General features: G+C 37.4%; 2 protein-coding genes across 3 annotated transcripts; both read right to left on the minus strand.

Annotated features, from left to right (window-relative positions):
• Window positions 1-40,467: 40,467 nt before the first annotated feature.
• LOC121387241 (dentin sialophosphoprotein-like) lies at window positions 40,468-49,611 on the minus strand. The gene is made up of 3 exons (XM_041518266.1): window positions 49,565-49,611; window positions 47,830-47,928; window positions 40,468-42,082 (listed from the first exon to the last, which is right to left on the minus strand). Exons 1-3 carry the CDS (start codon window positions 49,609-49,611, stop codon window positions 40,468-40,470), a joined length of 1,761 nt encoding a protein of 586 aa, XP_041374200.1.
• A 9,099-nt stretch (window positions 49,612-58,710) lies between these two features.
• On the minus strand, window positions 58,711-105,586 carry LOC121387344 (cytosolic 5'-nucleotidase 3-like). 2 transcript variants are annotated; one of them, XM_041518392.1, is made up of 10 exons: window positions 105,291-105,586; window positions 90,498-90,747; window positions 83,384-83,482; window positions 82,258-82,327; window positions 79,799-79,845; window positions 79,029-79,114; window positions 74,824-74,913; window positions 63,750-63,912; window positions 61,840-62,037; window positions 58,711-61,311 (listed from the first exon to the last, which is right to left on the minus strand). In XM_041518392.1, exons 2-10 carry the CDS (start codon window positions 90,606-90,608, stop codon window positions 61,204-61,206), a joined length of 972 nt encoding a protein of 323 aa, XP_041374326.1. In that variant the 5' UTR covers window positions 90,609-90,747; window positions 105,291-105,586; the 3' UTR covers window positions 58,711-61,203. The 2 variants fall into 2 exon arrangements, with proteins under 2 accessions (XP_041374326.1, XP_041374327.1); XM_041518393.1 differs by lacking the exon at window positions 90,498-90,747.
• Between the last annotated feature and the right edge of the window lie 38,593 nt (window positions 105,587-144,179).

Here is a 144,179-nt window from a genome sequence, read left to right on the forward strand (position 1 = left end):
TGTGTGTGTGTATGTGTGTGTCTGTGTGTGTATATGTGTGTATGTGGTGTGTGTCCCTGTATGTGTGTGTGTGTGTGTGTGTGTATATATGTGTGTGTGTGTATGTGGTGTGTGTCTCTGTGTGTGTGTGTGTTTGGTGTGTGTGTGTGTGTGTGTGTGTGTGTGTGTGTGTGTGTGTGTGTGTGTGTTTGGTTTCTTTATGAAATGTTTTCTTTACATAATGGCCAGTATACGTGAGTGTTTAACACTATAGCAATAATTATAGCTATTTATGTTTATTCATCTATTTGCTTTCCATTTAGGTTGAGATAAATTTATTGGAAAACTCGACGCTCTCCTACACGAAAACACATGTCCCAGCACTCCTCCGCGAGGGGAGGGGGGGATAACTAAAACTTATATCTGCCCTTGTCTCTCATTCCAACCAGTGTACCACGACTGGTATATCAAAGGCCGTGGTATGTGTTATCCTGTCTGTGAGATGGTACATATAACAGATCCCTTGCTGCTAATCGAAAAAGAGTAGCCCACGAAGTGACGACAGCGGGTTTCCTACCTCAATACCTGTGTGGTCCTTAACCACATGTCCGACGCCATATAAACCGTAAATACAATGTGTTGAGTGCGTCGTTAAATAAAACATTTCCTTTCCTTTCCTTTCCCTTTTGCCCTGGTCATTCTCTCATGTCTAGGTTGGTAGTTCATTCTTTCATTTAACGCAGCGGGACCTAGCTCAGTGGGTAGAGTGCTCGCCTGAGCTGCTTCTGGTGTATGGTCGAACAACCCTCAGTGGGCTTTCTTTTACGTCCGATCCAATGCCCCACAGTAGTAGGGGGGGGGGGGGGGGGGTCACGACTGGTATATCAAAGACCGTGGTTTGTGGGGAAGTATACACGAGCCTTTGCTGCTAATGGGAAAACGTAGCTGTGGCAGATCCAGCTTTTCTGATGGGGGGGGGGGGGGGGCAAGACAAAAAGGGCACCATAACATTATGAAAAGGCACTATTGAAAAATTACACACGGTTCACATGGACCATAATATAATAATGCTACAACAGGGACGCTGGCAGACGTATTCTACAGTGTTCTATACATTGACAAAATAAATAAATTTGTAAAAAATCTAAAAATCCTAAATAAAAGGGGCACTTCTCAAATTTGAGGGGGGGGGGGGGGGGGGGGGGGGTCCGGACACCTTGGACCCCCCCCCCCCCCCCTCTAGATCCGCCCCAGCGAAGCGGGTTTTCTCTAAGACTTCGTGTTAAAAGATACAACATATCTGATATCCAGTGGCCGATGATTAACTAATGAATGGGCTCTGGTGGTGCCGTCAAACAAACAAATTTTTTTTTTCACCTTTAACTTGTTTTTGTTTCATAGACATAGACATAGACATAGACATAGACATAGCTCAGTGGTAAAATCCACACTTGATGTGCGGTCTGTCTAGGATCGACCCCCCCCCCCCCCCCCCCCCCTCCTCCCGTCGGTGGGTCCATTGCCATGCCTAGGCCATTTCTCACAGCACTTCACAACTGGTCTATCGAAGGTTGTTGTATGTGCTAACCTGTTTGTGGGATGGTTCTACTAATGAAAAACGTTAGCGGGTTTCCTCTCTAAGAGTATAAAATTACCCAAAATTTGAAATCCAGTAGCCGATGATTAATAAATCAATGTGCTCTGGTGATGTCGTTGAACAAACCAACGTCTTCCTTTAATAAAGTTTAAGGGACGTGACGTAGTTTGATGCGCGGTCTGTCTAGGATCGATCCCCGTTGGTGGGCCCATTGGGCTATTTTTCGTTCCAGCTAATGCACCATGACTGGTATATCAAAGGCCGTGGTATGTGCTATCTTGTCTGTGGGAAAGTGCATATAAAAGATCCCTTGCTGCATTAGAAAAAATGTAGCGGGTTTCATCTGATGACTACGAGTCAGAATTACTAAATGTATGACATCCAATAACTGATGATTAATTAATCAATGGTGTCGTTAAACAAAAACAAACAAACTTCTTCCTTTTAAAGTTTTGTAGTTGTGTTTTCTTTCGTGTCTCGTGGTACTACCCCTGCGAGTGCTGTTCCTCGTCATGGCGTGGCAACATTCTCACGGAGTCCTACACGGGACTTCCGTATGTGTGATCTGTCGTGTGGTTTTCGTATAAATAAAGATAGGGATTAACAAACGTGTGTACTTTGTACAGAAGCCCATTGTGTTGTTGTCTTCGAGTCGATGTTTATTGATAAAGTAAAGCTGGTGGCTGATAACTGATTAGCGACGTACGTGGCGACATGCTTGGTAATGCCTATCCTTACTGGAACGCGGATCAAAGTAAAGTTTGTTTTATTTAACGGCGCCACTAGAGCACATTGATTTTTTTATGTTATCATCGGCTATTGGACGTCAAACATATGATCATTCTGACAATGTTTTTTTTTAGAGGAAACCCGCTGTCGCCACATAGGCTACTCTTTTACGACAGGCAGCAAGGGATCTTTTATTTGCACTTCCCACAGGCAGGATATCACAAATCATGGCCTTTGTTGAACCAGTTATGGATCACTGGTCGGTGCAAGTGGTTTACACCTACCCATTGAGCCTTGCGGAGCACTCACTCAGGGTTTGGAATCGGTATCTGGATTAAAAATCTCATGCCTCGACTGGGATCCGAACCCAGTACCTACCAGCCTGTAGACCGATGTCCTAACCACGACGCCACCGAGGCCGGTAGAACGCGAATCAAACAGACCGGCCAAGAACGAGACTCACCACATTGTTATTGGTTAACAAATATCATACAACTGACAGACATATTGCAATGGCTACGTTTGGTCTTGAGAGTAAGGAATATAATCTTCAACTCAGCTAGTATTCAATTCAACTGTATTCTTAAAAGTTATTTTAGATCTGAAAAAAATATGTTTCTGGGAAGAAAACAAAATTACCAAAAAACAAAGAAAGAAAGAAATGTTTTATTTAACGACGCACTCAACACATTTTATTTACGGTTATATGACGTCAGACATGGTTAAGGTCCACACAGATAATAAGAGAGTAAACCCGCTGTCGCCACTTCATGGGCTACTCTTTTCGACTTTCAGCAAGAGATCTTTTATATGCACCATCCCACAGACAGGATAGTATATACCACGGCCTTTGTTTCACCAGTTGTGGAGCACTGGCTGGAACGAGAAATAGCCCAATGGGTCCACCGACGGGGATCGATCCTGGACCAACCGCGCATCAAGCGAATGCTTTACCACTGGGCTACGCCCCGCCCCTACCTAGAAATAAATTACCGTAACACAATTGATGTATTTTTGTTTTTCACTTTTTATATTAATATGTAGGTGAAAATAGAAAACATGCAGTATTGTTTTAAAGTCGACTTGTTGTTTTCGACACGTTACTGGAAACACATTTTAAGCCTTATTTGTCATTTGTATTAATTTTATAGGTTGTTTTGTTTTTTTTTTTTTTTTTTTTTTTAATTTACCTTTAATTTATGATCTTTAAAGTTAAAGGTATATCTCTAAATATAATCCCCACCCCAATCCCTGTCATGGACATAACTCTCCTGTGACGTCAGACGTTGTTTCCATGTTAGGCGTGCTTGAACAGGTATTTGACGAAAGCATGCCAAACATTACACCCACATAAAGACTACCAACGGTGGTGCATGTGTGTTTGACAATCAATTTAGAGAGAAAAGACAAAAATGTAAAATACGTGTATATTCAGTACATTAATTAATAGCATAACATAGTGATCTGTTGAATTTCGTTAAGTTTGGCCATTAAAACGTTTTCGTACTTTTAACAGCTGATTTTACTTCAATAATAAAACAAACTTGAAAACATTTGGGAGTGTTGTAAAAAACCTTTTTTTATTAAAGGGACATTCCTGAGTTTGCTGCCATGTTTAAGATGTTATTAACTAACAGAGACTTTTTTTACGACTGTAATTACATATCAAATATATTTTTCTGCATAAAATATTAGTGGTTGTATATTAAACGTGTTTCTGGTCGTTCTAATATTTGTACTAGGTTAATTTTCATTTTATTTCCTAAAAACGTACGTACGAAATTATTTGAAGACAAAATCCAGTTTGGGCTTTTAACAAATACTAACACGACCAGAAACACATTGAATATACAGACACTGATATTGTAAACAGGGAAATGCATTTAATATGTAAGTTTAATCGTAGAAATATTTTATTAATCGGAAACATCTTACAATGCAGCAAACCCGGGAATGTTCCTTTAAAGAATAATAATTGTCTTTTTATCAAAATTGCAAATCATTCAAATAATCAAATAAATCGTTGAGATTTGCATATAAACCACCCCATCCTCTATTAACAAAATAGTCTGTCACCTATTGTTGCTGCCAACAGATGAAAAATATACATTAAATTCAAATACAATTTTTGTAAGGCACAAGTGTAAACAAGACCATAGACTAAATATGAGAATTATTGTCAAACATTTATTAAAGTGTAAAATAAAATGGCATTTGTCTACCATATTGATAAATGGTGGCCGTCTTAAAAAATCTATATCCATATTTAACCAAATGAACAGCAAAATAAAAGGTTAATTCATATGATATGTTATTCAGAACAATTCTTGAGGCAATCTGATTAAAATTAGCTCTACTGGGTCTACCAGTAGATCTAACAGCATTGCGTGGACTCCCATGTCCAGGTGACATTTCATCTATAAATAAAAAAAATTAATTTCGACCAATTACACTTCGCCTTTTATAGCGTTATTCGGGAGCATACAAATTCTAAAAATATCGAGCGAGACTATTTATGCAATAGGCGAACTTGTTGGTCTGTTTCAACATTCAAAAAACAAGGGTGAAAGTGCAGTAATAAACTCTGGATTGTATACTAGTATAAACAGATTTTATGGCTATACCATCACGTTTTTTTGTTTTTTTCGTCTTGAAACGAATTTTATATACATTTTTATATATAGCAATTAGTTTCTGGCATACTTCGTAATTCACCCGAATCATTTCGTATACTCTCGACATAATCCCGAATGTTTTCAAATTCTTTTCAAATCACTGGCATGATTTTGCAAGTAAGGTTTCGATTGGTCGAATGAAAGGTCAACTGGACATGAGCTCCAACGGGCTGCTGTAACAGTGGAGCTAATTTTAATTAGATTGTTCTTGAGGGATATTTGTAGCAGGAGCAGAGAAAATCGCACGTAAGCCACTGCAGTCTGACGTCACAAACTAACTGTGTAGGGGGTGTTGTGCTCAACCTTTTCCTAGGCCTCTTTTCAGAATTGTCTTCTTGACTATTTTGGGGCGGGACGTAGCCCAGTGGTACAGCTCTCGCTCGATGCGCGGTCGGTGTGGGATCGATCCCTATCGGTGGGCCCATTGGGCTATTTCTCGTTCCAGCCAGTGCACCACGACTGGTATATCAAAGGCCGTGGTATGTACTGCCCTGTCTGTGGGATGGTGCATATAAAAGATCCCTTGTAGCCCATGAGGTGGCGACAGCGGGTTTCCTCTCTCAATATCTGTGTGGTCCTTAACCATATGTCTGATGCCATATAACCGTAAATAAAATGTGTTGAGTGCGTCGTTAAATAAAATGTTTCGGGTTTTTTTCTTGACTATTTTAATTAGCCGACGTATATCACACAGTTGACAAACATATTTTCTGTCATCGCATAACAAGGGGAGCTAACTCTGTTATGCTTATAAACTCGCCATCCGTTTTGAATAGGATAAAACTAGTATTTTGTGTACTTAAAAAACGTATCCTATAGTCCAACAGGAAAAGTGGGGGAAAACAAATGAATTTCTATATTTTAATGCTGTTCCTGTTCTGTACGAATAATGAAAAAAAAACCCCAAGCATTATGGGGTCAACTGGTTAATAGGTTTCATCAGATTCTCCGTTCTTTTGTCTGTCTGTCAGTTTTTATGTTTGTCTGTCTGGCGGTCCATCTCACACACATATAGTTGTCCGGATGTTTATTTTTTTCACAATGCCTTGAGATACTGAGCTGACATTGTGTATAACTTTACCAAGTTCTGATACAGATGCATTGTAATTTAACTGTTTTTAACAGTTATGGCCCTTGAATTATGGAGATACGAAACATGTGTTGGGCCCGATAAGGACATGTATTGCTTTAGTTTTATTTCATTTCAATTTATTTTCGTGCTTATATCCAATTGAGGTTCAAGCACGCTGTCCTGGGCACATATACACACGCATGCACGCACGCACGCACACGCACACACACACACACACACACACACACACACACACACACACACCTCAGCTATCTCGGCTGTTTGTCCAGAACTGAGGGTTAGTTTTTAGTGGTTAGTGGTTAGTGAGAGAGAAGAGAGTGTCGTGGTCTTACTCTTGCCCACTGAGTCATTAAAACTCGCTCTGGGACCAGGCTGCGAACCCAGTACCTACCAGCCTTATGTCCGATGGTTTAACCACGACACCACCGAGGCTGGTATTGTTTTAGTAGTACTCTCAGAAGGCTTGTAATCTGTGATGTAGTGCACTGTAATCTGTAACGTTTTGCTTTACACATGCAATAAACAATGCAAATATATATTCTAGTTTATTTATGATAAATATTCAAATCAAAATGTAACTTTTTTTCTATAATATTTGTCTGTCCGTGTAGAAGAATAGTTTATTTACCGAATGGATGTGAGAAAATTAATTTATATTGTATAGGCAGTCATGTATGACAAAAGAAATACACCCGACGTGGTGGAACGTGTTTAGTACTTCAAGTCTTGGGTCGTAAGATCAAACCACCTCGGTGGGCGCATTCTCTGGTTGTTACTGGCCTCGGTGGCGCCGTGGTTATCACCGTATAGTATTACTTTCAAATGAACCACTTTAAAATTAATCTTTCTCTGTACTTTGTGTATATTATTACTTTTGCATACACAACAAAAATAGTTCACCACTATGCCACAATTAATACTATTAATAATATGTTAATATAACAGGTGTTTTGGTTAACGGGTGACAAGATTTTTCTCTCGGTGGTTTTTCATGTAATAAAAAGTAAACTGATATATGTATTATCAAATACTTACAAAAATATTTAACAACGTTTTATTTTATATCTAGAACAACCAGCTCAACTCTCAGTGCAGCAAGAGAACATTTATATTCAACGTAAGTGAGCAGCTGATGGTCAGATGGCACAAGCAGAACGCATGGTCAAACGAAGTCGTCTGGAGCATGTTGCTGGTAACCCAGGAGACAACGTGACCGTTCCTATCCCATTGGTAGGCCGTGGTAAAGGGGATCCTCGTAACATCATGGGTGTGATTGTTGATCGAGATCAAAATGACTTGTACTGCATTGCAGTTCACGCAGGACTACTTAAAGGACGATACAGTAGGAACCAGTTTGATTTATGTAACCAAAAGTTACATACTTTAAGTGACATGTGTACCGACATTGAGGTGAGAATCAGACATGCAGTGACAGACGAGTCATTGGGTGGAGGTCAGGGCTACACAAAATGTAATTGTGCTATTAGTGGCAAACGATGCTCATCAAACCGCTGCAAGTGCTACAAGGCAGGTGTAAAGTGCAATAGCAGATGCCACTCCAGTCTGACCTGTCTAAATAAATAAATGTGTAGAAGCGCTAGTTTGTAAATATTTTAATGATGTATGTGATGTATGTTTTAATGCATTTATCTCATATCCGTAGTAAAAATATTCAAATTGTTTTAATGATTTGCATCTATGTATATTTTAATGTATTTATCTCAAATCTGTAGCAAAAATATTCAAATTGTTTTAATGATGTGCATTTATGTATATTTTAATGTATTTATCTCAAATCCGTAGCAAAAATATTCAAATTGTTTTATTGATGTATGTGATGTATGTTTTAATGTATTTATCTCAAATCCGTAGCAAAAATATTCAAATTGTTTTAATGATGTGCACCTATGTATGTGATGTATGTTTTAATGCATTTATCTCAAAGCCGTAGAAAAAATATTTGAATTGTTTTAATGATGTGCATCTTGTGATTAATTATCAATTATGTGAATTAAATAATATTGCATTTTGTCACTAGTTGTGTTTACCTGTATAACAATTGCTGTCAATGAATGATGGAGCTTTCATTTCAGGCAATGTGTCTAGAAATTACCTTGAAAGGTCAGGCAATGTGTATATTGCCTGAAATATTTAGGCAATATACAGACTGCATAATGAATCAGTTACTTTACAGATTGCCTGAAATTTTCAGGCGTTCTACAGATTGCCTGGTTTTACACATTGACTGTAACATGTATATATATATATACATGATGCATGTATATATATATACACATACATATTACATTTACTTGAAAACTATATTGTAAGGCAGTGAACCCCCCCCCCCCCCCAACCCTGACATTGTTAAAAAAAAAGTTTATTATTATTATCATCATCATAGTCATTATAATGATGTTTATTATTATTATTATTATTATTATTATTATTGTAATGACACGGTTCAGACCTAGTCAACTTCATCCTAAGAAACTTACATCAAGTTCACTACCTATTAATTAAATACCATCTCCTTTTATTCGGTACGTTCAATTCGTTTGGAAAGCGACTACCCATACTTTTGTCCAAACAAATCCCCAACACGAATTAATAATTAATGAATTCATATTTTCATATTAACCCTAATTAATGAACCCGGATACAAATTTCTACAAATATACAGGTAATTTTATAGGTACGTTTGAAAATCATGTCTCAAAGTGTGAAAGGGTATACCCAAAATTGTATAGGAGGCTCATTTTTCCCACACGAGCCCTCGGACTACAAGTGTTATACTAATGGACAGAAAGACTGACAGCAGAATGTGACTACAACCGATACCTCACCCATGGTGTCAGGAAGTTAACTATGTTTAGCAGCCCATACACGATCAATTTTATTGACAGTAATATTGTCAATTATAAAAATTGACAATATTATTGATCATTAGTGTGTGATATTGAAGCAAGTTTTTGATTGACACAATATATTGACAGAATCAAACATCGGTAGATATTTATTGAAGGTTTTTCAATTCTGTTGAGTCGTTGATGGCACTTTGTCAAATTATTGCACACTATTTCATTCTGAAGCCAGTCATCTAAGGATAAACATGTTCAGGCAGGAAAAAGAAGAGGGGAGAAATCTTCTTCTTCTTTATAAATATACCATCAATAAAATTATCAATCCACTGTCTGCTTTGTTTCTTTTATTTTTATTAAAATATATATTAACTTTGAATTATGTTTTCTTGCCATATTTACTAGCATTTTGTTTTTCAAAAGCATTTTCTCATATTTACCTATTCATGTCATCATTAATGAAAAATTTGACAAATTAGTATTTTATGAATAAAATGTTAATTATATTATTTAATAATGATTTTCTATTTCATCCATACGAAGACAATTTTGATAATATGCCTGCTCATTTGTTCCAAGTTCCTTCAGCAGTTCAACATTGCTAAACGTTTTTCTCTGCACTAACCATTGTTTGGTACATGGTTTTTTTTTTAATGTTTTATGGGTTTTTTATGTTTTCGCTTATCAAAAGCAAAGGCAATAGCTTAGAGCAATGGCTAGAGGACATATGACTTAAAATATTGTGTAAATAATTGCGTCATTGGTGGCCAATAAATATTCATCAATAATATTGTATCAGAATTATTATCAATTAAATTGATCGTGTATGGGCTGCTTTACTCACCCAATCCCATAGTTCAGGTACATTACAGCCTTGTATTATATACAGACATCACTACGCTTGTGGGACGAGACGTAGCCCAGTGGTACAGCGCTCGCTCGTAGCGCGGTCGGTGTGGGATCGATCCCCGTCGGTGAGACCATTGGGGCATTTCTCGTGCCAGCCAGTGCACCACGACTGGTATATCAAACGCCGTGGTATGTACTACCCTGTCTGTGGGATGGTGCATATAAAAGATCCCTTGCTGCTAATCGAAGAGTAGCCCATGAAGGGGCGACAGCGGGTTTCCTCTCTCATTATCTGTGTAGTCATTCACCATATGTTTGACACCATATAACCGTAAATAAAATGTGTTGAGTGCGTCGTTAAATAAAACATTTCTTTCTTCTTTCACTATGCATGTAGTCACTTACATTGGGGCTACAATACAAAGTGTCCCCGTATTTGTTTCTATCAGTATAGTTTTAAACAACAACAACAACTCTAACTGACAACACAAAACTAAACTTTATTCTGATTAAATACAGCATAACAAATTGGAACACTACCAAAAAAACGTAGATAATCAACACACTAAAGAATATTTGTTTATAAAAAAATTAACTATTTTAAAATGATACGTGTACTAGAATGCTTACACAAATTAACAATGCTTGTTAAACAGTAGCGATTGTAATTTTATTATTAAATTCAATGTATTGTGTCATTGGAATCCATACGATTGATTGCAATACGTATGATGCATTTTTATGTAAACCAAATATATATATATATATCAGTAAGCAGCAAAATCTCTCCTCACGCACACATTAAATTACACACATTTATTAAATATTAAATATATTAAATTCTGTTTATAGCATAAATATAATTATTTTAAAATGATACGTGTACTAAAATGCTCAATTAAATCAACAATCTCTCTCACACACACACAAACACACACGCGCGCAGACACACACACACACACACAACACACACACACACACACACACACACACACACACACACACACATTACATTACGTTAATATACCTGGATATAGTTTACGAATATTAAAATCAATTATCCTGACCAGAGTTACGTACCTATCCAAAACAAAATATTTGTAGACATTTCTTAGTAACTTTTGAGCAAAACTGTCAAGAACCATTCTGAGTGTGTAATCTAATATACCGGTATTAAATGTGCTATGTACATGTATTAAAGGTGCTATCTCCAGGTTGCATAATCACAGCTATTGCAAATAAAAAAAATTAAATTAAATTTTGCTTTTAAATTTAAAGACTACACCTTCAACTATATGCCCATAAATGATTCTAACAATATAATTTTATCTACTAGTAGAAAATACATTTTTATTGGAGACTCTTTATAACAAACAGGTGCTCACATATAACTATGATATAGCACCTTTAAGTGGTTGCAAAATTATATAAATTTCTAATGTACTTATATTGAATTCACATTCACTAAATATGCTGATCATAATTAATAACTTATGCTGAAATTCAAAATACTCAGTTAACTTGCAGTTTTAAATTAAAAGTTTGTTAAACGATAAATGAAACTGACACATGTCGATCAAAATTTGTTATAGTCTGTTCCAGTAAAGTACACAAATCACCTGTTTATTGACATCTTTCTTTTAATTTCAAGAGTAAACACCACCTTGTACATCAATGAGAGCCCAAACAGGTAAAAACTAAATTAGGTAGAGTATCATTAAATAGATATTTACAAAATATTTACTTGTCAGTTTAATATAAAAGACATAATCGACGAAAATCAGTTTGATTCTATTTCTGACTACTATAGAAACTGAATTTGCCCATATTTCCATATCATTGAATAAATCAATCATTTGGCACGTGCTTACATCCAATAACAGCTTAAGCACGTCTGTTCGTGGCACGGCCTCCGATATTTATGTTTGAAGCAGGGTGTTATAAAGTAATGTAAATTATTTTACATTGCCCAAGAACTACATAGCCAACGGAAGATGTTATTTTAATTAAGGAGTGCCTGTTATTTCTTTTACGTTCATCGAGGTATGTGTGTGAATCGGCGTCATTTTTACATTCATCGAAAAATAAACAAACTCCCGTTGCTACGGCTGGACCAATGGGATGACGTTATATTGTAATGAATGGACCAATGGGATGACGTTATATTGTAATGAATGGACCAATGGGATGACGTTATATTGTAATGAATGTAACAGCAATTTAATTATTTTATCCTGTAACTAGGGGATGCATAATCTTCAGAACTAGGGGCAGTGCCCCCCCCCCCCCCCCCCCGCCACACCACTTCCAAACCCCGAAACACACACATACACACGCGCTTCCGACGTCTGTGTAACTGAGGTCAATGCATTTGAAAACAAAAGAAAAAGAGTATGAAATAAAAAGTATTCAAGTTAGGACGTTTGTTTTGATCTGCTATATCATTTGTAATTGTAATATTTACACAAACCTATATATTATATTATATAGAACTCAGTCCAAACGATTTTTAAATGTATATATTGGGTGGCCTAAAAAAAAACCTATACCACTTTTTATTGATTAATAACTTGGAAAGTATTTACACCAGGATAATAATATTATGATCATATAATATGGGTATTGGCCATTTGTGGTAACAATTTGAAGTAGTGACAGAATCAAAATTGTATGTCAAAAGACGTAATGACGGATCAAGTAGCGTGCACTTACAGACATACTTTAACTATAATAAGATGACATATCTATGAAATATATTTTTAAATATAAGACCATCGCTGACTGTTCAAGTTACAAACTGGTGGCCATGCTATCTATAACTTGGTAGATTAAATATGTACAATATGTTGAATGGGTTGTCTCCCATTTGTTACACATCCCATTTGTTACACACCTGCATATTCCCAGTTCTTACACAGTCAGCTTAGGGACTAATTGAGCAAACCCCTATAAACTTAGTGGAACAGTCTAATCTAATTCAACTGTTCAATTCAATTCAACTTTATTCCATCAAACCAATCACATTGGTACGTAATACATGTATGCATTTGTAAATTGATATGCATACTGTAAATCGGGAAAATAACGCGCGTTTAAACTAACAAATCCAAGCGCATGTGATAAAACGTTTACAGTGTGAATTTCACATAAATGACCGTAGTATGTCGTAATAAGCCATTACGAATCGGAAATAAAACTCTAAATAATGGATCATGTACAACAATAGCGTAATTGATGGTTTTTGTACCTATAATTTGGTCGATTAAACATGTACAAATTGTTCTAAATAAATATATTCTTTTAACATAACTTCAAAAATCATAATACATCTCAGTGTCACTTTGGATGGTTTCAACATTTCGGACTGGTCGCTGAAAGGTGCTGTATCATAGTCACAAATGCAATATTTTGCTGTTTTTACATTTAATTTTCATTATAAAACTATACAAAGTATTTGACCTCACGTATAATTTTTGCATAAATAATTTTAAATGATCGAAAATGTAACCTGTAAACGAGCGAAGGTGAGTGAATCAGGTTTTAAAAAAAAGAGTAAAGTTTGTTTTACTTAACGACGCCACTAGAGCACATTGATTTTCTATCTTATCATCGGCTATTGGACGTCAAACATATGGTCATTCTGACACTGTTTTTTAGAGGAAACCCGCTGTCGCCACATAGGCTATTCTTTTACGACAGACAGCAAGGGATCTTTTATTTGCGCTTCCCACAGGCAGGATAGCACAAATCATGGCCTTTGTTGAACCAGTTATGGATCACTGGTCGGTGCAAGTGGTTTACACCTACCCATTGAGCCTTGCGGAGCTCTCACTCAGGGATTAAAAATCCCATGCCTCGACTGAGATCCGAACCCAGTACCTACCAGCCTGTAGACCAATGGCCTAACCACGACGCCACCGAGGCCGATCAAATCAGTTTTTAAAGTAATGCATATCAGCCTACAAGATAAAAAATATAGTGGCACAATACCTTTAAATGGATATATTTCACATCTTCTAATTTCTATGCAACCAAATATTAAATGAAAACTGAGTACACGCAGAAATACCTAAATGGCAAAGTTAAATTTGTTTTGTTTAATGGCACCACTAGAGCACATTATTTTATTAAACAAAATGGCAAATGCTAAAGACATAAAAGTTTGATTTTTCAACACATTGACATTTTTTTTCAAGAGAAATGTCCTGTCATGGAAGTGTGTACTTACAATAACATAGAGTCGTAGTTAAAGGGACATTCCTGAGTTTGCTGCATTGTAAGATGTTTCTGACTAATAAAATAGTTCTACGATTAAACTTACATATTAAATATATTTTTTGGTTTAGAATATCAGTGTCTGTATATTGAATGCGTTTCTGGTCGTCTTAATATTTGTAAGAAGCCCAAATTGGATTTTGTCTTCAAATAATTTCGTACGTACGAAACAATTATATTTTTGGAAATAAAATGAAATTTAACCTAGTACAAATATTAGAACGATCAGAAACACGTTTGATATACAGCCAGTAATATTTTATGCAGAAAAATATATTTGATATGTAATTATAATCGTTAAAAAGTCTTTGTTAGTCGATAACATGTTAAAACGTGCAACAAACTCAGGAATGTCCCTTTAACATGATTAGTAATAATATTCAGTTTGTTGTATCATTCCACTTGCTCAAGATAAATGCCACTGTTGCTACTGCTACTGCTACTGCTACTGCTACTGCTACAGCGGATGCTGCTGCTGTTTCTTTTATTGTTGTTACTTTTGTTGTTGTTGTTCAAAGCTGGGGAAAAGAAGTAAAAATGCATTGTAGACACTCATTATAGTACATAAAAAATCCAGATTGCCATGCTTAAAACTTCTAGAAGTTTGAATTTTAGAATATTCATACATACAATCCAATTTGCCTGAAACGATATGAAAAGAGTTCTTAAGATATTTCGGTTAAAACGTTTTCATAATATTATAATAGCACTGTAGTGACAAACCAAAACATTTTAAGTCGATCTAGCCAGAACAGTAACAATTACTTGTATAGAGTCAATCAAATTCACTCTTTATACCAACCTGTTTTAAGCCGACAGCAATACGAGGCCGCTTTATTTGAAACTGGAAAACGAAAACAGAAAAAATGGTTTTACATTTTGCAAGTAGTCAGGAATTGATTGTTGCTGTTTACCCCACCGCTTGAAGTACAATTGTCAAACAAAATGCTGGTGGGTATACCCCCATGCTCCACCCCAATCTGTGCCTGCTTATAGACAAGTGTGTACGTCTGTATATTATGTATTCAGTTTTGTATGTATGTTTAATTATCTGAAATAAAATCTATTATTATATTGTTATTAATATAATGTGGTAATATATGCAATACGGACAGACAGACAGACAGATGGAGATGGAACCTATAGTGCCATCCGGTTGAACCGGAAAGGGACTAATATATAAATAAAAAAAGAAAAAGAAAGAAATGTTTTATTTAAACGACGCACTCAACACATTTTAATTGCGGTTATATAGCGTCAGACATATGTTTAAGGACCACACAGATATTGAGAGAGGAAACCCGCTGTCGCCACTTCATGGGCTACTCTTTTCGATTAGCAGCAATGGATCTTTTATATGCACTATCCCACAGACAGGATACCACATACCACGGCCTTTGATATACCAGTCGTGGTGCACTGGCTGGAACGAGAAATAGCCCAATGGGCCCACCGACGGGGATCGATCCCAGACCGTCCGCGCATCGAGCGAGCGCTGTACCACTGAGCTACGTCCCGCCCCAATATATAAATAAATCTATAAACAAATAAACAAGTAAACGTAATGTGGTTTTATATATATATATATATCTCGATTTACTGCCACCCTCGCTATCCGCCATCCGCAAAAATCCTTTTTGAATCGAACTCCAGTTAGTCATTATAATCCACTCGATAATACCACCAACAGCGTGATCAGAAGTCAGTCATGGTGCTGTATTTAACCTGATCATTGGAGAAAATCGAACACCGATGACCACTGGTAAATATGCTCTGTGTTACTGAGTGGCAGTTAGCAATAAATGTTTTGGGTATATAAATGAATGAATGAACGAACGAACGAACGAATGGGGCTAGTGGAGACAACTATTTTTAGACTTACAGGAATGTCTGACGTCAGAAGTTGTGACATCGCACGTATCCGCGCATCGTCTTCTCCGTAAGAACTTCTCTTACTCACATCGGCAGACACCGGCCTCTGTTCTTTACTACCAACAAGCCCATCGTCACGTCGGGAATCAAAATGGCGGTCCTCCTCGTCAAGGTAGTTACCTCCCCTTTGTTGATGCTGAAACTGAGGCTCGCCATTTCTGTCTTCGGGATAGTAACCCTCTCCAGAAGGATACGTCACATAGTTGTCGCCCCTTTCTCTGTTACGTCCGTCACTCCTAAAGTCCATCGGTCTACCTCGGACGTCCGTAACTTGGCCTCGCTGGTTCTGGCCAAGCGGTGCATCGCCTACGACGTCTTTGTCCATGGTGTCGCCGTAGTCACCGCTTGTCCGAACAACTGGGTGGCCGATGTTAGACGGTTGGTAGACGTAGGACTGTCAAAACAAAGGCATCAATTAAATGTGTAGTCTTCATTACCCTAGATGTCAAATCAAGAATAAGAGGGCATTTTGTGTATCTGAGTTTATTACTATTAATATAACGTTAATGGTACTTGGTCGACTTTTAAAACTTAAATTATAGTTTTTGTGTGCTGCAGTACTCCCCTTCCCTCTACCCCTCTCCTTGTACCTTTGGCCTCTACTTAAACTCCAAAGATGTCAGACAGTCACATTTTAGCAAATAAAAAAGGTACATAATAAATTTTTTAATGGAGAAGTACTGTCGTGGTAGTTTAATTTGGAATACTGCAGGTGTGTTATCATTTCGCTACCTATCTAGCAAAACACTGAATCCGCGCCTGAAAGTATACGTAACCTCCATCAGTTCTCTGTCAGGCGCAAATTCCATTTGTCCATAATTCGCATGTGTACACGTATTCGTAATCCGTAATGCGTAGTCCGCATCAATCACTTTCTATGCAAATCAGGTGAGTAGATTTCATCTATGTGTTTCAGTACGCATGGGCGTATCCGATTACTATACATGTAGTTGTGCTGGTATAAAGTAATCCAACTGGCAGTAACTGATGTTGGGTTATTATGCCACGATCAGAAGAGATCAGTCCCTTTCTAAGGGCCCTATGGGTAACCTAGGGAGACACCTCATCATCCGCAGGTCTTAACTAACGAGCTACTCTCGGCCTACTAAAATCCAAACCTATACGTAGCTCCCTACCTTTTATTCTTTAGAACGACTAACAAAATTGCGCCAAACTTCCTTCATCAAAATGCCCACCCATTTCCCTTTGGCTTAATCCTACGGGACATTCCAAATTACATAGCACCATACCGGCACTTCTGCCCAGGACAGGCGTGCGCTACAACAGCTTGCTCTGAATGTGCACGTTAAATAAATTTCCATTCCATTCCAGTAGCTGGTGGGAATTTCCCTATTAGCTCAGTTGGTAGAGCGTTTTACTTACACTCAGTCCCTACATCGGCTCCAAATGTAAGAGATAAAAATCAGCATCCACTGAGCCGATTCGAACCACATATGGCTGGTAGATGTAGGACTGTCAAAATAAAGGCATCAATTAAATTTGTATTCTTCATTACTCTAGATGTCAAATTAGGAACAAAAGAGGGATCTGAGAGGATTTGAACCACAGAGCACTTTATACCAACACTACCACATATACCTTGTCGATTATCTATAACACATATACGCATACGGATTAGTTAAAGTTTTTGCTTCATGACACCACTAAAGCACATTGATTTATTAATCATCGGCTATTGGATGCCAAACATTTGGTAACATTGACATATAGTCTTAGGGAGGAAACCCGTTACAATTTTCCATTCGCAGTAAGGGATCTTTTATATGTACTATCACACAGACATGATAGCACATACCACGGCCTTTGATGATATACCAGTCGTAGTGTACTGGCTGGAGCGAGAAGTAACCCAATGGTTTCACTGACGGGGATCGATCCTAGACCGACTGCGCATTAGGATAAATACAATTCGGTTACGTTCCGCCCCCATCCGGATAAGAGGCAAATGGAATTTGTGCTTAACTCTAAAATCCACCAATGCCAAACATAACGTGTAACCCAATACACATTTTTTTTTTTACAAATCTACTTTCATTTTCATTTTATTTCAACTTATTTTCGTGCTTATATCCAATTAAGGTTCAAGAACGCTGTCCTGGGCACACACTTCGGCTATTTGGGCTGTCTGTCCCTGTGCCTACTGGGACTGGGAAACTCTTTTTACGTGCCCCTATCCACAGAGGTTCAGGCACGCCCACCACGGATTTAGCCTCTGACTTAGCCAGTGACTAACTCCGGAGCAGGAGGGGGGGGGGGGGGGGGGGGGGGGGTAAATTTGAGGTGGGCGGAATTTGGAATAAAGCCATTTAGTAAGGTCGACGCGAGCGCGGACCAAATAGCAGACACTTCGTAAACTTGAAGTACACCGAGTGGGAGCCGTGCTCTGATTGGCTGAATTTCGATTCCTCGGTGAAGCCTGTATTTTACCTAAGTCTACAAAGAGTAACTGCATCCAAAACATGTCCGGACTCTAAAATTTAACCAAAAATAGTTAAGACTGCTCAGCCAAAAGGTTTTTAAGGTGATTTTGAGCAATTGAACGGGCGCCAAAATAAAATGCGTTAGACTACTAATAAAAAAATAAACATAAGAATTTAGAACTGCTTCCAAAACGTTTAAAGTCTAACTAGCCCTGTGCCTACTAGCGAACCCTGTGCCTACTAGCCTTATGTCCGATGGCTTAACCACGACGCCACCGAGGCCGGTAATCTACTTTCATGCGCCCCTGTAGTAGTCAGGGTCGATAACTCTAGGGTACAACGATGTACACTGATCCTTGCTAAACGTAACGTGTACACATTTGATTATAAATCTACTTGCATGCGCCCCCTGTAGTAGTCAGGGTTGGTAACGCTAAGGCACACTGATCCTTGCTAAACGTAACGTGTACACATTTGTTTATAAATATCTACCTTCATGCGTTCCCTGTGATAGTCAGGGTCGGTAACTCTAGAACCTACTCTAGGATCCACTGACGTCATGCCGAATGTGTCCATCTTGTAACCTCTTGGGTCGTCCCTGCTCCGCCCCCTTTGAGTGTCGTCGACGCCTCGGGACCCGATCATAGAGTAGTAGTTTGAAGATCGTACGTTCAGAACGTTGCTGTCATGGTAACCAGGGTCCGGTGCCATTCTGTCGGTCAGAGGGAAGTCGCGCCAACTTGATTTTCCCTCTCCGTCTGACCTAAATAATGTGATAAAAATTGTACAACTAGCCTGAACAATGGTCAAGTGTTCGGGTTTAAAGTCGAAAGGTGCTGGGTTCGCATCCCACTAGCGACTACAGACTAGAATTGCCACATGGAAAGAGTAAAGCTATTACAGCCACTTCTCTTTCACTAATGACTAATCCTAAACCAAGCAAACAAACAATCTAATTAAAATTAGCTCCACTATTACATGTGGATCTAACAGCAGCCAGTTGGAGCTCATGTCCACCAATCAAAACCTTACTTGCAGAATCATGCCAGTGATTTGAAAATAATTTGAAAACATTCCGAATTATCCTGAGGGTATACGATATGTTTCATGTGAATTACGAATGTTTTCAAATTATTTTTAAATCACTGGCATGATTCTGCAAGTAAGGTTTTCATTGGTGGACATGAGCTCCAACTGGCTGCTGTTAGATCCACATGTAATAGTGGAGCTAATTTTAATTAGATTGGCAAACAAACAGACATATATGTAGAACTATCATCAAATGCAAAAAAAAAAAAAAAAGCGTTTTTGTTAAAGGTAGAAATGTATATGTTAATATATTCTTGAAATCAAAAACCAGTTTCTTAATAAAAACAAATAATGAATTATTAACATAACTGAACCCCCACCCCCCACCCCCCCCCCCACCCCCCAGATAACAAGAACTCAATTTTCTTTAAGATTAAGCAAGATCACAAAACTTAATTTTGGTGTGTTTAATATTTTATTGCCAATTAAGATTTTCAAAAGGTATCTGTAGGCTTAATGCTATATTAATCAATTATGTATCAATATCAGTTAATTTGATACACCCAGTGTAACACATTCTATTATATTACTTTTGTGGGAGGTGGGGTGGTGGCGGTTGGCGAACGTTAATGATGCCAGCCGTCTTAGATTCTTCTGGAACTATACAATTCCAAGCCTCTTTGATTAAAGCAGCAAACACACAGATAATGCAACCTTACTTGCCAGTCGTTTTCTTTGCGTCTTTCCGGCGGCAACAGACACAGATCAAGGCTATTAGTAAGACGAAGATAAGACCTCCACCAGACCCAGCAGCGATAGCGATGATGTATTGAGACCGGAGTTTGAGTCGTTCTGTCTTCACTGCACAATGAGACCCGCTGTAGGTATAGTCACTTGTTGTTTTACATCTGAAAACGGCATTAGTTGCGTTGCGTAAGTTTTTGCCATGCTTATATACCACAGAGGTTTCGAGATGTCCGCCATGGAGTTCAATCTCTGGGATGCCAGGGACCCAACCCGGGGCAGATGACATTAGTGTCCTGACTTAAGTATTAAATGTATTTCGTTGTTTGTATACATGTCAGTCTCGGCGAATTCAGTGTGTTTCTGGTTGTACTAATGTTTGTAGTAGCCAAACTTATAATTATCTTTAAATCATTTCGTATGTGGCTTATTAAAAAAACATTTTCATAATTAAATTTCCGTTACATTCATTACAAAATAACATCATCCCATTGGTCCAGACATAGCAACGGGAGTTTGTTCCTTTCTCGATGAATGTAAAAATTACGTCGTCAAGGAACGTCATACCTGATGATGCCATTTTATATGGGCAAGTACTGGGTGTTATTGTTTACGGACCAAAAATAATTCAAAATAAAGTATGAAGTTTTAGTGTTATTATTCTAAGTATGCTTCTAATTTAATTATAAGTATTGTGTGTTATTTCTTTTATGTTCATCTGGGTATGAACAAAACAAAATCATCTGCAAACGTATGGGTTTTTTGTTCATACCCCGATGAACATAAACGAAATAGCAGACAATACTTAAAGCCGCACGCCCTAGTTCCATCCAGCGAAAATAAATTATAATTTGGTTAATCTATAAATCTGTAACACACTTAGATCACGTTTTTATCAAATGGAGTGAAAAAGCAGGTTTTATATCGATAAATACCACGGGAATCCCCATGTCCCAATTGCTTGAAATAATGTTGAAAGTTAGTATTCTGATGTCACCGGTAGATGTCGCTCGAAGCAAAACAATGCCTACGTCACGACAAATTTCACAGAGTGCGCACAGACTTGGGGTGCGTTCCTTTCAACTCTCCTGGACAAGTTCCAAATGTTTTGTCCTGGTTGTATCCCCTCTCCAGATATCGTAAGACTTAGCAAAATTATTGGTTTTAAGGGTTTGTAACGTTTTGTATTGAGACACTAACTTGTCTGAACTTTATTGTTACTGAAAATGTTCACGAACTGTGAAGAAAAATCTCACAAATGAACAACAAGCAAACGACAACAAATCGGATGTTGATTGCGCGAACCGTGCACGAGAAAACAAACCGAACCAAAATGATAACGGTCACGTGGTATACCAACGTCGGTGACGTTTACACAGGAAGATTCCCTCTAAAAATAGATTGGACCTCGTTTCCTTAACGGTTTTTTCTCGAGTGCGCGCGGCTTTTTAAGAAATACAAAAAATGCATTTCGTGGTTTTACAAACATCAGGATTACCAGGATTACCAAAAAGCACTTCAGGTGAATGGAAATGTGTATTCTAAATAATAAAATGTAAGTAAAGTGCAATTTTATTTGTGAAAAAAATGGGTTTAATAGCGAAAAACAACGCAGTAATGGTTAACAACTAGCCGTAACTAGGGCGTGTCCCTTTAAATATATTTATCCTATAACTTACCCATAATACCCATGCCATAAACCCATTTAATATTTACCATTACTAACTCGGTTAACTGAAATAATCAGAGCAGTTGAGTAAATTTACAATAGTTATCTACCTTTGTTGCCGAACATTTGTGATCAAAAACAAATTTGTTTTAATAGACGAATTATACCCAAAAGGAGCCTTTTTGACATAAAAATATTTAAAGTAAGTATTTATAGGCAGCCAAAATAACTCCGAAGCCACTTAAGTTAAATGGGATTCAAAATTGGATCCAAAATTCTAAATAAATTATTAAATCTCAGTTCTCGAATTATAAATACTTCAATTCAAAAGATACCGTCATTGGGGGTGAGGGATGCAATTGTATATTAATTCTCTTTTTAAATGGGATAGTGGTGAGCACTGGTGAATGGTGTTGGTGGTTGTCTCCCATACCCATGCATCTAATGCCTATGAAAATTGAGAATAATGCGGATCATTACCTGCATATTGGCTTTTCGTTTACATCCAAAACGCACTGCCCACCATTCTGACAGTGATGGTCATTGCACTTGTTGTAGCACTTTTTCTTATTGGGATTTTCCTTGGATATCTGGCAGGCATAGCCTCGGTTGCATATCCCTACAGCATTGCACGGGTCCTTCGTAATATTTTCAACTACAATACAGAAGTGGAAAGAAAAGAAGGGAATATTTCGTTAATGATATCCCAGCACAGCATTTAGCAACCTGGTTGAAATTAGATTTTCTTGGCACTCAGTTTTAGTTTCACTGGGGGCAAGATTAAGCTCAGTTGGTAGAACGCTCGTCTGAGGTGCCTGCGTCAGAGGATCAAATCACCTCAGTGGACCTATTCTCTGGTTGGAGTTTTCTTCATCCCAACCAGCGCAACAAAACTGGTATACGTGCTGTCTTGTTTCTGGGAAAGTGCATATAAAATACCCCTGGCTATTAATGGATGAAAAATGTAGCGGGTTTCCACTAAGGCTATAATATGTTAGAGGGGTAATGAAAAGGCAGATTCAGCTGCCAAGTCTGCTTTGGATTTGCCTCATGCCGGGATTGGTGTGCCGTATACTGATTTTAAACATAGTATCAACCAATTTATTTTTTCGACTAGGTAAAATGATTGGGACAGTGCGGTTGCGAGAGTGGCAGTCCTCCTATCGGCAGTGCAGGAAGGATGAAAAGTCTTGTGTCGTTTTCGCATTGGTCATACCTACTTGACCCATTCATTTATCTTGAAGAATGATCCTCCACCTCATTGTGAGCACTGTCAGTGTATTCTGACGGTACGCCACATTTTGGTGGAGTATACGCATCTCAAAGAAACTCGACAAGAAATATGTGGACAACGAAATGTGATGGAATCCTTTCGATTCCATCCGAAACTTATATTACCGTTTATACGTGATACTGACTCTAAATTTTAATTGTATTTATCTGTGAAATTAAAAAAAAATGTGCACAGTTCTTTACACGGTTTTTATTTAACTGTTTAATTTTTATATTGATGTTGCTTATCACTTTATTTGTTAGCGTTTACCATAATTTGACACCCAATAGCCGATGTATTTTTCGTGTTGGGGTGTCGTTCGTTCATAATATGTTAGACGTTAGAATGTTTCAAATCTAATTGCTGATGGTGTATAGATCAATGTGATCTAGTTGTGTCGTTAAACAAAACAAACTTTGAACTTTCAAACTTTTAGTTTTACTAGATATGGCATTCCTATAAAGTTATAATTCACGTCTATATCAAAATATCAATAACAAGTAACTGGCTAAATAAAGTACATTTCCGAGCATATGAAATGAATACAACTGCAAATAATATATATTTTGTTGGTCCATTAGTAAGTAAACATCCGTACGACATCCAATCTAATTAAAATTAGCTCCACTATTACATGTGAATCTAACAGCAGCTCGTTGGAGCTCATGTCCAGTTGACTTTTCATTAGACCAATCAAAACCTTACTTGCAAAATCATTCCAGTGATCTGAAAAGAATTTGAAAACATTCGGGATTATACCGAGGGTATACGAAATCATTCGGGTGAATTACGAAGTATGCCGGAAACTAATTGCAATTTAAAATTTTATATAAAATTAGTTTCAAGACGGAAAAAAACCCCGTGATGGTATAGCCATAAAATCTGTTTATACTATTATACAATCCTATTGCATAAATCGTCTCGCCCGATATTTTTAGAATTTGTATGCTCCTGAATAACGCTATAAAAGGCTAAGTGTAATTGGTCGATATTTAAATTGTTATTTATAGATGAAATATCACCTGGACATGGGAGTCCACGCAATGCTGTTAGATCTACTGGTAGACCCAGTAGAGCTAATTTTAATCAGATTGTACGACATCGCCTTTAAAACTACTGCGAACAGACTTTTTAAAGGGACATTCCTCAATTTGTTGCATTGTAAGATGTTTCCGACTAATAAAATAGTTCTACGATTAAACTTATATATTAAATATATTTTCTTGTTTAGAATATCAGTGTCTGTATATTCAATGTGTTTCTGGTCGTCTTAATATTTGTAAGAATCCCAAACTGGATTTTGTTTTCAAATAATTTCGTACGTACGAAAAATAATATTTGAGGAAATACAATGAAATTTAACATAGTACAAATATTAGAACGATCAGAAACACGTTTAATATACAGCCACTAATATCTTATGCAGAAAAATATATTTGATACGTAATTACAATCGTTAAAAAGTCTCTGTTAGTCGATAACATCTTTAAAATTGCAGCAAACTCAGGAATGTCCCTTTAATGATCAAAGGAATCGTCACGGAATATAGTAACGTTTGTTTCGGTTAAATTTATTCAAGCAATATAAAGTTTAAACATATACAAACATGTATTAATTGCTATATTTTAGCTATTTACTTCATTATATAGATTCCTCTATTGTCAGTGTGGACAGCCAATTTGACAGAAGAAATATATTTCCTATTAACATTGACAGAAAAGGGTTTTGCATTGCCCCACTGTCATACATGTTTTTCTAGGTACCAGTAGTTTTGCATTGCCCTACTGTCATACATGTTTTTCTATGTACCAGTAGTTTCGTATTGCCCTACTGTCATACATGTTGTTATATGTACCAGTAGTTTTGCATTGCACTACTGTCATACATGTTTTTCTATGTACCAGTAGTTTTGCATTGCCCTACTGTCATACATGTTTTTCTATGTACCAGTAGTTATGCATTGCCCTACTGTCATACATGTTTTTCTATGTACCAGTAGTTTCGTATTGCCCTACTGTCATACATGTTGTTCTATGTACCAGTAGTTTTTGCATTGCGCTACTGTCATACATGTTTTTCTATGTACCAGTGTTTTTGCATTGCCCCACTGTCATACATGTTTTTCTATGTACCAGTAGTTTTGCATTGCCCTACTGTCATACATGTTTTTCTATGTACCAGTAGTTTTTGCACTGCGCTACTGTCATACATGTTTTTCTATGTACCAGTGTTTTTGCATTGCCCCACTGTCATACATGTTTTTCTATGTACCAGTAGTTTTGCATTGCCCCACTGCCATACATGTTTTTCTATGTACCAGTGTTTTTGCATTGCCCTACTGTCATACATGTTTTTCTATGTACCAGTAGTTTTGCATTGCCCCACTGTCATACATGTTTTTCTATGTACCAGTAGTTTTGCATTGCCCCACTGTCATACATGTTTTTCTATGTACCAGTAGTTTTGCATTGCCCTACTGTCATACATGTTTTTCTATGTACCAGTAGTTTTGCATTGCCCTACTGTCATACATGTTTTTCTATATACCAGTAGTTTTGCACTGCCCTACTGTCATACATGTTTTTCTATATACCAGCAGTTTTGCACTGCCCTACTGTCATACATGTTTTTCTATATACCAGTGAAAGACTGATTATAACGGGAAATATCTCAATGGGTCTAGTAATTATGATCGATATTGTGAATGACACCACTAGAGCACATTGAATTATTAATCATTGGCTATTGGATGTCAAACATTTGGTTATTTTGACACACATAAGGATTTTATATTGGGGGATGGAGGGCAACCCACTATTGGGGGAAGGGGCAACCCACCCTATGTCTGTATGTATGTATGTATGTATGTATGGTTTTATAAAATTTAATACAGTAAAAGAAAGAAGTTTTTAAAATGTTATTGGAAGGAGCATTGCCCCGTGTCCCGCTCCCAGCTACTCTACTATTTGACATATAGTCTTCAATAAGAAACCCGCTACATTTTAACATTAGTAGCAAGTAGTCTTTTATATACACCATCCCAGAGACAAGACAGCACATAACACTGTATTTGATATAACAGTCGTGGTACACTGGCTGGAATGAGAAATAGCCCAGTGGGCCACCGACAGCGATCGATCCTGGACCGACTGTGCAGCAAGCAAGCACTTTAGCACTGGGCAACGTCCTGCCCTCGGGGCCGATATTGTTCACGCATATCATATTGATATGCAAAGAAAATAATATTGTGATCTTTTAATAATTATAAGGGGTGGGTAACAGCGTAACGACTGGTATGGTATATCAAAAGTCGTGGTAAAATGTAACTGTTTTAATAACCTTTAAGACAACATGTCAAAATTACCAAATGTTTGACAATGTAATAGTTGAGTAATTAATCAATGTGTCTTAGTGTGGTCTAGGCGCGTGTGCAGGGGGGAAGTCTTGGGGTTCGAAACCCCTCACTGCTCAAATATGTTTTCTTTTTTTCCCAAAAAATATTTTCCGAGGTGTGGGGCATGACTATATCCCGCTTTAAACTTCAGTCGCTAGAGTATAGACCCCACCCCCCCCCCCCCCCCACCCCCACACACCACCGCTAATATTCCTGCACACGCGCCTGATGTAGTTAAACAAAACACATTTTAAATATAACTTTAACTTCCTTTAATAATACACATAAAAGTCACTATCGACTAGAAGTGTCAAACAGAAGACCATGTACCTTTAACCGAGATAAAGAAATGCAGTTTACCAACCTTTAATTAGCTGATTTGCGATGGACGTAGTGAGATCATCCTCGTTTAGAGAGAGATTATGACGACTTGCTGCCTGAATCAAATGATTCTTTAAGGACGCATTCATAACTTTCATTGTGTCATTCGCAGAACGATCTGCCCGGAATATACAGTCGTAATCACAAATGACTGAGCCGTTCCTGAAACATAAACAGTAATATCACTGGTATAATATTTGATAGGGAACAATCTCCAGAGAGAGGCCACTGTCTCTTGCGTTGGGGAGGGGGGGGGGGGGGGGGGGGGGGGGGGGTTAGGGCACAAGTCATGCATATTTTCTTTATTTATGTAGAGTAGACAAAACAACGTACACCTCCTCAACTAGGGGTCACAAACACACACACACACACACACACACACTCTCTCTCTCTCTCTCTCTCTCTCTCTCTCTCTCTCTCTCTCTCTCTCTCTCTCTCTCTCTCTCTCTCACACACACACATACATACACATACATACATATATACAGAGATACACACACGCACGCACGCACGCACGCACGCGCGCACACACACACACACACACCGGTTCCTACGGGCTTGTACAGAAATATAATTTAATACGGTTGCCCGACATCTCTACTTCCCATGGGAGTACAGAACTGCCCGACATCTCTCCTATCCATGGGAGTACAGAACTGCCCGAGATCTCTCCTTCCCATGGGAGTACAGAACTGCCCGACATCCCCTGTCCATGGAAGCAATATGATTACGAATTACACCTTGTGGAATGATGGCCATCTCTGCCTGTAGAGTCACTGCCAACTATGGAAGACTATGTGGCTGTGGTTGATGCTGTCTCGGTCGTCTATCCAAATAATCCCATAAATATTCTATGGGGTTCAAATCCGAACACTTTTAAGCCTTCACCTGAATGTTGTTGTTGTGTAGGTATGTTGTTGTTAGTCTAGATGTATGTGGTCTTGCATTGTCGTGCTGGAATACAACGTTGGCGTTATTCATAATTGGAACGACGTGTGGCTATAAAATGTCATCTCGATATCTCTGTGCCGTTAAGGTACCTTGGATGTGAACCAAGTTGGTTCGGCCAGTGTGTGAAATTGCTACCCCATCAACACACTACCACCACCGAATCCATCCACTTCCTGTAGGCCTATGTAGTTTGCAGCATAACGTTCACGCTGACGTCTGTACACTCTACATCTTTCATCAGCGCGACGAAGAAAAACAAAACGAGTCTAGTCACTATCCATATGATACACTTCTCCGATGCAGTTGAGACCATACTCTGTCGACGTGACTCCACTGACGTCGTAGTCGAATACCTGCCTCACGTAGTCATCATCTGAGCCAATATCATACGCAAACCTGGTATTGCGGAAGCAGTAGATGTTGCCGTGGTGGTCGTTTGCCGTAGATGAATTACCTGTATGTAGCGGTCCATGGCCCCGTTCCACGAAGTGATCTTAGCCCTATGAGCACCTTAATTCCATAACTACCTAATGCACTTAAGGTGATCGTAGCACTGAGGTCGTTTCGTGATATGGTCTACCTGATCTGGGAAGGTCACGTATTGCGTGATGTCGCTGGAACCGATACCACAATCACGAGATGGTCCTTGGAGATAGATGGAACGTCCTTGCTATGGCTGAACTGGATTCATTTGCTTGTAAACGACCAATGACAATGTTTCGCTGTGTTTCACTCAATCGCAGCATGTGTTTGATGTTGTGCAGTAACCAAAATAATTAGGATAAGTAATCAAAAACGCTCATTTTCACAGTCCACATATTCATGTTTCACGTGCTGAACGCGCATGTGCACAAATAACGTGGTTTCCACATTTTTAAATATATATTTTTTTTAATTAGCACGACTGCGTTCTGTGTTTCATGGTGTCTGCACTTTGTCGACTGTAACAAAGGCAATATGCTTGGAACAACAAATGAAATTATATTCAAGATTTGTACATCGTAATGTGTAAAATTCTCATATATGTTAATAAAATCAAGCATTGTGCGTTTCCTGTTTGGCAGAGTGTATATCTATATATATATATATATATATATATATATATATATACTATTAGCGTGCCTATATCCAATCAAGGTACTGGCACATCGATTCTACACCCAGTCTCTGGCATGGCCCCATATACTCCAAGCATGTTATCATCAAAATAGTCCTTACCAATAATTGTGGGCTTTCTCTTGGCCTGATAATTGTTAAAATGGTATCAGCGCTCTAATTTTGAGAGTAAACATGCATGTGCTGATTTGTGATGGATGGTTCTAGTATTTCACGACTGATACGTCAACGGTCATGGTGGAGAAGGTTGAAAGACAAACTTGGTAAACATTACCTTATTTTGTTTATAATGATGTATTTGAAACCCGGAATGATACTATAGCCTTCAAGGATCTGAAAATGAAACATATTTTAACATTCTAGTAGACTTTATATTATTATGTTCTTTCGTTTAGGTATCTCACCACTATTGATTATACATTGGTGACAATACAAACATAAAGCCTAGCACTGACTAAATTATTAACAGTAGGTGCTATATACTACCTGACACGAAGAGAACAGCCTCTGTGACATGATTTAAGCAAATAAAATTGATACTTTACCACCTGCAACTTTAATTATCTAGCCTCCTTGACATATGGAGTAATTGAGGGGAGGCAACTCTCGTTACAAATATGTAACAGGCAGTGCAAACTCTGGTCTTGTCTGTTGCTAAGCAGATTTGCATGTCTGTTTGACATGCCATAATCACGAGATAACATTACCCTTTCAATATTCCATAATCTTACTGTCAAGTCTGTTCAGACACCAACATAATAAAATAAAGAAAAATGGTACTATTTTTTTTCATAGAATTAAATTCGTACTCTTTTTCACAAAACTTAATTCGTTGCTGATTGGCTGAAATAGCGGTGTGATCCCTTTACTACCGTGTTTCCTTTCTTGTAATTTAATTTGGATACCTTTGATAAAAAATACCATTTACGACCCCTTGTGGCTGATCTATTGGGGTGGAATTTTGGTGGGACAACTTTTTTCTTTAAATTAATTGTGTTGTATACGCTAAACACTATAAGTAGTAGTGTATCATACAGCATCTGATCGGGGCAACGTTCGAACTTGTGCACCTAACTTTGAATGTCGCATTAATTAAATAAGACCAAGCTTATTATTGGTGAAATATATAACAGGACTTGTGTTCATAAAATGTTCGTTCTTTTGACCAGTAAATTTCAGCAACTAATATTCCTGAAAGATATGCGTGATCGTACTAAACTAGGATGACAACAATTTGTTTTGTGCGGAACTATAATGATATATATATAGAGAATAACACATGAGTGGCCGTTAGATACCATTTATCTTACGAGTTGTTTTAAAATGTATCTAACGAGCGAAATGAATTTGATACGTTTTTAAGAGTTGTAAGATAAATGGTATCTAACGGACACGAATGTATTATTTTATTTCTTACATATCCTTGAAAACAAGGTTTTGAGCAAATTTTAATATATTTTTCGACTAAAAGTTATTTACTGCCCTTTCATTTGTAGCTAACTTACGCTTCACAGACAAATGATTGTCAAGTTAACTTTACGTCACAGTGTAATCGATTTCGATCGTGCTGTTTTTTCATTGGGTGTATGACATTGGTGACTTGGTCATCACCTAGGAGCAGTCAGTCGTATGTCTGTAAAATGTTAACGCACGTATTGGTGTTAACAAGTATGTGTGTAAGAAAGATTGATTAAAGGGACATTCCTGAGTTTGCTGCATTGTAAAATGTTTCCAACTAATACAATATTTCTACGATTAAACTTACATATTACATATACTTTCTTGTTTAGAGTATCAGTGTTTGTATATTCAATGTGTTTTCGGTCGTCTTAATATTTGTAAGAAGCCCAAACTGGATTTTGTCTTCAAATAATTTCGTACGTACAAAAACACACACAATATTTTAGGAAATAAAAGGAAATTTAACCTAGTACAAATATTAGAACGATCAGAAACACGTTTAATATATAGCCACTAATATTTTATGCAAAAAGATATATTTGATATGTAACTACAATTGTTAAAAAGTCTCTGTTAGTCGTTAACATCTTTAAAATTGCAGCAAACTCAGGAATGTCCCTTTAATGCATGAGTGGGAGTGTAATAGGGTGTATGCCACCAAATCAAATCACAAAGACGACAATAGTAACATATGTGGCTAACATTCCTACCTGCAGCATATCAGTTGACATAAACGCCACGGACCGGCCTCGGTGGCGTCGTGGCAGGCCATCGGTCTACAGGCTGGTAGGTACTGGGTTCGGATCCCAGTCGAGGCATGGGATTTTTAATCACATTGATACCGACTCCAAACCCTCCCTTGAGTGCTCCGCTAGGCTCAATGGGTTAGTGTAAACCACTTGCACCGACCAACGGCATCTCATAACTGGTTCAACAAAGGCCATGGTTTTGTGCTCCGTCCTGCCTGTGGGTAGCGCAATAAAAGATGCCTGCATGCGTGCCTGTCGTAAAAAGAGACATAGCCTGATGTGGCGACAGCGGGTTTCCTCTAAAAACATTTCTACGAATAAACCATATGTTTGACGTCCAATAGCCGATGATTAGAAAAAAAAATCAATGTGCTTAGCGGCGTCGTAAATAAAACAAACTTTACTTTAAACGCCACGGATATAAATACTACCACCCCTTACCCTTAAAGTGAATTTTAAAAAATGGGGGTCAAGATGCTCATTTCTGGGTAGCGTCTATGACTACCCTTGTTCCGCACAAAATTCGAGTACTTTTTTGTATAGGTACCTCATACATGCTTCAAACACAAGGCTACTTAACACAGTGGTACTAGATGAAATAAAATTGCATCGATTTTTTGCCTAGGTGAAACTATTTGTTTTTTTACAACCAACACACTCACATTTATCACCAATCACAGGACTTGTGGTGTTCACTTCTCTATCAAAAGTTGAGTCCACCTCGAATTTTGACCCAGCCGGAAGTTATTTGGTTTAGTACTACCTATACGGACTTTATGAAACGACTTTGGGAACTATTTTATTTCCCGAGCGAGACGAGGGGTGTAAAACAATTCTCAAACGCGTTTCATAAATCTCGTATGACATTCCAAAGAATGTTATTACTTATTTATTATCCACAAACTATGATTCTGAACAGACGTTAAATATGATTGTAATCACTTCATAATCGGTGTTAATAACATTAAGCCAATTACAGAAACCGCGACTCGTGACATCAGTAGTGTGCAGGCAATAAAGATATCTTGGGGGGAAATACGATATTTATGTAACCGATTATTGGAGACCATATGGGTAATATATATATATATATATATATATATATATATATATATATAGTGTATGTATGTTCAATGTGTGTGTGTGTGTGTGTGTGTGTGTGTGTGTGTGTGTGTGCGTGCGTGCGTGCGTGCGTGTGTGTGTGTGTGTGTGTGTGATAACTTAACGAAAACTACATGTGCGTGCTTATATCTGATCACAGTTCCAGCTGGATGCAATGATCCGGATAGAACAAATTTCCCCAATCTTGGAATCGCCTTTTTAATTTGGACTTCGTTCTAGAAATAATCTCTGTAATAGCGAATGTTGGCAATTTTGAAGAGAGATTTGAAGTAAAAAGAAAGAAAGAAATGTTTTATTTAACGACGCACTTAACACATTTTATGTACGGTTATATGGCGTTAAACATATGGTTAAGGACTACACAGATATTGAGAGAGGAAACCCACTGTCGCCACTTCATGGGATACTGTTTTCGATTAGCAGCAAGGTTCTTTTATATGCACCATCCCACAGACAGGGTAGTACATACCACGGCCTTTGATGTACCAGTCGTGGTGCACTGACTGGAGCGAGAAATAGCCAAATGGGCCCACTGACGGGGATCGATCCCAAACCGAACGCGCATCAAGCGAACGCTTTGCCACTGGGCTACGTCTCGCCCCGCAGAAAGATTTAACCAATTACCCACCCACAAAATAAATATACCTACATGTCCTCGTGTGTATCAATATATGCATGCTCAAATTATTACATACTGTGTATTTCGATTATTTACCACACTGCGTAATGGTATTACCTACTACAATGTGTATTTCGATTGTTTGCCACACTGCGTATTTTAATTACACGTACTACCACAGTATGTATTTTGATTATTTACAAGACTTTTTAACGATTGTAATTACATATCAAATATATTTTTCTGTATAAAATAGTAATGGCTGTATATTAAACGTGTTTCTGATACATGTGTAGTTCTAATATTTGTACTAGGTTCAATTTCATTTTATTTTCAAAAATATAATTTTTTCGTACGGGCGAAATTATTTGAAGACAAAATCCAGTTTGGGCTTCTTAGAAATATTAAGACGACCAGAAACACATTGAATATACAGACACTGATATTCTAAACAAGAAAATATATTTAATATATAAGTTTAATCGTAGTAATATTTTATTAGTCGGAAACATCTTACAATGCAGCAAACTCAGGAATGTCCCTTTAACAGACTGTGTATTTAATTACTTACCGTACTGTATATTCTTATATACACTGACGATCTTGTATTTGTAAAGTTATCGGAGTAAGTCATATTGAATTCCAGCGAAGCTTTAATCTGAAACTCTGCTTGAACTGAAATTAAATCAACACGTACAGAGAAAACAAATACATATTTAATGTTACATTCTGCATATTATTATTATTATTATTATTATTATTATTCATGCAAGATGAAGTGCAGCTTCAATAATAATTTATAAATATAAACCATCGATATTGTAAAATACAATTTCTGTAAATAATTTGCATGCGTGTTTCGAGTACTATATGTCTTTTCCAATTAAGGTTCAGGCACGTCTGTTGAGGCCCATTTTGTAATAAACGACCCATTTTGTAATATGTACCCATTTTGTAATAAAAAACGACCCATTCTGTATTAAACGTAGGTACCCATTTTGTAATAAAATCGGACCCATTTTGTAATAATAAATAGGTGCCCATTTTGTAATAAAAAAATGCCCATTCTGTAATAAAGGCTTAAAACGTCAGATTACAACATAGGTATAGGCCTTTGTTTAATATATACAAAGTGAAATAATATTAAACTTTGTGTTTAGATTTATTTCGATGGTCGATGGTTCGCCTGGGATACGAAATTTCTAACGCTAACCCCCTAAATATACATTGTTTTCTTGTTCCAACCAGTGCTATTCGGTTGGGGTATGAAGAACCAAGTATGTTCTACAGCTGTGTATCAAAAATAGTAGCTTGTGTGGGTAGTCTGTATCATAATTATCGGAACAGCAACAGCTGATTAAAATACTTTGTGATGTTAAAGAAGCATACATTAAAGATTTAATTAATATTGATAAGTATATTAGTTTGGCATAAAAATTATAAGTTAAGGCACTCTCTTGTCTAAAAGCATACTAGTTGTCACTTTTCTTTTATACTGTTTGTGAATGTAATACTTTTATGCATGTAGGTAACATTTAGTTTATATATTTCATTGTATTATTACCTAACATGAAAACCAAAAGCGTGTAATTGATGAATATAATAATTGAATTCACTTGTGCGTTTATACATACTGTGTATATATGCTGTGCTGATAAGCTTACAGCTTAAAGCAATAAAATAATTGAATTGAAACACATATACATTTAAAACAGGAGATGATTATTTTGTCGTGCATTGATTATACTCTCCGTATGGATGAAAATTTGGATCCTAGCTAAAATAATACAAAGGTGAATGAATACATATACACAATCCAATGAATGCATATGTAAGCTGCACATTTTTCTACCCCAGCCCTTGAATTCTCCTTAATTTGCATCAGTTTACTTTTAACTAAATGTTGTTTATTCGTACTATAGATTACACATCAATTTTCTTTTTTCAGATCCTTTGATAAAGTAGCCGCTAAAGCGGCAAGTTGAAAACATAATATTTTATTCAAAATTCTGTAATATTATTACACTGTATATATTTAAAATGTTCATATTTATGGGATTATTAGCAAATGTACATAGAAGTTTAGAAAGAAATATATATATATATATATATATATATATATATACAGGGCACAATATTTCACGCGAACCGCCGTTCTGTTCGCGTGTCGGTTACGCAAAATTAAATTTACGCGAACCGCAAATCGGTTACGTCGTGACCTGTAGACATTCAGAAATTAAAACTTGCAGACTTCACGATTACAGGTTTATTCGTGCAGACGTACTACTAGTATTCTGACAAATGTTTTACACCGATTTTTAGATACTTGATGTGCGGAAAACTAGTAGACAACGGTATATTGCCACGGTTGTGACTTGCGACGAAGGCTCAGAATAGAGACCAGCCAAACGTTTTAAAGAAATGTGCACGGACCGCTAAGGCGCTTAAATTATCTGCTGCTATTCTATATCTAAAGGAATATATGTAGACATAATATTGGATTGCCTATAATTTTACAAAGGTTGAAAACGGTTTTAACGTAAACAAAAAATGCAAAAATGTCACAAAAGCTGAAAAATACTAACATCGCATAATGAGCTTTAAATAACAAACATTTGGAACGTCACTGTAGTATAGAAGTACCATCCATAAAGTGAAAGTAGTATAGCCACCGCAAAATATCAATGTCAAATTGTGGTCTTTATTATAAGATTTATTTTTATTAATTTAATCATGCACCAATGAGTAGCCTGTTTTATAGGTCAGAGGAACTGGACATTTGTTGTTTGGGTTTTTGGTGGGGGGTTTTAAATCTGCTGTATACTAAATTTTACATATTATCAATGACAAATGGTGGCCTTTATTTGTTATTTATATATAACAAATTATTAGTCTAATCATGCACCAGTGAGTGACTGAGCGTTTTGCATTATTCTTCAGAGGATCCAGGGAATGGGCATTTTTCCTCCAAATGTATCTATTTTGTTTCAGTACTGAGCTAATAGTGTTAACTTCAGCAAGCTGCACAGAGGTTCTAGAATACGGTGGCCCGATGCCCGAGGACAGTGTTTTTTAGATTCGGGCAACTAAAGATTACTTTTTGCGATCCCGATGGCAAGTAGTGAATAATAATAATAATAATAACAATAATAATAATCTACAACGCTACGATCGTACGAAAACAAAAGAAACATCTACAAGTCACTTCTTTCGATTTGCAAGCATTAAAGAAACTGTTTTATAAAACGTTTTCTTTTGTATTTTGTTTTAACTTAATGTTTGAGCTAAAAATTATGTATTTAAAATATAATTTCAACGTAACTTTGAGATAACCGAGCAGGTAATCCACAGGTTACGCAAATATACTTAACGTAACCGAACAATTGGTTACCTAGGTAAAAACCCTGTATATATGCATTCAAGACCGCATATGATATTCAGGCGGCAAACTAAAGTACAGTGTAAGCGGTAAATCGGTTAATGGACAGTACCTGTACACAATAATTGTAGAATTAACTTCCACAACTATCGGCTGAATGATCACATGTGTTTTATGTGTATTGTTCACTTTCTCGTGGTGGGTGGGGGATGGGGTAGGGCGGCTGGGGGTGGGGTGGGGTGGGGGGGTGGGGGGGGGGGGGAGGGAGTGTCAGTGGGAAATCACTTTTGACGGATACTAGTTTAAGTGTATTTCAGCTTAAGTAGTTGTCGATTAAACCCACTGTTTTTAATCAGCTGCTACGGCTTTTACAACACATTCATGTAGGTTACTTTCTCTTACACATATCTACACTTAGATTATAATGTAATAGTCGTGGCGTAATGGGGGGGGGGGGGGGGGGGGGGGGGGGGGGGGGGGGGGGGGGGGGGGGGGAGGAACTGGTTGGAACGGCAAAAAGCCCAATTGATGTGTTCACCGAGGAGGTTCTATCCTGTTACCCAAGTCCCCCAGGCGAACGTTCAACCGATTAAGCTAGATCCCGCCCCGATCATGATAGATAATACCACACGATGGGTTACGAAAAACAGCAAGGATATTTTATATGCACTTTTCCATAGTCAGGTTAGTACATACCAGGGCTTTTAGTATACCAGTTTTACAAGCGAGCGGTCTGGAGTAATGGATGAACGGAAAAACTGAATAGGTTCACTTACAGAATCAACCTTAAGACATATTCGTACCCCTGACGAACTCCCAACCACTGAAAAAAAAATCTAAACACAAAGTTTAAAATTATTTCAATTTGTATATATTTAACATCTATGTCGTATTCTGACGTTTTAAGCCTTTATTACAGAATGGGCATTTTTTAAATTACAAAATGGGTATCTATTTTTTATTACAAAATGGGTCCGATTTTATTACAAAATGGGTACCTACGTTTATTACAGAATGGGTCGTTTTTTATTACAAAATGGGTACTTATTACAAAATGGGTCGTTTTTTATTACAAAATGGGTACATATTACAAAATGGGTCGTTTATTACAAAATGGGCCTCAACACACGTCTCTCTCGGGAAGACTATCTGAATTCGCCAGTGTCTAGGTCTGCGAATGAAGGGGGCGGGGGTGAGCTGGAAATCGGTAGAATTTGGAATAGCAATTAATGAAACAGTTAATAGAATTTGAAAAAAAGAAAAGTTAGTCAGTCATAAAAGAGAGAGAGAGAGAGAGAGAGAGAGAGAGAGAGAGAGAGAGAGAGAGAGAGAGAGAGAGAGAGAGAGAGAGAGAGAGAGAGAGAGAGAGAGAGAGAGAGAGAGAAATTGATTGCTCGGCCGAATATTTCTACAATTTGGAGCATTTTAAAAGGTAAAATAAAAGAGAGAAAGAAGAGAAGATCGGACTATTTAATAATATATATTCATATTATAAGTCCGATCTATATATCCACGTATGTGGTCTCGTTAAGGCCATTTCGGTGCACAGCCTGTAGGGACGAGATGTGTTGCATCTGGTCAAGGAAACCTCTAGAGTGACAGTCATTAGATGTTGAAGGTGCAGTGTTGTGCGGAGAGCCGGATCCATCTGAACAAGAGAGTGTATAAGACTACGATATAGTTCAGTTGCCATGGTTGGTATAGTGGTGCGGAAGGGCCGGCTCCAGAGGATACGAAATGGGTAACAATATAAAACAAAGTAAAGTCCAGAAAAGAGTAGTAATTATAGGATCGACTCCGCTTCCTATTTGTTCTTAGACTGGGGCAGTCAATCTTCCAATGCTGCTAGGACAGTATCGGACAGGTAAAGATTAAATGTGAAAAACCGTGATGTTTTGCAGAATGACTGCCATACGAGTCACTAAAAACATGTTTAAAATCGAACGGAAAAATTACGTGGGGGACAAGGAATCTCGAAAAACTAAATCCACCATGATGGTACAGGCTGTTGAAACAAAAAGCATCCTGCGTTCAATCAGTTTAAATGGCTGCATACATCCCAGTTAGAAATTCTATTTCGTTGATAAAAAAAAAACCCGAAGGATTCCCAAGTCGAGCAAGCGAACGCACGTGCACAGGCGAAAAAAACACGTCTTAGTTCCAAAATGGAAATTACTCTGCCATAGCATTTTTCATCAAGTTATTATATACCAAGTGTGCCATTACGTGGTATCTGTATCACAATTTTATTACTTTTATATCTTTCAAAATATCTAAATATGGTTGGCGCAATAATCTGGCTAATTGCAGAAAAATAGTGAGAGTCGGGCAGGGTAGAGGTCAAGGTGTAGGCTTGGCTTAAAAATGTTCGGTTCATCAAAATATGAACGCCAAAAAAGTAAGCACCTCCCAGACTGCCGTAAAGTATATAGACGAAAAGAGAATGTAATTATATTTATGTATCTATGTAGAAGAGATCATTCCTATTACTTGTCTTCAGGTGGCAAGCCATTCTTCGACATGTGTTTGTAGTATGAAGACAGTTAACCCACGTGTACGTTGATCGCAAACACGCGTGATGGGAAGACGAGATATGAACTTTAAACTTTTAGAGTAGTATTGCACAAATAGATAATTACTAATCTTGTTGGGTCGCATTGCAAAAACATGTTGATTAGTTGCTATATCTATAATTGTTACACGATTTCCCGTGTATTTTTTGTTGTTGCTAATATCTAACATGCGCACGCCTAAATATTCGTTCTTAAAATATTAATTTCTGTTCTCGAAATTGTGTATTATATCTATTATTAAATAAATGCATACCGTACGTAGACTACATAGGGAACAATGCACATGTCTTAACGTCTTAAGAAGAAATCTTATTATTCGGTCAAAATTTCAAAGCCTTCTTGAAATTTTAACTTAATATTATAAAGATGTCCTTATATTACTGAAATGTTAAAACCAATCATACATGTAGGTCACCTGAATCACTAGGTGTTTGAATCACTATGATATTTCTTTTTTCCATGTCTAGTCATATATATGCATTAACCATATGGAATTTAACCTTTTCTGTAATGCAACAAAGAGAATAACAGCTATATTGCTTAAAATGAAATCCAACAGAAACACAAGTACATATCTTCAATATTAACACGGAGTTGTAAATACACTGGAACTAAAAGAAAAGGTGACCTTTTTAAACAGTCATTACACATTTTTTATGTTTTGCACAGATATTAATGCTGGGTGCGTAAATCAATACGGTATATTAAACATGTGCCAGAAGTGAACATTTGAGCTATTTTATTTATGTCACATGTCTGCGTAGTAGGGCAAATCTAGATATGTGAAAAAGATGTTCACTTCTGGCAGAGGGTTTAAGACATTCGATTTCCAAAAATAAAATAGAGTGCCAAGTTGAAAATTAATTTATCCCTTTCTAATTTGTATAATTTCAAAATATCCGTGAACATATGTAATCAGGTGTTTTAAACTACATTCACTATTCACATACTATTTTAAAACACTGTTCACATAGTTCGATTCTGTCAGGGTATACTTGTGCAGGCTTTCTTTTTTTATTGTCCCCACAATATAAAATGGCAGTGTCAGAGTTGGGGTGCCCTGAGCTCACTGTCTCACAATATTTTTTAATTTCCATATGGTATACACAGTATATTTACAAGAAAAGTGCCTGGCGTCAAACTTAGGCTGGGACATGTCGTAAAATAGTGCTTTGTACATGCCAATATTTGGCCTGAAATAAAATAATGAGGTTAGCTTTGTGTAAAATAGTAATTCAAATACCAAAATCTAATTCATAATTCTTAAGAAGTAAGAATAAGATCGTCTCAATTTCAGTAGAAGTTAATTAATGCAAATATCATTAAATGTGTTGTTTTCACATTGGCCTTGTTATGGGTCCTTGAGCAGCTTCAACGGCCTTCAGACCTATAAAAAGGCCAATGTGAAAAAAAAATCCATTTAATAACATATTAATACTCACGGAAGTCCGGATCCATTATTTCAGGAGGCGGAGACGCAAATATCTCTGTTGTAGGATTAGTTGGTTTTACTGTAGTTGATTTCACTGTTGCATGTTTCAATGTAGTAGGTTTCACTGTTGCATGTTTCACTGTACTAGGTTTCACTGTTGCATGTTTCACTGTTGCATGTGTCACTGTAATTGATTTCACTGTTGCATGTTTCACTGTTGCATGTTTCACTGTAGTTGGTTTCACTGTTGCATGTTTCACTGTTGCATGTTTCACTGTAGTAGGTTTCACTGTTGCATGTTTCACTGTTGCATGTTTCACTGTAGTTGGTTTCACTGTTGCATGTTTCACTGTTGCATGTTTCACTGTTGCATGTGTCACTGTAGTTGGTTTCACTGTTGCATGTTTCACTGTAGTTGGTGTCACTGTTGCATGTTTCACTGTTGCATGTTTCACTGTAGTAGGTTTCACTGTTGCATGTTTCACTGTTGCATGTTTCACTGTAGTTGATTTCACTGTTGCATGTTTCACTGTAGTAGGTTTCACTGTTGCATGTTTCACTGTTGCATGTGTCACTGTAGTTGGTTTCACTGTTGCATGTTTCACTGTTGCATGTTTCACTGTAGTTGGTTTCACTGTTGCATGTTTCACTGTTGCATGTTTCACTGTAGTAGGTTTCACTGTTGCATGTTTCACTGTTGCATGTTTCACTGTTGCATGTGTCACTGTAGTTGGTTTCACTGTTGCATGTTTCACTGTTGCATGTGTCACTGTAGTTGGTTTCACTGTTGCATGTTTCACTGTTGCATGTGTCACTGTAGTTGGTTTCACTGTTGCATGTTTCACTGTAGTAGTTTTTACTGTTGCATGTTTCACTGTTGCATATTTCACTGTAGTTGGTTTCACTGTTGCATGTTTCACTGTTGCATGTTTCACTGTAGTAGGTTTCACTGTTGCATGTTTCACTGTTGCATGTTTCACTGTTGCATGTTTCACTGTTGCATGTGTCACTGTAGTTGGTTTCACTGTTGCATGTTTCACTGTTGCATGTTTCACTGTAGTTGGTTTCACTGTTGCATGTTTCACTGTTGCATGTTTCACTGTAGTAGGTTTCACTGTTGCATGTTTCACTGTTGCATGTTTCACTGTTGCATGTGTCACTGTAGTTGGTTTCACTGTTGCATGTTTCACTGTTGCATGTGTCACTGCAGTTGGTTTCACTGTTGCATGTTTCACTGTAGTAGGTTTCACTGTTGCATGTTTCACTGTTGCATGTTTCACTGTAGTTGGTTTCACTGTTGCATGTTTCACTGTTGCATGTTTCACTGTAGTAGGTTTCACTGTTGCATGTTTCACTGTTGCATGTGTCACTGTAGTTGGTTTCACTGTTGCATGTTTCACTGTTGCATGTTTCACTGTAGTTGGTTTCACTGTAGTAGGTTTCACTGTAGTTGGTTTCACTGTTGCATGTTTCACTGTTGCATGTTTCACTGTAGTTGGTTTCACTGTTGCATGTTTCACTGTTGCATGTTTCACTGTAGTAGGTTTCACTGTTGCATGTTTCACTGTTGCATGTGTCACTGTAGTAGGTTTCACTGTAGTTGGTTTCACTGTAGTTGGTTTCACTGTTGCATGTTTCACTGTTGCATGTTTCACTGTAGTTGGTTTCACTGTTGCATGTTTCACTGTTGCATGTTTCACTGTAGTAGGTTTCACTGTTGCATGTTTCACTGTTGCATGTGTCACTGTAGTAGGTTTCACTGTAGTTGGTTTCACTGTTGCATGTTTCACTGTTGCATGTTTCACTGTAGTAGGTTTCACTGTTGCATGTTTCACTGTAGTTGGTTTCACTGTAGTAGATTTCACTGTAGTTGATTTCACTGTTGTAGGTTTCACTGTAGTTGGTTTCACTGTAGTATATTCCACTATAGTTGATTCCACTGTAGTTGATTTCACTGTAGTAGGTTTCACTGTAGTTGATTTCACTGTAGTTGGTTTCACTGTAGTTGATTTCACTGTAGTAGGTTTCACTGTTGTAGGTTTCACTGTAGTTGATTTCACTGTAGTTGGTTTCACTGTAGTTGGTTTCAATGTTGTTGGTTTCACTGTTATTGAGTTCAGAGTTTTTACAGGGAACATTAAGGTAATCCATAATACAGCCAACCACATTAGGGTAGACGTCCACATGATTTCTGAAAGTAGAACACAAATGAAAACAGAAGTCATCCAGTGCCGAGCGCCAACTGGATTCCTCAAGGAAGAAAAAGAAATAAACAGTTTTTATACGTTGGGCGACAGTAATTGTGATTGCAAGCCTTCGTCCCATGTCGATAGCAGACAGAACACAACAGTTTTACCAGCTACCCAATTGTGCACCAAAGATTACAAAATAGTCCATGTATATAACAGGAGTAATATATGAGTTAACCAAACAAAAAAATATAGGTCAACAAAGGTTCAAGTATGTTGTCCTGGACACACACACACACACAACTATCTCGTTTATATGCAGTAATAGGTCATAATAATGCTAATACGGATTTCAGGTATTCATTTTAGGGATTTTCACACATTATATGTAATAAGCAAAAATGCGGATGGGTATAACTTTGATTAGTACTTTAATATACTCGCGTGGAAAATTGTCCTAAATCAAATACAAAGATTTGAAAAGGTCGAAATGCAACAAGATAATAACATCGCCACAAATGTGCGAACCGCTCTACAAACACACACCCCCCCCCCCCCCCCCCCGTGCAGTACATGCATAAGAAACTGTTAGCGAGAGTCAATTACACAAAGTCTATTGGAACACTGCTGATATAATCAGCACCGTTCCACACTCTCCCAAAAACAAATGACGTCCGTTTAGAGTATTGTTAAGTCAAGAGTAAACACAGCCTTACTTTATATGACGTCACATTCAATTGAGGTCACTTAAAAGAAATGTTTTGTTACTGGAGCATTTCATTACATTTCTTTTGTATTTAAAAACCCCTCCTTTTTTAACCTACTGATGAAAGGGACAGTAAAATTCATAAAACAATTAATAATAAAACATCATAAAAATGTTAATGGTGACAACTGTGGACAAGCAGAAAATCAATATGGAACATTGTTCATTGTTTTGATTATTGGACCTACAATGAGGGCAAAAGAATCGACCACCTCTCCTGATCCCTCTTTCTTTGATGCAGTACATTAAATGTACCCAGTGGGAATACATATCACACTGTACCCACTTTGTGAAAATGAGTGAAACTTCAGTAGGGGTAAATTTCTTACAAATCTTGCAAATTTGACTTTCTTACTTTGTCTTTTGTCTAGCTTATATTATATCATTTATGTCATAAACTTTGTTTGAGTTTTTGCATCACACCATTCACAGCTGTACATGCTGGCACAGAAATGGCCATTGTTTGTTGCAGCTAGTAGTCCATGAGCCAGGACCCAAAATTTTGTCAAGTGATTTTTATCAAGGCCTACATCCCTCGGAATGGAACATTTATGATAGCATTGCAGGACTCACAGCTTTCTGTGTGACCCTAATCCTCGAAGGATTTCAATATTGGTAATATATCGGAATTCTCTTTCAACAGTAAAGAGGTAGATTCGTGTTTCGATATTACACATGACCTAGTTACAGATTGTTATTCCAAGCTGCATGCTGGCAAAATAGTGAAATATTATGATAACCTATATCGGAAAAATAATATTTTAGAGCAAACAATGTAGGAAAGACCTCTTTATGACGTCTATGCTATTTAAGAGTGTCATTTTTGTCCCGAGCGACCCACAGAACCCATTATATTGATATATTACATGAGGGTGTTTGATATAAAAGCGACAAAACGTGGCCGCCATTTTGAATACATTAAAATTCCGGTCTTAAAAAGTGATTGTAAACAAACAATTCTACCAGATTCGTGTTTATTGATCAAAAGTGCCATACAAATGACAGGGGATAATTATCTAATACAGAACAAAATATTTATTTGCCCAAGCTTTTCATCAGTGGGACAACTTAAGTCAATGCAATCCAAAGCTAACGGTGGACTTAATATATCATTTATATCACTTTTGTATCTATATAATTAGTTTATATTTACAGGCTTTCTTTAACAATATTAGCAACACTAACAAAAGTACATTGTTTGTATATATTTACATGTATATGCGATTTTGGGGAATATTGGTACCAATTTTTAACAAAGGCGGCCATCTTGAATTTTCCTTTTCATCCATATATCTCTGAATGAATTTTAAAGAATAGTGTGAAATTGTGAATACATTTAAGTCATAGCACTGATAATTCATTGTATTTGTCCACCGAATCTTAAGAATAGTTTGCCATTGTGTTTGCATATATAAGTTATGGCGGCCATTTTGAAATTATGCAAATTAGCATATTTGCCCTACCTACATCAATGTACATTTTTGATATGTTGTTCAGGTAGGGTTCGGGGAACAGTTGCAATAAAATCATTTCCGTTGCAAAATGTTCTAGGGAAAACCTTATTTTGATTGGACTAATACCGGAAGGCCCTACGTCTTCATTTTGTGTTTAGACTGCAACAATTGCCATGTCTGGTTACCTACCAAATATACACCTTCTAATCAAAAATCACTGGTAGAGGAAACCAAAAGAATATACCAACTAAGGAAACAATCTGCTTATCATTTCAGTACGTACGTATGGACATAACATGATACACCCTTCGACAATTATCTCGACTTATTTTGTAGCCACTTTTACAATGGTGATCTATTTTGTATAATTAAATAATATATACTTATTGCTTGCTTGCTGGGGTGGATATTATTACAAAACATTGCGATGCATGCCGAAACAAATCAGGTTCGTTTGTTTCTTCAGTCCTAAAACTAGTTCCTGACGTGATGCGTAACCACCGGCTCGCCAGAGGGCGTATTCACTCGGATGGGGGAAAATGGCCGCGCCAGTTATACATAATAGCCATCACATTTAACCGTTTTATTAATTAAATTTACCAATATATTTGTTGATATTAAGCAATAATGTGCATTATATATCGTTAAATATGCCTACCAGTCCAAAAGCCTTGCGTGTGCATTCCTTTAATGCTATAGGCATCATATGATGGTGATTTCAAGACTTGCACATAGGTATAGGGGTATAGGATTGCTGAAGACGTAGTTAGTTGAGGCTATGAAGTCAATATGTACAACCATGTACAAGTATATCATGAAGGGCTAGAAGTCTTATGATACTAGCCTGGTCAGTTTACTATTTGTGCAAAAAGTCAACAAAAACGGAAAACACCAGCATGGTTAAAGACTTGTGCCAACAGATATTTGACAGCCTAACATTTTGCCAAGTTTTAACAGAGTTAAAGAATCTCTGGTAACATTTATTAAAATGTCTGTCCCATAGAAATGAAGAGTTTTCATCATTATTGATGCCTCGCAGTTACACAGATGTTTTGCTTAGCCTTCTACGAACATTTCATATGGGACTTGCACTTTAGTGTTATTATGTTACTGATTCCATAGTGCTCTGCTTTGACAAGCTGTATTATAGCACACACACACACCAACTTATTAAGCACAAAACCTATCTTCCATATAAGTACCCTGATATGTTTGAAGCATTCAGATTGGCAGCAATTTGTATCAGTCGTCTGGCAACAAATTTGTGGATGCATTTTTTTAAAATCCCACCAAATTAAAGTGAACAAATATACCTGGACTACTCTAAAGGTATCAACGGGGTTAAGGCTAAAGTATGTTGCTAAAAGGATAGAGCAGAACATCAACGTGTCATTACAAAACAGTTTCCAAAGTCAAACGTTTCAAAGGATTATAAATATATTCCATAGTACAGGTAGTAAACCTCATTCAAAGATGATTAAATACATTTGCTGAGAACATCTGTACTGGAAAGGCAGTTTCAGTGGATACTGCCTTTGGCTCGATGAAGAACAATGCTATGCAACCTTCAGGGGTGAGCTACTACATATAACAAGAAATCCCGTGACAAAATTGGAATACGAAAAGCTGAAACATTGGCCATTTGTGCCATAATTTCCAGATATCATTTAACATTCATTGGTACCTCTACCATGGGCCTTGTTGCAGATCATTTTGACATGAGCAGATAGTGCAACAGAAAATGTGTAACTATTGTCGATGGGAATGACTTGGTCTAGGTAGTAAACAGTGATTGTGCTAAGTTTTTAGAGGTGGTAAATCAATGTTGCATAAAGTATTAAGATGTGAAAGCCAAACAAAATGTGTTGATATTGTGGTTGATATACATCATGGGACTTTCACTGATAACAACGAAAGATACATTGTTTAAAGAAGATTCTAAACAGGGGCAACCGAGTATCATAGCATCATATATTGTAAAAAAATTGAGAACCTTTCAGATCAGCAACAAAACCAATTTAATCACTTTTCTATTAAAAACAAATGAAAGAAGGCACTATACACAAATATACTCCAAGGCAAAATATGTTAATAACAAATATTAAAATAATATCCAAGGTTGTATGCTATCCGGCGTTTTCAATTGGAAGTTGACTGAGGCTTGCTATTGTATTCAGCTCATGCTGTAACTGAGAGATACAAGTAAGTTGCATTTAGCTTAGAAGACGGAGTCTATATTTTGTGCCTGGCAATCTATGAGTGTTGTAAGAACAGAGTGTAACGTGAAAAGGGCACCTTTAGTATTCTAAAGTACACAAACATATAGTATATAAACGCAAATAAAGTCATTATATCTTCATCACTTAAAATAAATAAATTAATTACATTCATACTTCAATGACTGGATCAGTTTGAATATTAGGTAGAGTGGTGATCTCAAGTATTCTCTACCTACTGTTCCCCTCCTGCTGCGTAATAAAAAGTATAAAATAAGTACATTGACCAACACCCTCTACAACTGGCATAGTGGTTATCTTATTTTCGCGCTCTCACAGACAGGATAGCACAAACCATGGCCTTTGTTGAACCAGTTATGGATCACTGGTCGGTGCAAGTGGTTTACACCTACTCATTGAGCCTTGCGGAGCACTCACTCAGGGTTTGGAGTCGGTATCTGGATTAAAAATCTCATGCCTTGACTGGGATCCGAACCCAGTACCTACCAGCCTGTAGACCGATGGCCTAACCACGATGCCACCGAGGCCGGTATATATAGGGACTGATTACAAAGAATACAGTATTTAGGAGTTTGTTTATTGGTGGTGGAGGAAGTATCGACTTTGTATTTGTGTGTGTGTGAGAGAGAGAGAGAGAGAGAGAGAGAGAGAGAGAGAGAGAGAGAGAGAGAGAGAGAGAGAGAGAGAGAGAGAGAGAGAGAGAGAGAGAGAGAGAGAGAGATAGAGAGAGAGAGAGACTTATGAGTTACATCTGTAATATCTATAAGGCATAAGATAGTAAAGCACTGGAAAAGAATGACTTCAGCATAATTTAAGAACACAACTCCGTGTACACATAATTTACAGAGAAAATTACTTACATTATCTTCTGTCGTCCGTTAGCAAGTAATGTCCGTAATGGTCGGACAAGCTTTTTGTTTGTCACGCCCTTCAGGTTAGAAAACGCCTTCCTTGTTGGACTGATAACGATGAGAAATCTAACAGTATTGTTAGTCGAGGTTGGTTCAGGCGGGACCCAATTTATGAAAAGAGGGGACTGATTTGTTCGTACGTTCCCAGATATATACATTTAATTTTAGGCCTAATCTATTATGGCTATGTAAAGCGAAATGTTCTAATTACCATATACGTTCTCTCCCCACCATAATAATTATCTCCTCACCATAATAATTATCTCCTCACCATAATAATTATCTCCTCATCATAATAATTATCTCCCCACCATAATAATTATCTCCTCACCATAATAATTATATTCTCACCATAATAATTATAACATAATTTACTACAGCTTTAATAATATTATACACTCGTGTGTCATCGCTATCGACAGTTATCGTCAACTGCCTACATACAAGTTTCGATTATGTCGTCAACTATGTAATGCTAGGATCAGACTACCGTTATACAGGTACACATAATCATGTTATAATTGTATTATTGTTGTATATTGTAAGACGATGATTCAAGGCACCCCAACCTTGACATTGCCAGTGATCTGGGGGTAATAAAGGTTTAAAAAAAAGAAAAGAAAAAAGGATCAGACTACCAACTGCCAGTACAGTGCTGTCACGACTTCTACGTCTGTCCATTTGCTAGTATGGGCGCTCCTACAACTCGATTCTTGTACTGTAACCCATTATGTGTTCATCTGACGCACCCGTCGTACGTCGTGAGTTGGGGAAATTACAACGCCACTGTCGAGTTGGCCAACTTGGTCGTGACAGTTGACAGTCTGAGACTAGCATTACACAAACCAGTGAACTGGCGGTTCTCTCCTCACCTTCGCAAGCAAGGTACAATTCCGTACTATTCATTTCAACTTATTTTCGTGCTTATATCCAATTAAGGTTCAAGCACGCTGTCATGGGCACACACCTCAGCTATCTGTGTTGTCTGTCAGAACAAAACAGAACAGAACACATCTTTATTTACACTCCGATCACATAACAAGTGATACATGAGAACATAGTTACAGTCCGGGACAGTGGGTTAGTTAATTGATAGTGGTTAAACCGGCCTCGGTGGCGTCGTGGCAGACCATCGGTCTACAGGCTGGTAGGTACTGGGTTCGGATCCCAGTCGAGGCATGTGATTTTTAATCCAGATACCGACTCCAAACCCTGAGTGAGTGCTCCGCAAGGCTCAATGGGTAGGTGTAAACCACTTGCACCGACCAGTGATCCATAACTAGTTCAACAAAGGCCATGGTTTGTGCTATCCTGCCTGTAGGGAAGCGCAAATAAAAGATCCCTTGCTGCTAATCGGAAGAGTAGCCCATGTAGTGGCGACAGCGGATTTCCTCTTAGAATCTGTGTGGTCCTTAACCAATTGTCTGACGCCATATAACCGTAAATAAAATGTTTTGAGTGCGTCGTTAAATAAAGCATTTCTTTCTTTCTTTTGATAGTGGTTAGTGAGAGAGAAGAGAGTGTAGTAGCCTTACACCTACCCGATGAGTCATTAAAACTCGCTCTAGGTCGGAGCCGGTACCGGGATGCGAACCCTGTACCTACCAGCCTTATGTCCGATGGCTTAACCACGACGCTACCGAGGCCAGTACCATTCTGTACAGTATGCTACACGGAATGGTACCTTGTCATGCGAAGATGATCTCTACTTAAAATGGAGACCAGTATCATGTTCGTGTGATGTACATCTACATAGCCAAACTGTATAGAAAAATGAATGTTGATGGTCTAAACCAGATTCTGTTTTCACAATTTCAAGATTGAAATGGTTAAAGTTTGTTTTGTTTAATGTCACCACTAGACCACGTTGATTTATTAATCATCGGCTATTGCATGTCAAACATTTGGTAATTGTTGACATATAATCTTAGAGAGGAAACCCGCTACATGTCTTCATCGGTAGGAAAGGATCTTTTGTATGCACCATCCCACAGACAGGATAACACACACCACGGCCTTTGGTATACCAGTCGTGGTGCACTGGATGGAGCGAGAAATAGCCCAATGGGCCCCACCAATGGGGATCGATCTCAGACCGACCACGCATCAACCGCGCGCTTTACCACTGGGCTATGTCCCGCCCCAGATTGGAATGGAGTCATGTAAATGCACCATTACCTCCTCCATTCCCAACGTTCGTATCCGTCACTGGGTGATATGTCTCATGCACTTGTGTTTAAGATAACAGACCAGACCTAATTTATCAGCGACTATCAGACGTTACCAGGACACTACTAACAGATATAACGCTACTGAAACACGCGGGTCAGTGAAAAATGTACAGTTTAATACTTTAGTAGGCCTGACTCACCTGAGGCAGGTAAGGTGATGTGAAAACGTTTTAAGTGTTAATCACTGTTTAACGACACCACTATTAATCATCAACTATTGGATGTCAAACAACTGATAAAACCTTCTGAGGTTGTGGCCCGGGAAGTAGATAAACTTGTATAAATGGTTCTAAAATGAATTCTACGTAGTGGGACAACTTGGTATTTACCAATTACGAATATCTATATTTCCGGCACTAGTTAATTGCCCCATTACAAGTTTAAATTTGTCGTTGAGTGCATACTGTATCACATTACAGATATTAGAACTACGAATTCACATTGCTGATTACATTGTGGGTATTAGAAATAAATTAATAATAATTTGTACAAAAATAAATAAATAAATAATAATAATAATAATAATAATAATAATAATAATAATAATAATAATAATATAAAATAATACTGGCTCCAAACCAGAGCACGTTTGAACGGCTGAATTGGGTGGTGACTATACATATACATATACATATACATATACATATGCATATACATAGATAGATAGATAGATAGATAGATAGATAGATAGATAGATAGATATCAATAAAATCAAACATTGTGCGTTTCTTTTTTGGGAGAGTATATATGTTTTTCATATGTACGAAATTATTGGGAGACCAAATAAGGTTTGGGCTGCTTACAAACATCAAGTCACCCAGGGCAGTTCTAGATCCTTTATGCACGCCCAACAGGTGTATCCAGGCCGAGAACCAAACTTATGGGGAAGGGGGTAGGTTTCACTTTTTAATACTTGTTTTTCGTTTGTGGTAGGATCTAGAATTTGACAGGTAAATGTTATGATGTTTTCTTGCATATCGAATGAAAATGTCCCTTTTGCAACCCCCCCCCCCCCCCCCCCCCCCCCAATTAGAATGTGATTTAATGGGTGATTCGCCTCCAACGCTTCAACTGAAGCTACGACTGTTGTTTTCAATGAAGATATATCCAAATAGGTGTATGATCAAACCCGTACATTAAGGTTACGGTATCCTTGGGGCAACATGCTTTAAACTGTACCGAATAAAATGTTTTCAATCTGACAAAATTGATTAGAAATTTTATAACCAAATTAAAAGTTTTATTTAGCCGAAGAGTAAAAATGGTGGTACATGATTATAGAATTAACTTTTCACCAACTGAGTTGAAAATGAAATTAAAGTGAAGCGTTATATCTAGTGAAATAACCACACAACTATCGTCGTTCGTTTGACTGGTCCATTATTTATGGACTGTCTTAACGTCATGATGAGATTTGGGGACAAGAAATATTCAGTTCTTTGAAATACGTTGGTATCTATTTACTTAACCACACGACATTTTGAAACACATCCATCGATCACTTTAAATGAAGTATTTCTCATGCCGATTTTTAGTTTTAAAGTGTTTGGCTAACAAAGCGTTGAGGGGTTTCATAAACCGACTGTGGTATTTGAAGATACGTTTCACCAAACAAGGATTACGTCTAACCAAAAATGTCCAGACTATCGTAATCCAGCCAGCTGATTTGTGTGCCCAGAAAAAACTAGTTTAAATCTAAATTGAATAAAAGCAGCCACGGCAACCACCGGCAGCATTGAAAGCAGGATTTAAAAGACCAACGAATAAAAACTGTAACTGGTAAATATATATTTATATATATTTCAATTTATTTTCGTGCATTTATCCAATTAAGGTTCAAGTACGCTGTCTTGGGCACACACCTCGGTTATCTGGGCTGTCTGTTCAGGACAGTGGGTTAGTTCTTAGTGAGAAAGACGAGGGTGTAGTAGTCTCATACCAACCCATTGAGTCGTTAAAACTTGCTATGGGTGGGAGCCGGTACTGGGCTGCGAACCCTGTACCTACCAGCCATATGTCCGATGGCTTAACCAGGACGCCACCGAGGCCGGTTAAAGACCGTATTTTGGTAGAATCATGGCCTAAAAGTGGCTGACCCTGTTTCTGAAGTATGTACCTTTACTTTGACATTGGGTAGTACCTACACCGGATATTGGTACAGTCGTAGCTATAATATTGCTACATAGCTCGACATCACGATTGAACCATGGTAATAACATTGTTTTAACATTTATCTTAAAATTATAATTGATAATAAAGCAATTATAGGCTTATATTGAAGACTTTTAGCAAATAAATACGCCAACAGTTAATTCTGAGTAATAAATATAAACGTTCGAAATTGTAAAAATAACTGGTATAGCAAATCGCCGTAGCCTATACTCGCAAATTAATTTTTTAAGGAAAGTTCCGATATCCAGTGTTTGATCATTTTCGACTTTATTCATAACATTAAACTTACATGTTTTTGAGTAGTGTAAACACTACAAGAAGATCCCAAAGACGCCCATCAAAAACCGGCCGACTGTTTGGTCGTCTGAAATGGACCGCTTTCACCTCTGGCGCTTGTCTTGGGTGTGGTAAGACTAGAGGGCACTCGAGTTATACATATCTGTATTATCTAACAGCTACATCACTGATACAACCGATCCTCGTCGATACAGGAGCTAGGCGACATTGGACATGGTTAGTAAAAGGATGGGAGACAGCCTTTGGCCTGCACCGTGTTAAAACATGTTGTTCATACCTGTAGACGTTTAAAGGGACATTCCTGAGTTTGCTGCATTGTAAGATGTTTCCGACTAATAAAATATTTCTACGATTAAACTTACATATGAAATATATTTTCTTCTTTAGAATGTCAATGTCTGTATATTCAATGTGTTTCTGGTCGTCTTAATATTTGTAAGTAGTCCAACCTAGATTTTGTCTTCAAATAATTTCGTACGTACGACAAAAGCTATATTTTAGGAAATAAAATGAAATTTAACCTAGTATAAATATTAGAACGATCAGAAACACGTTTAATATACAGCCACTAATATTTTATGCAGAAAAAATTATTTGATATGTAATTACAATCGTTAAAAAATATCTGTTAGTTCATAACATCTTAAAATTTGCAGCAAACTCAGGAATGTCCCTTTAAGCAGTGTTGTGCATAGATAATATACTGATGGAAAGAAATAAAGGCTCACACAGATAGCAACAAGAAATAATGACTGCATCAAAAATCAATTCATATTGTCCGAAGTTGACTGGGAACATATAGGCAGCACATTCAACACTACAGACATTCAATCACACATTACAACTTGGTATGAAATACAGACATTACTACGCTAGTAGTGAATTGAATTTGGTCTACAATTCGATGTGTTCCCTTATTTCTTTCCATCAGTATATACTAAGATCCTTGAGTACCTATCGACATATGTCACTTTAACATAATTAAGGGTGGAAAGGGATATTTAACGACACCTGGGAACATTTCATTTAAACTACCGCTATTTGGTGTCTATTTTGTTACAGTTAATCAAGAGAGGAAAACATAAACAAAAACTTCATGTCACCCCAGCACATAGAATGCATCGGCTATTGGGCGTCAAACAAATGTAGGCATATGAATAAAGCATAAAAATTAAAATTCGAAAGTTAAATAGAAAGAAAGGAAACCCGCTGACGCCACACAAGCTACTCCTACAGATCTAGCAGCAAGGGATCCTTTACAAGTACTCTCCCATAGACAGGACAGCTTATACCACGGTCTTTATAGTACAAGTTGTGGGGCACTGGTTGGGACGGGGGAAAATCATGTTCACCGAGGCCAATCGATCCTGAAGCCCATCGCAGTGCAGGCGAACACTCTATCACCGAGCAACACCCCACTCTAGATAATAAATGGACGCGTGACTACCAATACGTTTGTCATGTTAACACACTAGCTGTCACTGATAACGAAAGTTAAAGGGACTGTCGTGAGTTTGCAATGATTGTAACCTTTTGGGTGAACAGAATAGAATAGATGTTTAAGGACATACCAGCAGAACAAATACACATCGGCCATTGGGTGTCAAACTATGGTAAATGCAAAAATTAAGTGATCCTTTTTGGCGACTAAAATTACATATTATCAAATTTACTTTCTTCTTTAAACTGTCAGTGTCTGTATAAACAACATGTTTTGGAGGGGATTTTTGTCGCCATGTTTGTAGTAACTCAAACATTTCGTATTTACAGAGGGAACAAATTACCAAATAAAATTTAAAATGAATTCTACAAAAAGTAGCACACAACCGCATAGACATTGCATACTGAGATATTGGTATTCTAAACAGGAACATGTATTCAATATGTAAATTTAGTCGCCAACCCCTCCGTCCCCCCAACCCCCTCCCAAACCCCCCCTCCCCCACAAAAAACCCAAACAACAAACAAAAATAAACAAACAAAAATCATTAGTCAGAAACATTGCACAATGACTGCAAACACGACAGTCATTTTAAGAAATGTAGGGTTCGCGTATTAGTTTCTAGTTGAATGGGTGATTACCAGACATACTTGCTTTAGTGTTAAACTATTTGTAGATTAATTCATTAATTTATTCAGCTAAAATTTGTGTTCAAACATCATTTGCAATGATTAAAATAACTTTTATGAATAAACAGAGAATACTACACGAGTGACCGTTAGATACCGTTTATCTCACTAGTTGTTTTAAAATGTATCTAACGAGCGAAAGCGAGTTGAATACGTTTTAAAACGAGTTGTAAGACAAATGGTATCCAAAGGACACGAACGTGTTATTCTGTCTTACATCTTCAGAAAACAGTTTTAAAATAAATTTAAACGCCTTTTCCAACTAAAACCTATGTACGGCCCTAGAGCTTATAGTTAACTTGTGTGTCACAGACAAGTCAATTTCACGGAGTGATCGATTCGACCGTGCTTTTTTTTTCATTGGATGGTATGGAATTGGTGACTTAGTCAAGGAGCAGCCAGTCGTATGTCTTTAAAATGTTAATGCACGTACGTGTGTAAAAACTATTATAGGTGTTGTAAAAAATAACGACCGATGTTCTCACCAACGGGTGTGCAAGAAAGATATATATTGAAATAGAAAAATGGATTAAAATGGAGTTTGCGACCGCCCTGCATATTTAAAACAATTATTGTATTGAGCGTTACATGATTACAAAACAGATTGCAACAATGGTTTAAAGGTTGGGGGGGGGGGGGGGGGGGTACAAACCTTTTATCAAAGAACAAGAATTGGAACAGTTTTTATGTAGCGCTAAAGTTCGAAAATCAGTAGCAATTTTATTAACTTTAAAGATGCAGAGCTCAGTTATTTATGTAACAATGTAGCTTTTCTGTTTTCCATAAGCTGCCGCAAACAGCAGTGCAGTGCAAAACGATTTGCAAGAGAGCATTGTGAACTATACGCCAGAACAATCATAAACACATTGGATTCGCCAAAATTGATTAATTAAGCAAAACGTTGTACAATGTAATGCAATGGCTGACAAGAAGGAAGAAGGAAGGAAATGTTTTATTTAACGATGCACTCAACACATTTTATTTACGGTTATATGGCGTCAGGAATATGGTTAAGAACCACACAGATATTGAGAGATGACGCCACTTCACGGGCTACTCTTTTCGATTAGCAGCAAGGGATCTTTTATATGCACCATCCCACAGACAGGATAGTACATACCATGGCCTTTGTTACACCAGTTGTGGAGCACTGACTGGAACGAGAAATAGCCCAATGGGTCCAACGCCGGGGATCGATCCTAGACCGACCGCGCATCAAGCAAACGCTTTACCACTGAGCTACATCCCACCCCTGGTTGACAAGAGGTCGCTATAGACCTATAGAGCTCAATTTAATATATATATATTTTTTAATTCAAACATTCAAACTTTCCGAAATATCAGTCTATTAGTATGTGGATTATTGTACCAAGTCTCAGAACAATTCAACGAATGTAGTATAAGATAAACTTGAAAGCAAACATTGACAGACGGATACTGGACAGATACCAGACAAATCGGTATTAGAAAACATAGACAAATGCCATAGTGAAGGTAAAATGTTATATTTAATCTTTTAAATTTAAAACTCAAAGGCGAAAACAAAATAACTTTGAAAATTTTCCATGTTAACATTTTCTTTAAATTAAAAAAAATTAATGAAGTTTAAAAAATATATATCTATTAATTTGTGAACACTGCCGTAGAGAATCAACGTACCAAGTTTCAGAACTATTCAATCAAAACTGGAAGAAGGTAGACTTTTAAATATTAAATTTCTATTTAAAATCTTTAAATTAAAAAAACAAACAACAAATTCTACATTTTCTAAATATCTTTTAATTTCTGAAGACCTCAAGAATACATATACTAAGTTTCAGAACTATCCAATCATAATTATAGGAGAAAATAGACTTTCTAATGTGAAATTTCTATTTAAAATGTTTAAGTTAATAATAATTCACAAATTCAAATTTTCCTAAATATCTGTTAGTTTATGAAGACTGTCCCAGAGAATCGTAGTATTTATCTTATTAGTTTATGAAGACTGCCCCAGAGAATTGTAGTATTTATCTTATTAGTTTATGAATACTTATCCTATGTTACAGAACTATCCAATCAAAACTGTAGAAGTCTTTAAAATGTTCAGTGTTAAACTTCTATTTAATACGTTTAAATTTAATATAAGTTCACATATTAAAACGTTTCAAAATGATCTCTCTATTAGTTTGTGCAGACTGCCCCAGAGAATCATAGTACCAAGTTTCAGAACTATCTGATAAAAAATCTAGAAGATAGACTAACAATTTTTCAATTTACATTTTATAAACATTTAATAAACATTCTAAAATTCCATTTTTGTAAAATATCTATTGTTTGTGGAGGGTGCGACTGAGGATCATTACACCAAGTTTCAGAACAATCGGATCGAAACTAGAAGAAAATAGGAAGCAAATGTTTTATTTAACGATGCACTCAACACATTTTATTTACAGTTATATGGCGTTAAGGACCACACATATACGTAGAGGAAACCCGCTGTCGCCACTTCGTAGGCTACTCTTTTCGATAAGCAGCAATGGATCTTTTATATGCACCATCCCACAGACAGCGTAGCACATACCATGGCCTTTGATATACCATCCGTGGTCTGGCTGGAATGAGAAATAGCCCAATGGGCCCACCGACGGGGATCGATCCCACACCCACCGCGCATCGAGCAAGCTCTGTACCACTGGGCTACATCCCGCCCCTGATCAAAACTGTGATTAAAAGGAAATGTTGATGGAAAGATGGATGCCAGACAAATCAGCTTTAGAATAGCTTTGCCGATGATCATAGCAGAGCTATAAACAGCTGTAATAAACTTGACATATTTTACACTGCCTAAAAACAAGGATCAGTACCTTTAAAATAGGATGGTGGCTATCTACACTGTAGTTCTTGCTGTACTAATATTTTTATTTGAAGGAGGTGAACAGAGTGAACTGTATTTTGACATCATCATGATAACAAGGACTATTTCCAAAGTTGAATCATAGCCATTCACTTTCCAAGTATGTTCTTGTATGATGATGATTGATGTACGAGTTACCAACAAGGTTTGAGTGGGATGTAACTCGGTGGGTAGAGGACTTGTCTGAGGTGCTTGGGGCAAAGCATCACACCCCATCAACTGAATTATTGGGGTATTTTCCCATCCCAACCAATTCCACTTGTGACGTCCTGTCTGTGGGAAAAATGTATTTAAAAGATCCCTTGCTGCTATTGGAAAACTGCAGCAGGTTTCCTGTCAGAATTATGAAATGTTTCACATCCAATAAGAACACTTTTTAATGTCTTGATTCTGTTTATTATTAATTTTCGGTAAACACTTTACAAACCCAACTATTAATATTTTTTCCAGTATTGAAAACACAACAACAACAGACAGGTATGTGCTACAAATTAAGTGTTCATCGTGTTTTTCAATTATTAGATATCATACCTTATACATCAGAAAGAAAATTTGTGTCATCCAATATACAAATACATGCTTTAATTTACAACTCAAAACACCACAATGAACCACTGAAAACAAGCTGAATGAAAGACATGTAGATAAATATTTACAATCAATAAATAATCAAGTTCCAATCACAAACATTGTACTTTTACAATGTGAATCCAGAGGCATGTTCTGTAGGGAAAGCAATTGCGATTACTCACTAGACTGGTATTTACACATAATGTAAGATATATATATGATGTGACAATGGTACCAGTCAAACTGTTTGCAAGCGCTCACTCTCCTGAACACACCACTAATTCACTGAAATAATTTAAAATGAACAAAAGACCAAATATCGAAACCAGGGTATACAAATGCTTAAAAGTACTATACGTATACACAACTCCACACATATTTAGTTAAATTGATCCAGAAGGTAGAAATATAGTCCATATTCAACCAAAATATCAAATGTTTCTAGTTTTTGGTGAACTTTATTTTTCTTTGGAGCTTAAGGATAGGGTCACATGGCAGTTAACCCCCACCCCACCGGGTCACATGGCAGTTAACCCCCACCCCACCCACCAAAATATATTGCCTGAAAATAAATACATTTAATTGTATTAACTGGTATTTTGTAAGATGTTTTGCAGTTCTTATGTGAAAGCAAAGTATACTTTTTACTCATTATTACTGGGAATACAAAGTATATATTAAAATAGATTTAAACAAAAAAGCTTACAGTAAATATTTGATTTATAAAATTAACCTTTAACCTGTTTAGAATTTAATATCTAACGATGCACACACACAAACAGATACCAAAATATGTATGTATACCTAAGCCCACAGCAAATTAATAATATATTCATTTTAAACAATGAACAGATCAAAATTATTTTTCTCACAAAAGCATATCGATTTACATGCACTTATGCACCAAGTTCCATAAAAAAGAAATATCAATAACTCTGAATCTAAAAAGCAATTGCAATAAAAATGGGTTAAAAATCTAAAAAATAGACAAAACTAAAACAAGTTCTAAAAATCTTTCAAAAATGTGAAGCACACATGACAAATAGGGCATAAAAAAACCGGTGGTTACAAATGTATGATAACAACATTAACAATCATAAATATGAACTCAACACAAAACTGAAATAAATAGATAATTCTAGTAACCATGGTTATTGTAAGCAGGGTTAACATCTGCTAGAGTCCATGTTTAGAAACGTTTGATAAAATTTTATGGAGACTTAACTAGATACAAGTTTATCAGTCATATATATGTTTTAGCCAATTTGATAAAAAGAGATTAACAGACTATTTTGGCTACCGAGAGATTGAGTTCGTATGTTAGACATACATGTACATATATGGTATAGTTAATATAAACTGTAAACTACCACACTAGAGAAAAAACCTGTAAATAGAAAATTCTTATTTTGGTTCCAGAATGATGAAGGGAAAATTGTAAGGACCCCCAAAAATTTGTATTCCTGCTGGGATTCTCAAACTTTGTTCTTTACATTACTTTTGATGCAACAGTCACAAAGAGTTTCTTGATTGTGCACTATCAAACATTTGCTTTTTAAAACCACCAACCTAGTGAAAACTTGTACTCCTCAAAAAGTTGAAGAGTGGAAAACCACATTCTTATAATTTGGCAAAACATCATACCATTATCATAATTAACTTCAGGCATGTGTGAATGGGGATTTTGAAGGTCGAAATCTCTCCCTGCACAAATGGTGGGTGTTTTTTTCAAATACATTTTCCAGGGAAGAATGTCTCAAACCCCCTATAAAATCTGCTCGCCATAGTCTAGACCCTCTGGCTAAAATTCCTGCACAGATGACTGAACAGTCTCAAATGATGACTGATTTACAACATAATTTCTTACATTTAACATCATCCATTTTCAAGACAACCAATGTTTCCAAGGTACAATGATTAAACTTATGAGAACATACATGCACTCAGGCTCCTAAAAGTTACTTTCAAAATTATTAAATCTTTCACAATACAAAATAATGCACCTTTGACCAAATAAAATGAAGATAAACCTGTTTATCTCTTTATGTTTTCCTATATCTCCTTATGTTTTCCTATATAACAATTATCAAAGAATTTGGGTGGTAATGATTAATATAATTTATTAATCAAATGACAGTGAAATAATTTACATCAAAGAAGAGTAATGTAACTAAATTAAATACTGAACAATAAATTCATATAAACTTTTTTAAATTATAAAAAGCAAATGTTTGTTGGTTGCCTTTGATTTGTCTGATTTTAACAAAAACAGTAAAAGTACCATAGATACCTGCAATACATTCCTTCAGAATGTAAAACAAATAAATAAATAAAAATAAAATAAAAATACCCATCTGTTACAAATTGATGTACACCTAAAAATACAATAAATGGTCAAAAACAATTGTATCAAAATATAATATCTGGTTTCTGCATATATCAAACAAGGGCAGAAAGGCTACATCTGCATTTAATGCAAGGGACATAACTTATCACACTTGGTAAACAGTATCAAAAGAGTTCTCTCCAAAGGTCTCATATCACATATTGATTTTACTTTACAAAAATATTTTTTTCTTTTGTTTCATTTATATCTTTCCCAAATGAACTGCAGACATGTCTTTCCAGTTTTCTTGCTGAAGCTTATGTTTATGCAAGGGACATAACTTATCACGCTTAGTAAACAGTATCCAAAGAGTTGTCTCACATCAGATACAAGTACTGAATATCCTTGACAAGAAATACATATTCTTTTAAATATTTTACAATTAAACAACAGACTGTTTCATTCCTTATTTTCTTATGATTGCTTCCATATGACAAGTAGCTGAATAATGGCTAAAGCTCAAGAAATTACAATACACAGATGTGATAAAAATTCTCAAAGAAATATGTAACTTTTCAACAATGAAACACAAAAGTTCACTTATTAACAACACACAACATGTCCAAAATGTGGTATGAGACCAGAGTCAAACAAAGGGGGAATAACTCTGAGGGGATAACCAGCTATGGATGGTGTATGCATCAAACTTCAGAGATCTTGCGAATAATTGCATTGACAATGTCCATCGTTTCATCCTCCTGTATCACAATATCAAAGCTTTCTTTGTAACTCTCCAGGTTTTTCTCAACCTGAAATGAAAAAAAAGAAGTTAAAAGAATAAATTAGGCAAAGATTGTATTTATTCCTTATTTATCTGCCATCCCAACTAGATCTGACCCTGACTGACTTATGTTGTCATTCAAAAAGCCGATCTTCAGACTGGAGGTGATTCCCGCACCATCAGCCCACCCCCACTAGCTCTGACCCTGACTGACTTACGTTGTGATTCAGAAAGCCGATCTTCAGACTGGAGGTGATTCCCGCACCACTAGCTCTGACCCTGACTGACTTACGTTGTGATTCAGAAAGCCGATCTTCAGACTGGAGGTGATTTCCGCACCATCAGCCCACCCCCACTAGATCTGACCCTGACTGACTTACGTTGTGATTCAGAAAGCCGATCTTCAGACTGGAGGTGATTTCCGCACCATCAGCCCACCCCCACTAGCTCTGACCCTGACTGACTTACGTTGTGATTCAGAAAGCCGATCTTCAGACTGGAGGTGATTTCCGCACCATCAGCCCACCCCCACTAGCTCTGACCCTGACTGACTTACATTGTGATTCAGAAAGCCAATCTTCAGACTGGAGGTGATTTCCGCACCATCGGCCATCAGCACATCTCCAACATGGTCTCCGATCAGAAGGAGATTCTCATGGTTTTTAAGCTTCTCAAAGTAGTCAGACGCATGTATGCTGTCCTCGTTCTTGTTGAAACTGTGGATCAGAGTTCCCTTGAATCCAATCAGCTTACCCTAGAGAAACAAAGACAGTGAGTAATGAGTGAGTGAGTAGTCAGACATGTGTACGCTGTTCTCGTTCTTGTTGAAACTGTGGATCACAGTTCCTTTGAATCCAATCAGCTTACCCTATAGAAACACAGACAGTGAGTAATGAGTGAGCGAGTAGTCAGACGCATGTACGCTGTCCTCGTTCTTGTTGAAACTGTGGATCAGAGTTCCCATGAATTCAATCAGCTTACCCTAGACAAACAAAGACAGTGAGTAATGAGTGAGTGAGTAGTCAGACACGTGTACGCTGTTCTCGTTCTTGTTGAAACTGTGGATCAGAGTTCCTTTGAATCCAATCAGCTTACCCTAGAGAAACAAAGACAGTGAGTAATGAGTGAGTGAGTGAGCAGTCAGACACGTGTACGTTGTTCTCGTTCTTGTTGAAACTGTGGATCAGAGTTCCTTTGAATCCAATCAGCTTACCCTAGAGAAAAAAAAACAGTGAATGAGTCTGTCAGGATTCTGCAAGTAAGGTTTTGATTGGTGGACATGAGCTCCAACTGGCTGGTGTTAGATCCACATGTAATAGTGGAGCTAATTTTAATTAGACTGCCTGAATGCAACCATGGAAATAAGTCAAAGAAAATGTTAACACATGATAACAACCCTCGGAAATCAGAAAATTGTACAAGCCAAATAACCCTCACATGTACATACAAAAGTGGTTTATTTTAACAGCTGTGATAAAAATACACAATGTCTTGGCATGTGTATTTTAAAGTGTTTTATCACAATATTAGCAAAACAAATGAAGAGTCCAGATGCAAAAACAGATAAATCCAATTTATAACTTTCTGCAAAAGTGTGTTGTTGCTTTTTGTTATGCTTTCTATGTGACTGGCCTTGGTGGCATCGTGGTTAGGCAACCGGTCAACAGGCTGGTAGGTACTGGGTTCTGATCCCAGTCGAGGCATGGGATTTTTAATCCAGATACCGACTCCAAACCCTGAGTGAGTGCTCCGCAAGGCTCAATGGGTAGGTGTAAACCACTTGCACCGACCAGTGATCCATAACTGGTTCAACAAAGGCCATGGTTTGTGCTATCCTGCCTGTGGGAAGCGCAAATAAAAGATACCTTGCTGCTAATCGGAAAGAGTAGCCCATAAAGTGGCGACAGCAGGTTTCCTCTCAAAATCTGTGTGGTCCGTAACCATATGTCTGATGCCATATAACTGTAAATAAAATGTGTTGAGTGCATCGTGAAATAAAACATTTTTTTTTTTTTTTTCGCTTTCTATGTAAAACATATCAAGTCCAAAATGGACGATCTTAAGTTGAAATAAGTAGAGTAAATAAACGACAGAATTTAAAAAAATGATCATGAAAATAAGAACATAATGCCTTGAACGAAGTAATGATAGTAGAAGGAAGAAAGGAAATGTTTTATTTAACGACGCACTCAACACATTTTATTTACGGTTATATGGCGTCAATAATGATAGTAGAAAAAAAAGAAAGAAAAGAAATGTTTTATTTAACAACGCACTCAACACATTTTATTTATGGTTATATGGCATCAATAATGATAGTAGATGTCGTTTTTTTTATAAAATGGCATTTATCGGGGTTTTGTGCCTGAACTCTTCAAATATTCACTTAATTTATTTTGCATGCACTGCTGATAGCAGACGTGAATTGTGAGTGATGTGATGGTGAATATTTTCGAGAGCTCGCACCTCTGAATCGAAGTCCATGAAGTTGGACACGATCTGCATGTTGGGGTACATCTTGGACTGCTGTCGTATGACCTCCTCAATCACGTCGCCGATGCCAGCCGAGAAGATGAGAAGGGGAACCCCGAGTTTGTGGAGCTCGCTGAAAAACCACTGACAGCCATCTCTGAAACACACGGACATATGACATAACTAACTCTGAGTTTATGGAGCTCAATCAAAAACCACTGACAGCCATTTCTGAAACCATCAGACACATGACATAACAAACTCACTGGCAGCCATCACTGAAACACACAGACACATGACATGACATAACTAACTCACTGGCAGTCATCTCTGAAACACACAGACACATGACATGACATAACTAACTCACTGGCAGCCATCACTGAAACACACAGACACATGACATGACATAACTAACTCACTGGCAGTCATCTCTGAAACACACAGACACATGACATGACATAACTAACTCACTGACAGCCATCTCTGAAACACATAGACACATGACATGACATAACTAACTCACTGGCAGTCATCTCTGAAACACACAGACACATGACATGACATAACTAACTCACTGACAGTCATCTCTGAAACACATAGACACATGACATGACATAACTAACTCACTGGCAGTCATCTCTGAAACACAGACACATGACATAACTAACTCACTGGCAGTCATCTCTGAAACACACAGACACATGACATGACATAACTAACTCACTGGCAGCCATCTCTGAAACACACAGACACATGACATGACATAACTATCTCACTGGCAGTCATCTCTGAAACACATAGACACATGACATAACAAACTCACTGACAGCCATCTCTGAAACACACAGACACATGATATAACAAACTCACTGACAGCCATCTCTGAAACACACAGACACATGACATAACTAACTCACTGACAGCTATCTCTGAAACACACAGACACATGACATAACAAACTCACTGGCAGTCATCTCTGAAACACATAGACACATGACATGACATAACTAACTCACTGGCAGTCATCTCTGAAACACACAGACACATGACATGACATAACTAACTCACTGGAAGCCATCTCTGAAACACACAGACACATGACATGACATAACTAACTCACTGGCAGTCATCTCTGAAACACACAGACACATGACATGACATAACTATCTCACTGGCAGTCATCTCTGAAACACATAGACACATGACATAACAAACTCACTGACAGCCATCTCTGAAACACACAGACACATGATATGACAAACTCACTGACAGCCATCTCTGAAACACACAGACACATGACATAACTAACTCACTGACAGCTATCTCTGAAACACACAGACACATGACATGACATAACTAACTCACTGGCAGTCATCTCTGAAACACACAGACACATGACATGACATAACAAACTCACTGACAGCCACCTCTGAATCACACAGACACATGACATAACAAACTCACTGACAGCCATCTCTGAAACACACAGACACATGACATAACAAACTCACTGGCAGTCATCTCTGAAACACACAGACACATGACATGACATGACATAACTATCTCACTGGCAGTCATCTCTATTTCTCCTTGCAGAATGCCTCTCAGCCATTTCTGAATGGTGAATCAGCTGTGAATAAAAGATGATTACTTTACAATGAATACAGTAAACCAAGTGAAGAATACAGGACCCCGTTCCACGATGCGATCTCAGTGCCAACATCACCAATCTTTGCATACGGTAGTTATGCACTTCGGGTGATCTTAGTGCCAAGATTGCTTCATAAAACAGGGCCCTGGGCCCCGTTCCACGAAGCGATCTTGGCGCTAAGATTGCTTCGTAAAACAGGGCCCCTTGGCAGTAGATTTAATACAAGTTATATCCTCAACGGAAGAGCTTGCTGATAGTTGGTTCTGTACTTAAGGTTTGTGTTCAAAGTCGCCACGCTACAAGTTCCAGCAAAGTAAACTTTGTAAACTAAGGGAACATACACTTAATAAAACATTCAACTACATTCAGAAATCAAATTTGTATCTGAAGCTGTATCTGAATAATATGAAGAACAGCAAACAAACAAAAGATACAATCTTTCAAATACTAGGTGTGCAATGACCAACAAACCGGCATGTAAATGTATGGGATGTTGTGTTTGCAATAATGTCAAGGCAAGATAGTAAATAATTAATGAAGACTGACTAGGTCAATTTTACAAGATTACTGCTGTCGACAAAATATTTTTAAAAACTCACAAAATAATGTGAAATATAAATATTTTTTACGACAACATATTCTTCTCTGGAAATGATAACTTTGAACTTAGTTTTATATCTGCTATAAAAGGGTCTCTGTGTAAATAAATATTTTATTTTTATTTTAAAATATTTTATGAAAAACATTGTGAAGCTTCTAAATGACTAAATCTATTGCTCCATGATGCATACAACCTATGTTTATATATTTTTATTATGACAAGGTCTACCGGATTTAATTTATTATCCATATTCATACAAGCCTGTGTGTTTTGATGTAGAGATAGACAAGCTTCATTGACATGTGATAAACAGTGTCTAACAGATGTCTGAAAATGGTCAATAAAGGTCATGGGAAGTATTTTTTCAACAGAATACTTCAAATACAAAACAACTGACTGAATGACATAGATGAATTGCCAGTCAGAATAACCAAAATTACCAGCTTAAAATAAAACTGACAGAAATTTACATATCCAAAGAGATTTAATCTTGGGTAAGACTTCTGTTATTGTTCAATGAATTGTTCAGTAATGTAATCAGCTACTGTATTTTAAGTATCTGTATTTTCAACCATCACTGAAAACTGGCTTTCGATAACCCTACATGTATTAACACCATTCCAGTCTGTGAGAATTTACTTTCTATGAATTTATCTCATTAAATGTGAGGGCAGGACGTGGCCTAGTGGTATAGTGTTCGCTCGATGCACGGTCGGTATGAGATCGATCCCCGTCAGTGGGCCCATTGGGCTATTTCTCGTTCCAGCCAGTGCACCATGACTGGTATATCAAAGGCTGTGATATGTACTATCCTGTCTATGGGATGGTGCATATAAAAGACGCCTTGCTGCTAATTGAAAAGAGTAGCCCATGAAGTGGCGACAGTGGGTTTCCTCTCTTAATATCGGTGTGGTCCGTAACCATACATCTGATGCAATATAACCGTAAATAAAATGTGTTGAGTGCGTCGATAAATAAAACATTTCTTTTATTAAATGTCCTACTGAAAACAAATTGGATGAAGATGATGGGGTTCAGGCAGCAGAAAGAAAATAAAGAATATAATGACTGTACAAAATAGTGTGACCTGGCTATGGGTCTTTTTTATTAGTTGGGCGACAGCGAAGAGTATTTAAAGGTTGTTCAAGCGTCATGACTACGGAGGAGAATGCTGGTGAAAGTCGACACCTGTGCCCATCACAGGTGTGCGCTACAACCGCTTGCTCTGAATATGCACATAAAACCCTGTGACCTGACCTGATCGAACATGACTAAGAAGATGCATTATCTAAAGCATTTGCTGTGGTAATGTGATCTATAGTATTGACAAAAGAACAGTGATCATACATGTAGGTATGTGAATTTGTCAATGTTCATCTCAGATTGGCAAAATTATCATCTCAGATGAATTTATTATGCAACATGGTCAGTAGATTCCAAAAACCCCATGAAATGATTTCTGTACATAAAAGAACTCCAAGAATATAACAAGTGAAGGTTACACCTCCTACAACTCAAATCTGTTTGGAATATAATTATTGCTTACTAAAAGTCATTTTGGTAGATGACCTTGTTTGATGATCCATATTAAAAAAACCTCCAGGTATCATAGAATTCATTGCTTTCTATTTCAGTTATAACTGTGATGATGCTGATGATGAAGGAAGGAAATGTTTTATTTAATGACGCACTCAACACATTTTATTTACGGTTATATGGTGTCAGATGATGATGATGATGATATGATATGTAATATGTAAATGCATGTAATAACAGACATCAGTACAAAAGTGGGGTTAAGCTGAACTACCGAAGATAGCCATTTTTTCACCTGTTGACAGGTTAAAGTTTGTTTTGTTTCAACAGAATTAAATGTCTTGCCTACCATAAAACCTTTTCAGTGCACTATGATCAACATTCATAGGTGCAACTATAAACCATGGGTGCACTGACCTAGGACTTATAGCTTGTGAGTAACAGATCTGGGACATGAAACTTTAACACCAAAGTTGATGCTGTTGATGCTGCCAGTGGAAAAGTAATACCAATAACTCCCATTTTTACTTCATAAAGGTGATACAACACCACCACTAGAGCACAGTGATTAATTAACTATCTTCTGCTAGATGTCAAACATCTGGTAATCATACTACATGTATGTCTTCAGGGAAAGTTGCTACATTTTCCCATTACCAGTAACGGCTCTTTTACATGCACTTCCTTCAGATAGGACAACACATACCACAGCCTTTGATATTTCAATCATGGGGCACTCATTGGAGCAAGAAAAAAAATTAAAGAATGGACCCTCCGAGTAGAGTTTACTCTTGGCCCAAGCACCTCAGGTGAGCACTCTACTAAGTGAGTTAAATCCCACCCCTTCTGCTGATGGGAGTCATGAACACAGTGAAGACCACTAGTGGGTATTAACATACCTGGGAGAAGCTGAACAACGAGTACAGCACTGATTCTCCTGTTGATGGGAGTCATGAACACAGTGAAGGCCACTAGTGGGTATTAACATACCTGGCAGAAGCTGAACAACGAGTACAGCACTGATTCTCCTGCTGATGGGAGTCATGAACACAGTGAAGACCACTAGTGGGTATTAACATACCTGGCAGAAGCTGAACAACGAGTACAGCACTGATTCTCCTGCTGATGGGAGTCATGAACACAGTGAAGACCACTAGTGGGTATTAACATACCTGGGAGAAGCTGAACAACGAGTACAGCACTGATTCTCCTGCTGATGGGAGTCATGAACACAGTGAAGACCACTAGTGGGTATTAACATACCTGGGAGAAGCTGAACAACGAGTACAGCACTGACTCTCCTGCTGATGGGAGTCATGAACACAGTGAAGACCACTAGTGGGTATTAACATACCTGGGAGAAGCTGAACAACGAGTACAGCACTGACTCTCCTGCTGATGGGAGTCATGAACACAGTGAAGACCACTAGTGGGTATTACTATACCTGGGAGAAGCTGAACAACAAGTACAGCACTGATTCTCCTGCTGATGGGAGTCATGAACACAGTGAAGACCACTAGTGGGTATTATCATACCTGGGAGAAGCCGAACAACGAGTACAGCACTGATTCTGACACAACACTGAATAACAGATGCAGATACAGAAGAAGGTGGCAAAGAACTTGTTTTACAAATTGAACATGAGACCGGGTGTGTTGACTGTCTTCTAACAGGCTACAGTACTGGGTGACATTCTATCAAACAAGTATACATATTCCATTTCATCACTGTTGAAAGGCCCATCATATACAAATAAACGTTAGAGGTTTTTTGTTGTTGTTGTTTACAGACACCACTAGAGCACACTGATTTGTTAATCATCAGCTATTGGAAGTCAAACATATTCAAATACAGATGCCAGAGTACAATATAACATGTGCACTACAAGCACATAACTGAATCTGATTCTCCTCGGAGTAACCCACATCAAATGAAAATCTGTCTACTGTCACCATGTATTACATATTGAAGCCACAGTCCCAAATTATACCTACAACAGACCATACAACAGGCTATCTAACAGAAAATGATGTCACTTCCTGACTTCATATGATGTTCCTGGCTTTGTTCAAAGGAAGAAGAAGAATTCACGCAACCGTTGTCGTTTGAAATGGCTGGCAACAAACATTGATGAGAGTTCATACACATTCTAATTTTGTGAACCATAAGAACGAAGACGTGCTCCAAATTAGTGATGCATGATCTTAAGCATCACCATATGCTCAGACACTGCTGAAAAAAATATACATGAACTACTGATGAAGAAAAGATGGCCTCTTTGCCAAGTGTTGGGTGTGAAGTTCAGAAATATACACTGCTGGGTACCAACATGTCTCAAATATGTGTCCAGTCATGAGAGTTTTTCTTACTCTGTGAAATAATGAGGAACTCTGGTATATGCATATGGGCAGCAACATTTCCAAGCAAGTGGCCAGTGATGAAAAAGAGAGATTTAGTTACTTGATGATCAAGTGAAGAATTTCCAGCATTACACAGTTAGGAAGCAACATCTGTCGCAATAATGGAACAAAAGACAGTCACTGCTACATGTACATGTACCTATCATTAAGAGTGAAGAACTCAGTATTGTACAAATTAATAACCACTGACAGGTAATCAACATATCCAGGCATAGGTCTAGCATCATCCTTTTGCATAAACCATTCTTGTGAATGTTTTTCTGCTCAGTCTGGCTGGACATGGCTCAGGATATCCAAATATCAAGATACCCTAACTGACATCAAGTGATGATGAAGAAAGAGAGAGAGACAGAGAGACAGAGACAGAGAGAGAGACAGAGAGAGAGACAGAGAGAGAGAGAGACAGAGACAGAGACAGAGACAGAGACAGAGAGAGAGAGAGAGAGAGAGAGAGAGAGAGAGAGAACCGTACTGCAAAACATGTTATTCATTAGCCTGTACAATTCTGCAGCGAACTTGGCAATGCCCATCAACAGATACAAGAATATGCTCTAGTAAAAAAGAATTGTCATAGACCTGAAGACGCAATCTTTAGCTACTCAAATATGAAAGTGGGTAACAAAAAACCCAATCCCTGGACATTTTAATACTGGTGGTCTGATACTGAGACTGGTCTTAGGGTTGGGGTTGCACAATGGTCTAAAATGGTGGCCATGATTCCAAATGCATGCAAGTATGAGCTGAAACAGTATTGTACGTTTTGTATGTAGAATATAGAAACGTTTGGACAAAACAGTGAGAAACCCTGAACCAGATGATAGTTAGGAGAACTGGTAGTTACAATTTGTCAAAGCACATGAAATGCAGTGTCCAATTTCAAAAGATTTCAAACCCATAACCACCAAGAAGGGACACTATATGGTCTGTTTTGTTTTTATTATGTATCCCCAAACTATACTGGTGTGATGGCTGTGATGAATGTGATGAATGTGATGCCTGTGATGCCTGTGATGAGTGAGCATGATGGTAGGTGATGACCACTTTACAGTCAAGACTATTAGCCGTTATCCTGACTGCTGGGGATGGACTTGGCGTTCCTTGTTCTCTACTGATCTACCATGCTACTGGAATAGGGTCACTTCTATCAACCTAACCATTCGCGTTCTGGATGGAGGAGCGAATGGAATTCGACACATCTGCGCCCATGACAGGCATGCGCTACAACAGCATGCTTTGAATGTGCACGTTAAAACCTATGATGATGACCAGCCAAATGATTAATTTGATTCTTGTGGCTACATTTGTCATTTCCTTGTGTACATTTGTGTCTTGCTAGTACATCAAATCCCAGACAGATGCCATTCGTCAGCCTTGGAAGGCAAGAAATCTTAGAGACTGACACTCCAAAATCAAACCAACCCAATGGATAGAATGGATTCATCAGCCTCATCTCTGTAAAGCAACCATTCTAAGAGAGATAACTCTACAAAAATCACAGCCGAAGTCGGAAAGCTCTAGCCGATGTGGCGCGAAATAGAAATAGAGGGCTTACGAAACAACCTTCAAATGATGATCAACAGAAGAAGAAGAAGTACATCAAGTACTTCAGTTAAAACAAAAAAATGTTTTACAGTCTGTGACAGAAACGTTTTGCTGCTGAATAACTTTATATACACTAACAATAAAACTAGGCATAGATGGCTGGCTACAAGATGTGCAATTTATTATACTAACAGTGGATGATGTGACCAGAAGTGTAAAAAGGACGTCCTTGAACAAACAACTGAAGGTCCTAGTCAAATTCTGATCAAGCACCATTGTGCTGGGATAATTACCGACTTGGTCAAAGCAAGTATGGGTGGCAAGTTGAGTTTATTGTTATGTCATGCACTGTATACAGCTAAAAGGCTTTATGATCCTTACAGACATAAGATTCAAATATTCTTTTAATACTATTTTCTACTTGCCTATCAAGTTTGTTTTCTTGTGATGGACATGTTTTGGGATTGTACAGAAGAGAGTTAAAGTAGTTCTTGTGATAACTAACTAACATGTTACATTTATCATGGAGTAATTCATTTAAACATTACAGCTGCATGTTGTAGAGATCAACCAGTTGATAATATCTAATTAAAATAAAGTTGTCCCTTATTCTGTCAACAGCATTATTATAAAAAAAAACCCTGCCCAAGTCTACTTTACTACACTACTATGATCAGTCTTGAAACTACTGCAAACATTTAGTTTTTCTTCATAGGCATGACACTAAATATTTAATAACATTAGGGCTTTTTCTGTTCATTGTGGTATTTTGATACATCACCAGACCTAAATGCTTGTGTCTTATGAGTTTAGCTTTTCTTCATTTAATTTGATTTCTGAACATAACTATCATGGTTTAGTTTGGGGGTTTCGGGGGGTTTTGTTGTCTTTTTTTTTTTCAAGACAAAATATATTCCCTAAGTTTAAGAAGTTAACGCTTGCTGGAACTTGTAATACATTGACTTGGAACACAAACCTGCTTCAGTACTGACATAAATGTTTTATCAGCAAGCTTTTCTACTGCAGAAGACACAACTCATAAATCTACTGCCATGTATTCTTCACTTGCAGTGCTGTATTCATTGTTGAGAAATCATCTTCCAACCAAGCTGACCCAGCATTCATATTGGCTGGTGGGACATCCTGCAAGGCAAAACAGAATTACTAAACTTGAGAAGAAAAAAAAATCATAAAAAAATTATTACAATTGACATTAAAGATGGGTTTTTTTTTTTTTTTTTTTTTTTACATTTTATCACATTAATATCCATACTTAAGATTTCAATCCTGAATTATAAAAAGAAAAGGAAAACAATCATTAGCAAGACATTTCTAATGTAACATTTATAAATGACATCTTTATTCTCAGGTCAGGTCAGGTCAAGTCATAGGTTTTAATGTGCACATTCAGAACAAGCTGTTGTGGCACATGCTTGTCATGGGCACAGGTGTCTAGTTTTGCTGGCTCCTCCGTCCAGGACAGGAAAGGGTTTGGGTGGATGTGAGAGGGGGTTGCCCATGGTGACATGTGCAAGAGAGCACAATCAGCCCGATCAGTGTCAGTAGTGGGTGATCAAGTTAGCTTTTGCATTGTGCTATTGAATTTGCAAATGTCCCGTAGGATTAAAGTCAAATAGAAAATGTTACGTAAATTCTTGAAGGTAGTTTAGACACATAATTTAGAACAATTTATCGAAATGAAATATGGAGCTAATTGGTTGATTGGACTTAGTTGAGGATCCTTGCTGGAACCTTTCTTGAATAAATTACAGCTTTATGAAACAACAGTCTGTCCCTCGTATCTCCCACATACAGAAATACACACACACACAACTAGAAAAATGACACTTTTCAGAGTAAAGACTGAAAATATTAGTGCTCTTTGATATTCAGCCACAAGTAATCTCATAAGACTATGGAATCTATAGTACATGTAACATTTACAACAAACTAAGTTACCAGATAATTCCGAATTTATCATCCATTAAAGGCGTTTGTAGGAGATATCACTGGCACTATAATTTGCGATATCTCCTGCGATTTTCTCCTAGGAGATATCACTTCTTATAATCTTGATTGGTCAAAGTGTAATCACATGACATTATTTTGTTTTGTCACTGTGTATGTTTCAGCACTAAACCTATCATTAGTGACATCACGTCACTGACGTTCTGCTAGTTAGCGAGTCTACCGCTGCCAAATATAGTGACATTCAACCCACATGACTGACATTGTTTACAAGTGTCTCAAAAAATGAAAAGTATGATAATAGATGATAAAAAGAATACCTCCCTCGTGTCTTGTGATATCATAATTTATCAGCACTTGTTAATAAAAGTATAAAAATCCTCGGCAAGCCTCAGATTTCATACTTTTATTAACTCATGCGGATAAATTATGATATCACAAGACCCTCGGGGAGTATCCTCTAAATATCAAGAAAAGATCTTGTATGTGCAATTTCTCACAAAAAGGACACCACATACTCCCTTGTTGTTAATTAATGGGACAATGTTGCAGGTTCCCCTGAAGACTACATAAAAATTACCAAATGTTTGACATCCAAATATCTGATAATTAATTAATCGATGTGCTCTAATGCTCTAAACAGAACACACTGTTTAACCTTTTCTTTCTCTTCTCAACCAGCGACCCTGATATCAAAGGCTATGCTGTGTGTTATCTCGTTAGAAATGAACAAACCGGCCTCGGTGGCATCGTGGCAGGCCATCGGTCTACAGGCTGGTAGGTACTGGGTTCGGATCCCAGTCGAGGCATGGGATTTTTAATCCAGATACCGACTCCAAACCCTGAGTGAGTGCTCCGCAAGGCTCAATGGGTAGGTGTAAACCACTTGCACCGACCAGTGATCCATAACTGGTTCAACAAAGGCCATGGTTTGTGCTATCCTGCCTGTGGGAAGCGCAAATAAAAGATCCCTTGCTGCCTGTCGTAAAAAAGAGTAGCCTATGTGGCGACAGCAGGTTTCCTCTAAAAACAGTGTCAGAATGACCATATGTTTGACGTCCAATAGCCGATGATAAGATAAAAAATCAATGTGCTCTAGTGGCGTCGTTAAATAAAACAAACTTTACTTTACTTTCATTAGAAATGCATATAAAAGACCTCTTGCTGATCTCGTTAGGATTATCCTTTATGGAAGCAGCAAGTCTCTTCTCGAGACACTGTTGCAATAGCCATGTGAAAGACACCAAATAGCTGAAATCTGAAGTGTGCTGAGTTAGCTGTTGTCAAACATACATGCCACTGCTTACTAAAGACAATGATACTGTAATTATTATCCTAAATGTTACCTGAGCTGTAACTTAGATTCCCGAACCATGTGGATGATGTCATCTTTGGTCATGTGACATGCCAGTAAGACATCATGTGCACGGGTGTACCTGAAACCAATACAGGGAGTTAGTTAATACCACAAATCACCACTAACAGAGATATCTGATATCAGATCTTACTGGGTTCTCTCACTGGATCTAACCAAAGCCAATGTCATCACGTCTTACTATTCTCTCAGTGGATCTAACCAAAGCCAATGTCATCACGTCTTACTATATCTCTCAGTGGATCTAACCAAAGCCAATGTCATCACGTCTTACTATATCTCTCAGTGGATCTAACCAAAGCCAATATCATCACGTCTTACTATCTCTCTCAGTGGATCTAACCAAAGCCAATGTCATCACGTCTTATTATCTCTCTCATTGGATCTAACCAAAGGCAATGTCATCACGTCTTACTATCTCTCTCACTGGATCTAACCAAAGCCAATGTCATCACGTCTTACTATCTCTCTCAGTGGATCTAACCAAAGCCAATGTCATCACATGTCCTGTGATTAGTTAATATAACAAATCACCACTAACAGACACACCTGAAATTAGATCTTACTGGGTTCTCTCAGTGGATCTAACCAAAGCCTATGTCATCACATCTTACTAACTCTCTCAGTGGATCTAACCAAAGCCAATGTCATCACGTCTTACTATCTCTCTCAGTGGATCTAACCAAAGCCAATGTCATCACGTCTTACTATCTCTCTCAGTGGATCTAACCAAAGCCAATGTCATCACGTCTTACTATCTCTCTCATTGGATCTAACCAAAGCCAATGTCATCACGTCTTACTATCTCTCTCAGTGGATCTAACCAAAGCCAATGTCATCACATGTCCTGTGATTAGTTAATATAACAAATCACCACTAACAGATACACCTGAAATTAGATCTTACTGGGTTCTCTCACTGGATCTAACCAAAGCCTATGTCATCATGTCTTACTAACTCTCTCAGTGGATCTAACCAAAGCCAATGTCATCACGTCTTACTATCTCTCTCAGTGGATCTAACCAAAGCGAATGTCATCACATGTCCTGTGATTAGTTAATATCACAAATCACCACTAACAGAGATATCTGATATCAGATCTTACTGGGTTCTCTCATTGGATCTAACCAAAGCCAATGTCATCACGTCTTACTAACTCTCTCAGTGGATCTAACCAAAGCCAATGTCATCACATCTTACTAACTCTCTCATTGAATCTAACCAAAGCTAATGTCATCACGTCTTACTATCTCTCTCAGTGGATCTAGCCAAAGCCAATGTCATCACGTCTTACTATCTCTCTCAGTGGATCTAACCAAAGCCAATGTCATCACGTCTTACTATCTCTCTCAGTGGATCTAACCAAAGCCAATGTCATCACATGTCCTGTGATTAGTTAATATCACAAATCACCACTAACAGAGACAACTGAAATCAGATCTTACTGGGTTCTCTCATTGGATCTAACCAAAACCAATGTCATCACGTCCTGTGATTAGTTAATATCACAAATCACCACTAATAGAGATATCTGATATCAGATCTTACTGGGTTCTCTCATTGGATCTAACCAAAGCCAATGTCATCATGTCTTACTAACTCTCTCACTGAATCTAACCAAAGCCAATGTCATCACGTCTTATTATCTCTCTCAGTGGATCTAACCAAAGCCAATGTCATCACGTCTTATTATCTCTCTCAGTGGATCTAACCAAAGCTAATGTCATCACGTCTTATTATCTCTCTCAGTGGATCTAACCAAAGCCAATGTCATCACATTTTACTAACTCTCTCACTGAATCTAACCAAAGCTAATGTCATCACGTCTTATTAACTCTCTCACTGAATCTAACCAAAGCTAATGTCATCACGTCTTATTATCTCTCTCAGTGGATCTAACCAAAGCTAATGTCATCACGTCTTATTATCTCTCTCAGTGGATCTAACCAAAGCCAATGTCATCACATTTTACTAACTCTCTCACTGAATCTAACCAAAGCTAATGTCATCACGTCTTATTAACTCTCTCACTGAATCTAACCAAAGCTAATGTCATCACGTCTTATTAACTCTCTCAGTGGATCTAACCAAAGCCAATGTCATCACATCTTACTAACTCTCTCACTGAATCTAACCAAAGCTAATGCCATCACATGACCAATGGCTCTAAAGTCAGGGATTTATCTGGTCTGAACATAGACCCCTTCCCCTGGCACTGAAAATTCACGATATATATGTATGTTTTAATACATTAATTTAACAGCGGTCTACCGCATCATTCAGTGGCCTGAAAAAAAGTATTCCAAATATGGTTTATTTGTGCTAATTATCTCAATCCCCACAGACATGGGATCCTGGCAAAACATTCTGCATAAATCCCTGCTACTGGTCAACTTGCCCACGTTAAGTTGTTGGGGCGTCCAAGTGGACGAGTTAACTAACATTTACAGCTTATACTGACAAAATTATAATTTATTCATCAATTTAATGTCATGAATAGTTTTCTTTTAACCAAGTGGTTGTTTTGATAATGAGATACTTTTTCCATAATGCTCCAACTCTTTCAAAAGAAACATTTGGGTGGTGGGACAAATACATTTGAGTAGAACTTAGATGTTGAGACTTAATGTGGATCCCTGATTTTTATCTAGGTCAAACTCTAATGTAGTGTTTCCTTGGACATTTGGCAAGGCAATGGTATACTAAACATTTTTGAGGCATTTTCACCATTTTCAGGGCATTTTCTTTCGTTAAATGTTTTTATTGAAATAAAAATGAATGTAACTAATGTGCTGACTTTAATAAATGAATGACAAAATATATAATAGGGATATTTTATTAATTAATAATACATTTTCTTTGTTTTATAAAGGCAATTTTAGAAGAATTTTTTTTTTTAAATAGTTTATTGCCCCAGAAATATGTTATGATACTGTCAGGGTTGGGTCCCTGATTTCACTACCTTACAAAGTACATAGCAATCAATATACTAATATATAAAAAAGGAGCAGTGACAAAAGTGGAAATAAAAAGAAGATTGAAAAGAGAAAACTTAAAATAAAGTTATAAATATACTTCCAAAGTGGCGTCATACTTAAAATTATACACATAACAAAAGTATTAAGTGTCTCAGTTGTGGCCTTTAGAACTTTTAACCATGGTCCCCAATTGTCGTCGAATTCTGTATGTAAACAGTTTTTATAATATATGTATTTTTCTATTTGTAACTTATCTTTAATAAAATTGTTGATACCAGTTTCATTTAGTGTACTCTTTTGTAATTTTGATTTGTATATGTAATATTTACATTAACAATTAACCAGTTTACAAATATATGTTTACTATTTATAATTCCAAATAAAACTGTGTTCCTATTCAACTGTGTATAAACACCTTTTTGTAATAACCATTTTTCTATAATACTCGAGAGTTCAACGACTTTAGGACAGTCATAAAATAGATGCTGCAGTGTTTCTGGTTTATGTGAACAAAAGTTACACATACTAGAATCAATCAGTTTTATTTTATGTAAAAAAGTATTTGTTGGTTTAATTCTAAGTAAAATCTGGTATTGAAACCACAACAGCGTTGGGTCTTTTAAAGAGCAAAATGGTAAGTTAAAAGTTTGTTTTATTTAACGACACCACTAGAGCACATTGCTTTATTAATCATCGGTTTTAGATTTAATTATTGAAAAAAGGCTTGTTTAATCTCAGAGCAGCATGGCGCTGATTAAGGCAAGATGGTGCTAGACTACAGGAAGGAAGGAAATGTTTTATTTAACGATGCACTCAACACATTTTATTTATGGTTATATGGCATCAGACATATGGTTTAGGACCACACAGATACTGAGAGAGGAAACCCACTGTCATCACTTCATGGGCTACTCTTTTCGATTGGCAGCAAGTGATCTTTTATATGCACCATCCCACAGACAGGATAACACATACCACGGCCTTTGATATACCAGTCATAGTGCACTGGCGGGAATGAGAAATAGCCCAATGGGCACACTGACGGGGATCAATCCCAAACCGATCGACTGCAGTGTTAAGACTACAGAGGCATGGTGCCCCACCATGCTAACACAAGCTAGGAGAAACACTACTCTAATGCATATATGTACTATACATCACATGTACATGAGTACTTACAGGCGCATGTACTACTTACCATTCAATGATGTGCGGTATTTTTTGCTCCTTTGTCAGTGAAGCATCAAACTCTATTGGCATGTAGTAATCTCGCAGCTCTGTGGTCTGCAATATAAATTATAATAATTCTCATGAAAATCACCTTGAGTAATTTATTTTTCTGCAATCATTTTTCATTTAATGTACGATTGTAATATATTTCTTATAAAATTAAAATCATAATAAAGATAAATAAAATACAATTCTGGCTTCAGACTAACTTATTTGCTCTAGATGCTCTCTTGTGAATGTACATGTACATTATGTTTTTTCATGATTTTAAAAGTGACGAGGACTTCAAATACATGACAAACACGATCAATCACTTTTCTCTACTCCATGGCAATCACTTCCCTACTTTGTTCAGTACTTCATCACCCAACATCTTCCCTCTCTGTTCCTAGGCAATTCACAACCACATGATACATCCCCTTCTGGTTCTTGGCAATATCACTCCACCCCAACCCCCCCTTCACTGCTCCATGCATGTCAGGCCCTACCACCCACACTATCTGCTCTATGGCCCCACACCTTATTGGTCATCAACTACAAGATAATATTTACAACACTGTACATGTATATATGTAGTAGTTCTCACTCCTCGATCATCACTCCCCTGAAACTATAGTTCACGCAAGGACAGTCATTTTTAGCACCCTTTAGCAATTAGTAACTACCCTCAATTTGTTTCATATTCAGATCAGAGTTGCGAACAGTTACCATGACAACCAACTGGAACATTAATGATACCTTTTTCTTGTAGACATCTGGCATGATGCGACTTTCTTCCAGCACATCTGAAATCAAGAAATGAAAGGAATATTTCAGAACATGTTAAACTACAGCTACGTGCATTTGGTGTATAACACGTACAGACATGTGTATATGTACGTATGTCTATAACATACATTATTATTTATTACATACATGTACCCATTAATGTGACACACCCTAGTTACGGCTAGTTGTTAACCATTACGGCATTGTTTTTCACTATTAAACCCATTTTTTCACAAATAAAATTGCACTTTCCTTACCGTTTATTATTTAGAATATACATTTCCATTCACCTGAAGTGTTTTTTGGTAATCCTGGTTTTTGTAATACCACAAAATGCATTTTTCGTATTTCATAAATCGCACGCACGTCTGAGAAAAAACCGTTGAGCAGACAAGGTCTAATCTATTTTCAGAGGGGATATTTCCATTTCAATGTCACAGATGTTGGTATATCACGTGACCGTTATCATTTTGATTCGGTTTGTTTTCTCGTGCACAGTTCGCGCAATCAACATCCGATTTGTTGTTGTTCATTTGTGAGATTTTTCTTCACAGTTCGTGAACATTTTCAGTAACAATAAAGTTCAGACAAGTAAGTGTCTCAATACAAAACGTTACAAACCCTTAAAACCAATAATTTTGCTGTCTTACGATATCTGGAGAGGGGATACAACCAGGACAGAACAGTTGGAACATGTCCAGGAGAGGTGAAAGAAACGCACCCCAAGTCTGTGAAATTTGTCGTTACGTAGGCATTGTTGTGCTTCGAGCGACATCTACCGGTGACATCAGAATACTAACTTTCAAAATTATTTCAAGCAATTGGGACATGGGGATTCCCATGGTATTTATCGATATAAAACCTGCTTTTTCACTCCATTTGATAAAAACGTGATCTAAGTGTGTTACAGGTTTGTAGATTAACCAAATTATAATTTATTTTCGCTGGATGGAACTAGGGTGTGCGGCTTTAAATCTTACTATATAAATACAGTCCTGAATACAAAAATGAAATAAAGAAATTATGTACCCTCGAGTGGAATAGCCCTGTCCCAAATAGACACATATGGAGGATTCTTTTAGTTTCCTACTAGTGAAATAAACACCAGACTATAATGTCAATCTATTTCTATGGAAGTCCGAATGAGTCACCTGTCCTTACTTTACAAACACTGTATACAATTATATTGGGTCAGGATTAAACACCGTTCATATTACATCTTAAAATAATATCTATTGAATTTCAACATGGAATGTGTAGTGGACATTGTTTTGAATAATAGCAATAATAATTAAAAAAACTAAAAAAACTCGGACTGTCAAATTTATCCCATTGAATCAGTCCCTATTTGTATATTATGTCGCCACTCAATATAGGGTTAAACAAAAAATTAATGGTGTTATTTTTGATGTGTATTTAAGTTAAACTTTGTTTTGTTTAACGACACCACTAGAGCACATTGACTTATTAATGGCTATTGGATGTCAAACATTTGGTACATCTGATATATATATATATATATAGAGAGAGAGAGAGAGAGAGAGAGAGAGAGAGAGAGAGAGAGAGAGAGAGAGAGAGAGAGAGAGAGAGAGAGAGAGAGAGAGAGAGAGAACAAGTTTGTTTTATTAACCACACCACTAGAGCACACTGATTATTAAACATCAGCTATTGGATGTCAAACATTTGGTAATTTTGACATATAGTCTTAGAGAAAAAACCCACAGGACTGCATTTTTAAATGAGTAGCAAGGCATCTTTTATATGCACCAACTAGAATATACAGAATAGCATATAGCACAGCCTTTGGTTCACTGGTTGGAACGAGAACTACTATAGCCCAATGGGGATCAATCCCAGATCGACCGTGAATCAAGCGAAGGATTTACCACTGAGCTACACACTGCTCCAACGTGTATTATTAATATGGAAGTTATGGACCATCACACATTCTTTCCAGTTGTTTGGAGTTATTTATATCTTGAGTATTGGTCATTCAGAAGTTATCTGGATGTTATGTATTTAAAAATTTTTTTTTACAATATTACAGTATAAACAAGTAAACTAAAAATGAAAATAAAAATTGCACCATATATTGAATTTAATACATGTATTTATATTTTAATGACATATATGCATTAGGTTATGTCTCTGTCAATAATAACAATATTAAGAAAAATTACGTGAGATCGTTAATTGCTTATCCACTTCAAACCCCATACCGCGAGGATACTTCACCTTTTTAACAATTCCAGTGCTGGTAGTTCATGTACCTGTTAAAGGCTCACTTTGTACACATGAAAGTCCTTAAACGGCAGTGCAGCAGCATTAATAATAAAAGCCTATACATGCGGTGATAAATGTAAATTATGTATTATGATGGAAACATGATGAGAAAACCAGGAAGATCTATATCTACAATGTATACATACTGTGACATGTTGCACACACTTGCCCACGGTGAGAGTACTTGGACAGAGTCCTGTCAAAATCAGCCACAACCTAAAAACAAGCAATGGGTTACAGTGGATGGGTTAAAAATACTGCTATTAATTATTCCGGACATTGTCAAAATCAACAACAACCTGAAAACAAACAATGGGTTAAGTGGATGGATGGGTTGAAAATACCACTATTAATTGTTCCGGACATTGTCAAAATCAGCCACAACCTGAAAAAAAGCAATAGGTTACTGTGGATGGGTTGAAAACAGGTAAGTATAGGGAATTATAATACAGGTTAAGTACAGGTATTCAGACTAACCTGTAGTTTCTTGGGTATGTGAGATGGTTAAGTATAGTAAGTATAATCCAGGTAACTAAAGGTAACTATAATACAGGTAAGTACAGGTAACTATAATACAGGTAACTACAGGTAACTATTATATGGGTAACTACAGGTAACTATAATACAGGTAAGTACAGGTAACTATAATACAGGTAACTATAATACAGGTAACTACAGGTAACTATAATACAGGTAACTACAGGTAACTATAATACAGGTAACTACAGGTAACTATTATATGGGTAACTACAGGTAACTATAATAACTATAATACAAGTAACTACATATATAGTTACTACTACTATATATGGGTAACTACAGGTAACAATAATACAAGTAACTACATATATAGTTAATACTACTATATATGGGTAACTACAGGTAACAATAATACAGGCAACTACAGGTAACTATTATATGGGTAACTACAGGTAACTATAATACAAGTAACTACAGGTAACTATAATACAGGTAACTATAATACAGTTAAGTACAGGTATGGTAACTATAATACAGGTAAGTACAGGTAACTATAATACAGGTACATGTGTAACTACAGGTAACTATAATACAGGTAACTACAATACAGGTAACTACAGGTAACTATAATACAGGTACACATGTAACTACAGGTAACTATAATACAGGCAACTACAGGTAACTATAACACAGGTAACTACAGTTAACTATAATACAGGTAACTACAGGTAACTATAATACAGGTAACTACAGGTAACTATAATACAGGTAAGTAGAGGTATTCAGACTAACCTGTAGTTTCTTGGATCCATGGCTGATCATCTGACACAGAGTCTTGGTCACATGATCGACATTCTTAATGTGCACATGAGGCTGCTTCAATTCTGGTACCTGCACAACAACAAACAACACTGTCAATACATTTCTCGCTCATAGTTCAAACACCTGCACAACAACAAACAACACTGTCATAATTCAAACACCTGCACAACAACAAACAACACTGTCATAATTCAAACACCTGCACAACAACAAACAACACTGTCATAATTCAAACACCTGCACAACAACAAACAACACTGTCGAAACATTTCTCACTCATAATTCAAACACCTGCACAACAACAAACAACACTGTCGAAACATTTCTCACTCTTAATTCAAACACCTGCACAATAACCAAACAACACTGTTGAAACATTTCTCACTCATATAGTTCAAACACCTGCACAACAACAAACAACACTGTAGAAACATTTCTCACTCATAGTTCAAACACCTGCACAACAACAAACAACACTGTCGAAACATTTCTCACTCATAATTCAAACGTGAATATTAAACAACACTGCATGTAATGACATTTCTCACATATAATTCAAACACATGCATAAACATACATTGATGGACTCACTTACGTGTCATGGTATATACCTATGCAACAACAAGTCTCACACCACATTTCTCAAATATACTTTAAATACCTGCATATATAAATACATACTGTATGTATATAAATTTGTACCATGCTTATAGCAGTGTTCGATCAATGTTTGAGAAAGTCAGTGGACTTCACAGAAGCTTAATTTTGGCTAGTATTTTATGTGTTATAATATTACAGGTGATAATTTTCACTAGCCAGACCAAATATTCACTAGCCCAGTTCAACTGAGGGATAGTGGAATTGTTGAGGTCTGCTTACCTGTTAGGTTGTTTTCACATTGACAAACGTGTGTGATAAATCTGTATACAACCGCAGATCGACTTTTAAAACCCCAACTCTAATTGAGCCAAACTTCCGTATTGTGTCATGCAACGCCACTTAGGAGTGTTGTACAAATCAGTTACTGAATAAACTAACTTGTGGTATACATGCAGAGCTCGAACTTAATGACGGCACTGACGGCAATTACACCGATCACGTCATTATTGTCCAGAAATGTAGTTATAATAGCTGTTGATTCATGGTATTGTGGTCTATTAGAGTGCGCTGTGCGGCCCAATACCTCTGACTTCAGCACTCGAGGTTTCTGTTAGGGTTACCTCACCCTTAGTGCATATCAGTCTAGCCTCTACTCATTGACCAGTCCAGCTTGGGAGTCTCTAACAGAAGCCAAAGCTCCTGCTGGCATAGCTCTCTGGGTCACTGAGACATACAAGGCCCCTCACCACGTCAAGGAATGGACTATGATTAAGGGGCGGTATAACTGCCATAGTTGCAATATGAATTGCAGCCGATCAGGGGCTTCACTAATGGCAGTGTTGTGCCATCTGATAAAAAATGATTGCCATGGGTTGAACAGACTATTTTTTGGTTTTTATATTTGTTGAAAAAGTTGCTGATTTATAACTGCCGTAATAGGTAGGCTCAAAAGTGCTGTCAGTAAGCATTTTGCCTATGGCAAAAACAATACAAAAATTGACCTTTTGGTAACAAATTCTTACGTTTGAGCCCTGGGTATATACAGCATGGTTATTTGCACACTTTCAATGTTTTGAGTGACAGCAGGTAGACTGTCACTTGGAATTATCGGCTGTCAATCAAAATATCGAAGGTGTGCAAATAATCATGCCTACCACTTGTAAGTTTATGCAGTAACTTTAACGTGCTGGGTACACAGATATTCATGTATATGTCACATGTACGTTACACAGATGGTATCTGCCATTGAAAGCTATAATGCTAAATTACAATCAACTTAATAATTCGCATCTAGAAAGAAGATTATACATGTACATCTATGTATGCAATACTCGATCATATCACATTTCTTAAATACACATACAGACGTACTATGCATGGGCTGCCATTTTTGTAGGGATGGGGTGGGGGCATGCAGGCCTGTTTTTGCCCGAATTGAATAAAAATGTCTGAATCTGGATAATTAACAACATTTATTCATACTGCCAAACAGATAGCTACCAAACATGTATACACTATACACATTTTTACATTCATTACAACTAATTTTGCACGTATAGAATGACGGAAATACATGGAAAAAAAGTACCATGTTAGCACATTGTGTCTATATATATCTACATGTATACTGTTTGAGGATTTGCTCCAGCATTAGGGGCAGTTGTGTCCCCTCCTATATACCCCCCCACTCCCGTCTTGTACGCTTATGCAAATACACTTTAAATACATGCACACATGAATTGGGGATGCATGGATATATATACCGGTTGTGATGGAATATGCTCTTAAATTCTTTTCGCCTGTGGTGATATTAATTGTTTTAGAGGGCCGTGTGCAGTCCCAATATGCACTTAAGACCAGATGGGCTTTGTTACGTAATACCTCCACGCGACCGTACCCTCTAATACACACCCAGACCAGGTGCGGAGGCCATGTGGCCAGTAGTTAAGTAATAACTCCGGTAGAACGGTTTATGACCAGGGGATTTCTGGCAAACTGGTGACAGTATGTCTGGTCATCTAAGAAAATATATCGACTCTGGGAGTGGTGGAAATTCACATGATAAGATTCAGTACCACGATGTGCCCCCAGGCGATATTCGGATTGTAATAAATAGATAGGATTTAGAGATATTGGGGAGAAACATATTGGACGGCTCCGGGAAACGTTAGTCCGACTGGACTTGGTAATTATATATTTTCTGCTCTGTTGTATAACCTTGATGTGATTGATGTGACTTTAAATATTTTAATACTGTATTATACCAATATTATTTAGACAGTGTTTCCGGTAAACTGACGAAGTAAATTGTAGGCTTCACTGTCTAAAATTATTAAAGCTTAGCCAGTCATCCTAGAGGACCTAGGTAAACTGTAGGTTATTGTCTTTATTGTGATAGGTACAAGTATTAATTCTGTATTACAAGGTTACTGAATGAGTAGTTAAGGGTTAATTAAAAATGAACCAGTTAGGAATAGAGTTGTAATTCCTTTATTAATTAAGTTCCCCTGGCAGTGTTTCTCAATTATCACACGTGTGGGTATTGTGTCACGGTGAAGTGATTAGAATATTGTGTAAACTAGACACCTAGTGATTAACTAATTAAGTGATTAGTTCTGGGTTGTTATTATATTGTTGTTGTTAATTAACTACTGCGGCAGTACATTTGTCAGCGTAGTATTAATACAGATTCCAAAGTGTATTGTGTTTTTGTTGTGTTTTCTAGTGAACTAAATGTGCTATATTACATATACTTTATATAAGATCTTATCTCTGTTCATACCTAGAACCGAGCCACGCGGGTATTGGACTGCCCGTTACAGAGAGATCTAATAGATATACAGTTAGGAGAGATATTTGGATAATCGTGTTTTATTCAGTTACGGGTATTATAGGATCCCTGTGACACTGGTACATGTAAGTTATAAGCATGTACTTCACAGATGTTTCATGTACCTGTCACTGAAAGGCATGTTAAATTAAAATCAACATTAAATCTGGAAAGCAGATATTAGTGAGACAATAAGTACTCGCATATAAATACATGCATACATGAATTTCTTATCCATGGACACATATACCAGTACTACACAGGTGGTTTATCTGCCACTGAAAGCCATGTGTTAAATTAAAATCAACATTACATACATGTACATTGTGTAAATCTATCATTTTAGTAAAAAGCATATTATATAGTGAGACAATAAGTACATATGACATCACATTTCTCAAATACACTTTAAATACATGCAGACATGTATAGTATTGCTATACGTGTATACATACTACACAGGTGTTTTTACTGACATTAAAAGCCATGTTAAATTACGCTCAACCTCAATCTAGAAAGTAGATAATAGTAAGATTGCTATATGGTTCCGGTAGCTGAACAGCAACAAACATTGATATTACATGTTTCGCATTCACTTCTTCACATTTCTGAAATACAAATACACACAGAGCTTCTAGAATTTTTATAAAATCCACTAGCCATGGGATCAGTGATTTAAAACATTTCCCAAACAAAAATGCATGCTTGCGGCTAGGTTGTTGCAAGGTTGTTACAAGGTAGTACAAGCAATGCAAGCTATTTGCAAGCTAACATTTAGCTCGCGTAAGGTAGTCAGTATTTCTGCAAGCTTGCCGCATGCATGTTTTTATTTGTGAAAGCATGCGCAAGCTTGCTGCATGCATATCTTCAACTGTGCAAGCTTCCCGCAAGCATATTTGCATTTTTGCTAGCTTGCTGCAAGCATATCTTCAAATGTGCAAGCTTCCCGCAAGCATGTTTTAATTTTGCAAGCTTGCTGCATGCATATCTTCAACTGTGCAAGCTTCCCGCAAGCATGTTTTAATTTTTGCAAATTTGCTGCATATATATCTTCAACTGTGAAAGCATGTCTACACATGTCATAACTTCTCATATGATTTATCAAATTCAGTGGAAACAGCTAGTGGCTAAACAACCAAACGTACATGTAACAGATTTAGATAGTATTTACAATAATAATTAAAACAAAATTAATATTAATACATACAAATGATAATACAATATGGTTAAAACAGAATCATCTTGTAATGATTGCATTTTCAGTTGGCCCCAAAAATAATAACATATGCATGGCCATGAGAGGATGACATGGGCCATGTTTGGTTGAAATTAGCCTGGTGGAATTTGAGAAGATGTTGAAAATGACTGAGCCAATCAGAGGCCAGGGTGGCCATCTTGGATTTTGAATCAGCCACAAAAATAACAACACTTAGTAAGTCATGAGAGAATCATTTGGACTAAGTTTGATTGAAACCTGCCTGGTGGACCTTGAAAAGAAGCAAAAAAATGTATCTGTCAATCAGAGGCCAGAGCAGCTATCTTGATTTAAATCTGCCCGAAAAATAACAAACTTGGTCAGAGCCATGAAAGGATCATTAGGAATACATATGGTTTAAATTTGCATGGTGGAACTTGAGTAAAAGTTAAAAATGTCTCAGTTATTCAGAGGCCAGGGCGGCCATCTTGGAATTTTTATTGGCCTGAAAAATAACAACTCTTGGTCAGGTTTATAAGAGGATCATTTGGACCAAGTTTGGTTGAATCCTGCTTGGTGGAACAGGAGAAAAAAGAAAACAAGAAGAAACAAACAAATGACTTTATACCACAGTGTAGATCCAGATAGTGGAGGAATATAACCTAAAACAAGAAGAAGAAGAATATAGGACCAGGAGCTTTTTAGCATATTAGTTTAGTCAAGACTATCCCACATACATGGAACATGTCTATCAGACAGGTAAACTAATTTTGTAGCCTAAGTATTTGGATTAAAAATCCCACAACGCCACCGAGGCCGGTTTGAAAATAAGTGTCAACACACACAAACAGATGCAGTGGTCTTGTCAGCCCAACACAAAATTGGAGCAAAAGTATACATCAGAAGAAGGAAATGTTTTATTTAACAACGCACTCAACACATTTTATTTATGGTTATACAGGGTATGCACTTTGGATTTTTTTTGACTGGCCAATCAGGCCACTCACAGCAACACTTTGACTCGCCCATATATAACCTTTGAATGGCCCGCGACCGAATTTCTTAAAAAAAAAAAACTTACTTAAATTGCACTTTAAAAACATGTTATCATATCATGCAAACAATAATAACAACACAAAAGAAGGAAACAGAACTTGTTTTAGTTTTATTACAAACTGTTGTAATTAAATTCTAATTATTATGTTGTCACGGAACCCACACAATCAAACATCTGGAATGTTTTACCAAGGTTCGGTCTACCTACGAATACATTTATGTGGCCGAGGTTTTCCGAAGGGTTTTAGACTGTTCTATATACTGGGGAAGTGGTCGCTATTATGTCCCATATGGGTTTGGTTGTGCAGATATTAATAGGAAACCAGTTGAAAACAATAAATAAAAAATAACTTTCCGATCTCTTACAAACATTAGTTATTTGCATTTTGATACATATTAAATACAATATGCGGAAATTTTCAGTAGCCAGGTGGGCGACATGTGATAAGGTTTTGACTTGCCAGACGCTATTTTGACTTGCCATGGGCGATCGGGTGACCGTAAAGTGCACACCCTGGTTATATGGCATCAGACATATGGTTATGGACCACACAATTGTACATCAGATGTGACCTTTGCAGAGCTAGAAACAGCAGACTGTGAAAACCATATTTCTTTTGGCCTGATATTTCTTTTTAAAATAACACCAGGCAATATTTTACTTCATGTTTCAAGCCCTACTATTGTAAAGTTTGCTTTTGTTTTAATGACACCAATAGAGCACATTGATTTATTAATCATCACCTGTTGGATCAAAGTCAAAGATTTGGTAATTCTGACATATACAGGTACATGAAGAGAGAAAACTCAGTTGTACGTCATATTTCCATTAGTAACAACAGATCTTTTATATGCACCATCCCATAGACATGATAGTACATACCATGTCCTTTGTCACACCAGTTGTGGAGCACTTGCTGGAATGAGAAAATGTCCAATAGGCCCATCGACAGAAATTGATATCCTATAAACTGACCATGCATCAGCCAAGCGCTTTACCACCAAGCTGTGTCCTGTCCTGCCATATTGTGTCTTTGCCCATGCACAACACATATAAACGGACTATATAATGATCAGTCATGAGTCAGTAATTTTCTTCTTGGTAGGTGTGTCTCAGCCTTTAAGGCATATATAGGTACTTAATTGGTTCGCATTTTAAATCAGGAATGAAAAATGAAAACAGTGACAATAAAATAAAATGTGGAACCAAAAATAAACGCAAGCTGTACTTGAAATCAAAACTGTATGCAAAGAGAACACTAAACATGCAACAACAACAAAAATTAATAATAATTAAAAAAAAGAAAAATATAATTCAATTAATACAAGCAAAAACAAAAACAAACACAAAAAAACATACAAAATTAACCCAACAACAACAGGTCTGCAAACAAATTACTCACAAAGCATGACATTATGGGTCGCACATGCATGTTTTGGTATGCTACACTGGCACGACATGACAACACATTTACAGCAAAGTTTCGACACAACAGATGGACACTATTCTGCATCTGACCACCGGACACAATTCCAACAAGTTGTGTAGATACATGTATTTTCTTTTTTGGCCACTATACATGTACATACAACATGTGGTTACTGTATGGGCTTGTCCAAATGGTTGTCAGGGCGACTGGTGTATATTAGTGGCTGGAATTATGCAAGAAATAGTGTATCTTTTACAACCCTAAAATATTTCTCAATATTAATTTAAGACACAAGCTAGTATCTGTGTTGATATCAAACATTTTAATGCATACAGTACGTACTGACTATTAGGGATAAAACTTTGAAGATAAATATACGTGTACTTTGAAAGCCGAAACAAAATATTGTGCTGCATTGTCCAGCTTGAAAGAAATGTATATAATCAAGAACAATTTATTCACTGCTGAAAACCTTAAGTCAAAACCTGTATAGGCTGTAATAATGTTAATTAAGAAGACTTTTAGGATAATCCTTTAAGAAGTTGCTACTACATGTATAATGAGCATGAAAGAACTGGTCAATTAACAGCAAAGAATGTACATGTGAGTCTGCATAAAAAGGAGACTGATGAACTGGCTTACAATGTACATGTCCAACCCTATAATTAATGAATGAATGAATGTTTAACGACACCCCAGCATGAAAAATAAATCGGCTATTGGGTGTCAAACTATGATAATGCAAACAAATAAAGTGATGATCGACATCAATATAAGAATTCAAGATTTAAATAAAAACAGTGTAAAGAACTGTACAAAAATACAAATATCACAGATAGATACTGACTTTTACTCAAAATTTCGATTTTGTGCTGTATATTGGCCATTCTCAAAGAGAATGTTACACTCCTGCACCACTGTGAGGTTACAGCACACGCAAACCCTATAATTAATGAATAATGCAGAATAATACATGAGTGGCTGTTAGATAGGCTGTTATATCTCACGAGTTGTTTTAAAATGTATCTAACGAGTGAAAGTGAGTTTGAGGCATGACCCGTACCCCCTTTTAATGGTTAGGGTAGTTTTAGGTATAGGGTTAGGGTTAGTCTTTAGAGCCTTTGATATAGAGGGGTACATGCAGGTCAAACTCTTTCTGAGTTTCAATTGATACATTTTTAAACAAGGAGTTGTGAGATAAATGGTATCTAACGGACACGAATGTATTATTCTATTTCTTACATATATCCTCAGAAACCAGGTTTTAAGCAAATTTTAACATCTTTTTCAACTAAAAGTTATTTACAGCCGTTGCACTTGTAACTATCTTACTCATCACAGACCCATGATTGTCAGGTTAACTATATGTCACTATGTAATCGATTTCCATCATGTAGTTTTTCATTGGATGTATGGCAGTGGTGACCTGGTCATCTCCTAGGAGCAGCCAGTCATACACATGTATGTCTTGATGTCTTAAAATTGTTAACACACGTACCTGTGTAAACAACCATGTGTTACCAAAAATAACGCATGATGTTCTCACCAACGGGTGTGTAAGAATATGTCTTAAACCCACACCAACTCATATAAGATATGTACACTGATGTACATAATACATGTATTATATGTACATAATGTAGTAGTTTTGCATCTGTTTATAACATAATTTATGGCAGTACATATGTACCTAATAATGACATTAAATACAATTTTAAAACATCTCATATGATCATTGCAGATTCTGCTGAAATTAATGACGGACCAAAAATATAGTCTCCATATTAAAAGAAGAATAGACAATCATCTCAATGTATATTGAAAATTAAATTTAATTTTTTTTTAAATTAACAACACCATTTTGACATAATGCAGATGCATGACCATTAGACACAACTATAAACCAAGTATATACCACCTAGATTGTGAGAAATGCATCTTAACGTGAAAACTTAACATTGAGATTATAAATTTTGATCAATGGCCAATTGTTTTGTTTTACGACACCACTAGAGCACACTGAGTTATTAATCATCGGCTATTGGATGTCAAACATTTGGTAATTCTGAAATAGTCTTATAGAGACGAAACCTGCTACATATTCACATAGGGGTATTTATATATGCACCATCATATAAACAGGATAGCACATACCATGGCCATTGATATGGCTGGAATGAGAAATAGCTCAATGGGCCCACCTATGGGCATTAATCCTAGACTGACTGTGCATCAGTCGAGCACTTTACTACTGGGCTACGTCGATGATTCCCCTTCCCATCCCCCCCCCCCCCCCCAAACAACATTTAGATGAATTAACATACAGGTACATATATGTAGGTGCTATACTACAGGTATAAAGCAAGTTTTACTGGTCTGTGACTTAATTATGTCCTATAGTTTGTAAGAAATGGACCAAAAAATTAGAAACCTTTATGTTGGAATAAATTCATGCATTTAAAAAAAAAAATAGTAGTCCAGTGGTAAAGCGCTCACTCGATGTGCAGTTGGTCTGGGATCGATCCCTGTTGGTGGGCCCATTGGGCTATTTCTCGTTCTGGCCAGTGCACCACGACTGGTATATCAAAGGCTGTGGTATGTACTGCCCTGTCTGTGGGATGGTGCATATAAAAAGATCCCTTGATGCTAATCGGAAAGAGTAGCCCCATGAAGTGGTGACAGTGGGTTTTGTCTCTCAATATCTGTGTGGTCCTTAACCATATGTCTGACGCAATATAACTGTAAATAAAATGTGTTGAGTGCGTCGTTAAATAAAACATTTCCTTCCTTCATGTATTTAAAGTTGTTGAAAAAATAATACCAATAGATACATGTATGCACACAATTTAGCTCTCACATTTGACTTTGTCATTAAAAATATAGTCATGCACACATTAATTTTGCTTAAAGGTTCCACAACCTGCCCCACTATGTATACACTGACACGGACCTACCCACCCCAGGAAACATTTTGTTCACAGGGGTGGCGTAGACGGTACGGCCAGTACGGCTATGGCCATACGACTTTTGTGTGTGTATGTGTGTGAGTTATAATTGTTATATCTGTCCGTACAAGTAATTTGAAAGGCGAGTCTGGCAACCACGAGCCGTATACCACTATTTTTTGCACTGTGCCACTCCTGGTTCAGTATCGTGTCATGATTCGCTACGCAAGTTTCAGAGATCGCTACACAATTTTACAATATATTAAACAGCAGTTGCATGCTAATCAATTTTTAACTGACTAGAAATATTGCCAATCAAGATTTTAAAAACAAAATGTCCCCTGCATCCCCCTGTAAATCCCTTGCATCCCCCTGTAAATCCAAACTGCTCTGAAAATCCATTCACTGACATTGTCAGCGAACATTTTGTTTTTAAAATCTTGATTACTAATATAAATATATATACATGTATATGTGTGTGTGCCCCCCCCCCCCCCCCTTACTTTTTGGCACCTTCCTACACCCATAACAATTTATGTAGGGCCTGTAGAATTTTACAATGTAACCTGTAATTATAATTCAGAACATTTAAGTGTAAAAAACATAAACATGTAGATTAATAGTGGATTAATATGAAGCAATACAGATTGTCCTGACATGCCTGAACTGGTTGCTGGCAAACTTGCAGTAACAAGAATTTCATTATGATACCAGGATATTCATCTACTTCTACTTTCACTTTCATATTAACATGTTAGTTAGCCATGGATATTTAATATTTGGTCATTTTGACATAAATATAGTCTTAGAGAAGAAACCTGGTATTTTTTTTTTCAGTAGTAGCTAGCAAAGGATCTTTTATACATGTACATGCATGCATCATTCAATAGCTAGATAGAATTAATACAGCAAATACCACGGCTTTTGATACACCAGTCACTAGAACAAGAAATAACACTTATGATACAAGCTAGATTACTTAAGAGGTTTAAACACATGTACATGCATGCATCATTCAATAGCTAGATAGAATTAATACAGCAAATACCACGGCTTTTGATACACCAGTCACTAGAACAAGAAATAACACTTATGATACAAGCTAGATTACTTAAGAGGTTTAAACACATGTACATGCATGCATCATTCAATAGCTAGATAGAATTAATACAGCAAATACCACGGCTTTTGATACACCAGTCACTAGAACAAGAAATAACACTTATGATACAAGCTAGATTACTTAAGAGGTTTAAACACATGTACATGCATGCATCATTCAATAGCTAGATAGAATTAATACAGCAAATACCACGGCTTTTGATACACCAGTCACTAGAACAAGAAATAACACTTATGATACAAGCTAGATTACTTAAGAGGTTTAAACACATGTACATGCATGCATCATTCAATAGCTAGATAGAATTAATACAGCAAATACCACGGCTTTTGATACACCAGTCACTAGAACAAGAAATAACACTTATGATACAAGCTAGATTACTTAAGAGGTTTAAACACATGTACATGCATGCATCATTCAATAGCTAGATAGAATTAATACAGCAAATACCACGGCTTTTGATATACCAGTCACTAGAACAAGAAATAACACTTATGATACAAGCTAGATTACTTAAGAGGTTTAAACACATGTACATGCATGCATCATTCAATAGCTAGATAGAATTAATACAGCAAATACCACGGCTTTTGATATACCAGTCACTAGAACAAGAAATAACACTTATGATACAAGCTAGATTACTTAAGAGGTTTAAACACATGTACATGCATGCATCATTCAATAGCTAGATAGAATTAATACAGCAAATACCACGGCTTTTGATATACCAGTCACTAGAACAAGAAATAACACTTATGATACAAGCTAGATTACTTAAGAGGTTTAAACACATGTACATGCATGCATCATTCAATAGCTAGATAGAATTAATACAGCAAATACCACGGCTTTTGATATACCAGTCACTAGAACAAGAAATAACACTTATGATACAAGCTAGATTACTTAAGAGGTTTAAACACATGTACATGCATGCATCATTCAATAGCTAGATAGAATTAATACAGCAAATACCACGGCTTTTGATATACCAGTCACTAGAACAAGAAATAACACTTATGATACAAGCTAGATTACTTAAGAGGTTTAAACACATGTACATGCATGCATCATTCAATAGCTAGATAGAATTAATACAGCAAATACCACGGCTTTTGATATACCAGTCACTAGAACAAGAAATAACACTTATGATACAAGCTAGATTACTTAAGAGGTTTAAACACATGTACATGCATGCATCATTCAATAGCTAGATAGAATTAATACAGCAAATACCACGGCTTTTGATATACCAGTCACTAGAACAAGAAATAACACTTATGATACAAGCTAGATTACTTAAGAGGTTTAAACACATGTACATGCATGCATCATTCAATAGCTAGATAGAATTAATACAGCAAATACCACGGCTTTTGATATACCAGTCACTAGAACAAGAAATAACACTTATGATACAAGCTAGATTACTTAAGAGGTTTAAACACATGTACATGCATGCATCATTCAATAGCTAGATAGAATTAATACAGCAAATACCACGGCTTTTGATATACCAGTCACTAGAACAAGAAATAACACTTATGATACAAGCTAGATTACTTAAGAGGTTTAAACACATGTACATGCATGCATCATTCAATAGCTAGATAGAATTAATACAGCAAATACCACGGCTTTTGATATACCAGTCACTAGAACAAGAAATAACACTTATGATACAAGCTAGATTACTTAAGAGGTTTAAACACATGTACATGCATGCATCATTCAATAGCTAGATAGAATTAATACAGCAAATACCACGGCTTTTGATATACCAGTTACTAGAACTAGAAATAACACTTATGATACAAGCTAGATTACTTAAGAGGTTTAAACACATGTACATGCATGCATCATTCAATAGCTAGATAGAATTAATACAGCAAATACCACGGCTTTTGATATACCAGTTACTAGAACTAGAAATAACACTTATGATACAAGCTAGATTACTTAAGAGGTTTAAACACATGTACATGCATGCATCATTCAATAGCTAGATAGAATTAATACAGCAAATACCACGGCTTTTGATATACCAGTTACTAGAACAAGAAATAACACTTATGATACAAGCTAGATTACTTAAGAGGTTTAAACACATGTACATGCATGCATCATTCAATAGCTAGATAGAATTAATACAGCAAATACCACGGCTTTTGATATACCAGTTACTAGAACAAGAAATAACACTTATGATACAAGCTAGATTACTTAAGAGGTTTAAACACATGTACATGCATGCATCATTCAATAGCTAGATAGAATTAATACAGCAAATACCACGGCTTTTGATATACCAGTTACTAGAACAAGAAATAACACTTATGATACAAGCTAGATTACTTAAGAGGTTTAAACACATGTACATGCATGCATCATTCAATAGCTAGATAGAATTAATACAGCAAATACCACGGCTTTTGATATACCAGTTACTAGAACAAGAAATAACACTTATGATACAAGCTAGATTACTTAAGAGGTTTAAACACATGTACATGCATGCATCATTCAATAGCTAGATAGAATTAATACAGCAAATACCACGGCTTTTGATATACCAGTTACTAGAACAAGAAATAACACTTATGATACAAGCTAGATTACTTAAGAGGTTTAAACACATGTACATGCATGCATCATTCAATAGCTAGATAGAATTAATACAGCAAATACCACGGCTTTTGATATACCAGTTACTAGAACAAGAAATAACACTTATGATACAAGCTAGATTACTTAAGAGGTTTAAACACATGTACATGCATGCATCATTCAATAGCTAGATAGAATTAATACAGCAAATACCACGGCTTTTGATATACCAGTTACTAGAACAAGAAATAACACTTATGATACAAGCTAGATTACTTAAGAGGTTTAAACACATGTACATGCATGCATCATTCAATAGCTAGATAGAATTAATACAGCAAATACCACGGCTTTTGATATACCAGTTACTAGAACAAGAAATAACACTTATGATACAAGCTAGATTACTTAAGAGGTTTAAACACATGTACATGCATGCATCATTCAATAGCTAGATAGAATTAATACAGCAAATACCACGGCTTTTGATATACCAGTTACTAGAACAAGAAATAACACTTATGATACAAGCTAGATTACTTAAGAGGTTTAAACACATGTACATGCATGCATCATTCAATAGCTAGATAGAATTAATACAGCAAATACCACGGCTTTTGATATACCAGTTACTAGAACTAGAAATAACACTTATGATACAAGCTAGATTACTTAAGAGGTTTAAACACATGTACATGCATGCATCATTCAATAGCTAGATAGAATTAATACAGCAAATACCACGGCTTTTGATATACCAGTTACTAGAACTAGAAATAACACTTATGATACAAGCTAGATTACTTAAGAGGTTTAAACACATGTACATGCATGCATCATTCAATAGCTAGATAGAATTAATACAGCAAATACCACGGCTTTTGATATACCAGTCACTAGAACAAGAAATAACACTTATGATACAAGCTAGATTACTTAAGAGGTTTAAACACATGTACAATGTACATTTAATTCAGTTTAAGTTGTGTTGAACAAGCATATATATAATCAGTACATACATGTAAGTGGTGCATGGTGATGTGATGTACAAAACCAAGGCTTAAAATTCATATTATGCAGTATATAGGAAGCAAATTTTAATGTGCAAGTGTATATATATATATATATAAATGTTAGAAATTAAATTACAATTTGAAAAGTTGACTGGAAATTAGACAACTTAATTATTAGACTGTACCATGTACGTAACCTGTAGTATGATATTTTTTTACATCAATGCGGAAAACTTGAGACAAATATATGTGATGAAACTGACAAATTTATGTGATAAAAGGTTATGATTCATACTGTCACTTCTAAAGATGACGAATTCTAGATTCACATACATGTATTTGCAATGCTGTCAAAAATACTGTGGAAAACCAAAGCTGTTTGTGAAGTTGTTTATTTGAAAAATACTGTGCCACATTGAGCAACATTTGCTATCTTCCTCCTGTCAACTTCGAGTGTTGACAAGACACTGTTGACGTGAAGAGGCGGGGTGGAGAGGATGGGCGTTTGTCAAGAGTACTGCATGGTTTCAACATAATGATGTCATTAATAGGCACTGCCTATTTAATAGATATTCGCTTGGTATATAGAAAAAAAAGAAGTAAAGTTTGTTTTATTTAACGACGCCGCTAGAGCACATTGATTTTTTATCTTATCATCGGCTATTGGACGTCAAACATATGGTCATTCTGACACTGTTTTTAGAGGAAACCCGCTGTCGCCACATAGGCTACTCTTTTTACGACAGGCAGCAAGGGATCTTTTATTTGCGCTTCCCACAGGCAGGATAGCACAAACCATGGCCTTTGTTGAACCAGTTATGGATCACTGGTCGGTGCAAGTGGTTTACACCTACCCATTGAGCCTTGCGGAGCACTCACTCAGGGTTTGGAGTCGGTATCTCGATTAAAAATCCCATGCCTCGACTGGGATCCGAACCCAGTACCTACCAGCCTGTTGGTATATAGAAGAACAAAAGAATATGTCATACAGACTGTAGATATTTAATACATATTCGCTTGGTATATATAGAAGAACAAAGAATACATACAGACTGTAGATATTTAATAGATATTCGCTTGGTATATAGAAGAACAAAGAATACATACAGACTGTGGATATTTTATGCATGCTAATAACCTAGTGATATTATGCATTTGAAAGTCTGTCCCTGATTGGTTAATGTATGGTGTTAATATGCAAATGTGTTTAAGATAAAAGAATTTTAAAAATTTGTGTCATTCGTAGAAATCTTTCGGAACTATATACATTGTACTTATATTCAGGTCACATGACATTCAAAGCAGATGGTAACATGCAGCCAACTATAATTTCACTTCGACATGCTATAGTTCGATTCCTAATCATATCACTGCAACTATGAACAAAATGTTATTTTAATTACACTTTACAGGCATCCACGTTTCCTACATATCTTTACAGATGTTTTTTCACTGTCAACACAAAACAAACAACAAACACAAACTGAAAACAAAATAATGTTGGTGACCACTGATTACAGGTGTCTGTTTGAACAGGTCCACCTATACATACATGTACACTAGCCAGGTGCTTGTACTTTCATTTTCTGTTTCATTTCAAAATCAAATAAAATCAATGTTTACTTCTTTTCTTTACACTCTTCTGAGAAACATTCAGATTAGGCAGTACAAATATGGCAAGGTCATTCCAAGGACAAAATAAACACGTCTAGGAATTTCTTGTTTCACTTTTTGTTGGCAACAAAACATGTTTATAGAACTAAAAACAAAACCTGTCCTTTTGGAAAACTATAGTCTTTGGACTACATTTGCATTTCACTACCAGCACAGAACAAATGTGGAATTTTTCTTTTTAAATTAAATTTTAAACTTAATATTTAAATATGATTTTAACTAATTAAAATCTTCCTATTCTAACCTCCTAGCGCCTATATATAGAAGCTATTAATGAGTTTATATTTTTTTTATTTTTTTTTAGACTAACTCATCAAAATTAAGCACCATTCATTTCAATATTATTTCAGTATACTATATATTTAGGTACATGCAGACTTAATTATTATATTTTTAGGCACGTCTAAAATTCTATTATTATCCCTTCCCCGTTATATTTTGGGACTTTTAAATGAAAATTAAAATTTCTAAATTACCCAGTAATTAAATAACTCCTGTCCTGAGTCAAGTCCCTGGTCATAACAGAATTATAGAGACCAGACTCGGGATAGGCATGTTTGAACAAAATTAGTTTATATAGCTACATGTATATAGAGGGCGATCAATCAAGTAACCCATCATACCTCAATCTGGCTCACAAACATTCTACCACTAAGATAATTATTAATTAAATCCTGCCCATAATACTATTAATAGGAAAGACTTATACATGTAGGTAGTACTAAACCAAATAACTTCCGGCTGGGTCAAAGCGCGAGGTGCACCGAACTTTTGATAGAGAAGTGAACATCACAAGTCCTGTGATTGGTTATAAATGTGAGTGTGTTGGTTGTAAAAAATAAGTTTCATCTGGGTAAAAAAAAATTGCAATTTTATTTCATCTAGTACCAATGTGTCAAGTAGCCTTGTGCTTGAAACATGTATGGGGTACCTGTAAAAAAAAGTACTCGAATTTTGTGCGAAACTAGGGTAGTCATAGACGCTACCCGTTATCTCAGAAACGAGCAGCTTGACCCCCATTTTTTTCTGATTCACTTTAAGTGTAAGGGGTGGTAGTATTTATATCCGTGGCGTTTATGTCGGTTGATACGTTGCAGGTAGGAGTTTTAGCCACATATGTTACTATTGTCGTCTATGGGATTTGATTTGGTAGTATACACCCTTAAGAGAAAGAAAGAAATGTTTTATTTAACAACGCACTCAACACATTTTATTTACGGTTATATGGCATCAGACATATGGTTAAGGACCACACAGATTTTGAGAGGAAACCTGCTGTCGCCACTACATGGGCTACTCTTTCCGATTAGCAGCAAGGGATCTTTTATTTGCGCTTCCCACAGGCAGGATAGCACAAACCATGGCCTTTGTTGAACCAATTACGGATCACTGGTCGTGCAAGTGGTTTACACCTACCCACTGAGCCTTGCGGGGCATTCACTCAGGGTTTGGAGTCAGTATCTGGATTAAAAATCGCATGCCTCAACTGGGATCTGAAAACAGTACCTACCAGCCTGTAGGCCCATGGCCTAACCACGATGCCATCGAGGCCGGTAAAAGACTTAAGAGGGGCAGGGATTCAGCTCAGTTGGTTGAGCACTCCCTTTAGGCACTAATTGCATCGCAGGATCACGCAAACCACCTCGGTGGATCAATTCAACTGATTCGGGTTTTTTCTTGTTCCAACCAGTGCACCACAACTGGTCAATTTAAAGGCCGTGGTATGTGTTTTCCTGTCTGTGGGAATTATAAAGTGCATATAAAAGATCCCATGCTGCTAATGGAAAAATGTAGCAGGTTTAGTATAAAATCCTTCACTACTCTACTCAATTTTATGCAGTTTACGACAGTTGTACATCAATAAATTTATTTTAAAATATGACAAACAGATTTGATATAATTACAAAGACAGGAGCTTGTGCAGATGATGGGTTAACGGCAGTCGAACCCTTCCCTTTATCAACGAAATGTTCTTTTTTTCAATACTTTTACGAGGAAACCCCTCATAAATTTTGCTAGCCACAAATTAGCTAGCCCCCCACCCTCTTCTAAAATGTATTCACAAGCGTCTGGACACAGCATAATTAATTAATATATACACATAAACAGGGCTAGCTCTGGCACTCGCCAAATTCGCTAATTGCGAATTTAAAAAACAATTGGCGAATTATATTTTCTTTTGGTGAAACAATTTCATGTAATAATTGATATTTTGTTAGAAAATTACTGCATTTCTGCAATTATTGAAGTTGATAGACAATTTGGTGATTTATTCTGCTCACCCAGAGCTAGCCCTGTATAAATCAGCTTGTAGAGAAAGAAAGAAAGAAGTGTTTTATTTAACGACGCACTCAACACATTTTATTTACGGTTATATGGCGTCAGACATATGGTTCAGGACCACACAGATTTTTTAGAGAAAACCCGCTGTCGCCACTACATGGGCTACTCTTCCGATAGGCAGCAAGGGATCTTTTATTTGCGCTTCCCACAGGCAGGATAGCACAAACCATGGCCTTTGTTGAACCAGTTATGGATCACTGGTCGGTGCAAGTGGTTTACACCTACCCATTGAGCCTTGCGGAGCACTCACTCAGGGTTTGGAGTCGGTATCTCGATTAAAAATCCCATGCCTCGACTGGGATCCGAACCCAGTACCTACCAGCCTGTAGACTGATGGCCTGCCACGACGCCACCGAGGCCGGTGAGCAGCTTGTAGAGTCCTTTCCATAACCTGTTTTACATAATGATGTCCCAGCTGGCATATAATAACATACTTTATGAGGTTTATCAAAGAATAACATTCAGGTTTTTATTGATATCATCCAATCAGAATTGAGAAAATCATATAAACGCGGACATTTTTTAATTATATGAACATAATTAGAAGGATTTGAATATTACGAAACTGAATGCATGCCTTAATTATGAAGTTCACAAGGATCTTAATCGACCCTACAAATGGCTACTTTTACCTTCAATAGCTATTCAATATGCCTTTTCTTTATGTACACATGACAACAAACACCAAAGCCCAACATATATTTACATCAATTCCAACATTTAAAGCAGGCCTCTGAAAATTGTGAGAACGGTCATTTCGTTCATGCATAATTGCTTGTGCAAATCTAAAATTTCGAGCACCATTTACAGGGATATAAGGTACAGGTTAAGCAAAAAGGAAAAGGGTTACATACATGGATTTATTTTTGTGTAACCGATACATGGGTCACACAGATGTTCGATTCTCAGAGGCCTAGAAATTATAAGGTACAGTTAGCTAACATTTTCCCATCAAATCAATTATGGATTTTCATAAACGATCATCACATCACAGGGCTTCTAGAATTTTATAAAAATCCACTAGCCATGGGATCAGTGATTTTAAAAATGTACTAATAATGGTTAAATATTCACTAGCCCTACTTTAAATAAATAGAGGATACGAGTTACCAGTTGTTATCAAATTTATGTCCCGAGTGAAATAATGTTCAGTTGTCATGAGCTTTAGCGAGTGACAAATGAAAATTATTTCACGAGGGACATAAATTTGATAATAACTGGTACCGAGTTTGTGATTCTATTTATTACCTCAGCTATTTTTTCTCTCTAAAAGCCTTTATTTTCGACGCACATGCACGAAGGTCAACCTGTATAGGAATGATGTAAACCACTTTACGCACTGTTCTGAGAATTACTATAACGTTGTAATTTAATCACGTTCATAGATAATTTTAAAAAACACAAGTTCTCTTTATTCTGCTTCCAAATCTATAATGAATTGCATTAAAATAACATTTTGTTATTAATTTAACACCAAAAACAGAGACCCGTAAAGGCAAACTCTTTAAATTACATGACGTCATTTTGTGTTTGTCAAATTGTGATGACGTCATATTTAGTACCGACAAAGTCATTTGTTTGTAAGCGTCAAATTGTCCAATAGTATTGTTCGTTAGACCAATGCAGAATATTTCTCACTGAGAAAATATGGAAAATATTTTCCCTGTTATGAGTGACCGCTGGGGTAATAAATACAATTTTACTAATCGTAATAATCAGATATGTCACCTAAAGAGGGAGATTGAGCTTAAAAATCCTTAGATTAGGGTGGAAAGAAGGGGCAGGATATTCATATTTACAAAATATGTAAATGCTGCATTTGACAAGGATTTTTTTTCCACTAGCCGTCAGGCTAGTTATAGTAATTATTTACTAGCCCAACACTGAATATCACTAGCCATGGGAGTGGGGCTACCAAAATCTAGAATCCCTGCATCATGCAGCAGAACCAAACAGATCAATGTTTGACTATAATCGATCATTGGAACATCACTACTTAGTACTTATGGCAATTAATGCCAACCGATATGAAGGAAGGAAATGGTTTATTTAACAACGCACGACGCACTCAACACATTTTATTTACGGTTATATGGCATCAGACAAATGGTAAAGGACCACACATATTGAGGGAGGAAACCCACTGTCGCCACTTCAAGGCTACTCTTTTCAATTAGCTGCAAGGGATCTTTTATATGCACCATCCTACAGACAGGGTAGTACATACCACAGCATTTGATGTACCAGTCGTGGTGCACTGGCTGGAGCGAGAAATAGCCTGTGAGCCCACTGACAGGGATCGATCCAAAACTGACCACACATCAAGCGAGCGCTTTACCACTGGGCTACATCTCGCCCCGCCAACCAATATGAATGCCTTGTAATTTGTATGAGAATAGTCGTTTACATACCAGCCGATGAAATCGTAATGTCGTGTCACAATTAATCAGCTGTTATTGATTGTACGAGATACTCCTAACGTGTGGCATCCCCCCCCCCCCCAATCCCGGGAAATGTTTATCTTTTTGCTTATTAATAACATTAAAAAGGTTCCTGTGTCATTTCCCACTACACAGGTCCCCCCCCCCCCCCCCCCCCAATACAAAATCCTGTCTACGCCACTGGTGGCATCACCTTTAGATGACCATAAAATTTCAGGATACTTCAAGGATTTTTTCAGAATATTTTGGGAAGTTTACAATAATTTATAAAAAATATTTTAAATATTTTAATTTAAAGAAAATTACAAAATGGCCATGTGAGTCCTCAAGAACCAATGTTGCCAGAAAAACTAATTCATAAGGTGGATGAATAAGGAATAATTTCTACTTTTACTACTTTGGCCAAACACTTCTTCTAAAAGTGGTCTTAAAATGGTTCTAAAGATTTAAGTCTATGTATTTTCTGAAAGTTGACTGCACCCCATTAAGGCCCCAATATTCTATGACAAGCGAACAAGCAAATATAACGACAACATAAAAATAAAATGCATCGGCGTTTGCGATTAGTTAGTAAAATGCATATGCTAGGTAAATACTAGACATATTCTTACCAGGTCCATGATGGTGTGTTGCAAACTGACGGGAAATCAGAGAAAAAAGACGAGAGAAAACTAGAGCGGTGCTTGCTCTGCTGCAGACGAATCGAAAGAACTCTTCTGGCATTTATCAATCCACAATCGTTTTCCCAGTACTACGTTCTTTATCGTACTTTCGGTTTAATCATACTGGGTCTCGTGACTGCGTATGTTTTTCTTCGTAACTGGTGAATGGCCGATCAACAATTACTTAACACCAAATTGAGCATTCTAATACCACCTCTCCTCCGTGCAATGCTTCGTAACGAACCCCATAATACATCCTACCACCCCTACTCCCATGCGTTGCGTAAACTTTGTTGAACGATTTGAAACAACAGATAGCGCAGTGACATTTTATAAATGTTTTTGAATCAAATAACACGTTAAAATAAAAATAAAATGCCTTCTATTTGTTTATTTATTTATTTAGGTCTTCTAAACATTAAATAGTTCACATACGATTAAAAAAATAAATAAATAAAGATGGGGAAAGTGACGTCATTAGCAATTGGAACAGGCCAAGTTGACGGTTCAAGGGTCTACAGTTAGATTGTAGCCAGATATTTTTTCAAGAAATACCAAATATACAGTTAGTTCCGTAGAAAAACGATTCAGTTTACAATGGACATAACCAAATGAAGTTTTAAGATTTGCGGGTGTTATTGTCTATTTGATGCCTGCAATTTCATTTCATTTCAACTTAGTTTCGTGCTTATATCCAATTAAGTTTCAAGCACGCTGTCCTGGGCACACCTCAGCTATCTGGGCTGTCTATCCAGGACAGTGGGTTAGTTGTTAGTTGGTTAGTGGTTAGTGAGAGAGAAGAGGGTGTAGTGGCCTTACACCTACCCATTGAGCCCTTAAGAACTCACTCTGGGTTGGATCGATTCGGTACCGGGCTGCGAACCCTGTACCTACCAGCCTGTAGTCTAATGGCTTAACCACGACACCACCGAGGCCGGTGATGCCCGCAAATATGTCATTTTGAGCCTCAGAATCTAAAAACTCCATATGATTATCTCCTAAATAACATATTTTTAAAAAAGCTGGGGGCGGTGAGGTGGGGACAAAAAAAAAAAAGCCAAACATTCCTTCTTTTGTCTATCTATCTATCTATCTATCTTTTCTTTTTCTTTTTTTCATCCCCAATCTTTATTTTCAAGGGCGATCCTAGGAAATAGTTTTGCGGGGAAGAGGAGCCAGGGTAAGAGAGCATATTGACTAACTTCTAAAAAAGGGCACTTCAAACATACATACGGTATTATATTGTAACATTTTAAAAACAGTTTTTCGTTTATTGTCGTAATGCACGTAGGCCTGGGTCATTCTCCATTAAGTGCACTTTTTGAAGCCACAATATTATTTTTTTCGCAGTAGTATCATTTCAAAAAATATTTTGATATAGACATTATAAGTATATTTTTAATATAAATTTGTGAAAATAAATGCTTAAATGTTTAATCTTAATTAAAAAAAGATATCTCAACTACTTGCATGTCGGAACATTTTGTCAGTGGTGTTACGGACGATAGAACAAGTATGCAAATATGACAAATGCATCAAATTTATAAAGAAACTTACATATACTGAAGTTCATATGTCACAAACATATGCCCAAGGGTTTTCATCCAATATGAAAGCTGAATATGTGCAATAAAATGACTCAAAAGATGATCATATATATATATTTATATTTATGACATGGCATTTTTATTGTATTTTATGTTTCTTTGGTATTTAAATTATTTTTAACACAATGTGGGTTTTTTTGCAATATATGTATGCATACTGCACATTTCTTTTTATTGGCCAAGCAAATTATTAAACTATTCAGTGTGGAAAATGTACTGGTTACACCACTGACTCATAGTATCACCACTGACCACAGTAACACCACTGACATACGAATCTGATTCAGTTTTAACCGGCTTAAACAGTATACCAATATGATAAATTAAATGCTATAGTTGACATGCAGTAACAAAACAGTCAAACATAACTGTTAAACATTCAAACTTTATTGAAGAAATATTCACTTAAAATGCTTTTAACACAAATTCAACACGAGTTCCAGTCTTGAAATTAGAGTAACTAGATGCATATAATTCTGTTTATTGTTTTATTGTTTGTATTTCATTCAATACCAGTTTCTCCACAATGGCATTCAAACTAAACATTCAAACTTTATTTAAAGAACTTTCACTTAAATGTTTTAAAACAAATTCACAATAATTCCACAAAACGTGTACTGAAATAAAATGCCTTTTTTCAGAGAAGACAGTTAGTCTAAAGCACTTTTTTTTTGTATTTCATCCCAAACTGCTTTTTCGACCATGACATGTCTTCTGTTGGCATACGTAGGTTCAGAAATGAAACAGATAACCTGTCCATCCCCATACCAGTTGATATCTTCATGAGAAGATGGCCAATAAAATCTATTCGTTCCAATTCGATGCATACATTTGATTTTAATGTCATTGTTTTCATCTGCTTGTATTAGACCTGGATAAACTTCTCCGTCATATTGTATAGCACACCACTTTCCAATATGTTCGTTCGTGACTGCTTCAGGTCTGTATATCAAGGATGCCTGTATTCCAGTAGATGAACCGACAGCATTTCCGCCTGTTTCTTCTGTGGAGCTTTGTTGGGTCTCTATCACGTTGACAGCTCTCAGTGCATAACAAGGGCAGTCTAGTTTCCCTGCTGAACATACGCAGCTCACATCCCGGACTTGTAAATTACCTGGAAATAAACTTATGACTTCGTGCAGCTGCATGGTGCCCTTTACATTCATAAGAGATCCGACCCCTGCCAACATATTGAACTTCTCTTCAACTTTTTGACTGGAGATGTGAAAGAGCTTTATGGCTGAATTTTGATTTTTAAGTAGATTAAACAGTGATGTTGCGTCAGGAATGTCATGTCCTTGACGTACGAGTCTGTCGGCAGTTCTTTTGACTGATCCTCCGACACCATCAGGTGCTCCTTTGCCATGGCTTGCTTCAAAGAAATGCCAGGCAATTTGTCTGAAGCCTTTCTTGAATGGTTCTGATGAGAGTAAGTAAAAGTTTGCCTTTTGTCGGTACTGTGTTGCAGGACTGTCGCTAAACACATGTACAGTATCAACAACTGGATACTCTTTTTTGGACCAAATCAAGAACAGGCTCCATGTGTGTCCAGATTGCAACCGGGTCATGTCGCCTTGATTCCGACAGTGTACAAAACGACAACGGTGCCTCTGAAGTACTGACGTAAAGGACACCAGTATGCAGTGAAACCTGTTGATGGGATCCTCCAAAATGGACTGACTGTATCTCTGATGCATATCGGCATTCATAATTTTCGCTCCAGTCAACATGTATAAGGCATTCATTTGGTTTCAAGTTTTCTCTGACTTTCCGATATGTTTTGTATTGCCAGCGGATGTTGAACAAGTGTTTTTTGAACTTGTCAAGACTAGACTGGAACATGTCAACAAGACCAGACTGTGTTGTTTTCACTTCAGTTTTAACTGTGATTAGAGAAAATGTTTCTCCATTTGCATGAAGCTTACGCTCTTGTGCCCACTGAAAATAAGAAACTTCATCTTGTCCTGGTTTTTTGGCCAATTCGTATGGTGTCGATTTACAGTCTAGGCACTGACCATAATAACATGACTTAGAGGCTGGTTTGCAGACAACAGAATCAGCTATATTTTCCAAGTCTCTTGATTCTACAATCTTAAGTTTATATAGTGCATTGACCATGAACTGTAAATTTTCATGTGTTTTGCATTGACAAGTTTCTCTGTCTTGTTCAGTAGGTGACCGGACCCAAAACGGCCTCATCTTGCAGAAGAATGAATATGATATCGCTATTGGTGATTCTGCCAGGAACTTGATGTGCAGGTTTTGCAAACTCTCACACAATAGTCGACGTTGTTTCTTAACTTTATGAAGAGTAACAGTATTCTTTTTACCTGTAATGATCCTGCTGACATCATCACGAAGATAAAAGTTACATATTTTCTTCTGCAGGTCAACCTTTGCTCTCGTGCTTCTGATACCATCTACATATCCTGTCTTGTGTCTTCCATTTGAAAATTCTATTGCCTGTCTTGCTAATGTCATTACTTTGTACTTTCTCAGAATCTTTCCTGAAAATATTTGTCGAACGTTTTGCTTTGCTCGATCAGTTTTGGTATGAGAATACTTGCTTCTTAGTTGCTGCAGTAAAGCATAGTGGAATGTTAATGTTTTCCGTACTCTTGAAGGTTTGATATGCCATATGCGCATGAGGTGTTTGGTTTTTTATCTAGGTGTAAGTTGTCGATCTGTATCTGATGCCATTCTTCTCTTAAGGCGATGGTACCGCGTTTTGTATTTGTTAAGATTTCGCTTTTCCTTTTCTAACTGTTGTCTTAACTTGACATTCTCTCTGTATACTTTAGCTCTCTCTCTGTTAACTAATCTTCTACCTTGCCTGCGTTGTCTGGGATAAATGATCACAGACCCAACTGGAGATGCAGGTGGAGTTATGAACGCTGCTTGATTCCGATGATGCCTGCGTCTTTGTTGTTGGCGTCGCCAGACCTTTCTCTGCTGCCTATGTTCTCTTGGTGTCAGATCAGAAACCAAGCGCTTCTGTCCTGATGCTAGATCTGCCCGATATTTCTCTCTCTTCTTCTGAAGGTATTGTGCACGACATTCTGGGTTTGCATTACGTTTAGCCCTGTAGCGTCTTTGTTTCTCAGCATTAGTTAATGCCATAACTGCAATAACAAGAAACAAGAAATCAACAGAATGATAAATAAGTTTCAAAAAGGTACATATAACACCAAATAATTAAAATGGACACAACAATGGATAAGTTATTTGTTAACGGTAACTCAGCACATTTGAAACTTCAGTTGTTTGGTGTCCGATTTGGTCTAGTGGGAGGCAATATGCTACTCTCATAAAGGCTACTCCTACCATCACGCAACAAGGAATACAGTACATACCATGTAATTTGCTGCACCTGGTTATGATAGGACAAAAAAAGCTGGAGTCCTGTATCAGTCCTACAAACCATTACTTTTCAGTTGAGCACTCTACGCTTGCTTTACATACTACCACTGGATATAACAACAACACTGTGTGTGTGTGTGTACTGTGTATGTGTGTGCTGTGTGTACTGAGTGTGTGTGTGTACTGTGTATGTGTGTGTATGTGTGTGTGTGTATGTGTATGTGTACTGTGTGTGTGTGTGTGTACTGTGTATGTGTGTGTACTGTGTGTGTGTGTGTGTGTACTGTGTATGTGTGTACTGTGTGTTTACTGTGTGTGGGGGCTGGCTATGTGGGTGGGTGGGTGTGACAGGTGTGTTTGTCTTTGTGTGCATAGGTGTGTGTGTGTGTGCGTGTGTGTGTGTGTGTGTGTGTGTGTGTAATTGTGGATATTAATTTAATAATACCCATTCATCCACAGAGAAAAAACCCAGACAGAGTGAGACTGACAGGCAACATTCAAGCAGACAAAAAGAGGGAGAAAATTATATATATTGGTGTTAAATGTACATAGTTGTCAGTAGTGTTATTTGGTCGTCAGTGGTGTTACCAATTGCTTGGTTACACCACTGACAGTTACACCACTGACAAAATAATACTAAACAACGAATTCTCCCCAAACCATGAGATTACCAAAAAAGTTACCATGTGCTCAGGATTTGAAATCACATGTTTCACATGCTACAGTGTGTTTTTCTTATTAAACTTTGTTTCCCACTGAAATACAGTTACAACACCAATGACACATAATAAACATACTGCTAAAAACTAACCACCAACGATAAGAATACAAGAACTATTATTCAAGAATCTTACCTGCTTAGCCTGCCATTTGTTTCTTGTCTGCACTGCAGAGCCCCCTGGTGTTCAAAATTGGTAATTTGGGGATCATCAAGTGTTGATATCAGCAAATTCATCATCGGTTACACCACTGACATAAAAACTTGTAACCAACATATATAAGAATTTTTTTTCAAATTAAGAATACTTTGATATCATTTCATTTTGTTTTTCTTAATTTTCATGTAAAATATGATATAATGACATAAAACAGAATTAGTTTGGTCATTTTATAAAGTTTGAAACTATGAATTAAAATTTAGGTGTTGAGCTGGTGACATGCAAAAAATGCACATATATGTACATATAATAAATAAAAATGGCCAAAACAACTAATAATAACAATCAATATCTTTATTCATTCATGACAAATACATGTGTTTATCAAAAAGTAGTAGTTATGTTGTTGCAGATATAAAAGTAATAAAATGATGTACACGATACACAAAAATTGCACTTAATGAAGAATGAAATACTATCAAAATAAAAGTTTTCCTTTTATTTTCGCAATATTATATTATTCAAAATGAAAGTTTTCCTTTTATTTTCGTAATACTATAGTATTCTTAAATAAAAGTTCTGGCTCAACACATATATATGTTCTTCTTTTTGTCGTGTCGCAACATGTTCATCAAGAAAACGTTTTGTACTTTTACTTTTGTTTATAGCTTAGGGTTAAAAGAAACGTGTTTCAGAGAAGAAAAAAACACATTAGGTAGAACAGGTCGACTTTTAACTTATTTTTATTTATTTAATTATTTATTTAACTCTATTCACCACTACAGGTAAAGATAACAGGGGCGTTGCAGTAGCCAGGTCTGAAACAGGGGATGGGGGTTGAATATGAACCTAGCGGACCATATTGTCTACATTGTTTCTCTGGACACTTATAATAATAGAGCGGCGGGACGTAGCCCCGTGGTAAAGCGCTCGCTCGATGCGCGGTTGGTCTGGGATCGATCCCCGTCGGTGGGCCCATTGGGCTATTTCTCGTTCCAGCCAGTGCATCACGACTGGTACATCAAAGGCCGTGGTATGTACTACCCTGTCTGTGGGATGGTGCATATAAAAGAACCCTTGCTGCTAATCGAAAAGAGTAGCCCATGAAGTGGCGACAGCGGGTTTCCTCTCTCTATATCTTTGTGGCCCTTAACCATATGTCTGACGCCATATAACCGTAAATAAAATGTGTTGAGTGCGTCATTAAATAAAACAGTTCTTTCTTTCTTTCCTATAAGGATAGTGTAATAGCACACTGTAAAACACTGATTTAGCTTCAGCGGGGAGCTAGGTTCGTTCCAATCTCTGACCGCCCCCGACTCCGTTCCTGCCCCCGTCTCCTCCTAAGCCAACATCTCTGGGGAAATGCCGTGTATGCACTCTTTCTAACCTGGGAAGCTGAAGTTGGTTCGATTCAACGTTCAACATTCAATATTGAATTTTATATATTTTTTATTATTATTTTTTCTTCTTATTATTATTATTATTATTCTCCCCAGACCATTAGACAGTACCAGGGTTGGGGAGTCCTGATACACCGCCTTACAATTTATCTTAAAATTAATATGCATACATGTGTAAACATACATACATATATACAAACATACACACATGCATACGCATACACGCACGCACGTACGCACTCACATTACATTCTATTCTGATATATGCAGGTACAAATCAAAATAAAATAGTACTTCCTTTTATGCACGCCTTATGGTCCAGGACTTTAAAAAAAGAGAAAAAGAAAGAAAAGGGTAACAACGAGAGAAGAAGAAGAAGAAGAAAAACAAGGACAACAAGAAGAACAAGAAGAAAAAGAAGAAGAAGAAGAGGAAGAAAAACCTAAAGTTGATGGTGAGTAACGAAGCAGAATTAAACTGATGATAATAACAGGAACAGCAGTTGGGCCTGTGTTGGAATGTTATATGAACATGCTATCTAAGTGTAATGTTTTGTTTTTTCTTTCTTTTATTATATAAAAAGGTTGTGCCATTGTGAAACTAAACATAGAATTAAACTTTTCATAGTTGCAGGTTTTGAAATAAATATATTTCTCAATTTCAAATTTGTTTTGCAAAACGTTTTGAACGGACGAGATAGTTAAAAAAAAATCTTGCATTTTCGTACAGTATATATAATATTTAATGTTAATAATTAGCCAGTTAATTATATTAACGTTCTTTTTGTTAATAATACCAAACTTAACAATATTTTTTTCAAAGTGGACAACAATTCCTGTTTTGGACAAAACCCAGTCTTCTACAGCTTTCCATAAAGTGTTAACCTGAGTGCATTCATAGAATAGATGTTGTAGAGTTTCTGGGAAGTTATTACATAATATACACATATTAGAATCTACATAATGAATCATATATAGAAAAAATATTGAATATTGCTCTGACAGAACAACATTCAACATTCAGGGTTGTTTTTTTCTGAATTATGCAACAGTCTTCAAAATCTACGACACAAATTTAAGTGTATGTCCTATGATAATATCATGAATAGAGGGTGGCTTAGGGATACAAAATAATCTGGTATGGCTTTGAAATAAGGCACAGAGCTAAGTCTCGCCGAATTCTACAAGATAAAATGGTTATATAGCAAAATAATCAACATACGCATACATCTGAAACTAAACATAGAATTATGATGATATGATACGACAGGTGTTCAGTAGTGAAAATCCAACCGACATATAACAAATACAGGGTGGCTCAGGAGCAACTTTCACGCTAACGCCCCGTCAAAATATATGGTACACCGTATCACTAACTACACCACACTCGTTTACATGCACGCAAATCTGGAAATAAACATAGGAAGTTTATGACATTCTACAGACCCATCCTCTAGTACATGTTCTATGGAAATAAGAAGAACCTAGGGTCGATCAAGGCTCTACCTGAACGTGACGCCCCGTTAAAGTTCGAAATTAGGAGCTCAGCTCAATATTCAGATTAGACCCACAATCCTGAAACTAAACATAGAATGTCATTGATATGATAAACACGTCTGCAGTAGTGCACATCCAACATATATAACACACACTGGGTGGCACAGGGGCAACTTTCCACGTAACGTCCCATCGATATATATGGTACACAGTGTAAAATCAAGCTACCCACAATTCTGAAACAAAACATAGAATGTTTCTGATAAGATGCAAAGGTGTTCAGCAGTACACATTCAACCCATATATAACAAACACGGGGTGGCTCAGGGGCAACTTTCAAGGTAACGTCCCATCCCTATATATGGTATACAGTAGGCCTATAACTACACTACACTCGTCTTCAGGTACACAATTCTGAAACTACATAGAAATCTTATGAAATTTTACAGATACACCCTCTAGTGCATGTACTATGGAAATATGAAGAGTCTGGGTGGCTCAAGACACTATATGAACTTGACGCCTCGTTAAAGTTCGAAATTCGGAGATCAGCTCAATATTCAGATTAGACCCACAACCATGAAACTAAACATAGAATGTTATTGATATGATAAACAAGTGTTCAGTAGTGCACATTCAACCCACACATAACAAACACGGGTGACTAACTTCCCACGTAACACCCCATCCAGATATAAGGTACACAGTGTAAAATCAATTAACCCAAGATTCTGAAACAAATAGAATGGTTATCATAGAATGTTTAGGATACTGCGTTTACACGCATGTATCAAGCATACATTATACACATACGTATACTAGTCCATCAGGTCAGATTGAAATTTTAGCCAACAGGTACCAAAGAGCTGACCAAGGTTTTTTTGGTTGGTATCATTGGAAAGGTATACATCCCAGGAGTTCATTTCTGCCTGACAACAAGCTGAATATAATAGCTTAAGTAATGTACGCCATGTTGAACACGCCCCCTATAAAAAAAACCAAAAAAAAAACCCTGCTAGTTGAATAATCTAGATATAACTACTCAATTTGTGTGTATGTGTGTGTGTGTATAATATATATATATATATATATATATATATATATATATACATGCATACATACATATACATATACATATTAAAACAGAATCATCAAATTATAAGGTTAGTTGAATGCAGTATGTCACACACACACACACACACACACACACACACACACACACACACCCACACCAGGCGGTTGGTGGGTATGTCAGTGTGTGTGTGTGTGTGTGTGTGTGTGTGTGTGTGTGTGTGTGTTGTGTGTGTGTGTGTGTATGACATGCTGCATTCAACTAACCTTATAGTTTGAAGATTCTGTTTTAATTTATTAAATGATTATATATTTTTAAATAAAATAATGTATTCAACTTGTCTTTTACCTTTAACCTGGGAGTGATGGTTATCCTACAGTCAGTACAAGGAGTATATTTATAACATCCTGTAAACGGATACCCTAAGAAGTGGCAGCTGTGCTATACACTAAGTAGGCTATATGAAGTAAACATGTACGGTATAGATTTTTTATTTTGTTTAACGACATCACTAGAGCACATTGATAAATTAATCATCGGCTATTGGATGCCACAAATTTAGTATTTCTGACTCGTAGTTATCAGAGAAAACCCGCTACATTTTTCTTAATGCAAAAAAAATAAATCTTTTATATGCACTTTCTCATAAACAGGAAAACACATACCACAGCCTTTGACCAGTTGTGGTGCACTGGTTTGAACGAGAAAAACTCAATCAGCTGAATGGATCCACGGATGTGGTTCGATCCTGCGACGCAAGCATCTCAAGCGAGCACTCAACCGACTGAGCTAAATCACGCCCCTAAACATGTATAGCGTATGCTCTACGTACATCAACTAAACACTACACAAATACGGGACACACTACGAACAACCGGCCTCGGTGGCATCGTGGTTAGGCCATCGGTCTACAGGCTGGTAGGTACTGGGTTCGGATCCCAGTCGAGGCATGGGATTTTTAATTCAGATACCGACTCCAAATCCTGAGTGAGTGCTCCGCAAGGCTCAATGGGTAGGTGTAAACCACTTGCACCGACCAGTAATCCATAACTGGTTCAACAAAGGCCATGGTTTGTGCTATCCTGCCTGTGGGAAGCGCAAATAAAAGATACCTTGCTGCTATTCGGAAAGAGTAGCCCATGTAGTGGCGGCAGCGGGTTTCCTCTCAATATCTGTGTGGTCCTTAACCATATATCTGACGCCATATAACCGTAAATAAAATGAGTTGAGTGCGTCGTTAAATAAAATATTCCTTTCTTTTACTACGAACATATAAGATATACATGAAATGCGCATAGTACAAATCACGCACGTGTATAAAGGATGTACCACACGTATTACGTATTGTAAGTAGGTCAAGTGTGCACAACTTAAATGAAGGATCCCCTATCTACAGAGACTGTACTTACAGAACAGAACACGTCTTTATTTGCATTTAGATCACATAACACGTATACACTATGTACATGCAACATTCACTACTACATCAAGTAGATACACTACATACGTAATGTATACCCTGGGGCCTAATTCACAAAGGTCTCTTAGCATCCTCTTTGCAAGTCGTTTTGCATTGCACTGCGAGATTGCAAAGTTGCGAGAATTCAGTGAATTAGGCCCCGAGTGAGTAGTGTTTACTTCAGAAATAGTGTTAAATTAAAGGGACAGACCCTAGTTGTTTTTAAACACTAAGGCATATTTTTCACCTAGACCCTAGTTTGAACCCGTAAAAATGGACACTAAGTTTGGTTAATTTACAAACCTGTAACAAATTTGGATACGACAGAGTGAAACAAGAGTCTGTGACGTTGAAATATCTTTAAAAATAGACTAAAACGCGACTCCATAAACCGTTACTTCTCAGACGCACGTGAAAAATGCATTTTGTGTATTAGAAACCCTAGGATGACCAGAAACACTTCGGTTCTACTGAAATGGATAATCTAAACAATAAAATCTAAGTAATGTTTAATTTCAGTGATCATAAACGGCTCTAATAGCGAAAAATATGACTTAGTGCTTAAAGGGACATTCCCCGAGTTTGCTGCATAGTAAGATGTTTCCGACTAATAAAATATTTCTACGATTAAACTTACATATTAAATATATTAACTTGTTTAGAATGTCAGTGTATGTATATTCAATGTGTTTCTGGTCGTCTTAATATTTGTAAGAAGCCCAAACTGGAGTTTGTCTTCAAATAATTTCGTACGTACGAAAAAAACCCAACATATTTTAGGAAATAAAATGAAATTTAACCTAGTATAAATATTAGAACGATCAGAAACACGTTTAATATACCGCCACTAATATGATACACAGAAAAATATATTTGATATGTAATTACAATCGTTAAAAAGTCTCTGCTAGTCGATAACATCTTTACAATTGCTGCAAACTCGGGAATGTCCCTTTAAAAACTAGGGAATGTCCCTTTAAAAACTAGGGTCTGTCGCTTTAATGTAATTACTATATATCTTGAGTACATATTATATATGACACGTAGCTAATGTTCAGCTCTTGTTTAGCGTATACTGTATATTGATAGTATATATAATTAGTAGTTTGTACTTGATATACGTAGTGTACAGTATAATATTATGACGTGTTTAGTGTGCATTTGATATACGAAGTGTATAATTAATTTCAATACATGATGTGCCTGTGATATATATGTGACTCTACCTTGTGCAGAGATAAGATTTTGATCACGGAATACGGGTTTGTTAAATTATTTAGTATGTCTATAATTTATGTACGTACATGTACAGTGGAATGAAACAGTGAGATAGACAGAGGATGAGAACCAAACAAAGGGAATGAATGAATGTATGTTTAACGACACCCCAGCATGAAAAATACATCGGCTATTGGGTGTCAAACTGTGGTAAATGGAAAACATTAATGATGAATCGCATCAATATAAAAATTCAAGATTTAACTAAAAACACAGTGTAAAGAACTGTGCAAAAAATACAAATATCACAGATAGATAAAATTAAAAGTTAGAATAAAAGACAGTATCACGTAGAAACTGTAATATAAGTTCTGGATGGAATGGAAAGGATTCCATCACAGATCATTGGTCTCACTACACAGATCAGTTCCGGGTGAGAGTTCATTCATCACGGCCCACCATAGTTCCTAATTGCGACATAAGTTATGGTTCACATATTCAGTTCTAGGAAATGTTGAAGAATTAAAACAATATGTATGTTTAATGGTAAGCCTTCTGGCTGTATTTTGCCCATGTTATTTTGTAATATTGTGCATTGACCTTTTGGGACATGGGTGTATAGCGCAAGAAACAGCCGGAGTGAATCGGTTAATGAACCACCTGTTCGGACTGGTACTACAGCCAGATACGGTCATATAGCAAAAACCTGAGGCGGAAATGTTCTCAATTTTGGAGTGAAAATAAATGCTTATATAAGGTATGTTCACAATGGTGTATGTTGTTAGTGCCAACAAGAACCCGTTCTATTGGCAATCTTCATTTGAAGTTGGGCAATTTAACATGGGCTTCAATGGCAGATGACATCTGTGTAGTGAGACCATTGTCCAAATATATCATTTCTAGTTTCCTTGAGCTGAGTAAACTCCACCAAAATGTGGCGTACCGTCAGAAGACACTGACAGTACTCACACTGAGGTGGAGGATCTTTCTTCAAAATAAATGAATGGATCAAGTATGTATGACCGATGCGAGCACGACACAAGACTATTTCATCCTTTCTGCACTGTCTATAGGAGGACTGCTACCCAAACAGAGGGAGACAGAAAATGACAGGAAGAGAGAGAGTCAGAAACAAAACGAGAAGACAAACAGATAGACATACAGACAGACCTGGATTGGGGAAATATTCGTTTACATATTTTGGTGGAGAGTACTTAAAAAGAAGAAGAATATCCTAGTTTAGTGTGGGTGTTTTTTGTGGGAGTTTCTTGTTTGTTTTTTGCTGTCAATTTTCCACACAAAAACATTATTCTCAAAATTAAATATATATATGTGTGTGTGTGTGTGTGTGTGTGTGTGTGTGTGTGTGTGTGTGTGTGTGTGTTTGTCTATCTGTGTCTGTCTCTCTGTCTCTGTCTGTCTCTGTCTGTCTGTCTCTCTCTCTCTCTCTCTCTCTCTCTCTCTCTCTCTCTCTCTCTCTCTCTCTCTCTCTCTCTCTCTCTCTCTCTCTCTCTCTCTCTCTCTCTCTCTCTCTCTCTCTCTCTCTCTCTCTCTCTCTCTCTCTCTCTCTCTCTCTCTCTCTCTCTCTCTCTCTCTCCATAACCCAGTGGTAAAAGCACTTACGTAATATGCAGTCGGTCTAAGATTGATTCTCGACGTGACCCATTGGGTTGTTTCTCGTTCGAGCCAGTCTTCATCATATGGTGTAACAAATTCCGTGGTATATATTAACCTGCCTGTGGGACGGTGCATATAATAGATCCCTTATTGCTAAGCACAGAGTAGCCCATAACATCGGCATCGAGTTTCCTCTCTGTGGTCTTTATCCTTTGACCGACGCCGTATAATCGTAACTAACATGACTTGACTAAATAATTGGCAATGTAAAATGGCGTATGTCACTATTGCTATTTTATCCTTTTTAATGGACTTTTCGTAGACAATACCATTGAAAACGTTCTATGTTTAGTTTCATAATTGTGAGTAGCTTAAAGCCTTTATTTTACACTGTGTACCATATATATTGATGGGGCGTGTGACGGTACATGCTTTTAAATTTGTTTCGCCTGTGGCGATTTTAATTGTGTTAGAGGGCCGTGTGCAGTTTCATTGCACTTAAGCCCAGATGGGCAACTTGTTACGTAAGACTTCTGCGCGACGGTCTTCGATCGGTACGCCTAATACACACCCAGCCAGGTGCGGAGGCCATGTGGCTAGTAGTTACGTAATATCTCCGGTAGTGCTGTTTATGGCCAGGAGATTGCTCGCGGTTGGCGACAGCCAGACTGACGATCAGAGAGAAATATATCGACTCTAGTAGATGTAGAATATGAGATGATACGTGAGGTACCGCCTTGTACCCCCAGGCAAAATCCTGATTTATAATAAATAGCTAGTGTTTTAGAGATATCGGGAGAAACATTTGGAAGGCGTCCAGGGGGAACGTTGTCCGTTTGGACTGGTAAATATATTATTTCTGCTCTGTGTATAACCTTGATGTGATTGATGTGACTTTTAAATATTTTGATACTGTATTATACCAATATTCTTTAGACAGTGTCTTCGGTCATCTGACGAAGTAAATCGTAGACTTTTTGTTCTAACATTATATGAGTATTTGGTAATATAAAGCTTAGCCAGTCATCCTAGCGGACCTAGGTAAACTGTAGGTTATTGTTTTTATTGTGATAGGTACCAATATTAATTCTGTGTCACAAGGTTACTGAATGAGTAGTTAGGGTTAATTAAAAATTAACCCGTTAGGAATAGAGCTGTAATTCCTTTATTAATTAAGTTCCCCTGGAAGCGTTTCTAAATTATCACACGTTACTGAACGAGTAGTAAGGGTTAATTAAAAATTAACCAGTTAGAAATGGTGTTGTAATTCCTTTATTAATTAACTTCTCCTGGAAGCGTTTCTCAATTATCACACGTGTGGGTGTGGTGTAACGGTGAAGTGATTCGCATATTGTGTAACTAGACACCTAGAGATTAACTAATTAAGTGATCAGTTCTGGGTTGTTATTATTGCTGTTATTAATTAACTACTACGGCTGTACATTTGTCAGCGTAGATTAATACAGATTCCAAAGTGTATTGTGTTTTTGTTGTGTTTCTAGAGAACTAACGTGCTATATTAATATATACTTTATATAAGATCGTATCTCTGATCATACCTAGAGACGAGCCATACTAGGGTTTAACAGCCTGTTACAGAGAGATCTAATAGATATACAGTTAGGAGAGATATTTTGATAATCGTGTTTTATTCAGTTACGGGAATTATAGAATCCCCGTGACAGGAGTAGAAAATTGGGGCGCTCGTCCCGGATCTGAAACGGGACATGCATATTTAAAAAAGTATTGTTTGTAAATGGGGCTTTATAAATTAATTTTACAAATTAACCAGAAGTAGCACGTTGTTCACTAGAAAATTAAATAATAATAAGTGCGTCATATCTAAACATGGATAAGAATTTGCTGGATAGGCCTACGCTCAGTGTAGTGGAGATTAAGCGAGCACGTAAGGCCGAGTTAGTTGAAATCGCGGGTGAGCGAGAAATTGATTTAACATCAGCTAAAACCTTAGGTGATATAAAGACAATTATTATCCAGGAAGTTTTTGGTGATAGGCCTGTTATGGAAGACAGTGAGATTGTTCCAGAGATAGAGATAAATGAGTTAAGTGTGGAACAACAATTAGCTTTTAAAAAACTTGAGTACGAAAGAGAAGAACGTGCATTAGATAGAGAGAGAGAGAGAGAAAGAGAAGAGAGGGATAGAGAGAAAGAAGATAGAGATAGAGAAGATAGAGATAGGGATAGAGAAGATAGAGAGAGAGAGAGAGAGAGAGAGAGAGAGAGAGAGAGAGAGAGAGAGAGAGAGAGAGAGAGAGAGAGAGAGAGAGAGAGAGAGAGAGAGAGAAGAGAGGGATAGAGAGAGAGAGAGAGAGAGAGAGAAAGAGAAGATAGGGATAGAGAGAAAGAAGAAAGGAATAGAGAATTCCAGTTTGAAAAATTAAAAGTGGAACATGAGTTAAAGTTGAATACTGAAGAAGTTAGACGTGAGGCAGGAAATGGTTTTAACATGTCGGAGGCTTATAGATCAGTGCCTGTATTTGACGATCAGGAGGTAGACATGTTCTTCCAACTTTTTGAACGGGCCGCTAAGCAGCTAAATTGGCCGGAGTCTAAGTGGACATTGTTAGCCGTGTCTAAGTTTAAGGGGAAGGCTAATATAGCTCATAATTCAATGAGTGATGAGCGAGCAAGTCAGTACGACTTAGTTAAGGCTGCAGTGTTGAGGGCTTATGAATTACGACCTGAGGATTATCGTTTACGGTATAGCGAGTTGAGAAAAACGCAGGGTCAGTCTTATAGTGAGTTTGTGGCTAAGAAGGCAGGGATGTTTGATAAATGGGTGGTGTCTCATCAGGTAGAGTCATATACCGAGTTACGGGAGTTGTTGATCTTACAGGACATTAAAAATGGATTACCAATTAGCTTACGTATTCATTTAGAGGATCGTGATGTCAAAAAGATAGAGGAGGCAGGCATAGTGGCAGATGATTACGTGTTAATACACAAAGCTCAGGCAGTACCGGGTAGCTCTTTACAACAGGGTGATAAGAAGAAATTTCAGCCAGGTTTTTCCCGGGAAAGTAACTATCGGGGAGAGGCATCTAGTTGGTCAGCTAGTCAGGCAAGGAATGCACCTGGTGGGCAAAGTAAGGATAGGCCTGCATTATCAGTCAATGCACGAACTTTTCGTCCACATTGCAGTTACTGTAAAAAGGATAACCATCTTATCGGAGACTGTTTTAAAAGGAAACGCGATAATGCGCAAGTGGTCGGTTTAGTGAGGTCAGCTCCGTTAGCGAGTGAGTTAATGGTTAGTCCCATGGCAGAGAAAATAAACGCGTATGTGTCCACTGGTATGGTTTGTGATGTGAAACAAGAGTTGTGTCCTAAGGCAATATCAATCTATTGAGATACCGGGTGTAGTCAGAGTCTGATAACGCAAGAGTGTTTAGCTGGTATTGAAAATTCAGACATAGGACGTAGTTTGGTTTTAACCTCGGTTACTGGAGAAAATATGGTTGTCAGGTTACATAAGGTTTTCTTGAGTTCGAAGTTTGTGACGGGACCAGTCGTTATGGGTGTTGTGAAGGACTTGCCTGTTGAAAACATAGGAGTTTTGTTGGGAAATGATTTGACTAGTCAGTGTTGTCAGCCGAAATGTGACCAACTGTTAATTAAAGACAGCACGTTACCAATAAAAGAGTGTGAGGTTGATGAGATTAGTTATCCTGCGTGTGTAAAGTCTAGGGCTATGGCCAGTAGGTTAGCACGGGACCTAGAGGATATTTGTGATTTGTCTGATACGTGTGTGAGCCATGAAATTGGAGTGGATGAGGTTATCAGTAAAATGGTAGATAAGTCAACTGACAAATTAAATGTGGTGGAACCTGTTGATCTCCCGCAGAGGGGAATTGAACCAGTTGTCTTTGATAGAGGGGATTTACCTTGTAATAGACAAGAGTTAGTACTAGAGCAGGGGGCTGATCCAAATTTGTTGGCAGCTCGCACTACCTTGTTAACTGTGGACAAGGGAGTATTAATGAATAAGAGAGTTAGGGATAGGAAGGCTAGGAAGCAACTGAGCCATGCTCAGAGCAAAATAAAATCAGTGTTTGATAGGAAGACTAGGAGTCGGGAATTTAAACCAGGGGATAAAGTGCTGCTGTACCTTCCCATTAAACGGGGTTCATTACAGAACAGGTATTTCGGTCCCTATGTTGTGCACAAACGAGTTAATGAGACAGGGTATGTGATAAACACTCCTGATAGGGTTAGGAAAAGTAGGTATTGTCACATCAATTTGCTAAAAGGTTATTTTGACAGACTGCCGATAGTTCCAGAGAGACCGGTCCAAATTGAGAGACACTCAATTTCCTGTGATGACGTCAAGACTGCAGAGGTCAAGTTGGCCAACAGCCAGATTCTAGCAGACTTGAACCCCCAGCGAGCAAAGCTGACTACATTGATACAAGACAATGTTTCCATTTGTCAGAACCTTCCAACGGTTACCAATACCTTAAGCCAAGATGTGCGCTTGGAACCCAACGCTACACCGCGTCGACAGCATGCCTATCGGAGAAAACCTGGAAAACGTGCGACGCTGAAAAAGAGGGAAACGAAGTTCCATTGGTCAGGTGAATGCGAGAAGTCATTCAACCGTCTCAAGCAGAGGCGCTACTCGTCTCCCGTGATGGCAGCACCAGACTACCGAGTGCCTTTCAAGCTAGCTGTGGGTGCCAGTGACGTGGGTGCTGGAGCTGTGCTGTTCCAAGAAGACGAAGACGGACTGGACCATCCTAATGAAAGCCTCCAACCAGAGAGTTTTGAGATGGAGTCTTCTTTTGCAAGAATACCCAATTACCATTGGACATATCAAGGGCACATCCAATGTAATCGCTGATGCCCTGTCCCGAAGTTGAACGTTATGATAATGTGTTGACATTCTTTATTTTTGTTTTGTTTATATATATTTTATTTGTATACCAGGGACTCAGAGACTCAGTGTGATTACTGGTAGTCACCTTATTATTACATGTGTTATAAATGCCCGTATGCGTCGGTTAACGCACCCCTTTGTTTTAATGTAGTATATTTCCCTATTCCTAGAGTAGAGGAAATATCCTTTTTGAGGTGGGGGTGTGTGACGGTACATGCTTTTAAATTTGTTTCGCCTGTGGCGATTTTAATTGTGTTAGAGGGCCGTGTGCAGTTTCATTGCACTTAAGCCCAGATGGGCAACTTGTTACGTAAGACTTCTGCGCGACGGTCTTCGATCGGTACGCCTAATACACACCCAGCCAGGTGCGGAGGCCATGTGGCTAGTAGTTACGTAATATCTCCGGTAGTGCTGTTTATGGCCAGGAGATTGCTCGCGGTTGGCGACAGCCAGACTGACGATCAGAGAGAAATATACCGACTCTAGTAGATGTAGAATATGAGATGATACGTGAGGTACCGCCTTGTACCCCCAGGCAAAATCCTGATTTATAATAAATAGCTAGTGTTTTAGAGATATCGGGAGAAACATTTGGAAGGTGTCCAGGGGGAACGTTGTCCGTTTGGACTGGTAAATATATTATTTCTGCTCTGTGTATAACCTTGATGTGATTGATGTGACTTTTAAATATTTTGATACTGTATTATACCAATATTCTTTAGACAGTGTCTTCGGTCATCTGACGAAGTAAATCGTAGACTTTTTGTTCTAACATTATATGAGTATTTGGTAATATAAAGCTTAGCCAGTCATCCTAGCGGACCTAGGTAAACTGTAGGTTATTGTCTTTATTGTGATAGGTACCAATATTAATTCTGTGTCACAAGGTTACTGAATGAGTAGTTAGGGTTCATTAAAAATTAACCCGTTAGGAATAGAGCTGTAATTCCTTTATTAATTAAGTTCCCCTGGAAGCGTTCCTAAATTATCACACGTTACTGAACGAGTAGTAAGGGTTAATTAAAAATTAACCAGTTAGGAATGGTGTTTGTAATTCCTTTATTAATTAACTTCTCCTGGAAGCGTTTCTCAATTATCACACGTGTGGGTGTGGTGTAACGGTGAAGTGATTCGCATATTGTGTAACTAGACACCTAGAGATTAACTAATTAAGTGATCAGTTCTGGGTTGTTATTATTGCTGTTATTAATTAACTACTACGGCTGTACATTTGTCAGCGTAGATTAATACAGATTCCAAAGTGTATTGTGTTTTTGTTGTGTTTCTAGAGAACTAACGTGCTATATTAATATATACTTTATATAAGATCGTATCTCTGATCATACCTAGAGACGAGCCATACTAGGGTTTAACAGCCTGTTACAGAGAGATCTAATAGATATACAGTTAGGAGAGATATTTTGATAATCGTGTTTTATTCAGTTACGGGAATTATAGAATCCCCGTGACAGGGCGTTACTTGGAAAGTTGCCCCTAAGCCACCCCGTGTTTGTTATATATGGGTTGGACGTGCACTACTGAACACTTATTTATCATATGAGAAACATTCTATGGTTAGTTTCAGAATTGTGGGTCTAATCTGAATATTGAGCTGATCTCCGAATTTCGACCTTTAACAGGGCGTCACGTTCAGATAGAGTCTTGAGCCACCCCAGACTCTTCCCATTTCCACAGAACATGCAATAGAGGACGGATCTTTAAAATTTCATACATTTTCTATATTTAGTTTCAGAATTGTTTGACTGTAAACGGGTGTGGTGTAGTTATACTGTGTACCATATACTAGTATATGGGTGGGGCGTTACTGTGAACGTTACTCCTGAGCCACCCCCTGTTTGTTATATATGGGTTGAATGTGCACTGCTGAACACTTGGTTATCATATGATAAACATTCTATGTTTAGTTTCAGAATTGTTCGACTGTAAACGGGTGTGGTGTAGTTATACTGTGTACCATATACTAGTATATGGATGGGCGTTACCGTGAACGTTGCCCCTGAGCCACCCCGTGTTTGTTATATATGGGTTGAATGTGCACTGTTGAACACCTATTTATCATATGATAAACATTCTCTGTTTAGTTTCAGAATTGTGGGTAGTTTGATTTTACACTGTACACCGTATATAAGGATGGGGCGTTACGTGGGAAGTTGCCCTTGAGCCACCCTGTTTTTGTTATGTATTGGTGGGGTGGACACTATCGAACACCTCTTTTATCACACAATTAAAAATTCTGTTTACTTTTAGAATTGTGCGTCTGTTTATTCTTTTTCAATATCTTTACAGTATTAGAAGATTTTGGCGTGGATTTCCACTTTACTTTATTTCTGAGCCATCCCATATGATCGTTTATTTCTAAGCCACTGTAAATTAACTGTTTTCATAGACAAAAACACTTGTATTTGAATAGAAGTTTTTAAAGAGTGTTAATTGCATCTTGCAAAAAAAAAAAAAAAAAATATTCTGAATGTTAAATGTTCTGTCAAAGCAATATTCAGTATTGAATGTTGAACGTTGAATATCGAACCAACTTCCGCTCCCCTTCTAACCTGTATGATTCTGGTCCTTGACTATGTTTTTAATTTTTAATTTTTTAAATTTGTTTAAATTAATTCCAATAAGGGATTCTTGGCCCAGCTACGGACATGACCATGTGCTCGGTTTAACCGTGATGAGTTCAAGTACACAAATACGCTTGTTGATTCAGGACACTATTGAGCCTGGGAATGTCATATGTTAAAGGGATATTCCTGAGTTTGTTGCATTGTAAGATGTTTCCGACTAATAAAATATTTCTACGATTAAACTTCCATATTATATATATTTTCCTTATTTAGAATATCATTGTCTGTATATTCAATGTGTTTCTGGTCGTGTTAATATTTGTAAGAAGCCCAAACTGGATTCTGTCTTCAAATAGGTTACTGAATGAGTAGTTAGGGTTCATTAAAAATTAACCCGTTAGGAATAGAGCTGTAATTCCTTTATTAATTAAGTTCCCCTGGAAGCGTTCCTAAATTATCACACGTTACTGAACGAGTAGTAAGGGTTAATTAAAAAATTAACCAGTTAGGAATGGTGTTGTAATTCCTTTATTAATTAACTTCTCTGGAAGCGTTTCTCAATTATCACACGTGTGGGTGGGTGTAACGGTGAAGTGATTCGCATATTGTGTAACTAGACACCTAGAGATTAACTAATTAAGTGATCAGTTCTGGGAGACGAGCCATACTAGGGTGTTTAACAGCCTGTTACAGAGAGATCTAATAGATATACAGTTAGGAGAGATATTTTGATAATCGTGTTTTATTCAGTTACGGGAATTATAGAATCCCCGTGACAGGGCGTTACTTGGAAAGTTGCCCCTAAGCCACCCCGTGTTTGTTATATATGGGTTGGACGTGCACTACTGAACACTTATTTATCATATGAGAAACATTCTATGTTAGTTTCAGAATTGTGGGTCTAATCTGAATATTGAGCTGATCTCCGAATTTCGACCTTTAACAGGGCGTCACGTCAGATAGAGTCTTGAGCCACCCCAGACTCTTCCCATTTCCACAGAACATGCAATAGAGGACGGATCTTTAAAATTTCATACATTTTCTATATTTAGTTTCAGAATTGTTTGAGTGTAAACGGGTGTGGTGTAGTTATACTGTGTACCATATACTAGTATATGGGTGGGGCGTTACTGTGAACGTTACTCCTGAGCCACCCCCTGTTTGTTATATATGGGTTGAATGTGCACTGCTGAACACTTGGTTATCATATGATAAACATTCTATGTTTAGTTTCAGAATTGTTCGACTGTAAACGGGTGTGGTGTAGTTATACTGTGTACCATATACTAGTATATGGATGGGGCGTTACCGTGAACGTTGCCCCTGAGCCACCCCGTGTTTGTTATATATGGGTTGAATGTGCACTGTTGAACACCTATTTATCATATGATAAACATTCTCTGTTTAGTTTCAGAATTGTGGGTAGTTTGATTTTACACTGTACACCGTATATAAGGATGGGGCGTTACGTGGGAAGTTGCCCTTGAGCCACCCTGTTTTTGTTATGTATTGGTGGGGTGGACACTATCGAACACCTCTTTATCACACAATTAAAATTCTGTTTACTTTTAGAATTGTGCGTCTGTTTATTCTTTTTCAATATCTTTACAGTATTAGAAGATTTTGGCGTGGATTTCCACTTTACTTTATTTCTGAGCCATCCCATATGATCGTTTATTTCTAAGCCACTGTAAATTAACTGTTTTCATAGACAAACACTTGTATTTGAATAGAAGTTTTTAAAGAGTGTTAATTGCATCTTGCAAAAAAAAAAAAAAAAATATTCTGAATGTTAAATGTTCTGTCAAAGCAATATTCAGTATTGAATGTTGAACGTTGAATATCGAACCAACTTCCGCTCCCCTTCTAACCTGTATGATTCTGGTCCTTGACTATGTTTTTAATTTTTAATTTTTTAAATTTTGTTTAAATTAATTCCAATAAGGGATTCTTGGCCCAGCTACGGACATGACCATGTGCTCGGTTTAACCGTGATGAGTTCAAGTACACAAATACGCTTGTTGATTCAGGACACTATTGAGCCTGGGAATGTTCATATGTTAAAGGGATATTCCTGAGTTTGTTGCATTGTAAGATGTTTCCGACTAATAAAATATTTCTACGATTAAACTTCCATATTATATATATTTTCTTATTTAGAATATCATTGTCTGTATATTCAATGTGTTTCTGGTCGTGTTAATATTTGTAAGAAGCCCAAACTGGATTCTGTCTTCAAATAATTTCGTACGTACGAAAAAACAATATTTTAGGAAATAAAATGAGATTTAACCTAGTAAAAATATTAGAACGATCAGAAACACGTTTAATATACAGCCACTAATATTTTATGCAGAAACATATACTTGATATGTAATTACAATCGTTAAAAAGGCTCTGTTAGTCGATAACATCTTAAAAGTTGCAGCAAACTCAGGAATGTCCCTTTAACCTTACATGGTTAGGCTTTAGTATCAGGGTAATTTGGAAAACAATGGCGGCCTACTGGTCATACTAAATGAAGAAATGATTAATACGAAAAACCCGTTAAGTCAAAGTTAGTTTCGATATTCACTGTAAAACACTTGTAAATGACATTTCTGTAATTCCCACATGGTTTTTGCAGTCAAATAAATGTTATTAACGAAACCACAAAAGTGTTATTTAAAAAATCCTTTATAAAAATAATTATAGGGGAAGATCCCCCCCCCCCCCCCCCCCATAGACCCCGTCATGAGCTAATTCACACCTTCGGGCCTTGCCTTGTCGGGCGACATCCCTGACACGTTCTCTCCCGATTGACCATCACCCCCCCCCCACACACCACACACACACACACACACACACACACACACACACACTTGACTCGCTGGTTACGGACCTGCGACCCTACTTTCAGCACCGATTCGTTTCGCAACTTTAGTTTCTCTTGAAAGATATTTCCCTAGTTAAGAACCACCTGTTTAACCAGACATAAACAATTACTTCGCTGGTGTTTCCCCTGCGCGTGCTGTAACCTCACCGTGGTGCAGGGGTGTAACATTCTCTTTGAGAATGGCCAATACAGCACAAATTGAAGTTTAGAGTAAAATTCGGTGTCCGTAAAATTCTGTGATATTTGTATTTGTATTTTTGCACAGTTCTTTACACTGTTTTTGTTTAAACCTTGAATTTTTATATTGATGTTGATCATCACTTTATTTATTTGCATTACCATAGTTTGACACCCAATAGCCGATGTATTTTTCGTGCTGGGGTGTCGTTAAACATTCATTCATTCATTCGCTGGTGTTTCGTTTAAATAGTGTTTATTACGGATTATGTAAAGAAAAATGTTTTATTTAACGACGCACTCAACACATTTTATTTACGTCTATATGGCGTCAGACATATGGTTAAGGACCACACAGATATTGAAAGAGGAAACCCGCTGTCGCCACTTCATAGGCTACTCTTTTCGATTAGCAGCAAGGGATCTTTTATATCCACTATCCCACAGACAGGATAGTACATACCACGGCCTTTGTTACACCAGTTATGGAGCACCGGCTGGAACGAGAAATAGCCCAAAGGGTCCACCGACAGGGATCGATCCTGGACCGACCGCGCATCAAGCGAACGCTTTACCACTGGGCCACGTTCCGCCCCTACGGATTATGTATTATAGCGTTTATTGATAAGGGAGATAATTCAAAGAAACTGTAAATATTTGTGAAACAAGAGTTGTTTTCCGTGATGCTATACCCTATTTGAATAATCAGTACCGGTGTAAACGGAATGAAAGTCCGTAGGAATGGTAGTCTCCCCGGACTCTAACTCCTAGGAATACAGGTCCTAGGCTTACTATAAAAAAAAAAAAAAAAAAAAAAAAAAAAAAAAAAAAAAATATATATATATATATATATATATATCCGGAATGCAAGTCTGGGTAGGACTTACATTTGTAGGAATGGAGGTCCGATAGGACTACGTTTCCTAGGAACCGCTGTCCACAGGACCTCGGTACCTACGGAGTTGCATTCCTTTTACACCGGCATCGGTGGCGCAGTGGTTAAGCCATCGGATTACAGGCTGGTAAGTGCAGGGTTCGCAGCCCGGTACCGGCTCCAACCCAGAGCGAGTTCTTAGCGGCTCAATGGGTAGGTGTAAGACCACTACACTCTCTTCTCTCTATCTCACTAACCACTAACTAACTAACAACTAACCCACTGAGGTGTGTGCCCAGGATTGCGTGCTTGAAATAAGCACAAAATGAATATGAAAACGATTAATCAGTGGGATGGGTGGACCTTATTCAGCGAAAGTATAATTTCCAGTTGCGGATCCACAAAATCCATGATCTAGGGATTCCTCTGATTCTGTGGACCCAACCGGCCTCGGTGGCGTCGTGGTTAGGCCATCGGTCTACAGGCTGGTAGGTACTGGGTTCGGATCCCAGTCGACGCATGGAATTTTCCAGATACCGACTCCAAACCCTGAGTGAGTGCTCCGCAAGGTTCAATGGGTAGGTGTAAACCACTTGCACCGACCGGTGATCCGTAACTGGTTCAACAAAGGCCATGGTTTGTGCTATCCTGCCTGTGGGAAGCGCAAATAAAAGATCCCTTGCTGCTAATCGGAAAGAGTAGCCCATGTAGTGGCGACAGCGGGTTTCCTCTCAAAATCTATGTGGTCCTTAACCATATGTCTGACGCCATATAACCGTAAATAAAATGTGTTGAGTGCGTCGTTAAATAAAACATTTCTTTCTTTCTTTGGGCTATTTCTCTATTGGGTTAATGTTGATCAAGACGATCACTGGGTTAATGTTGATCAAGACAGTCACTGGGTTAATGTTGATCAAGACAGTCACTGGGTTAATGTTGATCAAGACGGTCACTGCGTTAATATTGATCAAGACGGTCACTGGGTTAATGTTGATCAAGACGGTCACTGGGTTAATGTTGATCAAGACGGTCACTGGGTTAATGTTGATCAAGACGGTCACTGGGTTAATGTTGATCAAGACGGTCACTGCGTTAATGTTGATCAAGACGGTCACTGGGTTAATGTTGATCAAGACGGTCACTGGGTTAATGTTGATCAAGACGGTCACTGGGTTAATGTTGATCAAGACGGTCACTGGGTTAATGTTGATCAAGACGGTCACTGCGTTAATATTGATCAAGACAGTCACTGGGTTAATGTTGATCAAGACGGTCACTGGGTTAATGTTGATCAAGACAGTCACTGGGTTAATGTTGATCAAGACGGTCACTGCGTTAATGTTGATCAAGACGATCACTGGCTTAATGTTGATCAAGACGACCACTGGGTTAATGTTGGTCAAGACGATCACTGGGTTAATATTGGTCAAGACAGTCACTGGCATAATGTTGATCAAGACAGTCACTGGCTTAATGTTGATCAAGACGGTCACTGGGTTAATGTTGATCAAGACGATCACTGCGTTAATGTTGATCAAGACGATCACCGGCTTAATGTTGATCAAGACGATCACTGGCTTAATGTTGATCAAGACGACCACTGCGTTAATGTTGATCATGACGATCACTGCGTTAATGTTGATCAAGACGATCACTGGCTTAATGTTGATCAAGACGATCACTGCGTTAATGTTGATCAAGACGATCACTGCGTTAATGTTGATCAAGACGATCACTGGCTTAATGTTGATCAAGACGACCACTGGGTTAATGTTGGTCAAGACGATCACTGTGTTAATGTTGGTCAAGACAGTCACTGGCATAATGTTGATCAAGACAGTCACTGGCTTAATGTTGATCAAGACGGTCACTGGGTTAATGTTGATCAAGACGATCACTGGGTTAATGTTGATCAAGACAGTCACTGGGTTAATGTTGGTCAAGACGGTCACTGGCTTAATGTTGATCAAGACCGTCACTGGGTTAATGTTGGTCAAGACGGTCACTGGGTTAATGTTGAACAAGACGGTCACTGGCTTAATGTTGATCAAGACCGTCACTGGGTTAATGTTGGTCAAGACGGTCACTGGCTTAATGTTGATCAAGACGGTCACTGGGTTAATGTTGGTCAAGACGGTCACTGGGTTAATGTTGATCAAGACGGTCACTGGCTTAATGTTGATCAAGACGGTCACTGGGTTAATGTTGATCAAGACGGTCACTGGGTTAATGTTGATCAAGACGGTCACTGGGTTAATGTTGATCAAGACAGTCACTGGGTTAATGTTGATCAAGACGGTCACTGGCTTAATGTTGACCAAGACCGTCACTGGGTTAATGTTGGTCAAGACGGTCACTGGCTTAATGTTGATCAAGACGGTCACTGGGTTAATGTTGGTCAAGACGGTCACTGGGTTAATGTTGATCAAGACGGCCACTGGCTTAATGTTGATCAAGACGGCCACTGGCTTAATGTTGATCAAGACGATCACTGGGTTAATGTTGATCAAGACAATCACTGGGTTAATGTTGATCAAGACAATCACTGGGTTAATGTTGATCAAGACGGTCACTGCGTTAATGTTGATCAAGACAGTCACTGGGTTAATGTTGATCAAGACGATCACTGGGTTAATGTTGATCAAGACAATCACTGGGTTAATGTTGATCAAGACAGTCACTGGGTTAACGTTGATCAAGACAGTCATTGGGTTAATGTTGATCAAGACGGTCACTGGGTTAATGTTGATCAGGACGGTCACTGGGTTAATGTTGATCAAGACAGTCACTGGCTTAATGTTGATCAAGACGGTCACTGGGTTAATGTTGATAAAGACAGTCACTGGGTTAATGTTGATCAAGACGATCACTGGGTTAATGTTGGTCAAGACAGTCACTGGGTTAATGTTGATCAAGACGGTCACTGGGTTAATGTTGATCAAGACAGTCACTGTGTTAATGTTGATCAAGACAATCACTGGGTTAATGTTGATCAAGACGGTCACTGGGTTAATGTTGATCAAGACAGTCACTGCGTTAATGTTGATCAAGACAGTCACTGGGTTAATGTTGATCAAGACGATCACTGGCTTAATGTTGATCAAGACGATCACTGCGTTAATGTTGATCAAGGGATTTTATTTGGTATAGTATAACCTATAACGGTATTCCTGTCGCCTATCTTGATGGAAAGCCTTGATTTCGAAAGTCGATCGATCCAGATAGCAAGTCGATCGATCCAGATAGTAAGTCGATCGATCGAGAAAAATAATATGATGTGATGTCCTTTCCAAGCCACCTTACTCAGCTAGAATTTACGATGCTTAATACATGCGATCTCACAGCATTATACATAGACGTTTTATTATAAAGTGCACTGCATCCTCAATCTTAGTTCGCTTGGGCAAATCCAGGTCGAATTTGTATGCCTTACATTTTCTATGGCCATTTGGGTCACTGAATACGAATCCGGTGGAAAAAATTTCTACCGGCAAGGTTTTTATATTTTTTATAACTGTAATTTGTTCAAAATTTTAATAATATTATAGCATTATATGGGCTGGGTTATTTTGTACGGTGGCTGGGAAAGGACATCACATCAAATTATTTTTCTCGATCGATCGACTTACAATCTCGATCGATCGACTTTCGAACTCGAGGCTTTCCGTCAAGATAGGCGACTGGGATACCATTATAGGTTATACTATACCATATAAAATCCCACAAGCAACAACGTTAACGTTTGTGGTTAAAAACACTACATGCAATATATAAACAAAACTATAACATTCATCCATCACATAAATACAGGCCACCACATTTTTCCTTTCTCAAATTGGAGAAGAACTAATCCCCATTTCCTTTGCCCTACCAATTTGGTCGGGATAATGTGAGCAGGTATGTATACACTGTACTAAAAGTCATCCACTGTTCACATCTCTCAAGTAGACCCACTGTTGCAATTGCTAAGGCAACTACGTCTGTATCTGTAGCAGATATCATGATCCATATGTAGCTTTGCTGATATGCATCGAATATGGAGGGGCATGTTGAAGCCCAAAATGTCCCAAATAGGACATCTTGGGCAGTGCTCGGCCCAAGATATTGGGGCATCGTCTTGGGCCAAGAGATGCCATATACTTTTGTTACATTTGCTTAAATCGTTCAAATTGTTTTTTGTTTAACGACACCTCTAGAGCACATTAATGAATTAATAATCGGCTATTGGATGTCAAACAATTGGCAATTCTGACATGTAGTCTTGAGAGGAAACCTGTCACATTTTGCCATTAGCAGCAAAGGGTCTTTTATATGCACTTTCCTAAAGAAAGGATGGCACATACAAAATATTTTGATATACCAGACGTGGGGCTGTTGTTACACCATTTAAGGGCATGTGGACACTTTGAAGCTGTGCCTGCCCAAACAAGTGGGATTTTCGCTCGGTTGCAATCCGTTCGTTTGAAATGGACTACAATGAAGGGTCGATTATCTGGGTTAAGCTATTGAGTTTTCCTATTCAAACCAGTGATTCATTAATGGCATATCATAGGAAATAGTATGAAATATGCTGTGTAAATATGTATATACTTTGTATGTACATGTATGTGTGTGCTTGTATCTACTATCTATGTATATGCATGTATGTATGGATGAATGGATGTAGGCAGGTAGGTGGGTGGTTGGTACGTAGTTACGTACGTACTTATGGATGAATCGATGGATGGTTTAAAGTTTGTTTTGTTTAACGACGCCACAAGACCATATTAATTGATTTATTAATCACCGGCTAGAGGTTTAGAGAGGAAACCCGCTACATTTCCCTCACATTAGCTGCAAGGGATCTTTTGTATGCACTATCCCATAGACTGGATAGCACATACCACGGTCTTTGATATACAACTCGTGACGCACTGGCTGGAACGATATATAGTCCAATGGGTCCACCGACGGGGATCGATCCTAGACAGACCGCGTATCATGCTATTTACCACTGGGCTACATCCTGTATCGGATGGATGGATGTATGTTTGTGTGTTCATGCGTGGCTGTATGTGTATCTGGTTATGTAAATGTGTTTGTGTGTTCATGCGTGCCTGTATGTGTATCTGGTTATGTAAATGTGTTTGCGTGTGGATATTTAGCTATGTCCCAGTTATGGCGATGCATTAATGTTGACTTTCACTTATATTTATAAGTCGTACTTGTCTATCATCCCACATGATGATATCCCGGTTCTTCTTTCATAAAAATATGTTTTGATCACTGGTACATGTGTGTGATACCTCCCTTCTTCGTCTGTCTGTCTGTCTGTCTCTCTGTCTCTCTGTCGCTGTCTCTGTCTCTGTCTCTGTCTCTCTCTCTCTCTCTCTCTCTCTCTCTCTCTCTCTCTCTCTCTCTCTCTCTCTCTCTCTCTCTCTCTCTCTCTCTCTCTCTCTCTCTCTCTCCATATCGTCAATATCATATATTAGGAATAAAAGTTGTATTATGTGAGCCACTGGCATAATACATTATTTTTACTCCTAATATATGATGTTAACGATACCGAAACACGGAAGGGTAATAATCTCTTTATTATATAATCTCAAAGTTAATACAACGTGTCTTTGTAAACTGCATACACAACTTTAATTCCAATCAGTCATTACTCGATATTCAAATGAATGAATGTTGCCATGTCTTTTCAAAAGGAATATCCTTATATTAAAATCAGCTAGTACATGACTTTTTTTCCAGAACGCTGGATAGCTTTCAATGTAAAGTTGCTCTATTAAGCATTTTTTGTTTTATAATTATGAATGCATTCGTCAATTCTGTAGTGTCGCCATAGCACGTTTAGTTACATGACTGTTACATACATAGATATTAACGCACTGGCGCAAGGGGTAATTAAATCCTTTCTGGCCTCACAAATTGTCCCATGCCGTTGCTGGGACTCGAACCTGTGGCACCGAATCGCCCGCAAATTGCAGACTAACCACGATGCGTTCTGAGCTATCCAGACATCAATGTGTGTGTGTGTGTGTGTGTGTGTGTGTGTGTGTATATAAAAAATTCCCCAAATGTTTTTTTTGGGGTGGGGGGTCACAACAACATTACAACATATATGCCCCTTATATCATTTTCTATAGATACTAGACATAACTAATACTATACAGTACTTATGTTATGTTCTGAATAAGTCGTGATAAACAGACCGTCACTTCATCTAAAATGATGTAAAAATACAAAATGTGCCAATAGTATACTGATGGAAAGAAATAAAGGATCACACAGATAGCAACAAGAAATAATGACTGCAATAAAATCAATTCATATTGTCAGAAGTTGACTGGGAACATATAGGCAGCATATTCAACCACATCTTCATAAATCAAGGCTTATATTCGTTCCTCGTATTCAGCCTTGATACATGTAGTCAAGATTACTGATATCCACTACTAGCGCCCTCTACTGGAAGAAAATTTGTAACACCGATTATGTCCCTTACACGATGACATCGCTGACCAATCACAGCATCGGTAACATGTGACAATCTTGAAAGCAATATCAAAAATTAACCGCCGAAACCTTTTTTTTAACATATCGTGACAAACACGACACGTTTCCACGGACGCTGACGCTGCCATCTTTGTTTACAATAACAAGGGAATCTATAATCGTTGCAATCAGATCTCATCGCATCCAATGAAATTTAAGCATTTTGTGGCACGATTTCTTGACGACATGTATCAAGGCTGAATACGAGGAACGAATATTAGCCTTGATTTATGAAGATGATTCAACACTACAGACATTCAATCCCACATTACAACTTGGTATGAAATACTGACATTACTACGCTAGTTGTGAATTAAATCTGGTCTACAATTTGATGTGTTCCTTTATTTCTTTCCATCAGTATATTTGTCATGTACTGTCGACATTTAAGGCTTAGCCCAATAACCGTTCACACACCCCTTTTCAAATGTCTGTCTTTGTTACAGGCGTGCTGGTAAGCTACTTTGTATAAACTAGGATGTTGCCAGACAGACTATTTTTTAGGTGGCTGTGACAAGCGATACGGCTGACGGAAAATGAGCACACAGTCTCCATCTACATTTATTCATATTCATATCTTGTTCGTCTACTTTTGGTGACTCCACTGTCCAAAGGAAACCAAGCGAGACCTAACTGATGGAAAGAAGACCTGTTTTCTTTAACGACGCACGCAACACATTCTAATGGGGGTTATATCGCGTCGCAAATGATAAAAGAGAAAACTCGCCGCCATCACGCCATGAGCTATTATTTTCGTTTAGCAGCAAGCGACCTTTCATACATACCACGGCCTTTGTCACACCAGTTGTGGAGCACTGGCTGGAAAGAAATAGCCCAATGGGCCCACCGACATAGTTTTAATCTACCTGCATCAAAATAAGGTGACACGTGGTATTTATTATTTAAAGAGTATTTTTGTTAGTAACCTTCATTTTAGCTGAAAATCGCAGTCCATTTAAGAAAAAATATTTTACCCTGTACCGGTTTCAACGTCATGTGTACACCGCATATTAAATGTAGACATGGGGGGGGGGGAGGGGTTGAGTAGACTCCCTGCCCCCAGCCCCTGCTCCGCCGTGCCTGATACTACATAAAAGTATATTAACTTAGTGGGAATAGATAATAGTACAACTAATCAGTGTCGCATGTTACTACCAATTAGACCTGCATTTTTATAACAAGACAATGTCTTTGTCTCTGTGTTAAATGTTTGTGGCGGGTTTTTTTGTTTGTTTGTTTTTTGGGGTTTTTTTTGTCACAAATATAGGAATCTACACAAACAAACAAACACAAAATAAAACAAAACAAACAGAAAACAATACAACCGCAATTTAGTGTAAAAGAATTTTTGATTCAGTGAAACAGTAAACATTTCATATTATCAAATTCAGTTACATTTTTGTTTTTACTCCAAAGATGTATACTAAATATAATTATTATTTTGTTGGATAATAAACCAAATTTAATGTCAGAGAGAGAGAGAGAGAGAGAGAGAGAGAGAGAGTGTGTGTGTGTGTGTGTGTGTGTGTGTGTGTGTGTGTGTGTGTGTGTGTGTGCTCATGCGTTTGTGTATAATAGGCATACACCAATGAAGCGTGAATAATATGTAATTTATAACTTCCCTTAAAGATATTATGCCAATTATAATAAACATAATATTTGGCTTGATTGGTTTCTTTTTGAAGTAATATTAGCCAATTCGTTTACATCTTTGGCATATTATAACAGTACACAATTAAATACACTATTTTTAAAGTGCTAAACGAAGTAACTAACGGGTTATTCGTTATATAAAATGTGCAAACCAATATAACTATCAACAATAAAGTTTAATATTGTGTGCCTTATTCTTATTCAAAATTACAGACAGCAACAAAATATACAGTTCTTGTCATTAACGTAAAATAGGCGACAACGAACAGCACCAACGTTGAAGAACTATTTGACTGGTTCTCGATTCTGTTTAAGCTCAATACCAAGTCTGTGATATTTGTAATTAATTAAAGAGGCCATGTAAGTTGAATAAACTGATTGTTGCTAGCAACCGGCCTCGGTGGCGCAGTGGTTAAGCCATCGGACTACAGGCTGATAGGTACAGGGTTCACAGCCCGGTACCGGCTCCAACCCAGAGCGAGTTTTTAAGGTCTCAATGGGTAGGTGTAAGGCCACTACACCCTCTTCTCTTTCACCAACCACTAACAAACCAACTAACCCACTGTCCTGGACAGACAGCCCGGATATCTGAGATGTATATCCAGGATAGCGTGCTTGAACCGTAATTATTTCTCGCTTCAGCCAGTGCACCACGACTGATACATCAAAGGCCGTGGTATGTGCTATCATGTCTATGGAATGTTGCATATAAAAGATCCCTTGCTGCTAATCGAAAAAGAATAGCCTATGAAGTTGTGACAGCGGGTTTCAATATCTGTGTGGTCGTTAACCTTAACTGCGTCAAACGATTAGTGGTTCTTCGTCAGGTCAGGTCAGAGAGTTTAACGTGCACATTCAGAGCAAGTTGTTGTAGCGCACGCCTGTCCTGGCCGCAGGTGTCGGCCTCAGCCGGTTTCTCCGTCCAGAACAGGAAAGTGGTAGGGAGGGTGAAGGGGGGCCGCCTGCATTGTCAGGTGCTAGGGAGCACCTGCAGTCCGACCGTGATCGGTAACAGGTGGAGGGGTGGTTTGGTGCTATGGAATTTTGTGTCCCGAAGGATGAGTCCAAAGAGAAATGGTGCGCATATATGAGAAGGAAATTAGGCGCATTTTTGAACGATCCGCCGAAGTAGTAAAGAAGGGAGCTACGTATATAGTTTTGGAAATTAGGAAGCCGAGAGTAGCTCGTTAAGGGGACCTAGATGGCGTTGATATGTCTCCCTTGGTTGCCGATAGGGCCCTTAAAGGGGCCTGAACTGTTCATCTGGTTCTTCGTGTACTGCTGGATTTTTATATAGCAATGACCTTAAGTGGTCATCCGTATAGGTGGCCCATCTAGATAGTAAGCTCATGAATGCTCTTGAAACTTTATGGGTCACATCGGAAGTTCAACAACAACAACATTTTCAATATAACAACTTCAACATCTGAAGATCATCATGCGTTTCACCCACCTGCTCCTTTGGGTGGACGAATGGCGGACTGTTCATAAACATCGCCATTCCTCTCCTTCCTCACCCCATCATTCTTCCCCATACCTATCCCAACAACCTTCCTTCATATACATTATAAATAGTGTGCCCACAACAGTTGTATGGATAACCTGAGAAGGATGGGTGTGTGCCGTATCAGGATGCGTTAAGGCGAAGGTGGTCTCGGCCGTTAGGTTTGCCTGGTACGAGGCAATTTGGACATTTTGGGCTTCAACATGCCCCTCCATATTCGATACATATCAAAGTTACGTATGGATCATGCTATCAGGGCCGTAGCTAGGATTTTTTGTTTGAGGGGGGGGGGGGTGCAACTGAGTAGTTAATAGTCTAAAACTCCTTAAATGGTTAAGAAGATAATTTTCTTTAAGTTTCTATAATGCTTTCCGGATCTTTTTCTGCCCCCCCCCCCCCCCCCTAGCTACGGCCCTGGCTATCTGCTACAGATACAGACGTAGTTGCCGTAGCTATTGCATCAGTGGGTGCACTTGAGAGATGGGTGCCTTTTAGTACATTGTATACATACCTGCTCACATTATTCCGACCAAATTCATAGGGTAAAGAGAATGGGGATTATTTCTTCTCCAATTTGGGAAAAGAATTTTTTTTACCTGTACATGTCGTGGCCTGTATTTATGTGTTGGATGATTACCTAGATGAATGTCATAGTTTGGTTGATATATTGCATATTGTGTTTTTAACCACAAACGTTAACGTTGTTGCCTATGGGATTTTATATGGTATAGTATAACCTATAACGGTATTCCAGTCGCCTATCTTGACGGAAAGCCTCGAGTTCGAAAGTTGATGGATCGAGATAGTAAGTCGATCGATCGAGAGAGTATATCAATCGATCGAGATATTAAGTCGATCAATCAAGATAGTATGTCGATCGATCGAGATATTAAGTCGATCGATCGAGATAGTAAGTCGAGTGATCGAGATAGTAAGTCGAACGATCGAGATAGTAAGTTGATCGATCGCGATAGTAAGTCGATCGATTGAGATATTAAATCGATCGAGAAAAATAATTTGATGTGATGTCCTTTCCCAGCCACCGCAATTTTGTGTTTTTATTTTACTTTTTTTTTTTTTTATTATTATTATTATTTTTTTTTTTGGTGGGGGGGGGGGGGGGGTTTGAAGTTTTTTGGTTGTGTTTTTTTTTTATGCTTTATTTTATTTTATTTTATTATTGTTTTTGTTTTGTTTTGTTTTGTTGAGTTTTTTTGTTGTTGTTGGGGTTTTTTGGGGTTTTTTTTTTTTTGGGGGGGGGGGGGGGGAAGGTTGCAGAACATGAATATGGCACTTATAAGTAGCTTAGACTTCATACAGAGGCTCTGTGTGCATTTATACACTAAACATACAGTATTTCGCTGGATTTGTTTCATCAGTTTGAGTGCATGGTTAGTAACTGGTTCTTGTGCTCACCACATTTAATAAAGAAACATGCTGTTGTAAGAGGTTGACACAATCCTGTGAGCCAGGCTGTTTTATAGAAAGAAATGTTTTATTTAACGACGCACTCAACACATTTTATTTACGGTTATATGGCGTCAGACATATGGTTAAGGATCACACAGATTTTGAGAAGAAATCCGCTGTCGCCACTTCATGGGCTACTCTTTCTGATTAGGAGCAAGGGATCTTTTATTTGCGCTTCCTACAGGCAGGATAGCACAAACCATGGCCTTTGTTGAACCAGTTATGGATCACTGGTCGGTGCAAGTGGTTTACACCTACCTATTGAGCCTTGCGGAGCACTCGCTCAGGGTTTGGAGTCGGTATCTGGATTAAAAATCCCATGCCTCAACTGGGATCCGAACCCAGTACCTACCAGCCTGTTGACCGATGGCCTAACCACGACGCCACCAAGGCCGGTAGGCTGTTTCATAGATGCCCAAACAGTGTAGAGAACGCTGACCCTGAGGACTGTCCACAGGTTTACAAATATCAACCAACTTTCTGTTTCATTTCATTTCAACTTATTTTCGTACTTATATCCAAAATATATTTTAGGAAATATAACGAAATTTAACCCAGTACAAATATTAGAACGATCAGAAACATGTTTAATATACAGCCACTAATATTTTATGCAGGAAAATATATTTGATATTTAATTACAATCGTTAAAAAGTCTCTGTTAGTCGATAACATCTTAAACACTGCAGCAAACTCAGGAATGTCCCTTTAAAGGAACGCAATGTTCAAGAATGGAACGTGTACTATTGTATTATATTGTGTCCATACCAGTTATTCGAGAAGATGTCTTCATTCGTTTCATCCAGCCAGTGCACCACGATTGGTATACCAAAGGCCGTGGTATGTACTACCCTGTCTGTGGGGTGGTGTATATAAAAGACGCCTTACTGCTAATCGAAAAGAGTAGCTCATGAAGTGGCGACAGCGGGTTTCCTCTCTTAATATCGGTGTGGTCCTTAACCATATGTCTGCTGCAATATAACCGTAAATAAAATGTGTTGAGTGCGTCGATAAATAAAACATTTCTTTTATTAAATATCCTACTGAAAACAAATTGGATGAAGATGATGGGGTTCAGGCAGCAGAAAGAAAATAAAGAATATAATGACTGTACAAAATAGTGTGACCTGGCTATGTTTTTTTTTCTATCAGTTGGGCGACAGCGAAGAGTATTTACGGAGGAGCCAGTGAATGTTGGTGAAAGTCGACACCTGTGCCCATGACAGGTGTGCGCTACAACCGCTTGCTCTGAATATGCACATAAAACCCTGTGTCCTGACCTGATCCAACATGACTAAGAAGATGCATTATCTAAAGCATTTACTGTGGTAATGTGATCATAGTATTGACAAAGAGAACAGCGATCATGCATGTAGGCATGTGAATCTGTTAAAGGCACACTGTCACGGATTTAAGGACCTTATTACTCTAAAAATAGATAATAACTAAAAATTACATTAATTGTTGGAAACCAAATCTGTGTGGTCCTTAACCATATATCTGACGCCATATTACCGTAAATAAAATGTGTCGAGTGCGTCGTGGAATAAAACATTCCTTTTTTTTCATTCTTTTCACTCATCCTTACTTCATCCGCTGGTGTGGTGTTTTGTTGGGAGTTTTCTTGAATGAGATAGTGGTCATTCATTGAATTTGCATTATTTAACATTTCTCAGACAAAGATCTTGGACTTTCTGCTGGTTCAGTCAATCAGAATTTGTTTTTCTACTCCTCTTTCTGTCTTTTAGTCACTTGAAGCCTTTTTTTTCTGGTACATAATACATGCATATAGAAAGCATGCTACTTATATATGGTAGGCACCCGTGAGGCAGTTTTCGTTTTGGTTGGTATTCGTGAGCCTGTTGATAGGACTCAACGAACAAGTTTCCTGTTCTGTTCATGTGGTGTGTGCAGACAGAACAGGATGGTTCGGAAAATTTATGCAATGCCTTTTTAACAATAAAGATATAAACCCATGTTTTGGTATTAAATATGGTGAAGACATGACCCACTTACAAATTGTTCACTCAAGCTGCTAAAAGTAGTGACATTCCATGATATCCTGTAGAAAAAGTGATATTGTTAGTTCAAAATGACAGGAGCTATCTATATATGACGTTTATACTATTTTAAAGTTTAATTTTTGTGTTC

The sequence above is a fragment of the Gigantopelta aegis genome, chromosome 13 (genome assembly GCF_016097555.1).
Source record: "Gigantopelta aegis isolate Gae_Host chromosome 13, Gae_host_genome, whole genome shotgun sequence".
Taxonomy (NCBI): Eukaryota; Metazoa; Mollusca; class Gastropoda; order Neomphalida; family Peltospiridae; genus Gigantopelta; species Gigantopelta aegis.

What these genes read in the sequence shown, in the direction of transcription:
- LOC121387241 (XM_041518266.1), bottom strand. Translation starts at nt 49,611, where the DNA reads ATGATACTGGTCTCCATTTTAAGTAGAGATCATCTTCGCATGACAAG. An exon ending in GATCATCTTCGCATGACAAG is followed by an intron (nt 47,929 to 49,564) that starts GTACCATTCCGT and finishes CATCGTTATCAG; the next exon opens with TCCAACAAGGAAGGCGTTTT. An exon ending in AACGGACGACAGAAGATAAT is followed by an intron (nt 42,083 to 47,829) that starts GTAAGTAATTTT and finishes AACCAACTACAG; the next exon opens with TGAAACCTACTACAGTGACA.
- LOC121387344 (XM_041518392.1), bottom strand. Translation starts at nt 90,608, where the DNA reads ATGCAGAATAGTGTCCATCTGTTGTGTCGAAACTTTGCTGTAAATGTG. An exon ending in ATGGATCCAAGAAACTACAG is followed by an intron (nt 82,328 to 83,383) that starts GTTAGTCTGAAT and finishes GCTTGTTTTTAG; the next exon opens with GTTGTGGCTGATTTTGACAG. An exon ending in GAATCTAAGTTACAGCTCAG is followed by an intron (nt 63,913 to 74,823) that starts GTAACATTTAGG and finishes CGTGTGTTTCAG; the next exon opens with AGATGGCTGTCAGTGGTTTT.